This window comes from Lathyrus oleraceus, chromosome 4, assembly GCF_024323335.1.
Source record: "Lathyrus oleraceus cultivar Zhongwan6 chromosome 4, CAAS_Psat_ZW6_1.0, whole genome shotgun sequence".
NCBI lineage: Eukaryota > Viridiplantae > Streptophyta > Magnoliopsida > Fabales > Fabaceae > Lathyrus > Lathyrus oleraceus.
The window spans coordinates 88,518,447-88,662,625 of NC_066582.1; the positions used below are offsets into that span (position 1 = coordinate 88,518,447).

General features: G+C 39.6%; 1 protein-coding gene across 1 annotated transcript; it reads right to left on the minus strand.

Annotated features, from left to right (window-relative positions):
* Positions 1-22,371: 22,371 nt before the first annotated feature.
* Positions 22,372-24,134, minus strand: LOC127073599 (probable receptor-like protein kinase At5g20050). Its single transcript, XM_051014774.1, has one exon. It carries the CDS (start codon positions 23,973-23,975, stop codon positions 22,629-22,631), a length of 1,347 nt encoding a protein of 448 aa, XP_050870731.1. The 5' UTR covers positions 23,976-24,134; the 3' UTR covers positions 22,372-22,628.
* Positions 24,135-144,179: the final 120,045 nt, after the last annotated feature.

Below are 144,179 nucleotides of genomic sequence, written 5' to 3' on the forward strand. Positions count from 1 at the left end.
GAAAATCCAGCTATCCAAGTCATAATCGTTATTAGTATCTTCCACAGCATTGACAGTCTCGTCATGATTAGGCAGAGGGGCAGTGATGCCATTAGGAGTCTCCGGAGGATCAAAGATAGTCGCCTGTATCTTCCCACTTCGAATGCCACTTTCAACATGTTCACCTGTTAATATAAGTTCAGTGAAACCCAATGAGGAACTCCTCAATAGATGGCTGTAGAATGGGCCAGTCAGTGTGCTCATGAACATGTCCACTAATTCTCGATCAGTCATAGGGGGTTTGACTCTGCCAGCCAAATCTCTCCACTTTTGAGCATATTCTTTGAAACTTTCTTTAGATCCCATAGTCATATTCTACAACTGTAGCCGAGTAGGCGCTAGTTCAGAATTATACTGGTACTGTTTATAGAAAGCAGTTGCTAAATCAGTCCATGTGTGGATGTCAGAGCTCTCGAGCTGATAATACCACTCCAATTGTGTGCCAGACAGACTCTCTTGGAAGAAATGGATCCAGAGCTTCTTATTAGTGGTATACGGCTGAATCTTTCTCACGTAAGCTCTCAGATTCATCTGAGGACAAGATGCCCCATCATACTGAGTGAAAGCGGGGACCTTGAATTTGCGAGGAATGATCACATCGGAGACTAGACCCAAACTTTCAAAATCCAGACCGGGCGCCTTCTGACCTTCCATAGCTAGCATGCGTTCTTCCAGCAACTTGTACTTGCCATCTTTTGGAGAGTACTGTTCATTCTCGTAATCTTCATCGTCATCCCCAGGGTTGAAAGGATCAGCATTCTCATCTTCTGAATCTGTCTCTGTTTCCTCTTCTTGATCCTTCGGAATTCTGATTTTGATTCCCGCAGCCTGTCCTTTAAGCCTTCTTCCCGGGTTAATGTAACTCACAGCTTTCTTGTCTTTCTTTTTCTCGAGCAAGAGAGCTTTCAGTTCCTCCTGCCCCCTGGATAAGTTCAAGATCATCTCCTGGAGTTGAGCATTCTGAGCATGGAGATCCTTGACAGTTTGTTCGAGGTCCATTTTTCTGTGTGGAGGAAAACCGTGAGAACACTGATCCCTTTAGAGTACCTGTTATGCTATGTTATGCTATGCAATGCATGAAATGTTTTCAAGGCCTTTTGGAATTTAACTTTGCATAAACTACCGAAAAGGGAAACTTTTTTTTTTGTTTTTTTTTTTTTGTTTTTTTTTTGTTTTTTTTTTGTTTTTTTTTTGTTTTTTTTTTCAAAACAGAGCAAAGTTAAATCCCTAAGTCCTTGAAATGGTTAGTACAATGTTATGATGTCATGATGTTATGATGTTATGATGTTATGAGGTTAAATAAATAACAAGCACAAGCAAGTCACACAACCATCATTCCTAGGTTTTAAGGCTTGCATGAGTTCCATAGGTAAGTACCCTCCCCGCTGAAGTTTAGTTGGTTCAACCTGTCCTAGAATAGTAACCGGGTTCTAAAAGGATCTCCAATCATTGACTTTCCTTTAAGTCCACTTCAGTGCAACGCCAAGTGGTTGACCGAAGCTTCCCTAAAGTCCAATCTCAAGGAGTGTAGTATCGAGTCTCAACCAACCCCAGTCGGAACCGAAGTCAGTTATCTCACTACTTTCTAATGGCTAGGATGAGTCAATTAGGGTTCTAAAGGTCTGGTTAATGCTTTGATGACACCACGCAGATGCCAAATTTTTCCTCAAGTAAACATGAGGAACATCAGGACATCCAAAGTGTCACATTAACCGTAGCCATCATTTTAACCATTCCAGTATACACCGGATAGTCGCGATGATCTATTGCTACTTACCTAAGGTACACTAGATCCGGGTGTAGGATCTTTCACTCAAGAATACCCAAGCAATCCCTTAAAAGTAAATCAAACAATTTTAAATAAGTGATCTTGTTTTTAAGGTAACCTCTCTTTTTAAAGTAGTCCCCAGCAGAGTCGCCAGTTCTGTCATACGGTGAACTGACTTGGGGTGTTTTGCTTGTTATCGCAATGTCGCGGATAGCAAGAGTCGCCACCGACTTTTCTTTTATCCAATAAGGAAAGGTGGAAAAGAACAGGAAAGACCTCAATAGATTTTGGGTTCGGGAGGTACATTATACAAAGGGAAGGTGTTAGCACCCTTTGTATCCATGGTTATCCATGGGCTCTTAATTGCTGGATCACTTATATTTTTGTCTGAAAAAGTGTCGGTGAATTGCTTAAAAAATGTTTGAAAGAGAGTTTAACTTTGTAATGATTCTCGTATGAATGTATACAAAGTATTTATCTCATTTGATTTTGAAAATGGTTTAGAAAAATATAACTCGGTAATGATTCTAGTATGAATGTATACCAAGTGGTGATTTTCTAGGATTTGTAAAGCGTAAAGTGTGAGGGGTGGAAAATGTTTTAGGTTATGATCCAGTAATTGAGGGTTATACCTTCCTGAGGTCGTTATGGGCATTTCCTATCCTTATGAGGGTAAAACTGTCCTTACTATTGAGAAGTAAGTAGTTTTATCCTTTGGATGTTTAAGGGTCATCGCAGGGTCATCGATAGGTCATTGAAGGCAACAGTTGTAGGGATACCTTAGCATTCGAAGGGACTATCATCATTTAACCGTAGGCTACACCGAAGGGTCATCGAGGGACAAAATCGTATTTTCGAAGGCAACGTCCGAGGGACTATGATGATTTAACCGAAGGGTCTTTGCTAAGGATATCCCCATATTCGCAGGACATGACCGTATTACGTAATCGTGGGGTAATAAAGAGAGGTCCGATATTATTTATTTAAAGTCCGGATTTTAACAATTAATTAAATAGCCGTAATCAGTTAGGTAATTAGGTCCACAGGAAATCAATGAAATCAATACATTAAAAATCAAGCTTGGTGATTCAAGATGAATCTCCCTATTAAATTTAGGTCATCCAAAAGCCATCTCCTCAAGAATGTCCACACCTAAAGCGGCATGCCTAGCCGGTTATTTCTTTGGAAGTATGCTAGCCTTTACATCATGCAACACACGGATTAGAGCATTGAGGCAAAATACAATTGGAAATTGCCCCCTAAAATAAATATAACAGTCAGAAATTTAAGCCAAATAATGCAGAATCATGATTAGATGAACATAAAATGGACAACAAAGAGACAAAACAGCCACTGTCCCGTTCGCCTCTGCTTCGCCTAGCGAAGGCTCAGCGAAGGCTCGCTGCGGGCTCGCCTAGCGATGAGCTAGCGAGCGGCCACGGGTTTGAAATTTGAGAACAGTATGACCTCAACCTGCGGCATGGCTTATGGCATTCAATACATAATTATACGGTTCAGCATTCACAACATTCAGGCACACTTAAATTCACATGCAAAACTTCAAATATGTTTATGAATTCAATTATAATATCATCCACAAGTTAAGAACATGAAGCGGTACCACATGCCAAATGAGAACACAAGGCGATATCACATGCAGATTAAGAACCTAAAGCGGTACCACATGCAAAATAAGAAAATAAACCAATAATAGGGATGCAAACCTGTTTGCAATCGAATTGCAACCTTGAATTGGCGAGCCGGATTGAGTTGGGCGGCAGTAGCTTCGGAGCGGGTGAGCGGCCTTCAGGGTTTCCGTCTTCCGAATTCTCTGGATCAGCAGGGTTTCTGTGTTTCTCCCTCTGGGTCTGTGTGTCCGTCTTCGTCCGTCTGTGTGTGTCTTTTCGTGGCAGAGGAGCTGGTATTTATAGTAGTAGTGGTGGTGACCTAATGGGCTTAAAATGAGGTCCAGAACTTCAAATTTTCGCAAGCTTCGCTAGGCGAAGGAATTGCTCGCCTAGCGAGCAAGCTAGGTCTGGGCTTTTTCTGGACCTGATGCTTCGCTGGGCGAGTGGCATGCTGAGATATTCGCTAGGCGAAGGAATTGCTCGCCTAGCGAGCAAGCTATTTTGGGCCACTTTGGATTAGGCCTGTTGTGAGCTGGGCTTTTGTCCATTTGATATTAGTGCCTTGCAGATCAAGTCAGAGGGTCTTGGAAAATGCTTTGTAATACCAACGGGCAAATTTTGGGGTATGACAGCAAGGAAAGCGAAGAAAGCAAGACTAGAAGAATCCTCCGGATCAAGACCTCTAGCACCTCTGCATGAGCCTTCTGGTAAGTCTGTTTCTCTTGCTCCCTCTGCACAAACACAACCCATTGCTTCTTCTCTCCCTCAACCAACACCTATCTACACTCACTCAGACACCCCACCTTCAACCACCAAAACATATCAGAAATTTAATCTTGCCACCACCACCTTACCTCGTTCTGAAGCAGAAATGCTGAATGAAACCTCCTCACCATCTTCATCCTCTCCTCCAGAATCACCTCCCTATTTCAACATCTCATCAGATACAGAACACTCTGACCCCTCATCGCCCACTCTAGCCCAACTTCACGCTCAGACTCTGGCCTCACAACAGCCAACACAAACCCAACACCAACCTGACCATGAAGTCACTTCACCATCCACAGAACAACCAAACCCAACACCATCTGACCATCAACCCTCTGAACCAATTACCTCTGACTCACCCCCACCAAACACATCCGCTGAACCACAAACTCTCAACCTAAGACCTCCCACTTCTCCACCTCCACCCTCTGAACCACAAAACACCATGCCAACCCTAGAAGAAGCAATAATGTTGTTTGCAGGAGCCTCAGTTGACAAGGTCAAGTCTCTGACCATCAACTCTGGCATCAGTGATGATCCTTCAGCTGTTAGGACACATTGGAATAGAGTTATTGGCTGGATGACCTCTGAAGCCTTCAAACTGAAGAGCCTCTCTGAGCAAGTCAGAAACGACTTCATCAGAGATGCTGAAGTAAGACTACAAAAGCGCTTAGCCAGAGAAGCTGAGGAGCAAGCCAGAAAGGAAGCAGAAGAAAAAGCAAGGCAAGAGGAAATTCAAAGACTTAAGGAAGCTGAAGCCAAAGCTCTAGCTGACGCTGCTGAAGCTGAAGCAAAAGCTGCTGCTGAAGCTAAAGCTAAAGCCGCTGCTGAAGCTGAAACTCGTCGTTCTGAAGAATCTGCCAGCAGGGTAGAATCGGATGCTCTGACTCAGGGGGAGTCTTCCACCTTTGTCCCTCTGGTTCTCAAGACTCTTGAAGATCTTCAAAAGGAGCAGAAGTAAGTCCGAGCTAGGTTGGATCAACAAGATTCAGTCAACGTCAACATTCAGAATCTGCTGACCCAACTGCTTCAGAGGATGCCTCCACCTCCAAACCCTTAGGCACCTAGGATTTTCCTTTGCTGATTTGCTTGTTACTTTCTGATTATGTTGTTCTTGCTTTCTGCTGTTTGTGCTGTTTATCTGAATATATATATATATATATATATATATATATATATATATATATATATATATATATATATATATATATATATATATATATATATATATATATATATATATATATATATATATATATATATATATAATATATATATATATATATATATATATATATATATATATATATATATATATATATATATATATATATATATATATATATATATATATATATATATATATATTTCCGTTTGCTAAGTCTTTTTTATTCTGACAAAAAGGGGGAGAAATAAAAACAGCTATGATGAAAACATATCTAAATCCTTTAGTACTCTGCGAACACTTTATTCAATAAAATGGTTCTAATCCTTTTTGACTCAGATATTTGCAGAAGAGTATCTAGAAACATCATATCATGGAAGCTCCGGTAAGAACTTCTGAACTCCCAGGCTTATCTCAGGGGGAGCTCACTTCTATCTGATCTGATAAATTCTTATCTCTAAATGTTTAATCTATAAAAATTAAGATTGTTTTGTCATCATCAAAAAGGGGGAGATTGTAAGAACAAAATTAGTTCTACAATAGATTCCAGGATTTTGATGATAACAAAGGATGAAACCAAAAATGGCACCCTAACGAAATTTCTCTAAGTGTGTAGGACTCTGAACAAGAACAAAGGAATCTGATCTATTTATCAGATACAAACTCTAATCAGATGCAAAGGATCAGAAGCATCTGAAGAAGAAGTGCGCTCTAGAAGTTCTGACTCTGAGCAAAACAGGACAGCAAAATACCAGAAGCTCTAAACTTACACTGGACTCAGTTCTGATGATCTAAAAAGGCCAGTTCTCTTAGAAGCTCTGACGTAACCTCAACGCAATCTCCGGTTGACAAAGTAACTCCAAGATAACAAAGACTCTGATGAAGATTCTCCAAATCCAGAAAGAGTAACGGAAAGAACTTCTTCAAATGGAAAGAAAGTTTTTTTTGGAAAGAAGTTATTCAGGGAGACATTTTGGTTATGGCAAGAAACACAGAAGTAATGACATTGAATGCTCATCAAATGCCAATATTCTGTCATCACTCCAACGGTCCTTTCACCACTATATAAAGGACAGCATACTTCAGTGAGAGACACAACAACGCACAGAAAAATTCTTTACATTCTCTCTCAATCTTTCACGAGTTGTTGCTCATACGTGAAAACACTTGCTTGCTCTATTTGCTGTAATATTTGCTTACTCTTAGAAGCACTTTCGATTACAATTCTTTTTGATAAATTGCTTTTGTTCCTCAAGTGACTCTGCGTAGTCTGTATACTTGGGAGGACTAAGAGATCACTCTCTTAGACATTTGGTTGTATTAATCTTTCAAGATTAGTGGATTAAGTCCTTTTTGAAGGCGAAATCACCTTGGCCGGGTGGACTGAAGTAACTTTGTGTTATAAGCGAACCAGTATAAAATTTTGTGTGTTCTTCTTTTGAAAAAGCGTTTATTTTCCAAAACAATTCAAACCCCCTTTCTTGTTTTTCTCACCTTCATGTGTATCTTGCTTTACTATTCTCTGTCTTTATTCTATTTGCATTACTCAGATATTAGTGTCTTGACATTACCTTCAACATCTCATATCTGATACCAGAATTACAATTGGTATCAGAGCAGGCATCCTGCTCTGGTTCTGGGTGAGATCTAGGGACAATACTTTTTGGTACGATGGAGAGAGATGGAGGATCTGTTCATAGACCACCAATCTTGGATGGTCAAACTATGACTATTTGAAACCTCGAATGATAGCCTTTCTAAAATCTCTTGATAACAAGGCTTGGAAAGCTGTGTTAACAGGCTGGGTGCACCCTGTAGTTACTAAAGAAGGAGAAGCCACTGCTGAGAAAAAACCTGAAGAACAATGGTCCAAGGAGGAGGATGACCTAGCCCTTGGAAATTCTAAAGCATTGAATGCCATCTTCAATGGAGTGGACAAAAACATCTTCAGGTTAGTAAACAACTGTGAAGTAGCTAAAGATGCTTGGGACATTCTCAAAACCACTCATGAAGGCACCTTTAGAGTGGAAATGTCCAGACTACAACTGCTCACCACCAAGTTTGAAAATTTAAGGATGAAAGAAGATGAAAATATTCATGAATTTTACATGAGTATCCTTGAAATTGCCAATGCCTCTGGAGCTTTGGGAGAGAAGATGTCAGATGAAAAGTTAGTAAGAAAAATACTCAATCACTCCCCAAGAGATTTGCTATGAAAGTAACAGCCATAGAAGAATCTCAAGACATCTCAAATATGAGAGTTGATAAGCTAATTGGATCCCTCCAAACATTTGAGATGGGAATATGTGATGGAGCTGAAAAGAAAGCCAAGAGCATAGCATTCATGCCAAACACTGAAGAGGAAGATGAGGAAGGTGGTCAAGATATTGATGAAGATCTAGCAAATGAGATAGCAATGCTAGGAAGACAATTCAACAGACTGATGAAAAAGGTAGATGTGAGAGCAAAGGGCAATGTCAAGAACATCGCATCTGACATCAGTAAATCCAACATCTTTGGTAAGAAAACAAAGTCTGAAGAAAAGCCCAAAGAAGTTCAGTGCTATGAGTGTAATGGGTATGGTCATATTAAAACTGAATGTGGGACCTACCTCAAGAAACAAAAGAGGAGTCTTGTTGCTTCTTGGTCTGATGGAAGTGAAACAGAAGAAGCTACAAACCATGTGACTGCACTAACAGGAAGATGGGGGTCTGAGGAAGAGTCAATTGATGATGAAAGAACCTTTGAAGAGCTGGCCACTACCTACAAAGAGTTGTGCCACAGAAGTACATGAGTGTGTAGACAAGTTGAAAGCCAGAAGAAAGTGATAGCTCAGCTGGAAAATGAAAAGGAAGAGTATGTGGAAACCATCTCAAAATTAAAGACTGAAGCTGTATTCTTAAACTCCAAACTAGATGAGATGACCAAGTTTGTAAGAATGCTTAACAATGGATCTTCCATCTTAGACAAGATTCTCCAGACTGGCCAAATAACAGGAAACAAATCTGGCATTGGATTCAAGGCTGAGTGCAGTTACACTGGTTGCAAACCAAAATCCAAACCTAAGTGCAACCATGTTAAAAGCAGACCTGAGATGTCACAACAACAAAAAGGGAAACATCAAAGATGGAGATGCCAATACTGTGGAAAATTTGGCCACCTGAAGCCCTTCTGTTATAAGCTATATGGTTATCCTGGCCCTGTTCAGTCTCAATACCAATCGAGATCCGAGCATCACAGGACTGTCAACAAAAAGCAATGGGTTCCTAAGACAAAGGTTACAAGTCTAATAGCTCACACTTCCCTCAGAGTTTCAGCCAAAGAAGATTGGTACTTTGACAGTTGTTGCTCCAGACATATGACTGGGAACAAAAATCTGTTAACTGAACTTCACCCTCATGCCATGAGTTATGTTACCTTTGGTGATGGTGCAAAGGGTGAAATTAAGGGAATGGGTAGGCTGGATTGCCCTGGAGTTCCTGACCTTGATGATGTCCTACTTATTAAGGGATTAATTGCTAATCTTATAAGCATCAGCCAACTGTGTGATCAAGGTCTGAATGTAAACTTCACCAAAATTGAATGTCTGATTACTAACAAGGAAAATGAGGTAATCATGAAGGGAGTTAGGTCCAAAGACAACTGCTACATGTGGAGCTCTCAAGAAATTGGATACTCTTCAATGTGTACCTTAGCCAAAGAGGAAGAAGTGAAGATATGACATCAAAGATTGGGCCACCTGCACCTTAAAGGTATGAAGAGGATCATATCAGTTGAAGCTGTTAGAGGAATTCCCAACTTAAAGATTGATGAGGGAAAAATTTGTGGAGAATCTCAGATTGGAAAACAAACAAGGATGTCACACCAGAGGCTCAGACATGACACCACTACCAAAGTCTTGGAACTCCTTCATATGGACTTGATGGGACCCATGCAAGTAGAAAGTCTTGGTGGGAAGAAGTATGCATATGTGGTGGTGGATGATTTCTCCAGATACATCTGGATCAATTTTATAAGAGAAAAATCTGATGTATTTGAAGTCTTTAAAGAGCTTTGTCTGAAACTTCAAAGGGAAAAAGAAAGTCATGTTGTCAAAATTAGAAGTGATCATGGGAAGGAGTTTGAGAACAACAAATTTGCTGAATTATGCTCTTCAGAAGGAATTCATCATGAGTTCTCATCTCCCATCACTCCCCAGCAAAATGGTGTGGTGGAAAGAAAAAATAGAACTCTTCAAGAATCAGTCAGAGCTATGATTCATGCTAAGAAATTGCCCTACCATTTTTGGGCTGAAGCGATGAACACAGCCTGCTATGTTCACAACAAAGTGACATTAAAGAAAGGGAATCCCACAACCCTTTATGAAGTCTGGAAAGGAAGAAAACCTATAGTCAAATACTTCCATGTATTTGGTAGTAAATGCTATATCTTGGCTGATCGTGAGCAAAGAAGGAAGATGGATCCCAAAAGTGATGAAGGAATATTTCTGGGCTATTCAACAAACAGCAGAGCTTACAGGGTCTTTAATTCCAGAACTAATGTCTTGATGGAATCCATTAATGTTGTGGTTGATGACCAACAGACTGATGTCACAGACGATGTCGAGACATCTCTGAATGAGGCTCCAGCTGACCTCTCAGACAAAAATAAGAAAGAAGAACCTCCTCAAGCTGAACCTGAAGATGACAGAATCAACAAAGGTCCCTCTATCAGAATTCAGAAGGATCATCCCAAAGATCTTATCATAGGAGATCCAGATAAAGGAGTCACTACTAGATCAAGGGAAGTGATCTCACATGGCTGCTTTGTGTCTAATATTGAACCCAGAAATATCAAGGAAGCCTTGACTGATGAGTTCTGGATCAATGCCATGCAAGAGGAGTTAGGCCAATTCAAGAGGAATGATGTACGGGAATTGGTTCCTAGACCTGAAGGAGTAAATGTCATAGGTACAAAGTGGGTATATAAGAATAAATCTGATGAACAAGGGGTTGTTACTAAAAACAAAGCTAGATTAGTAGCTCAAGGATATACTCAAGTTGAAGGAGTAGACTTTGATGAAACATTTGCTCTTGTAGCTCGCCTTGAGTCAATTAGATTATTGCTTGGAGTGACATGTATTCTGAAATTCAAACTGTTTCAAATGGATGTGAAAAGTGCCTTCCTGAATGGCTACTTAAATGAAGAAGTATATGTTGAACAGCCTAAAGGATTCATAGATCCAAATCTTCCACAACATGTGTACAGATTGAAGAAAGCCCTTTATGGGTTGAAGCAAGCTCTCAGGGCTTGGTATGAGAGACTCACAGTGTTCCTTACTGACAATGGATACAGGAAATGAGGTATTGACAAAACTCTATTTGTGAAGAATGAAGGAGGAAAGCTCATGGTAGCACACATATATGTAGATGACATTGTATTTGGTGGGATGTCAGAACAGATGGTTGAACATTTTGTTAGACAAATGCAATCTGAGTTTGAGATGAGCCTTGTTGGAGAACTGACCTACTTTCTTGGGCTACAAGTCAAACAGATGGAAGACTCTATCTTTCTATCTCAAAGCAAGTATGCCAAGAACATTGTGAAGAAGTTTGGAACGGAAAATGCAAGCCATAAAAGGACACCTACTCCTACTCATGTGAAAATCTCCAAAGATGAGAATGGTGTCAGTGTAGATCATAGTTTATACAGAAGCATGATAGGTAGTCTGCTATATCTCACAGCAAGCAGACCTGACATTGCATTTGCTGTAGGTGTTTGTGCTAGGTATCAAGCTGAACTAAAAGTCAGTCACATAAACCAGGTGAAGAGAATACTGAAATATGTCAATGGCACCAGTGACTATGGGATGTTGTATACTCATGGATCTGGATCCATGCTGACTGGTTACTGTGATGCTGACTGGGCTGGAAGTGCTGATGATAAGAAAAGCACATCTGGAGGATGCTTCTTTTTGGGGAACAATCTGATTTCATGGTTCAGCAAGAAACAAAACTTTGTATCTCTATCCACTGCTGAAGCTGAATACATAGCGGCTGGGAGTAGCTGTTCTCAACTGGTCTGGATGAAGCAAATGTTGTCTGAATACAATGTCACACAAGAAGTTATGACATTATACTGTGATAACCTGAGTGCCATAAATATTTCCAAAAATCCTATTCAACATAGCAGGACAAAGCACATTGACATTCGCCATCACTTCATTAAAGAACTTGTAGAAGAAAAGATCATAACTCTGGAGCATGTCACTACTGAAAAGAAATTAGCAGACATCTTCACTAAAGCTTTGGATGCCAATCAATTTGAATGTTTAAGGGGGAAGTTGGGGATCTGTGTTCATGAGAACCTATAGCAAGCAAAGGAGTTTGGGTTTGTTCATCCCAGAGGATATTTCTGACTGGGTGAAGTGTGCTGTGGCGAAGACTGGTCTAGTGTGGCTGAAGATGTGTTGCTGATGGTTGGAGGCTGAAGTTTTATTGTTCACCTTTGGTCAATTTTGACTAAAAAGGGGGAGAAGGGTTAATGTGGAAGCAGTTGTGGAGCTGTAAGATGTATGTAGCTGAACTAAAGGACAACTATTATTGAAGGAAGGGCACAAGTGTTAAAACAAAATGTTGTTCTGTTTACAGATCTCAAAGAGGATGTTTGATATGGTGCACAAGTGTTGTTGTTGAAGCAGATGTCAGAATGACATTCTGGCTGGTACAGGTGCTGGAGTTACAATATCTGTTATGATGTTTGATGTATGCACAGATTTAGGGGGAGAAGGAGTACCCTTGTGCATTTGTGTGTCTTACTAGTTGCATCCACAACTAGTAATTCTGTTTTTGTTGCACGGATTTAGGGGGAAGAGAAGTACCCTTGTGCATGTGTGTATTACTAGTAGCTATATCTAGTAATTGTATTTGCTTATGCTGCTGTTTAAACAACTATTATGTTGTTTAACTGCTGATAGTTTACCTTGTGAACAAAAAGACAGATATATGTTTTAGCCAAAATTTGCCAAAGGGGGAGTTTGTTGATTCTAAGATTTTTGAAAGTCTTATCAATAATCTTAAAAGCCATGAGATGGAGGTCAATAGAGATGAACCTGTCAGAAATTTAAAGCTGTTGATTTTGAAATCTGTTGCCACACCCTACAGATCACCAGAAATAGACGATGGGCAAAAACAACACCTTATGTCATCCTCTGGTGCCGAGTAAGACACTTTCATTAAAGAGACCCATGTAAAGTGAATGTGATTGATGTGTTTAAGGTGAGAAAACCCTTGAAAAGTTGCAGGCTCTCTTTGATTGAATATTTGTCCATTTGATTTACAACGATTCTCTTTTAAAAAAAATTCAATTCTTTCACGACTTTCTGTCATGTATTTGTGTTGATTCTAAGTGTTGGCAGCAATTTTGGTAAAATAAAGAGTGTTCACAAGATGTTATGTGTGATGTATTAACATGAGATATCCTATGTACCTGCTGGAGTTCAAGAACATATTCAGGCAGGATTGTTTCAGAATGCCACATACAATGCCATGACTTCTGATATTGGATGTACCTGCTGGAGCTTAAATGAAAGACATGTTCATGCAGGATTGTTTCAGATGACATACACAAGGTCATGGCATCTGATATGGTTGTACCTGCTGGAAGTTATAAAAGGAATTATTGGATTATGCAGGATTTTTCCAGGATGTCAGACCCGATGTCATGACATCCTGTACACAGAACATTCAGTGTGAATGTCTGATGTTTTTGTGATTGCACAATTAATGGAAATCTTTGTATGATTGAAGATCTGATTAGCTAGCGCATTCAATCATGGATTACAACCTGATTTACTTATTTTCCAAGGAGATCTAACCAGCTGTTATAAAAAGGTTTGATTGGAAAATAGATTTAGGGTTTTCAAGATGTCCAAGCCCAGTTGAACGCTTCTATAAAAAGGGACTTAGAAAACCTGTTTTACAACACAACCAATACTGAGCGAAATACAGAGAGAGAGCTAGGGTTTATGTCTGTTTAGTCGTGAGACTTGTAGGTCATTCAAGTCATCTTTTGATGATTGAATTGGATTGATTCGTGGTTGTAATTTGTCACTCTAAAGCTGTTAAGCAAGAGTGTGTGTCTACTTGATCAAAGCTGTGAAGCAAGATCAAGTGTGTGTCTTCTTGATAAAAGTTGTGAAGCAAGATCAAGAGTGTGTCTTCTTGATTGAAACTGTGAAGTAAAATCAAGAGTGTGTTATTGAAAAGTGTTGTCTTTTCACAAGGGATTGTTGTTTAAAATCACTGGTGTGTGATTGTAAGGAAGTGAGTGGGTTCTCATATCTAAGAGTGCTTAGGTAGAAATTGCACGGGTAGAGATTAGGTGAGAAAGACTGTAACTTGTTTAAGTGTACGGAGAGTCTTTGAACTGATTCTATTTTAGTGAATTTCCTTCCTGGCTTGGTAGCCCCCAGATGTAGGTGAGTTGGACCGAACTGGGTTAACATTTGCTTGTGTATCTTGCTTTACTATTCTCTGTCTTTATTCTGTTTGCATTACTCAGATATTAGTGTCGTGACATTACCTTCGACATCTCATATCTGATACCAGAATTACAATTTGGTTCATTAATTGTATTTGTAACCGAAGAATCTAAATTATACTTAGTGTTGGCTTTTCAATATAAAATTGTAAATGACATCCTTGTAAGTTGTTGGTTAAATCTGTTTAGTTACAAGACATTCTTAGCGGATTATCGAGTTTGTTTGGGAGATTTATGTGAGAAAACGAAAGAAAATATTAAGTTCAAATATAAGTGTTTAAAATTTTTTGATGGTGATGCTTTATTGTGTACAATAGTAAAAAAAAGTCTTGACCTCAATAAGCACACGATAGAATTGAAAAATTTGTATTGTTTGTTGGAATTTATGTTCCAAGGATGGTGGCTAGAAGGTGTGTGCATGGTTAAATAACTATAGAAACCAAACCTTAATAACTTAAAACGATTTAAATGGTTTGGATTTATAATCATAATCACATTTCAATCAAAATCAGTTATAAATTTAATTATGGTTATATAACCGGTTTTTTTAAATCCGATTTTAAATTTTTTATAAAAAAGAATTTTTAAACCAAATCCATTACTTCTTTAAATTGTTTTTTTTTTCAAAATCTATATTTTAAGGTTAATTTTAAAAAACATATTTAAATGATTATTATTTAATGTTGGATTTAAATTTGATTTAAAAAATTACATTAATATATATATATATATATATATATATATATATATATATATATATATATATATATATATATATATATATATATATATATTAAAAAACCTGTGCGTACGCACGTGATTGGTTGTATGAGGGGATATGTTGATGCAATATGCATTTTTGTTTAGATTGAAATAAATAGAAATTATTGTCCCAACAATATATTCAATTTATCTCCATACATTAATATTTTTTGTATTCCATTATTTGTTAAATAGTAAAATTGAAATACCATAGAAAACAAAATATATAATACATAATTTACACATGACATTAATTTATATTAAATTACATAAACCATAACATCATTGATAAGTTGTCTAAGATTAACACAAAAAAACAAAATGAATAGTTCACTAATTAGTTAGAGAATGATAAACCGAATACCCAAGAAACATAGTAAAATATAAAACACCATCCATTATAGCAGCATCAGAAATCAACTTTCCAATAACATACATCATTTCCTCTTCAAATAAACAAACATGAATCTTGAGAACCAACGCATTCTGAAAGTCAACACATTCCCTTTTCGAAGCCTCTTATTTTTTGCAAATTCATACCAACCCCTTGCAATGTACTTTTCATTCCTATCCATTTTTGGATTGTTTGTTTTAGCTGTATAAATGTTGCAGTTGTAACATTCATCCTCGTCAACATCAACCAATTTAACCTCCTTCATCTTAAGCCTGATGCATCTTTTGGTTACACATCTTGGAAAATGCTACAAAACACAAATATTCACAATGTAGTCATCTTAAGTATGAACAAATAGAAAAAATATTCATAAAATTGAAGATACATTAAGGATGATAAAAAATCTACCATCACATTGGTTGTAGTTATTTTTGGGTTTGTAACTGTTGACTCCCAAAGGAAGTGGTTCTTTCCTGCAATTCCACTTTTGTGAATGTTGTTAACAATAGAACCAACTCCCCCAGTTTTCATCACATGATAACATATCCTTTTCTATTTCTTGCCTGATTTTGTAAACGTTGCTTCATTCCTCTGATAAATTTTTTCACTCCTTATGGCAAAGCTCTTCATCGTCTCCTTTGCAGCAACTACATCAACATCAGATAAAGTGTTCATCATCTCCTTTCCAGCTATAACATCAACATCAAATAAATTCTTCATCGTCTTCTTGCCAGCTACGATGGCAGTATCAGATGAAATCTTCATCGTATCCTTGCCAGCTACGACATTATCATCAGTTGAACTACAAAAAGATAAACCCTCTAAATCATTAACATTATAGTTACATTAATATGTTGGTAAGAGAAAATAAAACGTAAACACAATATTACGTCTACAACCACGCAGATCCAGAGATTGCATGAAATGTTTCCAAACACATTAAAATTTTAAAGAATGAAATTGGTAAAAAAAAATACAGATTCTCTAAGTGATCTTCATGGCCATAGCCTTTTCACCTCGGAGCAACCCTAAGTCTGACTCTTAAATCCTTCCTTTTGCCACTTTGAGGAGTTTACAAGAGAATTGAAGACCTGCATTTTGGATAATCGTGATTGAGAAGATGACTAATTGGATCAATTACGGTAGATATCTGGATTATGAGATTCTTGATTATGAGATCTGAGAAGGAAATGAACGTTGAAACTGAAAGATGAACGCGGATTTGTGGAAACCATTAGAATAGAAAGTTGATTGTGTTTCCAATTTGGTAACTGAAGAGGTTACAAATTGGTAAATCGAAGATATGGATCTGAAACTCCGAGGATTCAGACTTAGAGCTTTGATTTTCCTTGACGGTGTTACGAAGCAAACATGGTTTTTGTGGAAAACGTAGAAATAGAAAATTAATTCCCACAGAGGGGAACCAGAAATATACGCTCTAGCTCCAAGAAGGAACCAGAAATGTAGACAGTTGGATAAACGGTGACCCCAATCTCCTTTACGGTGGTGCATGATAGATCTGTATAGTTAACACTCTAACTCTTAAGTCAGTTCAAGATTTTAAATGGGTATATTGAAAGTGGAGATCAGAGATTGTACCTTGCTCGTCACCTATGAACTATTTTTATACTTTGGGTTGAGTATAATGCATTTGAGATGGACTGGGGCATTAGTCATTCAGGTTTTTGGACGGTCCAAAACAATTACCTACGTCAAAAAAGTGAGGAGTCTAGTATAGAGGAAGAAAGGAATCAAAATATTGAAATGGAGTTAGAAAATATTTTGAGTTAATTCTTGAATTCTACTCAAGTTTTCTTTGATAACCTTGAAGCTCATTGCGGGAACGTTATTGAAAAAACTGTTGAATTTGAGAAGAAGTCGGTTGAGATAGAGATGGAGTGTCATGTCACTATTGTAAAAGAAGAAAATTTGAAGAAAAAAATAATGACATGGAAAAACAGTCAAGAGTAAGAAAGAGAGGTCTCTATAAGCCATTGAGTCTTAACCAATTGAAATTAAAAAAAAACATTTGGAGTTCAATTCTTCTCGAATATTGATGCATAAAAAACCCCTAGGATCTTGTTGTTTGAGCATGAAAAATGTTTCTTCTTTATCTAAAATAAATGAGATTACTATCTAAAAGAAGGAGAGGATAAGATGCAATATATTTCATAACCTTTTATCCTCTTTAATATGAGATGAGGCGTCAAGTTCGTGATGTTAAACAAGCGTTTCTTGGAAGGTAACCCAAGAGTGGTAACAATTTTTTTACTTTACTTTATTTATTGAATTTTAGTTTTGAGATAATTTTTTTTCCTTATATTTTTATATGGATAATTGATTGAGTGGTCGTCCCAGCACCTTGTTCCAATACTTAGCTTAATATCACCACTAACTAACATAAGTTTGAGATCATCAATAATAAGAAGAGCACAGGCCAAACATTCAAAGAAGTTATCAGTCATCTAAAAAGTAGTCAAGTTGTAGACACACTCTTACATTCTTTAAATATCATTCATAGGTTTTTATCCTTCCACCAAACCTCAATACATGTCCCGTACATATGAAAATGTGTCATCATCTTTGACTCAATAGAATTTCACGACAATGATACAAGTTGACAATAAACTAACTCACACTCATCTTTCAACATTACATTAATATTTGAGTCTTCCTAGGAAGATGGTCTAAGAAACTATGCGAACCGACACACATGAGGCAAGGAAATAACTTAAACACCCTTAAATGCAAGACTCACAAATAAAAAAAGGTCTTAATAAAACTAGAAGATGATTATCAGCATATTGCAACAAACGATATAAAAAACGTACCTCTAGAGAGGACACATCGGTCATACGTGTCGGCGAACACACACGAGTGGATAGCGCATAAAGGCACTTTAGACAAAGAGATTGTTAAACAATTTTTTTTGAATAAAGTTGTCTCTCAAATGATAAAACAAGATTTTTAACCTTTCTCTAATACCATTTTAAAATTTATGTTATATTTAACTAAACCATACAAAATTGATATATATATATATATATATATATATATAATAAGCTCGTAAAATAAGATCGCTTAATCGCTTATAAACATTTTCTCGACCTGATTTATAGAACTTGAGTTAGTTTCATAATTGAGCTCTAAAATTTAAGGAGTCAACACCCGTCTCATTAAGGCATTGTATCGTTAGAAAATATTCCAAAATTAAACAATATCTTGCTATTTTCTTAAACAATTAAAATATGAGAATGCTAAAAAATCAATCAATTATAGTTGAATTAGACTTTTTCTTTGTCTACAATACATGTATGTTTTCCTTGTCTAGAGGAAAGTTCCTACATCCACAACTAAATTGTTAAATTGTTGTACTACATCCACAATTAAATTGTTAAATTGTTGGGCAAATATTTTCTATTTATATGTCTAATTTCAAAATCACAGTCAATTTCTTAACAAAATATTAAATTTGAACCACAGAACCAAAATGATATATATTTGATCTTTCAAAGGATGATACAAGAAATAACAATATCGGGATTATGACCAAAGAAAAAAAAAACAGCATCAACTAAGAAAACTATAAAAAACCACCGTAAGAAATAAAAACAAAAAGAGCATAGTCACAAAACACACAATAAATTAACATTAAACAAAGTTAGAACTCTCCAATCTGAAGATACCTAAAAAGAACACCATAATCACGAAAGACGAAACAACATCAAATAGAGGTCGAAGATGCTCACCTATCTATCGGTTAAGAAACAAGATAGGATTCTCACGCTAGTCCGAGAAACCACAAGAGTTATCAGCAGACCTACCAAGACACCATTTCCAAACCAAGAAGATGCTCATATCTCCCATGTCATTTGATGTCACCGAAGACGCACAAAAAACCATATCATTTCGAGTTTTTCAAATTGACCAAACAACGACATGGCAAATCATTTGCAACCCCATCTCGACCTAGCACCCCCCGATGAATGGATAAACATTTGAAAAAGGGTCAAATTATCTCTAGGAAAAACAACACACCACCCTACCCACCTGAAAATCCTATACCAAATAGAGGAAGCAACATTGCAAGTCACAAAGAGATGAGAGAGAGACTCAATATGCAGCGAGCAGAAGGGACATGAAAATGTGTCAGATGTAAAGGAGACTCCCCTCTTAAGTAAGTATTCTCTGGTAGGGATACGATCCTGAAGAATTTGCCAAGAGAAAATAATAACTATAGAGGGGACCTAACTATACTGAATATTTGGAAGAGCTAACTCAAAAGGGGTGACCGGATGCCTTGGGGAAAAAACACGGGCCAAAAGACAAGAGTAGGCGAAAGATACAAAATAAACCTTATCTCTCGAGTCATGCCACCACCACTCATCACTAACAATAAAGGGGGGGGGGGGGGGGGGGGAGGATGGAACCTCTAATCAAATACTGGAGCGCTCAAAAGAGTCAACTCATAGTCAAAAAAAAAAGGTCTCCTTCACCTGAGATCCCAAACCTAAATACCCTTGTCTCATCTACCAACTTTCCTAACAAATTTAAAGATCTGGTCCGAAATCAGAAAAATGAGAGGGAATCTATGACGCATGGTGGAGTCCCTAATCCATATATCATCCCAAAAGGAAGTAAAGAGACCAGAACCAACTGGGGGAGGGGGGGAGAGGATGGAACCTCTAATCAAATACTGGAGATCGCTAAAAAGAGTCAACTCATAGTCAAAAAGAAAATGTCTCCTTCACCTGAGATCCCAGACCTAAATACCCTCGTCTCATATACCAACTTTCCTAACAAATTTGGAGATCTGGTCCGAAATTAGAAAAAGGAGAGGGAATCTATGACACATGGTGGAGTCCCTAATCCATATATCCTCCCAAAAGGAAGTAAAGAGACCAGAACCAACTCTCAAGGAGAGACCATCTCGAAACCAATCAGTAGAATCAGTCACTCTAGAACTCATGAGGAAAACCCCTCTCGTTCAAGATGAAGCCAATCTAAGACAACCAACTCTCCCACCAAGAATAGAGGTCGTAGGGGCTATACTATATTTGGCCACAAGGATGTCACGCCAAATACTCAAACCCCCTGAAAGCAGGCGCCACATTCACTTGTCCAGAGGGCCAAATTGACTAACTGAAGGTCATGAACATCAAGGCCCCATAGCTTCTGAGGCTTGCACACATCAGCCCACTTGACTCAGACAATCTTAAACTGAACTTTCATTCCTCCCCAAAGAAATTTTCTCTGAATCTTCACTATCTTCTTCCAAACTTTGACTATGTTGCTTCCTTATATATATATATATATATATATATATATATATATATATATATATATATATATATATATATATATATATATATATATATATATATATATATATATATAAATGAATGAATTTTGTTTTCAACTTTTCTAAAGAAATAATGGCATTTCGTTTGCCAATGATAATTCAAGCTAAGCATATCCTCTTCCGCACACTCTCTAAAGGCAAAAAACGTGTTGTCAGCCAATAATATACCAAAACGATATTTAGCTGTATACGTTGCAGAAGAGAACAAGAAGAGATTTGTTGTTCCAATATTATATTTGCATCAACCTGCTTTTCAACAATTTCTTTGTAAAGCTGAAGAAGAATTTGGATTTAATCATCCAATGGACGGTCTCACCATTCCTGGCAGAGAAGACGTCTTTGTTAATGTCACTTCTCAATTGAAAAGTTAACCACAACAGCAATCTCAAATGTTTTCTCCAGTGATCTCCGAAGAGTATGCAAATGCCATATATGACTGCAATTTCCTACCAAGTCCAAGACATGGTCTTGCTGTCATTTCATCAAATGGACTATGCTGGCCAAAGATTACTAGAAGCCATTCTACTTTGTAGCATATAGAAATTAACATAGGCCATGCACTATTTGGTTAGAATTTCATGCTTGAATAGTTTTCATTTTGTTTAACAAAATGACATGATGTCTAGAATTAATTACTCAATAGAATTAAATCTAGAAGCATTTAGCTACTGGTGAGAGAGGCTGTTACCAGCTCTCACACGCTGATTTGGTTGCACACTGGTGTGTCGCAGTGTTTAAGGGGCCAAAGGTTATAGAACAATCGGAAGTGTATACAACATGGCTGGACAGAATGTTCGAGAAGAAAAATGTAGAGCAGCTTTAGAAACCACTATTGATACCGTGTAAATTTTATAAATTTTGTTACTATACTTAGATGACACTTCTATTACTTATTATTGTGTTACAATAAATACATTTTTAAATGTCTAATGAATAAAAACTAATGTAAAAAGTTGTATATTCTTAAAATAGTAAAGGAGTAAAAGTCGAAATAAATTTGTAATATCATTCATTAATGCAATATCATGATGACAATGACTCAAGACATATTCTTTGGATTCATCAAAGAGATACATTTTTGGAGTTCAATAACATTATTTTCCTTTTAAGATTCTATAAAATAAAATGCAATTGAATATTTTTTCTTTGTTGATGTGACATCAACAAATTCAAACAAATGTATTATGTATTGGTTGGTTTTGTAAGTGGAATTCGTAAGCAATAAAATAGGAAAAGTGTTAAGCAACATGATGGATTCTCTAAGATATGTACAATGCATGCTTGGAGATTATGATATTGGTGAATTTAAGCAGAAATGGGATAAAATGGTCTATGATTTTAGTTTGTGAGAGAATAATTGTGGTTTTTGTGGTGAAATCAGTCACAATAGAAATGGGATAACGACTTGTTATCTAATAGCCAGATTGTTTTAAGTCAGATATACGACGAGGTTGATGAAGGCAATAATGATCTTGGCGATGCAAATATTGATATGGTAAGAATTATCAATAATATATTTCTGTTTATAATATTATCTAAATTGGTATTTAGTACTAATTTTAATAATCAATTTGCAGGAAGTGTAATGATACTTTTTACAATGATCACCTATTGGACTGTGTTGCTTTGAAGATTTCAAACTTTAGTTGATTTGAAATCATCTATTTAATAAGGTTTTGAACATTGAAAAATAAACTTTTTTTTAGATTAGCTACATTGAAGACATTTCATATTTGACATCACTGTTATGGTGAGCTGAATGTTAGATACTACCTGTTTTGAAATAGTCTTGCAGCTTACTAAGATGCGTGAAAAATCTTATAAGTTCCATATCTTACATCTTCACAATCCAGATTTTTTTCTACTACTTCAATGACTTACAAGGTGGACAAATTTTCATCATGTCATGTTAAAAACTTACCCCAATTTATACTGTTAAGCTAAAGTAACTCAAACAGAAGAGTCTTGTGTTGGAATCAATTAGAAATAAATGACAATATAAATCAAAATTGTACATACATACATACAATGTAGTGTGTGTTTGGAAACTCGGTCAATTGCCGCTACCTCACTTTTAAGGTTATACGCACCGTGCTTTCCTGAAGCAACAAATGCAAGCTTCCGTCAAACGTGCCGTATGACTGTGTTTTTGGAGTAATATCAAACATAGGCCTAGTTGATGTCATTTTGCATCAATTACATTGTGACACAAAAATGTTATGTTATCTACCAGACAAAATAGTGGAACCTAAAGAGTAAGTAGATGTATTACAATCAACATGAGTAGACACAGATGTCAACAACCTCACTAGATTATTATTATCATCATCACCAGCATCTTCATCAACAGACAACAAATCAACAAGAATCATTCTAGTACCTGGTGGCTCCTCAACTCTCACACGTCCTTCAAGCATATCCACAACTTCAACCATACTAGGCCTCAATCTTGGTTTCTCTTGTATACACCACAAAGCAATAAACACCAACCTTTTCACCTCATTCTCATCTAAATTCTCACTTTCCAACAATCTTTGATCCACAATCTCCATCAATTTCCCTTCTCTCAGTTTCTCATTCACAATCTTAGGAAAAAATTGCCACTTTTTCTTACTCTTATCTCTTGGATCTTCCACCCTTGAAACATTCCTTCTCCCTCCAATTAACTCCAACAAAACCATTCCATAACTATAAATATCAGTTTTCTCAGAAATTCCACGTTCTAATAACCATTCAGGCGCTAAATAACCTCTAGTTCCTCTTATCGTTGTCATCACATTACTCTCGTCTTTTCCCACAAGCTTTGCAAGACCAAAATCAGCAACAAGTGCTTTATAATCTTCATCCAAAAGAATATTCTCTGGCTTCACATCAAGATGCAAAATCCTAGATCTACAATCATGATGAAGATAACTCAACGCTTTCGCAACATCAATAGCAACATTATACCTTAAATTCCAAGGCAAACAACCACATCTACGTCTCCTCGTTTCTTTCACCGGAAAAATCCAACAATCTAACGACCCGTTTGGTATAAACTCATAAACAAGATACCTAGGTGGTGTCGGAGAATTACAATAACCAAAAAGTCTCACAAGATTAACATGTTGAACACTAGCAATAGCTGAAACTTCTGATCTAAATTCTCTCTCACCTCTTTCTTCACCATGGATTCTTTTCACCGCAACTGAAGTTCCATCGTTTAGAATGCCTTTGAAAACTGAAGCGGATGAGCCTGTACCGATTATTGCTTGAAAATTATCAGTTGCTTCTTCAAGCTCTTTGTATCTATACTTTGTTGGAATCCCGGCAACTTTTCGCAAGAAACTGTACTCGATTCGAAGCTCTCTTCCTTCTGATTTCAACTGTAGTTCCAACACTTTTCTTCTTTTGTTGTAACGGTATCTTATCAGTATGCATGAAAAGACAGCGAGAATCACCGCGATTGAAGCGCCGCAAATTAGGAAGAAAGCTTTCGAGAGTTTTAAGGAAACACGACAAACGATGATAACAATTATTAAGGATATCACTGATAAAACAGCGATTGTATGAACTTTTCTGTCTTCCATCAAAACTTCATTACTTTTTGTTCTTCCAATTATTTTGTTTTGTTTTGTTGAAGGAGAAAGAATCTATTTGTTCTTACAGGTTTGCAATATGAGAGGAGAAGAGTAGGTGAGGTAATTATTCATTTTTTTTTTTAAAGATTGTAGAAAATAAAATAAAAAATCTAATGTGTAACTTGCTTTAAATATTCATTTATGTGGACCATTTTTTCAAAAAATTTATTATAGTGTGGTTGATTTGAAGCTGGGAAGAAAATTAAATTTAATGACGTAGTAAAATGGTTGATGAAGTGGGACAGGCTTGTACTTTTCAGAGCAAAGAATGAGTAGTTTTATGGGTTTTGATTTGGTCAACATTTGACGATTATATATTGTTGACTTTATTTTATTAGTCAAATAATGGAGATTGATGAAGGTGAAGGGAAGCTTTTATATATTGCACGTGAGATATGTGAGTTAATCTTGGTATATTCCATGATAGTAATGATAGTGTTCTTGTTGTATGACCAAGAGACTAGCTTCAAAAAATAAATAAATGTTTATATAAAGATAGAATTTAAATAAACGGTCCAAACGAATTTTATAAAATTAGAGTTAATACCTTCTTATCATGTTTTTGATGTACTCATGTAAAAAAATTGTGATTTTAATTTTGTCATATAAAAATATAAAAATTATGTTATTTTAAAATTTTAAGTGAAGGGACACATTCCATATGCTTATTTGTTATGTTCAATAATAATTTTATATTGTTTTTTATGATATTTTTACACTCCATATTTGTGGACACTGCTTTATTTTGATATTTCTATGACATTTCGTCAACTTTATTGTCCTAGATGAACAAATATCAAGTTATATTCCTATGCAATTATCAACAATTGAGACATCAATAAATTGTGGAAGAATGAGATTTACACTACATTGTTACAATTATTTTGAAGAATACGTATCTTTACAAAATTTCTGCATTTTCAGAACTTCCTCTGAGAGATTTCTTTGGTGTTTAAAACAAACATTTTCATCAATATGGATTGCAACCACATTTGGGTATTTTTGTTCCATTCGAATTGTCAATTGAAGAATTTCTACTACCGCCCATTTTGAAACCCTAACTTCACAATCCAAGAAGAAGATGATAGGAAAAACCGAGATTAGAAGAAAGCTAAACCTCAACTAGTAACTTACGTGCGATATAGGAAGAAGAAGAAGTTTCAAGTTTTTTTTGAATATTATTGATTTCATTCAAAAGACATGACGGAGAAGATGAAAAAATGGAGGTTGGAGGTTGAAGATAGAGGTTGAAGATGGAGGTTGAAGATGAAATAAATGGAGGTTAGAGGTTGGAGATGAAGAAAAAATGGAGGTTGAAAGTAAAAAAATAGAGGTTAGAGGTTGGTCATTTTATTAGCACATAAAGTGATCACTTCACATTGTCGTTACCGGATTTCACGATAACGAAACTAGGACTAAAGAGATGCCAATAGAGAGGCAAAATCAGAAGAGTCACCATCAAATTTTATTTATGTGCCTCTATCGGAGAGGCAAGAGAAAATAGTCGATAAAACCCTAAAAAAGTACGCACACGACAAGCACTAAAAGAGAATAAGGAATCAGTCTCGCGACCGAGATTTGGGTTCGGAAGTCGGTTACGCGAGGATAAGGTATTAACACCCCTCACGTCCATGGTACTCCCTGGGAACCATTTGGTTTGTTTTACATACATGAGGATTTATCTATCATTATTTTATTTTCAAAAGAAATGTGTGTGAAAGAGGGAGTATTTTATTATTATAATGCTCTCCAAGGATTGAGACCCTTGTGCCTACATATCACTTATTCAGGGATGAGGAATCAGAGCTCCGTAGTTCGGAGTAAAAAATATTTGTGTGTTGGTTGATTTTACCTTTGAGAAAAGGGTTTGGAATGATGCCCTAAGGCACAAAAAATGAGTTTGATGAGTTGTTTTGTTTTTACCTTGAATAAGGGTTTTATGAAAGAATGTTTGTGATTATATTGTACTAAAGTCTATGGACGGAGGTGATTATTCTAGACAACAAGTAAAGCGTCTTGCGTCCAAAATAATCAGAGTAAGAATATGAATGTTCCATTCTTACTCATTCTCCACCACTTAAGGCTCATGGCACATAATAATAATCGTAATTATTAAGTGTTTTGGATTTGATTATGAAAATGTCTCTTGACGTTGAATCAAAGGTTTGTTTATTTGATTATGAAATTTGACTTATGCAACATGAATGCAAAGTAACCAACAAGAAAATAAAGGGTCTCATTGTAAGATAGCCCAAGAGAAAGCCTTGTGTGTGCAAAAGTGACCTATGCTAAGTAAAGGATAATGGTCTTATAAACATGTCCCCCTAAGGTAGTGCGATGATGTCATTCTTACAACATGAATGTAAGTTACGAATGAAAATCCAAGTGTTTATAAAGTATCACAAATGAGTAATGAAAAGGCCTCCAAACAAAGGTCCTAAGATGAAATTCTCTAAGTCCAAGTTGATTAAGTGGAGTGAATATTTTTGGTCTTATCTTTTTATCATGTTTTTGTTGTTTTTAATGTATGATGACAATAAAATAAATAACAAGTAAATAAACATGCATGATGAGTTTGTACAATGATGATGGTAATGAGTACTTGAATGTAAATTATAAAGTAATGACATAAAATTAAATTACAAGATAAAATAACAATATCACAATAATAATGGTTAGTGGATATAAATGATATAAAACAAATAACAAGTTAATAGTACCAAAATCACAATAACAAAGGTTAATGATAAACAAAGTTAGTGAAGTATAAATAATAGTTAGTAATATGTGCAAAATAAATATTTTGAGGACTATTTTTTCATATGTCAAAAACTCAAAATATGACACATTAAGAGATAACTTATCATTGATGCAAAGTATATAAATTGATTAATAATCACCTTACAATATATTTGTAACAAAGAAAGTTATACAACTCTAAGTTCATCTATCAATATTTTAAACAATTATGATTTGTTCTCTTTCTTTTGTTTTTACTCCTTTTTATTTAGCAAGATAGTAAAAGAGTAAATAAATTAGCATAATGTAAATGATGTGGTTAGATAACAATGAACATATACATAAAGTACTTGAAATAAAGTGAACAATAAAATAAATTGCAAGGAAGTAAAGTGCAATAATGTAAATGTTAGGAGTTAGTAGTTAGTGGTTAGTAGAATAACAATAAGCAAATGGATTAGCAAGTTAAGATAAAGAACATGGTTTCATATATGCATCAAATGACTCAAATATGGTTGAAATAGAGGCAATCTATCAATGCCTCAAAGTATCATGAATGATTTATTGATCAATCATTAATAGGTTTGAAATATTGAACATTCAATCAACTCTAAACAACCATGATCATGATCTAATAAACCTCATTAACCAAACAAATGTAACAACAAGTCAACAATAAAAGCAAATGATAACAAACACAAAGTAAGACAAAAAAGGTGAACAAAAAGATAGTAAGAGCAAGAAATCTAAAAAAAAGTGTGTAAACCAAAGTTAATCATTTTTTTGCAAGCTTGAATCTAAACCCTCTCAAAAAACTAACCAAGAACAACCAACCATTTTTCACTACAAAACATAACAAAAAAGTTAAAAAGTTAAAGCTAAAATCATTACCAAAAATGTGAAAAAAAAGCTAGGTTGAAATGGAGTTGAGCTGGAATGTGAAGCAAGGAGTTTGGGATGAAAGTATTTATGGTGGAAGCCTAGTGAAGGGGCTGAGTGTTGAGTATTAGAGAGTGAGAAGTTTTGAGGGAAAAATGTGAAATGGAAAAAAGTTGGTGGGAGGTGACTTTTGGGAGAGAAAGATTTTTTGTTTTGACTTAGGTTTAGAGAGGAGAGTGAATGATGTTTGGACAAAACTTTTGGAGACTAGAAATCATGGAAAATGAAGGGAAATAGTGTCCTTATTTATAGGGAAAGTAAGTCGGTAAGTGGGTGAAACAAAAGTCATTCTGTGTAAAAAATAGAGTTACTACTGGTGTTTGCGCAGGTGTAATCGGTTACCATGATTTGGTTAATCGATTACACCAGCCAAAATGGCCTGGGAATCTGATTTCTGCCAGTGTAATCGATTACCATGATTATGGTAATCAATTACACAAACCAAAAATTGATTTTTTCTTATTTTGTTGGTTTTTCTCAGGTGTAAACACCATGCCTTGAGCCCGTGCAATATGCCTTTGGTTATGGATGTTAATGCAATTATGATGATGAAACAATGAATGTATGTATGTATAATAGGGCCATGGATAAGATGAAAGTTGTATGGGGGTAGGATGAATTTTGGGGTATGACAATTGCCCCTATTTAATTTTCTCAGACCTGAAGATATGGATAGCGACGACTTCTAATGTGTTCAAGGTAAGAGATGATTAAATACTAATAGGAGTAACCGAAAATTTGCCCTGTCGGGAGATGATAGTGTTAGGATTTGCTGGGGATTATGCATGATTATGATGATTATGCATGCAATACGATGTATGCAACATAAGTATCTTCTCAAGGAGGAAGGTTTGATGTCAGAATCTCGAGAAGATTGAGGGAAGAAAACTCCACTAGGGGATGAGAGAAAGGGTAACTGCCCCTAGCAACGGTTGGTGAAAAATAAAATGGAGATTCTTAGAAACGGCTGGGACATCTGACTCAGTTGGAGAGAAATGACAAGGTACAATGATGATTCTTAGTGACGACTAGAATACTCGATTTTATGGGGAAAAGAAGTCGTTCAGTGATGATTCTTAGCAACGACTGGAATATCTGACTTAATTGGAGATATAACTTTCCATGAAGGTATAATGACGATTCTTAGCGAAGGCTAGAATACCTGACTCAACTGGAGATACAACTTTCCAAGAAGGTACAATGATGATTCTTAGCGAAGGCTAGAATACTTGACTCGACTGGAGATACAACTTTCCATGAAGGTACAATGGCGATTCTTAGCGAAGGCTAGAATACCTGAAATCCTTCGGGAAGATCAAATAGTTCAGTGACGATTCTTAGCAACAACTAGAATACCTGACTCTGCTGAGGAGAATACAGAAGTCTAGCGACGATTCCTAGCAACGACTAGAATACTTGACATCTGTTGGGAAAAGGAGCATTTCAGTGACAATTCCTTGTACAAATTGGAATACCTGACTTATGCTGGGGAATAGATTCAAAGATGATTATCGACTATAAATGTATGACTTGGCTAGGGGAATGAGCCCAAAATGACTCTTGTCTGAAAAAAAGGAAAGTTCAGTGACGATTCTTAACAACAGTTAGAATACCTGGCTCTGCGGGGAAAAGAGAAAATATGGTGATGACTTTCTATGGATAAAAAAAGTACAGTGGCGATTCTTAGCAACATCTAGAATACATGACTCTTCTGAGGAAACTTGAAATGAAACGAAACCGTTTAGTGACGATTCCTAGCAACGGTTGGAATACACGGTTCTGCTCGGGAAATGTTTTGAGGATGAATGTTGGTTCTATTGGGGAAATTTTCTAACAACGGTTGGGAAATTCCGAACTTTGATGAGTTAATTTGAGTAAGTTAAGGAGATACTTATGATGCGATATTATGTATGCCGATGCGTGTTTGGGACTTCACAGGGGAATGTATGAAATGCAGAGTTTGTAAGTTAAGCCAAGTATGATTGGACTTTGCGGAGGAGTGTATCTGAGGAATGCCAATGGTTATTGGGCTTAAAAAGGTAATTGGGGAAAGTGTATTGACTTTCTGGTACTTGAGAAATTGGAGCTCAACGTACAAGCAAACACTGAATGTAATGGTTGAGAATTCCTACTGGAGGAGAAATCATTGGCCAAGTCTAAGGGACTGTGTGGCACCGTTTGGTTGGAAATTCCAAATGCGTTTGGTTACCTTTAGCAAATTTCTGAAAGAAGTGTAATTTGATTTTGTCTCCCTTATAGTTTTTTTTGAAAAAGGTTTTTTAACAGAAATTTCTAATGTAATAATATTTAGAAAAAGTCATATTTCTTAGACAAAGCAGGAAAAGTAAAAATATTGAGCACATATGAGGGAACAAATTTTATTGATAAGTGATCCCAAAATGGGTGATTTTGTACAAAGGAATAAATTTCTAAAAGAGGTGATTATAAAAGAAAATGATAAGTGTAATGGCAATGAAACATCTCATTCCACCAAATTTCAATTATGCTATAGCATCTACGTCTTTGGTCGTCCTTTGATCTTGCTTTCAGAAGGAGGGTGATGGGTGTATCGGTAAATTCATGACCATCAAGCTATGGATAAACTTGATGTCGGTAAAACCAAAGTCGCCACCGTGCTTTTATTGTTTCTAAAGGAAAAGGGAAAAGTATGAACAAAACCCAAAGATAAGAAGTTTTCAAATCAAAACAAATAAAATATCAGAGATTACAGGTAAAGGGGTTGGTTACACATAGGGAAGGTGTTAGCACCCAAAGTGTCCTAGGTACTCCCAGGGAGCCCTTTTTTTATGTATGTATGTGTTTTTGGTATAAAATGATGTTTGAGAAAAATAGAGTGTGGGGATATGAAAAGAATTCATTGATTATATTTTTGTGTTTGACAAGACCTTCGAAATTGTGCCTACGTACCAACATAACAATGAGGGATCAAAACCTCGTAGTTCGTGATAAAAATTTCAAAGTTGGTGAATTGCTTTTAACAAAAATTTAACTGAGAAGGGCACAAAGGGGTCAAACTGTTTGAATGGGATTGTTAGTTCTTTTTGTCTTTTGAAATTTTAAGTCAATATGATTATATTTATTTACAAGTTTGATTTAAGAAAAAGAAGTTCAAAAATTCAATGGCATAAGTGTTAGACGGTGTGGCTAGTGATCGAGAGGGGGGGTGAATAGATCACCTCTTTAAAATTAACGGATTTAACGTTTAATCAGAGTTTTCAAAAACAGCGGAAAAAGCAGTCCCGAATCGACTTCCGTCTATTCTGAACTGCTACTAGAAAGCCGGACACGCAAGTACAGTTGCTGGATTTTAATGAGAATGACAGAAATAATACACACAGAATTTTAACAGATTGAATGCGCTTATCCTCAAATACTATTTCCAATGAACACAATCAAGTTAACCGTTTTGTCAAACAGTTGGTGTGTGAGTGTTTGATGATAAACAGCAATGGTGTATGACTAAAGGTTTTATTATCACTGCTGTCCAGAAATATGATCAATCACCACACACTAACAGAAATTGCAAAACAGTTTTGAAACGTAAAGAAGATTAAGGGAAGAGTACGATACGCAGAGATTTGTTAAGGAAGTTCCCCACGTCGTCCTCGCGTGTGGGTACGTCTCCCTCTCAATTTCAAATGAAATTGAGAACTTTGATTATCAATTATTGCCGAATCTGTTGATACAAGGTTTTGATACAAAGACAGAATTTCTAAACTCCAAGAACCTCTTCTTGTATAAACCTTCACTTGATCTGAGCTCGATCAAGATTTTCCTGCACAAAGTTGCAAACAATTCACCGGTTCCACGACCTGCTTGTGAAATCCCCCGATCTCCAAACGCAACGCTGCGGCTGAATCTGTTCTGCAAATGTGACTCCCAAACCCTCAAGAACACACCAGTTCTTGAAGGACAAACCAGTAGGTTTTTCCTAGAAACCCCCTTCAATCTTCGACTCAGCTAGATCCTCGATCGTTCCACTGCAACCCACAGCTAGATCCTTGATCACACCACTGAACGTTATCTCGATACTTCTTTAATCCAAAGAACAAGAATTGTTATGTGTAATTGTTCTTGACGAGAAGTGATTGAGAAGATGAAGAAGATGAAGTCTCTTTCAGGTTTCTATGTGCTCACAAACAATTGCTCCAACACTGCTTTTGATCTGTGTTCAATTGTTTTCCCTCAATGAATTCGTCACCTTTCATCTGCTGTTGAGACCTGTTCTTATATGTGCTGCAAAAACAGTTGCTGTTATGACTTAAAACAACTTTGTGTATTGATGCATAGGAGTGTGTATCGATACATACTGTAAGTTGTGTGAATATTTGGTGAAATTAATTACTCATGTATCGATGCATAAATCGTGTGTATCGATGCATGTGATTTTTACACTGATATGTATCGATGCTTAATGCTTATGTATTGATGCACAGGTTGTCTCAGGTGGTCATGTATCGATGCATATTGCGCATGTATTGATGCACAGGCTGTCTCAAGTGGTCATGTATCAATGCAGAATTCGTGTGTATCGATGCATAGAGTTTTTGCCCTTCCATGTATTGATGCATGGCTCGCATGCATCGATGCATACTGAACAGAAATTGTTTTGTGATTAATCACATGCTACATGTATCGATGCAGAGGCTCATGTATTGATACATACTGATATAAAATGCATTTTAATAGTTATTTTAAGGGAATTTTCAATGTAGATTTATATGTATGTTTATGCAACAGTAAAGTGGGATGAAGGACAAAGTAAGAACACAAATGTATCATGTAATGCAATGCACAACTAATTTGGATGATGATCACACAATTTGCTATCATTAAAAGTTAATTCAAGTTAAAGAATTCTTTCACAATAAGGCCAAAGTTTCTATTTGAAATAAGGTCTAAGTTTGAAATCACAAGCAAAGAAAGTTTTTTTGAAAAGGGGGAGAAATTTTGAAATTTAAGAAGTGGGAGGAGATGAAGAGACTAGTCCTAAGCATAAAATTAAAAGTTAAGAGTTGAAAAGATCTGACCAATGGGATGCAATCCAACAGACAAGAATGTCATATAGAAACCCATTTTCCTTTGGACTTTGAATCAAGCAATAATCAATCAGGAAATTAGTAATATTAGACATCATAAAGATCAAGGCATCAAATAAAGACAGCCACATCCAAGCAAGCAAATCCCATAGCTAGCAGTCTTCTTTGTCTTCTCATGTATCAGATGAAATACTCCTTGATCAACTCAGAATAAGCATTAGACACAAGATCAAAATAATAGTTTGCATAAAGACAATGTAGAAGATGAACTCAAGCACATCCCAAGACTTGCATCAGATTAAGGCTCAATTCATAATAACTTGATTTCAGAATGTTGGCATTGACCAAGTCCTTTTTGTACAGGGAATGTTGCCTAGTTCTAAGTCCAGAAGTTCAGATCAAGATCAACAGTCCACCAAACATTTTTTAGGGTTTTTGTTGTTTATTAAGTGTCTTAAGGTCTTAAGACCAAAAACAAAATATAATCACAAGATATGGCTCAAATGAGCAAAGTGAAAATGACATAAACATAAACAAGTTAAATGAAATGTAAATGGCAATGAATGATAAATGACTAAAAATTAAATTGCATAAAGTAAATGACTTGAAAGTAAAGCAATATTAATAAGAGTTAGTCAAATGTTAGTCAAGATTAATTGGATGTTAGTAGTGTTTTGCTTTTTAATTGATTAAGTCATTCTTGGGAGAACACTCAACCATCTATTCACAAGCATGGATCCTTGAACCAAGACATCTTCCATAGGAAGGAAAAAAAGCCATGTTTCCACATAATACCATGAAAGATGGGAGACTTACAATCTCACTTACTAGAATGCTATGCCTTTAGGGTCAAATTTAGCTCTATGTTAAGCAATCATAATTGGACTTATGTAGAAGTTACAACTATTTGAGGTCGGACAATAAAAATTTAGGTGTTAATGCATGTTAGATATTTGATATAATGAACCAAACTCCTAAAACATACCACACACTAAAAGAAAATATCAAGAGGGATGAACCTAATGAATTAAAAATCAATTTAAAATGCATTAAATTACCAATTAGTTTGGTCAAAACCTAAAACCTCTTCAAAACACCAAATAAATGGCCAAGATATTTATCCTAGGTCAAACAAGGTCAAAGAACATTTGACAAAAAATTTCATCATTTTTGAAAAGTCAAAACTATTTTTAAACAATTAAAAATATGCACAAAAACATTTAATTCATAAAAAATATCAAAATTAATCCAAAAAATAATTTTAATTCAGAAAATGAAATAGAAAACTATTTAAAGATTTCTGGTGAAAGTCCCATATTTTTTGGATTAAAAATGAAATTATTATGAATAAAAAAAAATAAAGCAATTAAATAAAAAAATCAGAAAATATAAAAAAACAAGGGTCATCAGATCTCTCTCATTAATTGAGGTGGCAGATCTGATGGCCAAAACGCGCGCTCCATCATGTACCACAGTCAATGCGTGTACACGCATGGTAATCAGAAGCGAAGGCCAGAATTAAAAGATGGGGGAGAAGATCTGATGGATAGGAGCATGTCACCACACCACCGGAGTTAGGGCTCCGATTGTCTTCTCTGGTGGACCTCACCGGACTGGTCCACCACCAACCACCACCAAAATGAAAAACAAGGACATGAATTTAAAGAAAAAATGCTCATGAGCTCGAATCTGGCCTCAATTTGCTCCAATTCCAAGTATATAAAAAGATACAGGGATTTGAATTTTGAGGATCATGAACTGAGTTGCTTCGATTTGACCTCAAAGCAACTCAATCTTGTTGCCTACATTGGTAGGACTTCAACCAACCAAAAATCACAAAGAATAATGAAGAGTTGAGGGAGAATCGAAGAGATAAAAATTCTGAAAAATTACCTTCGAAGGAGGTTCAACCTTGCTTGATCTTGATCCCAATTGTGCTTGGCTTGGCTTCAGAAGCTTGTAGGAGGTGATTAAGATCAAAGAGAGGCTTGGACTCTTGGAGTTTCAATCTTAAAACAAAATTAGATTTGAAGCTCGATTTTCAAATGAAAACCTTCAAGATTATCCTTTAATGGTGAGGGTTTGGATTTCAGGTTCAAAGCTTGGGCATGAGGTCCTCAATTCTGAGCCATGAGGGTTGTATTTATAGCCAATGTGATTCATTTCCACACACTTCCAAATTTTGCCAAATTTAGAAATTTTCATTGCATGCTTGCATGGGCGTGTGATAGGCCCATCAAGTGATGTATTCAGGTCCAAAGTTTCTTATGCATCATGCTGAAATCATATCATGTGGCCATGCATTTGAATTTGAAATGTGAAGGTGAAATCCATCCAATTGGTCCTTTGAAAAGAAACCATGCGCAAGTCCTTCATTCTTTGGCCAAATAAGGTGATCTTGGACATTTTGGAAAGGTGAGATCAAGGGGAACAACTTTCATGTTGAACAATTTTCGATTTGAAGCTTGGATCATGATGAAATTTGAGGTAGAAGTTTGGAAAATCAAACATATTTGAAAATTTTCTAAGTAACAAGCCAAATGTTCACTTCTTCCACCTTGAATAACTTTTGCTATGGACTTCAAATGGAAAAAGGTACTTCATCAAAGTTGTATCTATTTCAAACTTATTCAATTTGGTAACAAATTTGGCCTCATTTGGATTTGGCATGAAGGAGTTATGCATTTTAGAAGTTGAGGAAAATCACTTGTTCAATGGTAATGGCTCAAAATGACCTATAATGTTTCCTCTTGGAACATGCATTTGCAAGTTTAATTTGAACTTGTTCAAAACATAAAATTTTAAAGGACATATTTAATTTGATCATGGAACTTGAATGGATTTCATCTCATAAAAATTGAGCAAGTTATGGTCCTTGGAAGTTGACCTCATAACTAGGGTTTAGACAAAATGACCTATAATCTTCCACCATAAATATTGACTTTCCAAGAAAAATTAGCTCTTGACTTCAATATGAAAGTTGTTTGTAATGTCATAAGGAGTAACTTTGATCTTGGAATAATTTTTATATGACAAAAATTGTAGGAGATAGGGTCTAGGGAACCCCAATTTTGACCAGTTGACTTTCTCTGGTCAACCACCATGAACCAACCTGCAAACTTGACATTCTCTTGATATTTGGGACTCATGAAGGATCATATATGTGTAAGATTATGTAATATGAATTATACCTTGATATATTTAATCAAATGAGGAAGAAACTTTCTGAGGAAGTCACACAAGATACACAGATGAATTAGGGCTTCCAAGGCAAGCAAGCTTCTAACTCTTGATGAATTATTGATCAAAATGATATGTGAAGACCACGGTGATCAGTCACCATTTTCACTATATTTTCGTTGCTTATCCGATAAGAAACCAAGGATTTTGAGACACTGTGTACGCATTATGGTACCTTTAAAGTTAATTTTTATTCTCGTAAGTTATTTAAGCAATTTTATTAATTGTCAGTTTTATTTTATGTTTTCGCGATTTTACGCTTCGATTGTCGTGTTTATGCCCTCCAGGCCCACGAAGAAGATCCAATGGACTCAATGCGAGAAAGTGGAAAGTTCCGACGTTCGAAAAAAGAAGATTTCCCAGTTCAGGAAGCCTAACACGGCCACCCGTGTCACCTGACACGGGCCGTGTCAAAAGGAAGCCCAAGAAAGTATAAGAAATGCCTAAAACAGTGGCCTGACATGGCCGCCTGTGTCATCCTGAAACGGCCGTGTCAGGTCACCTGGGGCGTGTCACGAAGGAAATAACAAGGCAAAGAGCTGACACGGCCGCCAGTGTCAGCCAAAAATACTGATTTTCCAGTTTTCGGGCTTTTTCATCAGGCTTGAGTTGTATGGAAGTTTTGGAGATTTCCACCTTCTGCCAAGGGATTTTCACTATATTAGGAGAGTTTATACAAGAGAAAAGAGCATCCTGGAACGAGGCAAACACCAGAATTGTCAAGTAATCAAGTATTACAGAGATCAAGGAATTCGAAGAGCGGAAGGTTTTCATGAGCGGAAGCGATTGAAGATCCAAGTCATCCAATTACTTGTAATGTGTCATTTTTATCTTGCATTCGTTTTGAACAGTATGAGTAGCTAAACCCCCCAATGCAAGGGGGTGTCCCTGATTTAGAATTGTAATAACTTTGAGTTTACATTTGCATTTATAATATTATTCTTACGGTAACCTTTTGATGTGTTTAATACTTTCTCTTTCGGACCAATCGAGATTGTTCTATGGTTATCAATTAGGCTGGACCGCCATTGGTAAGGTTTTTATAAGGTTACTCTGCAGTAGATATCACCTAGGACTAGGGATAGCCTGTATGAATCAGAGCATTCTTGATATAATAAATCTTAACCTCACCCTAATTGCCTATAGACATAGAAATTATGGTAGATTGATTAAAGGTTTTCTCACCAAGGACTCTGAAGAAAATGCCTTGAGAACTGATAGTAATTGATATTTGTTGATGTAGTAGTGACTCAGAGTTGTTATAGGGATAAATCATACACCTTCCCTGGTATTGTTCCTCATACCTTGCAAACCCTTATTTTTATTATTATTTTCCTTTGCCATTATTTTTATAATTTTGAATTTAAAAACCCCAGTTATAATTTTTGTTTAATTGAACGATGAGCTGAACTCAATATTAACTTGCAGTCCTTGAGATCGACATTCGAGGAGTTTTCCCTTTATTACTATAACAGGCAAAATAGTACACTTGTTATTTTTTCGATCAAGTTTTTGGCGCCGATGCCGGGGACTGCCAAAATATAGAGTTTAATTTTTAGTTCAATTAAAATTTGTTGCTCTGCAATAAAATTATTTTTCTGTCATTTATATAATTTAATTCACTAATCTATGTATACGAGGAAAGCCCTTAGCAAAATTTCTTTTTGATGCAGAAATCGAGAGAACCCTTCATCGGAGACGCATAAACGCTAGATTGGATTCCAAAGAAGAAGTTCCCTCTGATCACTCAGATTCAAAAAAAGAAACTATGGATGAAGTTCCTCCAGTTCCACCGCTTCCACCTCCGGAAAGACTCATAGGTGACTATGGAGATGCAAATGCGCCGGGTGGTAGATTGACCATTGTCAACCAACCGGTGAATGTGACGAACTTTCAACTGCATCCTAGCACAATCAATCAACTTGAGAGAAAATATTTCATCGGAAAGGTTAATGAAGATGCCAACTGTTAGATGCCCAAAAGTGCTTATTTGAGCTATCATATGTGGGCATCTTTCACTCTATTTCCTTGCTAAAATGTCGAAACCACCTTTGTTTCAGATGAAATGCAATTAAACGATAAACGATTGTAGCACCTCAAATTTGCACCTATCATTGTACATACATTTTCATATTAGGTCATAGCATATCATGGTCCATTGCATAGCATTGCATTGTCCCTTTGCCTCAAGTGCAAGCCATTCAGAAGAATTAGGTCAAACTGATCAGGAGATCAGTCAGTCAAGCAAGCAAGCACAATTCTCATTGAGCCAAGGCCCTAGGGTTTGTCCAACAAGTTCACATGACTAGAGGGTTCATTTTAAGTGTTGAAGTCAAGGGTTGAAGGCTCAGAGGTCATCAGTTCATGCACAGACAGTCAAGAACCCTAGACAGTCAACAGTCAGTCAAAGCAGTGGATGGTGGCCATTCTTGTGGAATTTGGGCACCATGATCAATAATCAAGAGTTCATACAACTTGGGACATCATTTGAAGCCAAGTTCTCAAGGAATTAGGGTTTGGAATTCACCAGAAGAGGTTCAGTCAGCCAGAAACCCTAAAAGTCAACTGTTGGTCAACTGTTCATTTAATCAGTAATTTGATGATGGAAATTGGTTTGAGAGGTCTCATTCATGTCCATATAGTCCTCATATATCATGTCAAACACCACCATGGAAGAATTGGAAGCCAGATCAAAAATTTCTAAAATGGAAACTGGACCTGTAACTGAAACTTACCAAAAATGGAAAGTCTTGATCCTCAAACTTACATCATGATACAAGCTTCAAATGAATTTTTGCCCAACATGAAAGTTGAAGATCTTGTTCTCCCATTTCCAAAAAGTCCAAGAACTCTCAATTCCCATGTGTGGTTGGCAAGTTATGATCGAATCGATTTCAGAAAATCTTGAACTTCAAAAGGCCATATCTCTCAAACCATTTGGCCAATTTTGGTGGGGTTTTTTCCTACAAGTCACATTTGATCCCCTCTTTCCAAAAATATAAATTTCATGAGCCAAAACCTTGCCAATCAAAATGGCATTTTTGAACCTAGCATATGTGAAATTCAAGTTTGACCAATGGTTGACTTTTTGAATTATGCATTTTTAACACTTGGGGCCAATTGAAACAGCTCAGAAATGTCATTTAAAGTATGTTTGCAAGCTCAAATTATGCAGTACTTGCACCCATCATGTATCCATGCTTAGTTGCTTGAATTGGAAGAAAAGTACAAATTCAACCATGCTACTCCATGCTTCCACCATACCATGCCTTGTACTCTTAAACAGATTTTTAGAAGGTCATTTGCTGTCATTAAAACCTCATTTGCAGCCTCAAAACAACAGAAAGAAGGCCATGCCCTAGCTGCTTGAAATGTGGAGAACAAGTACATGTTTCAATAGCCATATCCACATTTTCATGACTTTTGATGCAGGACCACAAGACAGCAGACTTTTGGTCATCATTTTCTGTCAAGGACAAAGGCTAGTGGCAGGCACACAAACCACATTTTTGACAGCAAGGAAATTGGGTTAACTCACTCATCCTAAAAACTGCATTCACTTTGCTTTTGCATTTTAGAATTTTCTGTCCAAAGCTTCCAAAAGGCACTGAGCCTGGCCCTTGCTATTGCACTATCCATTCATCGTTTGGATAACACTGCTAGCAGCCATCCAACAGCAGAAACATGGCTCTCTCATTTGCTCAAAATCACTTTTGGCCATTTTGCTAAAAGCTGTCAAACTACCAAAAAACCTAGCCTTGCACTGTATTTTTTCACCCTCCATTCATCACTTTGGAACCCTGCTAGCACCACCTAACACAGCCAAAAAGCCTTGGTGCTCTCTCTCTCAAAAGATCACATTTTGGCCAAGATCATTTTCTGTCCAAAAATCTCCAAAAGAACAAATGCCTGGCCCTGCTTGACACAATATCCAAACCTCATTTCCTGTCATAAAAAAAAACCAGTAGGAGCAGCCACACAAAGTCACTTGGCCTAAACAGAAAACTCACCTTGGCATTCTTGCAAAAGGCTGTCAAAAAAAAAACTTCAAAAAGAAAGAAAACCTTGCCATGTTTGTTGCTTCTAACAGCAGGTTTTATACACCATTTTTCTGTCAAGAAAACACTAATAGCAGCCTCACTTTGACAGCAAGAGGCATTGGTTCTCTCACTCTCTAAAAATCCCTCTCACTTGCATTTTCCCAAACAGTCAACAAAACACCAAAGAACAAAACCCTGGCATTGTTATTCTCACTATTCAAGCAGTATCTTAAATCAATAGCAGCCATCATCAAACCAACAGAACTTCATACTCCAAAAACCACACTTTGCATTTTTCCAAAACCCTGTCAAAAACTCTAAGGAGACTGAGCCTGGCCATGGTTATTTTCAACATCTATTCAACACTTTCTGTCATTTGAAACCACAAGAAGCAGTCAGCAAAACACATCAAACCAACAGAACCTTGCTCATTCAAAAAACACATCTTGGCCATTGTTCAAAATCTGTCCAAAACTTCCAAATAGCCTAACCTTGCCTTTGTTGTTTCATCATCAAAACAACACCTTGGGCTCATTCCAATCACTTCCCTCCATCTGTAAGCATCTTTTCTGCTGCTGTTTTCAAGAAAGCATAGCCATGGCAGAGTTTGTTTAAAGTCTTTCCAAGCTGTTGCAAGCCAAACCATCTTCACCAACCATCATTTGAAGGATAATAGTGCATCTGTTTCAGGCTAAGAGGACCAAAACCACACTGTTTCTCATTCTGCTTCAAAGATAGGTAAGATTTCGACCCTCTCTATTTCAAAAATCAAGAGATGTTTTTGGTAGGTCTCTCCATGCTGAGTCTCTTGGTATGTTTGTTTTTGAAAATGATTAACTATTGCTCGAGTTATGCTATGTTGAAGTTTGGTGATGAAACCTTCTTGTGTTCGATTCTTGAGCTGTGTGAAGTTTCAATGAAAACCAATGATAGATTCTTGTTTGCCTTGCCTTGATGGTCATTTGTGTATATTCAATTGAGATTTCTGTGCATTTTTTGAAAATCACGATTTGGGAGGGATGAAGATCATGAAACCCTGGTTTCCAATTGCATTTTCCAGATTTTCTTGTTGTTTCACGTGCGTGGCATGAGCTAATTTCAAGAGCCAATCAAAACATTTCCTTGCAATGGCCAAAACGGCATCGTTTAGATTAGTGGCGCAAATAATTACAACATTGCCATTCTCCTTTAATTAATCCATTTTATTCCATTTTAATTTCACATTTTATAACCAATCTTCCAAAAATCATTGTGCATCCATTTTTGATCCAAAAATCATGGGGTTTTTTGCATTGTCTTCATCATGACCTCTAGTATTTTATCATTATTTTTCCAGAATTTTTGGATGAGTGGTTTTTAAATGTTGCTAGGGTTTGTGACATGTGACCAAATTTTGTACACTTTGCCAAAACATTTGTGAAATGGTGATACTTTATCCAATGGCTCCCAAATGTTTTGTGCTTAAACTAGACACACTCATGGTGATTTTGGTGTAGAGTTTGTGAATTTATCATTGCTGGTTTGTGAGTTATGAATTTTTGAATTAGGGTGTGACAATTTGTGTCACACCATTGATGCCCAACTTCATGAATTTCATTACCATGCTTCTTGACCTCCAATTGATCTGATTTTTTGCATGAACCTACTCTTGTATGTCTAGTTTACATGTGATTTTTTGTGGATTTATTTGTGGCATTTCCTAATTGTTTGAGATTTTCTCCCCTGGTTAGTCATATGTTGACCTTGTGTGACACTTGTTCCCATTTCATTTGTGAAATTCTCATACTTTATTGGATGGACATGAAATTTTACATGAGATAACTAGACATCCTCATATTTGCCATGGTTTTGATCCCATTCATTTATCATATGCCATGTCTGATTTATGAATTTTCTAAGTTGATACATGTTTGGTTGACTTCTTTGAGCATGTTCAAAATTGCTTTGACTTTCTGATTTTCATTGACTGCCTTCCACCTGTCCAAATGAGATGAAATTTGACATGCTTACCATGCTATGGGTTGTGATTGATCATGATTTATTTGGTGATTTTTGGAAATGATTAAGATTGCTTTTGAGTTAAGTCTTGCTGTTGACTTCTATGAGCTTCTAAATGCCATGCTCTGACCTAATTTGTTCATGAAATGATGATGATGATTTATATGAACATGAACCCAATTGGTTTTGCTTCTTGAATGTTTGAACATGATTTTGGGTACTCATCCTTTGCTGTTTTGACTTTTTCATTCTCTTTTGACCCTAGGCTTGTCCTAGTGGTCCTGTTACTCACTTTTGAGCTCATGTTTTCAGGTTAACCAACAAATGACCAATGAGACCAATTCTTTTTGATTGAGCTCGCTCAAATATCATTGTCTAACTTGTTTGTTTTGTAGGTGGCTTGGCTCACATGCCTTAAGCTTTGTGCCTTGCACATCCATTTGCTCCTGATTAACTGTTGATCTCTGTTTCTGTTTGTTTTTGTTTGAAGTTGCATACTAACATCTGCTTGACTGTTTCAGGTGCTTTAGTTGCTTAGTTCCTTGTGAACTTTTTGCTTTGCTTTGCTTGTATAAGCAATTTGCATTGAGGTATGTCTCTTCTTCTTCATGTAGTCTGGAAGACCTGGCCTGTTACTTGGGCAGGCAACTGTCTGAAGTCCTCCTTAAGAGGCAATGTTTGTGACTGTTTACTTTTGTCCTTGCATAGAGTCAAAGTCCTCCTAAGTGAAGAGGCAATTGGTGGAAGGTAGGGATATGCAATCTATCCCCCACTATTCATGTTGTGTCATCTGCTTTGCTCACACCACTGTGTTGATGCATTGCAGATACATACCCAAGATCTTGTACAATTGTACAGTTGAGTCAGTTTTAAATTTGTAGAAGGGTTCCCACTTTCTGAACCCACGCATTCTTGTCTTGAGCTCTCCCAGGCCAGGGATAAGAGCTGCGAAGTCTCATCTTCACTCACCTTTCATCTGCTTCACCTTAGTCTCTCAATGGCAAGGTTAAGAGCAACATTTACCTAGTTCCAGAGGTTTGTTTGTTGAGGTTGATATGACCCCTCGACTAAAACCTAACCCTTGTTTGAGCCACTTGCTTGTGTATAGTGTGTGCTATCTGTGCTTGTAGGATTGTTTGACTTGCTTCCTGCGCAAGTTAGGATTGTTTGACTTGCTTCCTGTGCAAGTTAGGATTGTTTGACTTGCTTCCTGTGCAAGTTAGGATTGTTTGACTTGCTTCCTGTGCAAGTTAGGATTGTTTGACTTGCTTCCTGTACAAGTTAGGTGTGTGTGGCTTGCTCCCTGTGCAAGCCATGCTTAGGATAGGTTGGCCCTTGTGCCAATTAGCTAGAAACCTTAACTTAGGGATGATTTGCATGATAACATCTAGGCTCGAGTCGTAGTCTCCCTAGTGTTGTGTCTCCCTCTGTTATCTGGTTAGGCTAGTCCTTTATCCCTCTGTAGGGGAACTACATCGCCCTGATCTTCATACCAGATGAAGTATGTAGGCAGGAGATTGAGCTGATCTCTCCGGGCGCCCTTTTCTTTTTTGTGTGTGTTGTTTGACAGTTGCTAGGCTCGAGTGCCTGATTCCTTAGCAATTTGTTGTCTGTCTGTTTGAGTGTGTGCTTGACAGTTATAGGCTCGAGTCCCCGACTCCCTATTAACTTGTTGTGTTATTGTGTGCTTGGAAGCTGATGTAAGTCCATCGAGTGGCATTTGGGTTCCAGTGTGCGTGTGTTTGGTTCGGATGCTGATGTAAGTCCAGTGATTGGCATTCAGGCTCCACGTTTGCCTTTGCCTGTTCTTGTTTGTGTGTGTGTCAGCCGAGCTACGAATGCTCTGATTCTTCTCTCGTCCGAGAAGATACGTATGCATAGGATGCGATATCCTAGCGAGCATGTGTCGTTTCCCCAGTCCGAACTACTTCGACTCTGATGTCTATGCCTGATAGACTAAGTAGGCCCAGGATACGATGTCCTGCCGAGTCAGTTTCTTGTCTGTTTCTTGTGTCTCTTTCAGCCAGTGTGTGTGTGAGTGTGAGCAGTGTTATAGCAACCATTTTCCTTTCTATTGTGCGTGGATCCCGTAGAGTACTACGGATGCGCAGGGGTGCTAATACCTTCCCTTCGCATAACCGACTCCCGAACCCATTCTCTTTGGTCGCGAGACCATGTTCTTTCCAGGTTTACTCTGAGCGTTTCCTTTCCCTCTTTTGGGATAAATAACGCACGGTGGCGGCTCTGTTGTTCTTGTTTTCCCGCCGGTTTTTCGCGTGATGCGACAGCTGGCGACTCTGCTGGGGATCTAGAGAAGTTGACCTGTGCTGGTCCATCTTCCCTGAGCGAGTCTCTCCTAGCGCTCTCTAGGTTAGGGTTTTGGTTGCTTTGTGCTGTGTTTATTTATTGCATTCATTATTTGTTCATTTCATTTATTGTTTGCATTTATTGTGTGCATTAATGTTTGCATTCATATTCATTATTCATTCTTCCTGGCTGGTTGTCTGTTTTTCTTCGTGGGGTGGGAGTCAGTTGAGGTAAAAGGTCCAATACCCAGACCATGAGTGAAATCTAGGAAACCTAGGAATAGAGTGATTCATGGGAAGCGGGTGGTGTACGCCACTTAGCGGAACATTGATATCACGAGCAGTTCAGACTCTGATGGGGTATTATCGGTGCATACATCGGGTGTGCACAGGATGATATTCTTGAAAGGGTTGTTTATCCTGCGTTTCTCTTGACCTTACCCTGGCCTAGACTACACCCGTGAGTGGGGAAGGGTTCATTATTACAGGTACAGTTGGTGACTCCAGGTACAGATGGTGACTGTGAATTATGGATATTTATTTCTGGGACGCCGGAGTTCTGTCCGTGGTTTATCAGCGGGTTCCGTTTATTTCGGATCCCCGGGTTGAATTTGAGAGTACCTGTTCAGAGGAGCTGGCTGTCATCCGTTCAGTGGATGTTCCTGTGATGATAGTGATGTAATCTCCAGTTTCGTTTATTTCGGAGCTCCCCAAGTCGGATTTATGGTGACTTGGTTCCTCAGATTGGTTTCAGATGCCAGTTGATCAGATTGACTTTGGGTTTCAGATGAATTGTGACTCCGAGTTCAAGCCGAAGCTTTGACCCTGTGCCTTGAGACGCACAGCTTGACCAGTCATGTTGCATCATTTTCATCATAGCATGTTTATTTTCAAAAAAAAAATAATGCATAAAAAAAAGAAAAAAAGTTAACTCGCATACGCATATCCTTTATCAGGATCATTCATATTAAAATAGCATCCGCATCATGCATATCATGCACATACCATCCTTGCATTACAGACATGTTTGGAGTGACTTCCCACTTTGGGTTTTGACTGAGACAGGATTGTTGATCATCGTCCGCACCGCAACCAGACTAAATCAATAGAGGAGTATGGACCAGGTTCAAGCTGAGCTAGCTGAGATGAGGGCGAACATGGCCCAGTTCATGACAATGATGCAAGGAGTTGTTCAGGGGCAAGAGGAGCTGCGTGCCTTAGCCCAGAGACTGGAAGCCGTGATTCCACCAGTCCACCGTGCTTCACCAGTGAGTGTATCCGTTCATGAGAATGCTGCTGTCACTATTCTCGTCAATGATTATGCCGTGGGTGATGAATTGAGGGGGATCAGAATCAGTGAACGGCCTCTTGCCGCAGAGACTATTAGTGTTAGAGCAACCCGCGCTCCGGTTCGCCATCCTGGCTCTTCAAGTTCTTCCGGTTCTAAGAAGCCATCCTCTGGGGCACCCAAAAGGGGAGAAAGTGAAACAAATGCTGTGCACCGTCGGAGGAGTGCAAACAGAGGACAGTATCGTCAGGCTGCTACTGTAACTATTCCAGCGACTCAAACTCAACAGCAACAGAGAAGACCAGCTCAGCAGCATCAGCGTCAACAACGTCATCCTCAGCAGCAGGTTTACCAGCCCATTGATAATCAAGCTGGTACGAGTAATGAGAGGAAGAAGATCATTTTTGATCCAATCCCCATGTCCTACGCCGAATTGTATCCCTCTCTGTTAGAGCGGAACTTGATTACTCCCAGAGACCCGCCGGCTAAACCCGACAACCCTCGGTGGTGGTATAGGCCAGAACAGCATTGTGTGTATCATTCGGGTGCTCCTGGTCATGATGTGGATAGCTGCTTTCAGCTGAAGATGAAGGTTCAAGACCTTGTGAGGTCAGGTATTCTGATCTTGGAGGATTTAGGTCCCTGTGTTAATCAAGCTTGAAGATAACAAGTCCCGGGCTGGCGTCGACTTGTCTTCTGAGATCTTCAACAAAGAAGGTTGTTTGCTGCTGATGCAAAGGATACTGACAGTTGTCGTCCCCGGTGGGATCTATCACAATTGGGTCACTGTGAGCTTTCCTACAGTTGTTCATAAATCAGAGAGATAATCACTTTGTTTAAAAACCCTTCTCCCATGCCAAAAGGAGAAGTGATGACATTGTTGGCAACGTTTTGTGCAATGATATTTTCATTCAAATAATTCATGTTAAAACATTTGTTTTCCAATTGTTTTCCCTTTTCGCTTTTTGCATGAAATTGGTGATCACAAAAAACCCTAAAAAACAAGAATAAAAGCAATCTTCTCATCTGCATAACGATTGTCTTGTTTGATTTTCAAAGAGCTTTTCATCTCTAAATCATTATGCAGGTTGTTCCTCAAACCCATTGAACGTAATGATCAAACGTCATCTCCCAATTTTGAATTCCCTGTATTCGAAGCGGAAGAAGATGATGTTGAAGGGATTCCTGACGAGATTTCCCGACTTCTTGAGCAAGAAAAGAAGATCACTCAGCTGCATCCCGAGAATCAGCAGAACAGCCAACTGGGGCATCAAAAAAAGAGAAAAGAAAAAAGAAGAGAAAAAAGAAAGGGAGGGTGCAAAATCAAAAGAAATCCAAATCAAAGAAAGAAAAAGAAAGAAAGAAACAAAAAAAATAGCACCCTCAAAGTCCCAAGTTGGCTGATGCTGAATTCGATCGAAAAGAAGAGATCAACTGCCATGTGTCATGGTCAGTTATATCAGCAGAGAGTGATGAAAGCATTCGACAAGAAGGTCAAGGCTCGTGTGTTCCGAGGGACCTTGTGCTCAAGAAAGTCTTGTCTTTCGTGCCCGATTCCAGGGGCAAGTGGACTCCAAGCTAAGAACGTCCATACGTTTTCAAGAGAGCCTCTTCAGGCAATGTTCTGACACTTACTACAATGGATGAAGAAGTTCACTCGTCCTGTGAATCCTGGTGCAGTCAAGAAATACTTCGCCTAAAAACAAAGAAAAAAAGCGAAAGCTCGCTAAGTCGAACACCCCAAAGGGCGACTTAGGCAAAAAAGAGCGTCTCGGTGGATTGAAAACCCGAAAGGGCGATCCAGGCAAAAGTTAGAGACATTGAAAAAAAAGGAATTTGCATCCCGCTAGATTGAACACCTCACACTGGGGCAATCTAGGCAAAAATTAGGGATTTGGCAAGTAACTGCACCTTGACAAGACTGTGCTCTATATATGTCATCCGTCAGGAATTCTCGATTCGTCGTCGACTGAAGCTCTGAATACATCGAAAATTCAGAATGGTAGAGGAAAGGTCATTATGTTCAATGTATCCCTCTCCAATATACATCACCGATTTCAAACTTGCACAGATCTATGGAGTCTCGCCCTTTGCAGACTACCATTCCATCACATCAATTTGAGCTTTTATCCAATTATTTGCACTCTTATTTGTTTCAACTCAACAAACGTTTTGCATGTTTTAATTGATAAAGTATCATTGTTTTTCAAAATAAACAAATTTTTCAAAAAAAAAATTTTGTTCTTAAACAAAGTGAACATTCACAAAGATGGAAGAATACTTAGGAGACCCACAGTGCTCTCCCAAGGGTGGTATGATTACCAACAGGTAAGACAATTGTTCGTATCTCGAGCATGACTGTATCTTTGTCCTGCAGAACCTCGTATGGTCTCTCCTCAGTGAATTTGCACGACGCAGTGTTGTTTGAAGTTGTTCATCTTCATGTTCCCGGCAGTACAGATTCTTCCTCCAAATCCCCGTTAGCACTTATTGTGGGGCATCCCCAGTAGAGTGCTGTTTGAGCCCTATCGTGGGGCATCCCCAGCAAGTTTGCTGTTTCGGACATTATTGTGGGGCAGCTCCCCTAGCAGAGTGTTTATTGAAGACTGCAACTTTCGCCTCTCCAGCAGAGTAGTCTTCCTCTCTCCCCAACGTGGGTGTTTTTCTTTGAAGATTCAGTATTTGGTAGATCAACATCCCAGTACTCCATCATGTCCCTCAGATAGATTCCCCAACGGAGTTATTGGCATGAAAAGCTTTCTCAATGCCTATCTATCTTCATCAGAGATCTGATTGCTTTCTTGGTATCTCTAGCACAAGTTGTTGTGGCGCATCCGCTTGTATGTTGAACTCTTCTCTCCGGTTGTGACCGACGATCCCTCCGGAAGCCTCCGGTGGCCTTCCTCCCCTGCAGAATAAGTGTTCCCTGATATCCCAGTCCCCAGTGGATTTTCTTGGCTCTCTGTCGGCTTTGGTTTTCTCTCCAGACGTTTGATTCCCGGACCTGCGTGTTGAGCATGTCTGTTTGTCAGCATTCATCATACATTCGTCATGCATAATGCATACATGCATAATCATAGCATTCGGATACTCATGATGCAGCTGTTGCCGTGTATCTGTTGATGGTTGTCTCCTGCTATTTGGTAATACAAATCTCCCCAGTAGATTTTCCTAGCAGAGTCGGGTGTGTCTGATCTCTCCATGTAGAGCCAACCCCTTAAGCAGAAAGTGTCAATCTTTTCCTGCCATTTCCCCACTAAGATACATCCTCGTGGATGACGGTTGCTTCCGTTCCCTCCCTAATGGGATGGGTTTTCCCTATTGAGTTCTTTCCTCATTAGGATGAGTCTTGATTCAGTCTGCCTTTTTGGATCAATCCTAAATTGGCTTTCCGTTGTCTCCTGTGCTTCCCCGGGGCATAAATGAATGGTCGCTCACTAACCGGCACTCATTCATCTTATCCTCAGCGGAGTTTGATGGCCTCTACCTACGAACTGGTAGTTGTAAGTCCTATCTTTGTGGTTTTCTACCTACTAGTTGGTAGTTGTAAAATCCCACTTTCATCCCCTTGTTGGAGTTAACCCTTTGTGCTCATCCTATCGATGACTGGCTACTTTTCCGTGGTTTTCTGCCTACAAACCGGTAGATGTAATCCCCTCCTTGCAGTTATCAGTATCCGGTTTGCGGTGTTGATATTCTTTTCCCCTCTGGATACTTGTCTTGATCAAGCAGTATGGTCCCCATTGGGTCTTCCCCCTCTTTTTGGATACTTGCTCCGAGTAAGCAACTTTATCCTCTTTTGATTGGTCATCTTTGCATACCTAGTCCTGGTACCGATGCCTTTCTTTTCGGTCGATTTATCCATTTAACAACCTGCAACCCGGTTATGGATAATCTTCCATGCGAGTGTATTATCTACGTTTTGACAGCTATAGATAATATATCTCATGCACTCTTTGGTCAATCTTTCGATTGTTATCCCCGAGTGGAGCGGGTCTCATGAAATACATCTCCAGCAGTGATTCTCCTACATATGGTTTAGTTGGGTCGTCCCTAGTGGAGTAGCATTTATTTCTCCAGCAGAGTTCATCCTACCAGTGGATTGGACGGGTTTCTGTAGAAGACTGATATCGGCATCCCCAGCTGAGTTGATTCTACCTATGGATCGCATGGGTTATCCCTAGCGGAGTAACAAACATTCTCCGAAGCAGGGTTTATCCTATCTGAAGATTGGTTGAGTCTTCCTCCCAATGAAGTCGCTTTACCATTCCCCAAGCAGAGTTCCCCGCAGAATATTTCCCCAAGAGGAGTCTCCCCACAGAGTCAGAGTATCTGATCATTTCGGCTCCCTAGCCAGGGTTCATTTGTATTTTGCATGTAGTGATCATTGCATCTTCAAAAATCGCGTAGCATTTCCATTCCTAAATGGAGCATTACGCCATAGAAAAATTCAAACATATGCATTCATGTGTTCGAAACCCCATCAAACCGTATCCCCTGCAGAGACGGATTTTTGTTCAACCTGTACAACGCATTTGCTACAGTTGCTCCAGTCAACATTTGGTGTTTATAATCCCCACAGAGGTTTATTTCCTCACCTGTTGATGACAGAAAGTTTGTTTCTCCCCAGTGAGACCTCCTGCAAGTGTTCAGCCTAGCCTTGTCATCTTGAGAATGTCAGTATACCCTGTCAGCACCCGGGTGTGTTGTTTCTTTGGTGTCGGTAAACACCATCTTTCGGTGATTTCCAGTCATGCGTAAGTGTCTGGTCTTCTTTGGTGTCGGTAAACACCATCTTTCGGTGATTTCCAGTCATGCGTAAGTGTCTGGTCTTCTTTGGCGTCGGTAAACACCATCTTTCGGTGATTTCCAGTCATGCGTAAGTGTCTGGTCTTCTTTGGCGTCGGTAAACACCATCTTTCGGTGATTCCCAGTCATGCGTAAGTGTCTGGTCTTCTTTGATGTCTGTAAACATCATCTTTCGATGTTCGTAACGTCGTCCCTCCCCTAGTGAAAATTCCTCCTCTCCGTTGGTGTCGATAAACGTCGAGTTTTTCCTAGTCATCCGATGATGTCTAGTTGTGCCATTCCCCATGTGGACTTACCTCTCCGTTGGTTTCGATAAACGACGAGTTTTTCCCATTCGTCCGTTGACGTCTGGTTGCGTTTCTCTTATTCCCATTCATCTGTAAATGTCTGGTCAATATTTTTGGTGTCTGTAAACATCATCTTTCGATGTCTGTAAACGTCGAGTCCTCCCATTCATCAGTAAATGTCTGGTCGATCCTTTTGGTGTCTGTAAACATCATCTTTCGATGTCTGTAAACGTCGAGTTTTCCCATTCATCTGTAAATGTCTGGTCGATCTTTTTGGTGTCTGTAAACATCATCTTTCGATGTCTGTAAACGTCGAGTTTTCCCATTCATCAGTAAATGTCTGGTCGATATTTTTGGTGTCTGTAAACATCATCTTTCGATGTCTGTAAACGTCGAGTTTTCCCATTCATCAGTAAATGTCTGGTCGATATTTTTGGTGTCTGTAAACATCATCTTTCGATGTCTGTAAACGTCGAGTTTTCTCCCATTCATCCGTCGATGTCTGGTCGAGTTCTTCCAGTCATTCATTAATGTCTGGTTACCTCTCCGTTGGTTTCGATAAGCGTCGAGTTTTTTCTATTCGTCCTATGACGTCTAGTTGTACCTGTCCCCACGTGGATTTACCTCTCCGTTGGTCTTGGTAAACGTTGAGTTTTTCCCATTTCGTCCGTTGACGTATGGTTGTATATCTCTTTCCATTCATCCGATGATGATCGGTTACCTCTCCGTTGGTCTTGGTAAACGTCGAGTTTTTCCTACTTGTCCGTTGGCATCTAGTTGTGATTTCTATTCCCATTCGTCATCGTTGTGATGTCTGGATGTGGCCATACCCTTTGAAAACCAAAAAACAAAACAAAATACCCAGTAATAAATATCAAATCCCAGTGGACGTTTCCATTGGTGGATCCCTGAATTGTGCAAATTTCTACGGTTCTTGGTATTCAATCCCTGTTTACCCTGAAAGTCTGACAGCCGTTGCTATCATCCATTCGGGTTCCCAGCTGATTGAATAGGGGCAGCTGTAGCACCTCAAATTTGCACCTATCATTGTACATACATTTTCATATTAGGTCATAGCATATCATGGTCCATTGCATAGCATTGCATTGTCCCTTTGCCTCAAGTGCAAGCCATTCAGAAGAATTAGGTCAAACTGATCAGGAGATCAGTCAGTCAAGCAAGCAAGCACAATTCTCATTGAGCCAAGGCCCTAGGGTTTGTACAACAAGTTCACATGACTAGAGGGTTCATTTTAAGTGTTGAAGTCAAGGGTTGAAGGCTCAGAGGTCATCAGTTCATGCATAGACAGTCAAGAACCCTAGACAGTCAACAGTCAGTCAAAGCAGTGGATGGTGGCCATTCTTGTGGAATTTGGGCACCATGATCAATAATCAAGAGTTCATACAACTTGGGACATCATTTGAAGCCAAGTTCTCAAGGAATTAGGGTTTGGAATTCACCAGAAGAGGTTCAGTCAGCCAGAAACCCTAAAAGTCAACTATTGGTCAACTGTTCATTTAATCAGTAATTTGATGATGGAAATTGGTTTGAGAGGTCTCATTCATGTCCATATAGTCCTCATATATCATGTCAAACACCACCATGGAAGAATTGGAAGCCAGATCAAAAATTTCTAAAATGGAAACTGGACCTGTAACTGAAACTTACCAAAAATGGAAAGTCTTGATCCTCAAACTTACATCATGATACAAGCTTCAAATTAATTTTTGCCCAACATGAAAGTTGAAGATCTTGTTCTCCCATTTCCAAAAAGTCCAAGAACTCTCAATTCCCATGTGTGGTTGGCAAGTTATGATCGAATCGATTTCAGAAAATCTTGAACTTCAAAAGGCCATATCTCTCAAACCATTTGGCCAATTTTGGTGGGGTTTTTTCCTACAAGTCACATTTGATCCCCTCTTTCCAAAAATATAAATTTCATGAGCCAAAACCTTGCCAATCAAAATGGCATTTTTGAACCTAGCATATGTGAAATTCAAGTTTGACCAATGGTTGACTTTTTGAATTATGCATTTTTAACACTTGGGGCCAATTGAAACAGCTCAGAAATGTCATTTAAAGTATGTTTGCAAGCTCAAATTATGCAGTACTTGCACCCATCATGTATCCATGCTTAGTTGCTTGAATTGGAAGAAAAGTACAAATTCAACCATGCTACTCCATGCTTCCACCATACCATGCCTTGTACTCTTAAACAGATTTTTAGAAGGTCATTTGCTGTCATTAAAACCTCATTTGCAGCCTCAAAACAACAGAAAGAAGGCCATGCCCTAGCTGCTTGAAATGTGGAGAACAAGTACATGTTTCAATAGCCATATCCACATTTTCATGACTTTTGATGCAGGACCACAAGACAGCAGACTTTTGGTCATCATTTTCTGTCAAGGACAAAGGCTAGTGGCAGGCACACAAACCACATTTTTGACAGCAAGGAAATTGGGTTAACTCACTCATCCTAAAAACTGCATTCACTTTGCTTTTGCATTTTAGAATTTTCTGTCCAAAGCTTCCAAAAGGCACTGAGCCTGGCCCTTGCTATTGCACTATCCATTCATCGTTTGGATAACACTGCTAGCAGCCATCCAACAGCAAAAACATGGCTCTCTCATTTGCTCAAAATCACTTTTGGCCATTTTGCTAAAAGCTGTCAAACTACCAAAAAACCTAGCCTTGCACTGTATTTTTTCACCCTCCATTCATCACTTTGGAACCCTGCTAGCACCACCTAACACAGCCAAAAAGCCTTGGTGCTCTCTCTCTCAAAAGATCACATTTTGGCCAAGATCATTTTCTGTCCAAAAATCTCCAAAAGAACAAATGCCTGGCCCTGCTTGACACAATATCCAAACCTCATTTCCTGTCATAAAAAAAAACCAGTAGGAGCAGCCACACAAAGTCACTTGGCCTAAACAGAAAACTCACCTTGGCATTCTTGCAAAAGGCTGTCAAAAAAAAAACTTCAAAAAGAAAGAAAACCTTGCCATGTTTGTTGCTTCTAACAGCAGGTTTTATACACCATTTTTCTGTCAAGAAAACACTAATAGCAGCCTCACTTTGACAGCAAGAGGCATTGGTTCTCTCACTCTCTAAAAATCCCTCTCACTTGCATTTTCCCAAACAGTCAACAAAACACCAAAGAACAAAACCCTGGCATTGTTATTCTCACTATTCAAGCAGTATCTTAAATCAATAGCAGCCATCATCAAACCAACAGAACTTCATACTCCAAAAAACACACTTTGCATTTTTCCAAAACCCTGTCAAAAACTCTAAGGAGACTGAGCCTGGCCATGGTTATTTTCAACATCTATTCAACACTTTCTGTCATTTGAAACCACAAGAAGCAGTCAGCAAAACACATCAAACCAACAGAACCTTGCTCATTCAAAAAACACATCTTGGCCATTGTTCAAAATCTGTCCAAAACTTCCAAATAGCCTAACCTTGCCTTTGTTGTTTCATCATCAAAACAACACCTTGGGCTCATTCCAATCACTTCCCTCCATCTGTAAGCATCTTTTCTGCTGCTGTTTTCAAGAAAGCATAGCCATGGCAGAGTTTGTTTAAAGTCTTTCCAAGCTGTTGCAAGCCAAACCATCTTCACCAACCATCATTTGAAGGATAATAGTGCATCTGTTTCAGGCTAAGAGGACCAAAACCACACTGTTTCTCATTCTGCTTCAAAGATAGGTAAGATTTCGACCCTCTCTATTTCAAAAATCAAGAGATGTTTTTGGTAGGTCTCTCCATGCTGAGTCTCTTGGTATGTTTGTTTTTGAAAATGATTAACTATTGCTCGAGTTATGCTATGTTGAAGTTTGGTGATGAAACCTTCTTGTGTTCGATTCTTGAGCTGTGTGAAGTTTCAATGAAAACCAATGATAGATTCTTGTTTGCCTTGCCTTGATGGTCATTTGTGTATATTCAATTGAGATTTCTGTGCATTTTTTGAAAATCACGATTTGGGAGGGATGAAGATCATGAAACCCTGGTTTCCAATTGCATTTTCCAGATTTTCTTGTTGTTTCACGTGCGTGGCATGAGCTAATTTCAAGAGCCAATCAAAACATTTCCTTGCAATGGCCAAAACGGCATCGTTTAGATTAGTGGCGCAAATAATTACAACATTGCCATTCTCCTTTAATTAATCCATTTTATTCCATTTTAATTTCACATTTTATAACCAATCTTCCAAAAATCATTGTGCATCCATTTTTGATCCAAAAATCATGGGGTTTTTTGCATTGTCTTCATCATGACCTCTAGTATTTTATCATTATTTTTCCAGAATTTTTGGATGAGTGGTTTTTAAATGTTGCTAGGGTTTGTGACATGTGACCAAATTTTGTACACTTTGCCAAAACATTTGTGAAATGGTGATACTTTATCCAATGGCTCCCAAATTTTTTGTGCTTAAACTAGACACACTCATGGTGATTTTGGTGTAGAGTTTGTGAATTTATCATTGCTGGTTTGTGAGTTATGAATTTTTGAATTAGGGTGTGACAATTTGTGTCACACCATTGATGCCCAACTTCATGAATTTCATTACCATGCTTCTTGACCTCCAATTGATCTGATTTTTTGCATGAACCTACTCTTGTATGTCTAGTTTACATGTGATATTTTGTGGATTTATTTGTGGCATTTCCTAATTTTTTGAGATTTTCTCCCCTGGTTAGTCATATGTTGACCTTGTGTGACACTTGTTCCCATTTCATTTGTGAAATTCTCATACTTTATTGGATGGACATGAAATTTTACATGAGATAACTAGACATCCTCATCTTTGCCATGGTTTTGATCCCATTCATTTATCATATGCCATCTCTGATTTATGAATTTTCTAAGTTGATACATGTTTGGTTGACTTCTTTGAGCATGTTCAAAATTGCTTTGACTTTCTGATTTTCATTGACTGCCTTCCACCTGTCCAAATGAGATGAAATTTGACATGCTTACCATGCTATGGGTTGTGATTGATCATGATTTATTTGGTGATTTTTGGAAATGATTAAGATTGCTTTTGAGTTAAGTCTTTCTGTTGACTTCTATGAGCTTCTAAATGCCATGCTCTGACCTAATTTGTTCATGAAATGATGATGATGATTGATATGAACATGAACCCAATTGGTTTTGCTTATTGAATGTTTGAACATGATTTTGGGTACTCATCCTTTGCTGTTTTGACTTTTTCATTCTCTTTTGACCCTAGGCTTGTCCTAGTGGTCCTGTTACTCACTTTTGAGCTCATGTTTTCAGGTTAACCAACAAATGACCAATGAGACCAATTCTTTTTGATTGAGCTCGCTCAAATATCATTGTCTAACTTGTTTGTTTTGTAGGTGGATTGGCTCACATGCCTTAAGCTTTGTGCCTTGCACATCCATTTGCTCCTGATTAACTGTTGATCTCTGTTTCTGTTTGTTTTTGTTTGAAGTTGCATACTAACATCTGCTTGACTGTTTCAGGTGCTTTAGTTGCTTAGTTCCTTGTGAACTTTTTGCTTTGCTTTGCTTGTATAAGCAATTTGCATTGAGGTATGTCTCTTCTTCTTCATGTAGTCTGGAAGACCTGGCCTGTTACTTGGCCAGGCAACTGTCTGAAGTCCTCCTTAAGAGGCAATGTTTGTGACTGTTTACTTTTGTCCTTGCATAGAGTCCAAGTCCTCCTAAGTGAAGAGGCAATTGGTGGAAGGTAGGGATATGCAATCTATCCCCCACTATTCATGTTGTGTCATCTGCTTTGCTCACACCACTGTGTTGATGCATTGCAGATACAAACCCAAGATCTTGTACAATTGTACAGTTGAGTCAGTTTTAAATGTGTAGAAGGGTTCCCACTTTCTGAACCCACGCATTCTTGTCTTGAGCTCTCCCAGGCCAGGGATAAGAGCTGCGAAGTCTCATCTTCACTCACCTTTCATCTGCTTCACCTTAGTCTCTCAATGGCAAGGTTAAGAGCAACATTTACCCAGTTCCAGAGGTTTGTTTGTTGAGGTTGATATGACCCCTCGACTAAAACCTAACCCTTGTTTGAGCCACTTGCTTGTGTATAGTGTGTGCTATCTGTGCTTGTAGGATTGTTTGACTTGCTTCCTGCGCAAGTTAGGATTGTTTGACTTGCTTCCTGTGCAAGTTAGGATTGTTTGACTTGCTTCCTGTGCAAGTTAGGATTGTTTGACTTGCTTCCTGTGCAAGTTAGGATTGTTTGACTTGCTTCCTGTGCAAGTTAGGTGTGTGTGGCTTGCTCCCTGTGCAAGCCATGCTTAGGATAGGTTGGCCCTTGTGCCAATTAGCTAGAAACCTTAACTTAGGGATGATTTGCATGATAACATCTAGGCTCGAGTCGTAGTCTCCCTAGTGTTGTGTCTCCCTCTGTTATCTGGTTAGGCTAGTCCTTTATCCCTCTGTAGGGGAACTACATCGCCCTGATCTTCATACCAGATGAAGTATGTAGGCAGGAGATTGAGCTGATCTCTCCGGGCGCCCTTTTCTTTTTTGTGTGTGTTGTTTGACAGTTGCTAGGCTCGAGTGCCTGATTCCTTAGCAATTTGTTGTCTGTCTGTTTGAGTGTGTGCTTGACAGTTATAGGCTCGAGTCCCCGACTCCCTATTAACTTGTTGCGTTATTGTGTGCTTGGAAGCTGATGTAAGTCCATCGAGTGGCATTTGGGTTCTAGTGCGCGTGTGTTTGGTTCGGATGCTGATGTAAGTCCAGTGATTGGCATTCAGGCTCCACGTTTGCCTTTGCCTGTTCTTGTTTGTGTGTGTGACAGCCGAGCTACGAATGCTCTGATTCTTCTCTCGTCCGAGAAGATACGTATGCATAGGATGCGATATCCTAGCGAGCATGTGTCGTTTCCCCAGTCCGAACTACTTCGACTCTGATGTCTATGCCTGATAGACTAAGTAGGCCCAGGATACGATGTCCTGCCGAGTCAGTTTCTTGTCTGTTTCTTGTGTCTCTTTCAGCCAGTGTGTGTGTGAGTGTGAGCAGTGTTATAGCAACCATTTTCCTTTCTATTGTGCGTGGATCCCGTAGAGTACTACGGATGCGCAGGGGTGCTAATACCTTCCCTTCGCATAACCGACTCCCGAACCCATTCTCTTTGGTCGCGAGACCATGTTCTTTCCAGGTTTACTCTGAGCGTTTCCTTTCCCTCTTTTGGGATAAATAACGCACGGTGGCGGCTCTGTTGTTCTTGTTTTCCCGCCGGTTTTTCGCGTGATGCGACAACGATCTTGGTACCTTTGATTTGTGTGTTATTGTGCAGGAAGTAGGCATGAAATAATAGAAAGTGAAGACACAAGAAATTTGGCAAAGGGATCAAGTAAAACAAGCATTCATCAGCCTGCTCGCTAGGCGAGGGCTGTGGCGAAGCACTCGCTAGGCGAGCGCCCAGCGAAAAGCTCCAGTAAAATGTTAATAAATTCGCTAGGTGAGCTGCTAGCGAAGGTGGTAGCGAGTTCGTTCAGTTTTGGTGAAAAGCGCAGCCAACACTCACTCGCTAGGCGAGGCTCTAGCGAGTGCCCAGCGAGCATTCCAGTAGCAAAACCTTTCAACCTCGCTGGGGCGAAGGTTGAAGCGTGTCCTTCGCTAGGCGAAGGTTTTATTCGCTAGGCGAACATGACAGTCTGAGATAGGCTGTTTCTCTGGGCGCAGGTGCCTCAATTAGACCATCGCTAGGCGAGCCATTCTGCTCGCCTAGCGAGCATGACAGCCCAGTATAGCTCTATAAGTAGCAAGTGCCACTTTTGAGAGCCATACCTAGTTTTCCATACTTTTGCACTTTTTCTAGATATTTTTACAGCATTGTTCTTAGAAGCTTTTGTGCCCTAAATTTCATTTCTCTTCATCTCTTAACCATCTTTTACAAAAAGAAGGTGGATTCCCATCCAATCTTGATTATTCGACTTGGATGTTGATCAACCTTCTTCCGAAACTTGCCGACCAAGCTACCATGAAAATGAGTAGCTAAGTCCTCCATTTGTCAAGGTTAGATGTAGATGATCATTAGCTTTGTGTGTAAATGTAAGGATCTTCATGTGTAAACTCTTTAATGGTGAATATATGATGAAAACTTTGTTCTTATTCAAAACTCTTTGTGTTGGTTTATGATCGAGAGATGTTTACCAACTCTTAACCTAGGTTTTCATCCAATCTTGTTTGTTAGCTAGAGATAGTAATGAATGATTTTGTTCACCATAAGGTTGAACCAAAAAGTTGTCATTTTGATAGGTTGTGTTAGAGATAAACAATCGATCAAAATGGGAAAACTCACAATGTGTGTTCGAGAGAAACACATTGGGAGGACTTTGTGAAATAATTTATCATCTAAAGGAGTTTATAAGATTGTTGACCGAACAAATACATGCAAAGTGATCGTTGAACCCTAACTTTGGCAATATTTCTCAAATATTCAAATCAAACTTTTACCGCATTGTATTACTTTTTTATGCAAGATAACGTGATTAAAACCAAAACCCCCCGTGTTACTTAAGCTAAGATTAATACAACCATCGAACGGCGGTGATATCTTACAATCCCTGTGGATACGATAACAAAAACCCGATACTTAAAATTACAACTAACAAAATGGCGCCGTTTCCGGGGATTGTAAATTGATATTGCGAGCATCGCAATGGTTGCTTAAATTTTAGCTTTCGAATTTTTGACTTGTGCTTGTAATCTGTTTGGTTTAGTGTGCAGCTTACGTTTTATGCGAGGGCAAATCCCTGTGGACGAACTTCTTTTTGATCCCGAGATCGAAAGAACCGCAAGGAGGAACAATAGCAAAACGAGACGTAGGAGGCAACAGGCTAGACAACGTCAAGAGCAAGGAGAAAGTTCTTCTACCACAAATCCACCACCATTCATACCTAACATGGAGCCACCACCACCACCACCTATTTCTACTCCATGCATAAACAGTCCAAGAAACACCGCTCAGTTTGCCAACCACACGGGAAGGCAAGCTGAGATGAAAACGGGAACTCTCAATTTATTATATGGAAGTCCATTCACCGGAATGGACCATGAAGATCCCTTTGCTTTTCTCACAAAATTTTATGAGATAGCATTGGCGGCCGGAGTGGATCAGGCTCAGGAGCTCCCGTTGTTCCGAAGATTATTTCCCCACGCTTTGCTCGGCAAAGCAAAAGATTGGTACTTAGACCAAACACCTGCCGTAATGACCGACTGGAACGTGTTAGAAGAAAAGTTTATCGAAAGATTCTTCTCCCATAACTGGTTCATGGAATCAAAGACGGCCATCTCGGTGTTTGCACAAGGAATCAATGAATCCTTAAATGAAGCGTGGGAAAGATTCAAGTCCATGCTTAGGAAATGTAAAGGGCATGGATTTGATGAATTGACTCAAATCCATATCTTCAAAAATGGACTTCAACCAAATTGCAAGACGTTGTTGGATGCTACCTCGGGTGGCTCTTTATTGTCAAAAAGTGCCGAAGAAGCTACAAACATTATAAATCGAATGGCTCTAAATGATCTTCAGAGTCAAAGTCGAGGCAACTCTTTGAAGAAGCCGGGAGTGCTTGAGCTAGGGACGAACGATGCCATCCTTGCCCAAAACAAGCTCATCTCACAACAAGTGGAACTCTTAACGCAACAAATTAAAGAGTTGAGAGAACCGTCTAAAGCTAAACAAATAGCTTGTTGTGAGCTTTGTAAAGGTGAGCATGACACCGGATTCTGTCCACCTCCGGGATTCGAAGATGTAAACTACATGGCAAACCAAAGGGACTACCAACCGAGACAACAACAACAACAACAACCTTATCAACCGCACCCTCAAAATCAACAACAACATTACCAAGGGAACCAAGGGTTCCAACCTAGGAGTAACTATTACCATAACCAAGGTTATGGAGGTGGTTCTTCTAGCCGTCAAAACCCTCCCCAAAATCCTTATATACCTCAACAACCGCCGGTCGTAACTTCTAAGTTGGAAGACACATTGACGCAATTCATGCAAATGTCAATGGCAAATCAAAAAAGCAACGACGCGGCCATAAAAAATCTCGAGACTCAAGTTGGGCAACTTGCTAAGCAACTCGCGGAACAACAAACCGGTCCTTCCTTTTCGGCAAATACGCAAACAAATCCTAAGGAGCATTGTAAGGCGGTCACAACAAGAAGTGGGAAGGAGTTGATGAGTGAGAATAACAAAAGAGTTGAGAGTGAACAAAGAGAGAAAAAGAAAGAAAAGGCGGAGGAAATATTGGAGGAAAATGTTGATGGTGAAGTGGGGGAGTGGAGTAAGGAGGAAGAAGTTGAAAATAACGAAAAGAATGGTGAAGTTGAAAAGAAAAAAAGTGTGGAGATTGAGAAAAATACGATTGATGAAGTAAAGGGGGAGGAAGTGAAAAAGCCTAGATGGAGGAGTGCTAGAGTTGCAAAGGGAAAGGAGGTAGTGAGCACTACTCCAATCCAAAACCTACCTTATCCTCATGCCCCATCCAAAAGAGAGAATGAACGGCATTACGCCCGGTTCATGGATATTTTTAAACAATTACAAATAAACATTCCGTTTTCCGAAGCCTTGGAGCAAATGCCCAAGTATGCCAAGTTCATGAAGGACATACTTACAAAAAAGCGGAGGTATACGGAACCGGAGACCATCGTCCTTGATGCGAGCTGTAGTGCCATTATTCAAAGGACGCTTCCAAAAAAAGAGGTTGATCCGGGAAGAGTTACTTTGCCAGTTAAAATTGGAGATATCTATGTCGGGAAGGGACTAATTGACTTGGGGTCGAGCATTAATCTTATACCTTTGTCTATTATAAAGAGGCTTGGCAACATTGAAATTAAGTCCATCCGAATGACGTTGCAATTGGCGGATAAGTCGACAACCCATCCTCATGGGGTGGCCCAAGATGTTTTGGTTAAAGTCGACAAATTCTTTTTCCCGGTCGATTTTATTGTTATTGATATGGAGGAAGATGATGATGCTCCGCTCATCTTGGGCCGACCATTCATGAAGACCGCGCGAATGATGATAGATGTTGATGACGGTTTAATGAAGGTCAGAGTCCAAAATGAGGAAGTAACATTCGATCTATTCGAAGCAATGAAGCACTCAAAAGATAGAAATGATAGCTTTCGCATCGATGTGAGCGAAGACGCTATTTTGGAAGTTTCAAAGCATATTCATGAGATATCTCCTATGGAGTTAGCTCTTGACGACTCATTGGAGGTTTTCACCGTTGAAGAAGAGCTAGCTCTTGAGGAATGCTTAAAGAAACTTGATAGTTTAGACGACCTACAACCGTGGGAAGTAGAGGAAGAAGACTTGAAGAAGGAGGTTATTGACGAAAAAACGCCTATTGAATTGAAAACACTACCCTCTACTTTGAAATATGTATTCCTAGATGAGACCGAGGCAAAGCCGGTCATCATAAGCAACCTTTTGACAAATGAAGAAGAAGCCCGTCTGATCACCGTGCTAAAAACAAATCAAGAAGCCATGGGTTGGACTCTTTCTGATCTAAAAGGAATTAGTCCCTCTTATTGTATGCACAAGATTTTGATGGAAGAGGATTTCAAGCCGGTAGCTCAACGACAATGCCGCTTAAATCCTACCATGAAGGAGGTTGTTCGAAAGGAAGTTGTAAAGCTGTTGGATGCGGGGATGATTTACCCGATCTCGGATAGTCCGTGGGTTAGTCCTATGCACGTGGTTCCGAAGAAGGGTGGAATTACCGTAATCCGAAATGACAGGGATGAATTGATCCCTACTAAAGTTGCAACGGGGTGGAGAATGTGTATTGATTATAGGCGGTTGAATACCGCGACTCGAAAGGACCATTTTCCACTCCCATTCATGGATCAAATGCTCGAAAGACTCTCGGGCCAACAATACTATTGTTTTTTGGACGGCTACTCAGGGTACAACCAAATTGCGGTTGACCCGGCCGATCATGAGAAGACGGCTTTCACGTGTCCGTTTGGAGTGTTCGCATACCGAAAAATGCCCTTTGGGCTGTGCAATGCACCGACGACTTTCCAACGATGTGTGCAAGCCATTTTTGCCGATCTGCTAGAGAAAACAATGGAAGTCTTCATGGATGACTTCTCGGTATTTGGTGGGTCTTTTAGTCTATGCTTGGCAAACTTGAAAACGGTGTTGGAAATATGTGTGAAGACCAATTTGGTGCTTGATTGGGAGAAGTGTCACTTCATGGTGACCGAGGGGATCGTGCTAGGCCACAAAGTCTCTAGAAGGGGGCTTGAAGTGGATAGAGCTAAGGTTGAAGTGATAGAAAAATTACCTCCTCCGGTGAATGTGAAGGGCATCCGTAGCTTTTTGGGGCACGCCGGGTTCTATCGGCGCTTTATCAAGGATTTCTCAAAGGTGGCTAAGCCTTTGAGCAATTTGCTCGCTAAGGACCAGGTATTTCTCTTAACCGATGATTGTTTGCAAGCTTTCGAAACTTTAAAAGAAAAATTGGTTACCGCTCCAATAATAGTCGCTCCCAATTGGAATGAAAATTTTGAACTAATGTGTGATGCGAGCGACTACGCAGTTGGAGCGGTACTTGGCCAAAGAAAAGATAAAATTTTTCATGCGATACATTATGCAAGTAAGGTTCTTAACGAGGCTCAAATAAACTATGCCACCACGGAGAAAGAACTACTTGCAATAGTGTACGCGCTTGAAAAGTTTAGATCTTATCTTATAGGGTCTAAAGTCGTAGTGTATACCGACCACGCGGCGATTAAATATCTGCTCACCAAACCGGATTCGAAGCAAAGGCTCATCCGTTGGATCCTCTTGTTACAAGAATTTGATGTGGAAATTAAAGACAAGAAGGGATCGGAAAATTTGGTGGCGGATCATTTATCCCGCTTGGTGAATGTGGAGGTTACCGCGTCGGAGAAGGAAATCCGGGAAGAATTTCCTGATGAAAAACTGTTTAAAATTCAAGTTAGGCCGTGGTTTGCAGACTTTGCGAACCACAAGGCGAGTCGTTTTGTGCCTCCCGACCTAACTTCGAACCAAAAAAGGAAGTTTCTTTCGGATGCCAAGTATTATGTTTGAGATGACCCGTACTTGTTTAAGTTGGGTAGTGATAACCTATTAAGGAGATGCGTTACTGGCGATGAAGCGCAAAGCATCCTTTGGCATTGTCACAACTCGCCTTACGGCTGACATTATAATGGGGTGAGAACGGCCACTAAAATCCTCCAATCGGGATTTTATTGGCCGACTATTTTCAAAGACGCACACACCCATGCGCAAAGTTGTGATAGTTGCCAGAGAAGCGGTGGGATAGGTAAGAGAGATGAGATGCCTCTCCAAAATATACAAGAAGTCGAAGTATTTGATTGTTGGGGCATCGATTTTGTAGGACCATTCCCGCCCTCTTATGGGAACGAGTATATGCTTGTCGCTGTTGACTACGTTTCTAAGTGGGTTGAGGCGATTGCCTCACCTCGGGCGGACGCGAAAACGGTGATAAATTTTTTGAAGAAAAACATATTTTCCCGTTTCGGAACCCCCCGAGTGTTGATAAGTGACGGAGGGTCACACTTTTGTAATGCACCGTTGGAAAACATTTTAAAACATTACGGTGTATCACATAGGGTGACAACTCCGTATCACCCACAGGCGAATGGGCAAGCCGAGGTCTCTAATCGAGAGATTAAGAGAATTCTCGAAAAAACTGTGTCTAATTCAAAAAAGGAGTGGTCCCAAAAATTGGATGAGGCGTTATGGGCATACCGTACCGCCTTTAAAGCTCCAATTGGCCTAACTCCCTTTCAATTGGTATTTGGTAAAACTTGCCATTTGCCGGTTGAATTGGAGCACAAAGCCTTGTGGGCCCTGAAATATTTAAATTTTGAAAATGAGTTGGTCGGTGACAAAAGGAAGGTGCAACTACTTGAGTTGGAAGAGATGCGCAATGCCGCATACCACTCAAGTTGGTTGTACAAAGAAAAGGCAAAAAAGTACCACGACAAGAAGCTCCGAAGCAAAGAATTTGTGCTCGGACAGTTTGTCCTATTGTTCAACTCCAGGTTGAAATTATTTCCCGGGAAGTTGAAATCAAAATGGTCCGGGCCATTTCGGGTGAAAGAGGTGAAGGAGTACGGGGCTATTGTCATTGAAGACATGGACAAGAAAGATAGTTGGACCGTGAATGGCCAACGATTGAAAGTTTATCTCGGCGGTCATGTGGATCGCGAGAGCTGTGCAATTCCGTTGGATGCTTCTCTATGAGCATCACACCGTCGAGCTTAGCCGACGTTAAACAAGCGCTTGTTGGGAGGCACCCCAACATTGTAAGTATTTACTGCTTTTTCTGTGTGTTGTGATGGGATTCGAAGTGCTAGCACCTTGCTGAATGAACCTGAACTGCTGCCTTTGAAAAGGCAATTGCTGTCATGCTCGCTTGCTGCTCGCTAGGCGAGGCAGTAGCGAGCTGATTCGCTAGGCGAAGCAGCAGCGAGCGCTGCATGACAGCACTTATTAAAAACCTCAGCAGGGCACTCATTTTGGCCCAAACACAATTTTTCTGTTTTGCAACTCTGCTGAAGAAAATTCTAACCGAGCACTCTCCACACTCTCTCATTTTCATCTCTCTCACTAACACTCTATCCCTATTTGGAAGATTGCAAACCCTACTCCACTTCACATTTCAATCAATCCGTGTAACTAAGGTTTGCCCTACTACATTTTCTGTATGTTTGAACTCTGTTATTTCCGATTTGGATGTCAATTAGGATGAGTTGTGATATGGGAAACTTTAGGTTTGCATGTGGGATTTTAGGGTTTGCAATGGGGGATTTTAGGTTTTGCAATTGGGGATTTTAGGTTTTGCATGTAAATGTGTAATCCCCAATAGCATAGAACGTTCGTTTAATTGGTAAATCATTAGGTTCTGAAATTGAAACCATTTGAATGCGGGTTTTGGGAAGATTTCTCTGAAAATGCTGCAGAACCCCAAAACCCGTAAGGTTCGCTAGCACTCGCTAGGCGAACCAGGGGCGAGCGTTCGCTGCCACTTCGCTAGGCGAAGCAGCAGCGAGCATGACAGTTCTTTAAATTTTGGTTTTGCTGTCTAATCTGTTTGGTGTGTGTTGTTTCCTATTATATTTTGCAGATGGAATAATGGTCTGGAAATTCAAAGAAGAGGAAGGGGACGAGCACTTCCCGTCCAGTAACGATCCAATTTGATAACGATAAATTTGTCGGGGCGAAGCAGGCCGCCAGGTACGTTGCTCTGGAGAAACGGAAAATTCTTCCGGAGAAGCTTTTCCTCATCAACCCCCAAGGAACAAACATAGCATTTGCCGGGTTGATGGACACTATGAAGTGGGATCGGTTAATTTCCCCACTTGAGCATTATGACATAGCAACGGTGCGTGAGTTTTATGCAAACGCACTGCCTGATGACGACGAGCCCTTTACTTGGATATCTAGAGTGGCCGGCCGTCCAGTTGCATTTGATAGGGATGCCATTAACCGAGTCCTTGGTGAGCCGCTCCAGCTGGGAGCTGAGGAAAGAGACACATACCACACTGATTTACGGCTTCACCGAGATGTTGAAGCCATTTCTGCCGCCCTGCTATTAAGAGGGAAATCTGTTGAGCTGAACCCATCTGGGGTTCCAATGAGGTATCATAGGGAGGACATGACTCCCTTGGCTCAACTGATTCTGCTTTTGGTTCTGACAAACATCCAACCAAAGTCCCACACCTCTACAGTGCCGATCCCAGTGGCACATTTGGTTCACAGTATCCTCTCCAACGTCCAGATCGATGTGGCGAGGATCATCGCTAATGAGCTTAAGTCCGTGATTGAGAGCGGGCTAAAGTCGGGGGCTCGTGTGAATTGTCCCCTAGCTTTCCCGTGCTTGATCATGCGTTTGTGCATTCAGGCAAAGGTGAAACTACCGTCTCGGGGTCAGGTCAGGATCCCGCCACCTATCGATGACCGGTACGTAGCCAAATATTGTAGAGCGAAGAATGCCAGAGGCAGTGCAGCTGCAGAGAGTACCCGGGCTTCTGATGGTCCTGGTACTTCTACTCCTGGACCAGATCCTTACCTGCAGGCTGTGTGTGATTTCAGTTTTGAATGGATGGCGGCATCCCAGTGTGTCATGATAGATATGCACGATTCTATGCAGCGGTTACAGCCGCAGGGAAGTGGTGCTCATGCCTTGATGACGCGTGAGCAGTTTCTGCTTAACGCCAACTGGCCTGTGGTCAGGCCTGTGTATGGTGAGGGGGCGGGCGCTGGTGCGTCTTCGGGTGCTGCAGCTGATGATGATGATGCTGATGATGATGAGGCTACCGGTTCTGAAGCCGGTAGCGAGGAGGATTCTGAGCCCTTAGAGGGTTAAGTTTTTGTATTTTTCAGTTTTTATGTTTATTTCTATTGTATTTTCGGATTCTGTATTTTGACTTTGGTTTTGTACCTTTGGGGTGTTTTGTCCCCCATGAACAAATTTAATTTTTCAGTAATGTTATTTATTTATGTTTTTAATTTTGTTTGTTTAATAAATTTTTGGTTGATTGAGTGGCAAACCTTCTAGATTGGTTGCTCCTCAAAGAAGTACCCAATGAAGGTGCATCCGAGCTTGGATGGCAATGATAAGAATAAACAAGTGAATGTGGCTAAGGTACATGGTTATCTCCGGCTAGAATTTTAGAATGCATTAAGAACTTTACTCTTTTTGGTAAATTGAATATTGTCTTTTTGCAACATAATTGAATGAATGTTTCATCTAGGACTTAAAACCACAAATTGTGAGGAAACCTCCATTGTACACTTAAATGCTGGAGTCTAATAAGTTTTGTTGATTCATTTGATTCATCCTTTGTCTTTTATTATTGTGAATATGTGGAAGCAATTAGAAATGATCAAGGCACTTGTTTTCTATCGAGCACAACTACATCCAAAAACAACTTACCTGTGAGCAGAGAGAGTATTCGTTAACCCCTTTGAGCTTAAATAGTTGAATCTCGGCTTGAAATAAAGCGAGATTTCAAAAATCTTTTTTTTTACAATCCGGAAAATCTTGATTATTGTTCTTTTGCCGTAAAAAGTTAAGAGCATTCACTTAGGGTGAGTAAGAAATAAGTTGGGGAGAATCGGTAAGTACCACAACTCTTGAAAAAAAAAGAAGAAAAAACCGAGCAAGCATTGAAAATAAAAATATAGAAAAGAAACATCTGTTTTGTAAATATGATGTGAAAGAAAAGAACAAAAATAGAAAGAATGAAAATGAATGCTTGCTTGGAAGAAAAATAGTGAAAAATAAAAATTGAGTTGTGAAATAAGAGTTGTGAAGGTTTCAAATAAAGAACAAATGGAACGAAGTCGAGATGTGTGAATATGTGTACAGTGAATGTCTCTTTTGCATCGACAATTTCGTTTTCAATGGCCTTAGAAATGACCCTTGTTTGTTAACCTGACCAAGCTTCAACCGAAAAGCCCTTAGTGATCTTCGTGCTTCCACATTACCATTTATAATTGTTAGACATTGTATGAATCGAATTGATTTCTTCATTATTTGTTAGAGAGTGAGATTATTCCCGCGGTTGCAAACGCGTAAATTCTTCATTCCTTATTCGAAGAGGAGAGATAGGGTGATTCATTCAGAATAATATTGTTGTAGATAGATAAATATTTCGCATAGCTATTAAGTTTTAGTTCTTGTGTATTATTTTTTTTGAACCGTTGGAAACTTGTATATGCTGATTCGCTTGTGTTTGAGCCGTTTTATCCAACTTCGGAGAAACCTTTTTCTTAAAGAAAATCCTCTTGTCCTTCAAGGGCCATACTTTGCTTGAGGACAAGCAAGAATCTAGTTGGGGAGAGTTGTTAGATGCCCAAAAGTGCTTATTTGAGCTATCATATGTGGGCATCTTTCACTCTATTTCCTTGCTAAAATGTCGAAACCACCTTTGTTTCAGATGAAATGCAATTAAACGATAAACGATCTTGGTACCTTTGATTTGTGTGTTATTTGCAGGAAGTAGGCATGAAATAATAGAAAGTGAAGACACAAGAAATTTGGCAAAGGGATCAAGTAAAACAAGCATTCATCAGCCTGCTCGCTAGGCGAGGGCTGTGGCGAAGCACTCGCTAGGCGAGCGCCCAGCGAAAAGCTCCAGTAAAATGTCAATAAATTCGCTAGGCGAGCTGCTAGCGAAGGTGGTAGCGAGTTCGTTCAGTTTTGGTGAAAAGCGCAGCCAGCACTCACTCGCTAGGCGAGGCTCTAGCGAGTGCCCAGCGAGCATTCCAGTAGCAAAACCTTTCAACCTCGCTGGGGCGAAGGTTGAAGCGTGTCCTTCGCTAGGCAAACATGACAGTCTGAGATAGGCTGTTTCTCTGGGCGCAGGTGCCTCTGGTGCCTCAATTAGACCCTTGCTAGGCGAGCCATTCTGCTCGCCTAGCGAGCATGACAGCCCAGTACAGCTCTATAAGTAGCAAGTGCCACTTTTGAGAGCCATACCTAGTTTTCCATACTTTTGCACTTTTTCTAGATATTTTTACAGCATTGTTCTTAGAAGCTTTTGTGCCCTAAATTTCATTTCTCTTCATCTCTTAACCATCTTTTACAAAAAGAAGGTGGATTCCCATCCAATCTTGATTATTCGACTTGGATGTTGATCAACCTTCTTCCGAAACTTGCCGACCAAGCTACCATGAAAATGAGTAGCTAAGTCCTCCATTTGTCAAGGTTAGATGTAGATGATCATTAGCTTTGTGTGTAAATGTAAGGATCTTCATGTGTAAACTCTTTAATGGTGAATATATGATGAAAACTTTGTTCTTATTCAAAACTCTTTGTGTTGGTTTATGATCGAGAGATGTTTACCAACTCTTAACCTAGGTTTTCATCCAATCTTGTTTGTTAGCTAGAGATAGTAATGAATGATTTTGTTCACCATAAGGTTGAACCAAAAAGTTGTCATTTTGATAGGTTGTGTTAGAGATAAACAATCGATCAAAATGGGAAAACTCACAATGTGTGTTCGAGAGAAACACATTGGGAGGACTTTGTGAAATAATTTATCATCTAAAGGAGTTTATAAGATTGTTGACCGAACAAATACATGCAAAGTGATCGTTGAACCCTAACTTTGGCAATATTTCTCAAATATTCAAATCAAACTTTTACCGCATTGTATTACTTTTTTATGCAAGATAACGTGATTAAAACCAAAACCCCCTGTGTTACTCAAGCTAAGATTAATACAACCATCGAACGGCGGTGATATCTTACAATCCCTGTGGATACGATAACAAAAACCCGACACTTAAAATTACAACTAACACCAACAAGCACCTGCAGAGATTCCTAACCATGAGTACTACTTTGAAAATTGTTGGTCATACTGATGAAGCAAAGAAGTTAAGAATGTTTCCGTTCACTTTATCTGAAGAGACAGAAGAGTGGTTCTACTCTCTTCCAGCTGGCAGTATTACATCATGGGAAGAGATGGAAGCATCTTTCTTAAATGAGTATTTTCCCGCATCAGTATTTATGAGAAAAAGGTATGAAATCTTGAACATCAAATAGAAAGATGGCGAGTCTTTGGGAGATACCTACAAAAGATTCAAAAGGGTCCTAGTAGCGTGCCCAACTCATAATATGGATCAGACTAAACAAATGCAGATGTTTGTGAATGAGCTGAAAATAAAGACAAAATAGTTAATTGATATAGAAGCCGGTGACTCAACAAATTTCTCAACAGCCACGGGTATTAAAAGGATCATTGAAGCGATATCCGCAAATGAGCATCTGGAATTATATGATAGGTGTACAAGCAAACCTGAAGGATTCATTGACCTGAAAGTAGAAGCAAATAAAATCCATTTGGAAGATACAGTTGTTGCTGAAGTGGAGAAGAAATTGAAAGCGATGAATATAGGTACTCAACAGGTAGCTCAAATTAAACCTGCTCAGACCATCACTTGTGAAATCTATAATGGACCTCACCACACTGTGTATTACTTTGCAACTCCTCAACAAACTGAAGAGATAAAATTCTTAAAGCAGAATAACCCCTACTCTAACACTTACAATCCAGGTTGGAAGAATTATCCAAACTTCTTCTGGAAAGATCAGAAAGGGAATGTTCCACAACAGGGTCAAGGTCAATATCAGACTCAATATCAACAACAATAAGCTCCAAGTAAAGAAGACTGGGAGATTTCCATTGAAAACATGGAAACTCAAAATAGGCAATTTGAAGAAGAGACGAGAAACAATCAGAAAAACACCATCGACTCTCTAAAGAATCTTGAAGTTCAGCTGGGGCAGATAGCATAACAACTAGCAAGTTCTTGAACACCAGGTTCCTTACCAAGTGAAATAGTTCAAAATCCGAGGGGTCAAGAGAATATTAGTACTGTCACAATGAAAAAGAAAAAGGATGCTAAAAAGAAAAAAGTTATATCACCGGGCGAGCCGACTGAAGAGGAAATTACAAAGGAGACTAAACCGGTGATTAAGTTGCCCTACCCTCAGAGAGTGACAAAGAAGGAACCAAGCGAGTCAGACTTGGAGAAATTCATGACAATGTTTAAAAAGGTTAAGGGTCATACGTCTTTGTTTGAAGCACTCGAAAGAATGTCCATGTACAAGAAATTCATGGAAGAGGTAATGGCTGAAAAGAAACCAACAGCAGAAGAACCAGTAGCCTGGAAGGAAAAGTATAGTGCAAATTCATTGGGGCAGAAAATTCATAACAAACAAAAGGATATGGGAATGGTAATAGTACCATGCACAGTTAAATAAAGAACCTTAAAAAAGATACTAATAGATTCGGGAGCTAGTGTGAGTCTGATGCCATTATCAATTTATCACAGGTTGGGTATTAAAAATGTCAGTGATACAAAGACCAAACTAAAGTTTGCGAATCACTCAAGAAAGGATGCATATGGTATAGCAGAAGACGTACTGGTAACAATAGAGGACTTGATTTTTCCTATTGATTTTGTAATCCTAGACATACCTGAAGATGATGAGGCACCTATCATTTTGGGTCGACCTTTCATGCAGACAAGTCAATGCGATCTCGACATGGATCAGGGAACGTTAACCTTGAAAGTTCACGACAAGGAGATAACATTGAATGCTATTGAAGACCAGGAGCTAGAGGAAGATATAAAATCTCACTATCAAGTAGGCTTAATCAGGACAGAGGTGAGAAGGCAAAATAACATACCAACATCAGAGAAAGATACAAGAAGGCCCTCTCGACTTTCACCACTGCCATTAGCCACCCTAAATGGAAAGACTCCCATCTCTATTCCAAAAACCAAGAGAAAGAAAAGAAAACGAAAACAAGGTAAGGAGATGAAGGTTAAAAAGGACTTGTGGCACAAAGTAATCCATACTGATGAAAGAGACAACTTCCTAGTTTTGGACAAGAGGTGCAACAAGGTTTGGAGGCTGAAGTATCCCCCATAACAAGGGGAATGAACTGTCGAGCCACGTGACGTTAAACGAAGCGCTTCATGGGAGGCAACCCACACGTTACTAGTTCTAATTATTATTTGTGTTTGTTATTTTAGGTTTTCATAGTGCCTTGCATAAAAGGGAGAAGATACTCACATTGAAAAAGTTGAAAAATGAGCATAGCAACATCCTGACACAGCCGCCAGTGTTAGGCATGCAAATTTGAGATTTGTTTGAAAATTTTGAATTTTGTGTGGGCATGTTGCACTTTCCGTCCCATCCCCCTCAGTGGGGCACTGTGAGTCACCCTCCTTCTATCCTGTTCTTAAACATTGAGGTCAATGTTTAGTTTATGTGTGAGGGAGGTTTTCCTATGCTTTTTGTTTTGTTTTATGTTTTATTTGATTATTTTTACTATCGGGTCATGTGTTGCATACATTTCACGTTCTTGGTATTATTGTTGGAAGAGGTGATGATCAATAGTCGTAGTGGAGGAAATGATCACTCCACCTATGATTGCTTGTTGTGAAGGATCTTCCCAGAAAGTCGACACTGTTGAAGAAAAGATCGGATGCAACTTCTAAAGCTCAACTAACGTATGTTCCCTGTGCATTCCGAGTTGAGTAAGGAAGTCGCACCATACTCGAAGTACTATGGATACTGTCAAGCTTTACCTAACATGGTGAGTGCATAAAAAGCCAAACACATTTGTCATCATGAGCAACATTCAGGTATGTCTTTATCACTCTGACTTTGTGTAGGTTCTCTTGGAATTTCACTACATGTATACACACACTAAGGCACGTTATTTGATTATAGCCCTGAGCCTTTCTAACCATCCTGTTATTGTTATCCCTTGTTAACCCCATTTGAGCCTGTACCCTTTGTTTGTCTAACCACATGAATGTAACCCGCGGCCCAAAACACTTCCTTACCCTGTTCATAGTCAATGTGATGTCATTAAGCTGTGTTAAATTCTAAGTTTGGGATAAACCCCATAAGTATCAAAAACTAAGGTGAGTATGAAAAAAAAGGAAAAACGACAAATGTAGTCGATGGTTCGAAGGAAGCACTCACCGAAGGAAGATCACTCAATTGAAAAAAAAAAGAGAATATCAAAGAAAAACTGAGCAATTGAAAAAGAAAAGAATAAAACATAGTGAAAAGAATATTAACATTGGCTCTGAACCCAAAACCACTTGTTTTCCGTTTTGTTTGTATTTACCACACCATAACCCAAGCCCCGTTATAACCCGAAAGACCTCAAAAAGTGTGTGTTGTATGTAGTTGATATGAAAGGAGAAACTATTCAAACTTATGAGTTGATATTGCATATTCTGAATTGGGAGTGAAAACACTTTAACCCCGAGAGACTTGGTGAGAGTGTGATGTAAGCTGTCAGGTGAAGTGGTACCTCGATGAGGAAGTGCGGCATAAAACTAATTAGGAAAAGCAGGAATTATAAAAGGGAGAGTGAATGCGTTGGCGAAAGATCTCAGCAGTATCATGGTAAGAATACAAATTTTGGGAAGTGACACTTTGTCGTATAGGACATTACTTGAGGACAAGCAATGAGCTAATTTTAGGGTTGTGATCAGTCACCATTTTCACTATATTTTCGTTGCTTATCCGACAAGAAACCAAGGATTTTGAGACACTGTATACGCATTATGGTACCTTTAAAGTTAATTTTCATTCCCATAAGTTATTTAAGCAATTTTATTAATTGTCAGTTTTATTTTGTGTTTTCGTGATTTTACGCTTCGGTTGTCATGTTTATGCTCTCCAAGTCCATGGAGAAGATCCAATGGACTCAATGCGAGAAAGTGAAAAGTTCTGGCATTCGATAAAATAAGATTTCCCAGTTTAGGAAGCCTAACACGGCCACCCGTGTCACCTGACATGGGCCGTGTCAGGAGGAAGGCCAAGAAAGTACAAGAAATGCCCAAAACAATGTCCTGACACATCCGCCCGTGTCACGTCACCTGGGGCATGTCAGCAAGGAAATAACAAGGCAACCTGACATAGTCGTGTCAGCCCAAAACGCTAATTTTCTAGTTTTCGGGCTTTTTCATCGGGCTTGAGCTGCATGGACGTTTTGGAGATTTCCACCTTATGCCATGGGATTTTCACTATATCAGGAGAGTTTTTACAAGAGAAAAGAGCATCCTGGAACAAGGCAAACATCAGAATTATCAAGCAATCAAGTATTACAGAGATCAAGGAATTCGGAAAGCGGAAGGTTTTCATGAGCGGAAGCGATTGAAGATCCAAGTCATCCAATTACTTGTAATGTGTAATTTTTATCTTGCATTTGTTTTGAACAATATGAGTAGCTAAACCCCCCAATGCTAGGGGGTGTCCCTGATTTAGAATTGTAATAACTTTAAGTTTACATTTGCATTTATAATATTATTCTTACGGTAACCTTTTGATGTGTTTAATGCTTTCTCTTTCGGACCAATTGAGATTGTTCTATGGTTATCAATTAGGCTAGACCGCCATTGGTAAGGTTTTCATAAGGTTACTCTGCAGTAGATATCACCTAGGACTAGGGATACCCTATATGAATCAAATCATTCTTGATATAATAAAGCTTAACTTCACCCTAATTGCCTATGGACATAAAAATTAGGGTAGATTGATTAAAGGTTTTCTCACCAAGGACTTGGGAGAAAATTCCCTTGAGAACTAGTAGTAATTGATATTTGCTGATGTAGTAGTGACTCAGAGTTGTTACAGGGATAAATCATACATCTTCCCTGGCATTGCTCCTCATACCTTGAAACCCTTATTTTTATTATTATTTTCCTTTGCCTTTATTTTTATAATTTTGAATTAAAAAACCCCAACTATAATTTTTGTTTAATTGAATGATGAATTGAACTCAATATTAACTTCCAGTCCTTGAGATTGACATTCGGGTTCCCTTTTATTACTATAACATGCAAAATAGTACAGTTGCTATTTTTCCGATTACACGGGGATCCATATATGATGTCTAGAACCAATGTAAACCATCTCTTGATTAGTATCCTTGCACTGAGGGTCTTAAACCCTAGATATGAGCTTGATGGAGCATCGGTGAACACACACACTACCTACAAAAGTAACAAACTATACATAAACATATTTTTGGCATTTTGGTTAGTAAATAATGAAAAACAAAGTAAGATATAATTAAATGTGCTTGGTGACCTCTCACAATGCAAACCCAATGAATGAGGGGTAAGGAGGATGCCAAGGTGTGTTCCCAAATCCAATGCAAATGATGAGGGATCTTAGGGTCAAAATTGGGACCTTACAATAGGATTGACTCGCTAGGGGACCCATAAAATTGACTCGCTAGGGAATGAAGAAGGGTTCCTTGTGGGGTGCAACCTCTTTCTCTTTATTAAATCCCTAAATTTTGTCTAGACCGTCCTTTCAGGTTTTCAGTCTACCGGGATACCCATTTTTGCATAAGTCACCCTTTCGGGTGTTCAATTTATCGGGCCTTCTCTTTTCAAGCGTAATATTTTTTGACTGCATCCGCATTCACTGGGGATGGAAGATCTTCACCATCCATAGTTGTAAGGATTAAGGCTCCTCAGGAGAAGACCTTTCTTACAACATATGGGCCTTCATAGTTTGGCGTCCATTTGCCCCTTGGGTCAGTGTGGATTGGAAGAATCTTTTTCAATATGAGATCTCCGACCTTTAGGATGCAGGGGAAAACCTTCTTGTCATGTACCTTCTTGATGCATTTTTGATAAAGCTGGTTGTGGGAAATGGCTGCACAACACTTCTCATCATTTAGGTTTAGTTGGTCAAATCGGGTTTGTACCCATTTAGCCTCATCAAGCTTAACATCGGTCAAAGTCCTTAAGGAAGGAATCTCTACTTCGACCAGCAAGACTGCATTCATGCCATACCCAAGGGAGAAGGGATTTGCCCCCGTGGAAGTGCGTACGGAAGTACGATATCCGTGTAATGCAAACGGGAGCGTTTCATCCCAATCTTTGTAGGTTTCTACCATCTTTTGCATGATCTTCTTGATGTTTTTGTTAGTTGCCTCAACGACACCATTCACCTTAGGCCTATAAGGCGATGAGTTGTGGTGATCGATCTTGAAATTTTGGCATAGCTCTTTCATCATTTTGTTATTGAGGTTAGATCCATTATCGGTAATGACCTTGTTGGGGACCCTATAACGGCAAATGGTTTTTTTCCCTGAGGAATCGAGCCACCACTTGTATGGTAACATTGGCGTATGAGGTTGCTTAGTTAATGAATACAAGGATGAAGTAGTATCCATTTGAGGTAGTTGGCTCTTTGCGTCTGATCATGTTAATGCCCCCACATGGCAAAAGGCCAAGGTGATGTTAGGATATTGAGCGGTGTTGGTGACACATGGATGTTGTCGACGTAGATATGAAACTTGTGGCATGTTTGGACGTGGCGGTGACAGTCAACCTCCATGGTCATCCAATAGTAGCCGGCCCTTAAGATCATCTTTACCATAGTGTTCCCACTAGCGTGCGTCCCAAAGGATCCTTCATGAATTTCCATTATAGTCTTATTTGCTTCTTGCTTGTTCACACATCTAAGCAGAACTAAATCATAATTTCTCTTGTATAATACCCCTCAACTTAAGAAGAATTTGGATGATAGTTCCCGCAGATACTTCTTGTCGATGATAGATGCGTCCACATGGTACTCTTAGTTCTCTAAGAATTTGATGATGTCGTAGAACCAAGAATGACCGTCAGCTTCGTCTTCTGCTTCAAGACAGTAAGCAGACTTGTCCAAGTAGTTGAGGTGAAAGGATGGAGCTTCGTTCTTTCACTTAGCCTTAAACATGGATGCCAAGGTGTCAGCTAGCTGATTCTTTTTTTGAGGGATGTGGTTGAATGTAATCTCATCAAAGTAGGGGATTAGTTTCAAGACATTCTCTTTGTAAGGAATGAGCTTATGATCTCTAGTATCCTAATCTCCATTGACTTGGCTGATTACCAAGGCTGAATCTCCTTAGAATTCTAGGATTTTGATCCTCAAATCCATAGCAGCTTCAATACCAAAGATACAAGCCTCGTACTTGGCCATATTGTTTGTACATTCAAAATACAACCTTGAGGTGAAGGGGAGGTGGAAATTAGTTGGAGAAGTGATTATTTCCCTAATGCTATTGCCGTGAGCATTAGAAGCTCCATCAAAAACCAAGGTCCATCGGGATCCAAGCCTGGTCCTTCCTCGGGACCAGGGATGTTGCAATCCCTAATCAACATGATGTCTTCACCGAGGAATTCAAAGCGCATAGAATGAAAATCTTCCAAGGGTTGTTATGCAAGATAGTCAGACAATACACTCCCTTTGATGGCCTTTTGAGTGACATGTTGGATGTCGTACTCAGTTAAAGCCATTTTCCATTGGGTTACTCTACCGGTTAGAGCCGGCTTCTCAAAGATGTATTTGACAGGATCCATCTTAGAGATCAACATTGTCGTATGAGTGAGCATGTACTGTCTTTTTCAAGCATCGAATACCTACTCTCGCAATTGGTGAACTTCTTGCTCAAGTAGTATATTACGTGTTCTTTTCTACCAGTCTCGTCATGTTGACCGAGGACACACCGCATAGATCCTTCGAGGATGGTGAGGTACATGATTAATGGTCTACCAGGTATAAAAGGCATCAACACAAGGGGGTTCTTGCAAATACTCCTTTATTTTATCAAATGCGCCTTGGTAATCGTCGTTTCAAATGATAGTTTGATCCTTTTGAAGAAGTTTGAAGATTGGATCATAAGTAGCCGTGAGGTGAGATATGAAACTAGTAATGTAGTTCAATCTACCTAGGAATCCTCAGACTTCCTTCTCAGTTTTGGGTGCAGGCATAACTTGTATGGCCTTCACTTTCTCGGGATCTACCTCAATGCCACGTTGGCTAATGATAAAACTTAGCAATTTTTTGGATCTTACCCCAAACATACACTTGTTGGGATTAAGCCGAAATTTGAACTTCCTAAGCCTCTCAAATAGCTTTTCTAGATTAACAAGGTGTTCCTCTTCGGTTTGAGACTTAGCTATCATGTCGTCAACGTAGACCTCAATCTCTCTATGAATTATATCGTGAAAGAGAGTGACCATGGCTCATTGGTATGTGGCGCCGACATTCTTCAATGAAAAAGACATCATATTGTAGCAGAAGGTGCCCCATGGTGTTATGAAAATGGTTTTCTCCATATCTTCTAGAGCCATGCGGATCTGGTTATAACCGGAGAAACCATCCATAAAAGAGAAAATAGAGAACTGAGTTGTATTGTCCACTAGTACGTCAATGTATGGTAGAGGAAAGTCATCTTTGGGACTTGCTCTATTTAGATCTTTATAGTCTACGCACATTCTCACTTTACCATCCTTCTTAGGTACAAGCACAACGCTGGGAATCCATTGAGGATAATTGGAGACCGCTAGGAAACCGAGTTAAGCTGTTTTTGTACTTCCTCCTTGATCTTCATAGGCATATCGGGACGGGTCCTTCGTAGATTTTGCTTTACTGGAGAGAATTCTTCTTTAAGAGGCAGATGGTGAACCACAATGTCAGTATCGAGGCCAAACATGTCTTGGTATGACTATGCAAACACATCTTTGTACTCCTTCAAGAGCTTGATCAGTTTTGCCTTCACCTCATCTTTTAGAGCGAAGCCGATTCAAACTTCTTTTGTTTCCTCGTTTGTCCCAAGGTTAATCACTTCCACTGATTATTCGTGCGACTGGATGACCTTTTCCTCTTGCTTGATTAGTCTTGCCAGTTCTTCGGGGAGCTCAACCTCTTCCTCATAATCTTCATCGGCTTGATTAATTGGGTTGTCAAAGTCGTACGAGACTGTAGAAGAATTGTCATTGGTGGTTGTCGAGGGCGATCTGCACGATTTGAGGTTCATGTATTTATTGATATGAAAGAAAAGATGATTTGAAAGGAATTTTTTTATTAAGAAAAAATTTGAAAATAGCCATTTTGAAAAAAGAGTGAAATAAATAAATGAAAGACAAGAATCTCAAAATTGACTACGAACATGGATCTTTTCATTAATGATTAATAAGAAAATTCGATGAGGCCCTACAAATGATTCCCCCATGCCTTGGGATTGACATGGGTTCTTTTGATAAAAATAAAGGAAAACAACATTGGAAATTATATTTTAATTAGGGTCACTTTAGGTATTTCAATCTCGGTCCACTTGGTGGCACCCTTTCCATCGGTCTTTATGAAGATCAATCCAACATCTTCTTCTTCGTCTTCTTCCACGACAAATATACGATTATCATCAAGGTAACCAACACTTGAGAAGTTTTCGGATAGCGGGAGCACTGATCCCTTTGTAGCTATCGGCCCGGGCTTCTTCAAATTCTGGGAGTTGTATCCCAAACCAATACGGTCCTTGTTAGCAGGAAGTTCAAGCATTCTTCCCCAGTATTAGGGGTGTTGATCGCGACTTAGTAAGTCTATGGGAATCGTGACTGCAAGTGCACAGTCGTATCACGTAGTTTTAAAGATTATCAAACCCAAAGGACTAATAATCGAACGTACCGTTATCTAATGTTACTATGTAAATCTAAGGCTGGGGATCTTTCTAAGATTGGAGGGATGAAGAGAAATAACTATAACGTAAATAAGATATTAATAAAGATATTTAATAAAGGGATATCAGTATGTAACGCATCAAACTTCCGGGATTCGATAGATAGTTAGTGTAATCTTAAAGATCAAAATATTCTTCAGTAGAAATTATTTATAAAAAGGACTTTGTCTCACACTCTCGTTTTTATTGACTCTGACCATACTCTTAAACCAGAATGCTTGGCTCTCGCGGCCTCATTATGAATTTAAAAGTAATTTTTGAATATGAATAAAGTCTAATTAATCCTAAAGCACTCTCTCTGTGTTTAGGATTAATGCCTAGTTTCAGCTATCCGGTTAAAATCTCAAACTCTCGTTCTTATTAACTGTAACCTTTGTTTGCTTTGTACTCTCGTACGAAAAACAGTTTTGAATAAAACAAGAAACTAAAACCGAAAAATAATATTTTATAAAAGCCAACACCAATTATTTACGAATCCCGTCGTTTCGACAGTCTTTACATACCGATACCTATGGGCTTAGTCGGACATGGATCCGGTAACAGACATAATATTCAGATAATTAAGCATACAATAAGGCATAAGTAATTAAAATGGCAATTAAAATAAAACCTGGAATATAAATCGAGAACTTAGAATGAATATTGATTCTTCAAATTAAACAATGCCGGCAAGCTTTGGCAATCGAGTACACCATTACAATCAAATTCAGATGCTTAAACAATAATTGCAATAGTCCCTGATGTGGAGAATCTATTGCTTTTACAAAGTAGGAAACTGCCTAAGAAAATCTAACAACAAAATCTAACTGAAAAAAATGCACTGCCTTGTTCGTAAAAACCGACCTTTCCATATATACTCCCCACTCTCCTTAAATGTAGCATTGGTTGGTTGAGAAAGTAAGAGGAGGTCGTGGCGGAAAGTGTGGAGAGGAATAAGGAAGACCAGGTTGATGGCGGCTGCCACAACCCTAATGTGGTCTACGTGGATGACGCCACATTTTGTGAGATGGGCGCCACGCATCCAAGCTTTGTTGAGGGCGCCACATTGTGTGAGGTGGGAGAGACCACTTCCTAAGGCTATATGGCGAGCGCCACACATCCAAGTGGTGGGCACCACCATTCATTTGGTGTGGTGAGCGCCATGCTTCCTATTTTTCTCCATTTTCTTCTCTTTTCCTTTCCTTTTTGCTATTTTCCACTTTGCTTGCCTATACATCTCTTAGTCGATAAATACCTGAAATAAACATAAAATACTGCATAATAATAAGTGTAAATCAAGGAAAAAGCAATGCATATTAAGCCAAATATATGATACGTTTTCGCGTTATCAAACTCCCCCATACTTAAACCTTTGCTTGTCCTCAAGCATATTCCGCGTACATGAATAAATTAAAAAAAAGTTTTCTAAAATCTTTGCAGCATATAGTATCAAGACTCGTGAAAGACACAATTGCATTCGGGTACTCATTCTAGTTTATAAACTCTACTTTGGTCCGAAATTGCATCAACAGGTACTAACTTCCATACTAAGGGTATCGTTGGAACACTTAGTCACAATAGTGCAACCATAAGCCTCCCTCATACACAAACCAATCTGAATCATGTCATCATGCCTAAGCCAACCTTACTAATCCTTCTTTTTATCCTTTTTTATTCTGGTGCAATCACATTAAGCCCGTTATACTTTCACATTCATAGCAAGATAATCTGTTAGTGACTATGATCTCATCATTATTTATTTATTTCTTTTCTCACACTTTGGCTCAAATACAGCTAAAGATGGTTATACCGTTGGGTTAAATGACCGGGTGAGGGTCACGTAACTTAGAAGGAACAACATTTTTCATAAATTTTGTTAATCTTTTTCTCGTTTAAGCCTGAGATCATACACTTATTTGCATCAAATTCTTGCGTAGTGTGTGCTTAGGATGGTGTTGACTGCTAGATAAACTACTTAAGGAATATTAAAGGATAGAATTTAAGGCTATGGCATGACAAGTACTCAAATCGATCTTATACTTGGGAGATTTAAGGTGATAAAATGATACCGATCTTGTAAAGATTTTCCAAAACTCTAAAATTCAACCTCAGTTTTATTTATAGTTTAGGTTTTTCAAAATATGTAATGTATTTCTAAGTCTAGATTTTTGCAAAAAAAATTTAATGGCTTAAGCAAATGGGAGAATTAGTAAATAATGGAAACCATGCATAAAGACTCGACAACACATTGATATTTGACTCGACTAACACTTAACAAAAATAAAATAGCAAAAGGAAATAACAATAATTTAAATCTACCTAGAAAGTGATAAATAAAAGCAGTAAAGCTTCCTCCCCCATACTTAAACCGTGCATTGTCCCCAATGCAATGACATAAGATAGGAAAGAAAGGTAGAACTTGGGTAGCCTGCTACTGGCGCCTTCTGCCACGTGTTCGTGCATGTCCACCATTCCCAGGCTGGTGAGGTGTCGTACCCGCATAAGAGGCATATTCTTGTAGATCTTCCACACGCACTGCCAATGCTGCCATTTCATCGATCAAGCCAGACATGTTATGTTCGGTCCTGAAAGCGTAGTCATGCTGGTCATGCTGCATCTGGCGAAGTATTTGCATCATTTCTGTTTGCTGAGCTTCCATGTTTTGAAATTGTTGGTCGCGCTAAGCGTCTAATTCGCTATGCCGCAGCAGTTCAACATAGATCTCATCAAGAGTGGAAGGTGCCACATTTCTTTCTGGATCTTTGGCTGGATGATGTACCTGTAACATTTTCAGAAGACATATGTGTGGTGTGTGGGTGTGTGTCAGTAACGGGAGCAACTTTCTCCTAAATATAATCCTCATCGATGTCCCCACCAGCAGCTACATTCTCAAGAATGTGCGCGGGGACTTGGTTAGGCACTGGATCATGAATATAACAATAATTTTCCGGATTACACACATCAGTGCGAATTGGGTTTGGGAGGATGAAATCTTGAAAAACATTGTTTGCAACCATTAGGTGAAACTTACCGTCTCGCCTTCGTTTTACCAATTTCATGCTCCTCGTCATGTTAATGTCAATGGCACGAGGTGGGAGCGGAGTTAGCCGGGAGAATTTATCTTCGAGTCCTAGGACTCTGGCTATTGAGGTTATTAGACCTCCAAAAATAATTGGCCCTCTCCTCGCCTTGACAATGGCCTGCATGTGAGAGAACATAAAAGGGATGGTATTTACCTTTTATGGCATAAAAGTGACGAACAGATAAAAGAGTTCTTTTTCGTTCACCTTGTTAGAGTTGGCTCGGCCAAAAATGGTGCATGCCAATATTTGGAGGAAATAACGAATAGCCGGATTATGAATTAAAGTGGCTTTGTTTCCCTCAAAATTGTGGGTTACTGTACCTGTTATTGCCCTCCAAAATGGTTGAAAGGCGTGCTGCCAACCTCCAGTATCTGGGACCTCACTTACTACGCCATCCCCATGGGGGAATTGTAGCAGGTCCGCTAGTTGGGCAAAGGTAAAAGCATATTCTATGTTGATGAAGCAAAACAGGGCGGTCCCACTAGAATAGTTTGTGTTGGGTGTGGGACTAAAAATTAACGAACTAAGGAATTCTAGTGTTAATTAAGCATAGACTGAGTCTTTAAAAGATAGGAAATAATTTAAACTTAAAGTGTTTAGCATATGATTAACACTATCTAGAATTCCTAAGGCTATTAAGCAGGGTTCATCGGTGTACCTTGTTGATTCGATTTCTCTTGCGCTTAGAGCTGTGTAAATCTCTTCCTATAATTCACCTGATTCACCGTTTCTGAATAATATTTCGTATTCCCTCATTTGTTCCATGACTGAATTTCACACTACTCGTGTAATGTAGTAAGAATGTAGCAAGAAAGTGGAGAATTATGTTTATGAGAGGTGTGGTTTTGTGAGATTATGTTGGTGATTTATATAGAGATGATGGTGGTTGGAAATTGATGAATGAAATAAATTTTATTGAATGGTTTTCAATGCCTCGATCAAAGGATTTGAAAGTGGTTGAAGAAGCTTTATTACAATGTCTAGCATGCAATGGATAAGGCAATTAAAGGATTTATGTGACAATAATACAACAGCGTGTGCGTGGGGATTATTGAAGTGGCTGGCGCCACTAAGAGGTTATGGTGGGCGCCACAATGTTCACATGGGCGCCACAATTTGTGTGTGGCAGGCGCCACATGCAGTGTTGTGTGTTCCCATGTCTTATCATTTTGAAACTCTTAGCCTTTGCATACTATCTTTGACCACACCTTTTGCATGATAAATTAATTTGGCCGACATTTAATGTTAATTGTACAATTAGGTGAAATAAAACCAACATAATATATAGAAGTAATAATTAGAAATAAGATATGGTAAAATGAAATTAAAATACAAAATTGAAAAATAAAAGAATGAGGTAGATAGGAAAGGAAAATATAATTCGTCTACTGGAATAAAAAGAAATGAAATAAATAAAATTCCCAATGTGTAAAAACAACAATAAAATTCCAAACAAGAAAATGAAATTTAAAATCAATGTTAGTAAATCGGTAATATTCCTATAAATTAGCCATTACGGCGACTGCTGGCAGGAGGAGCAAACGAGTAGAAGTTCTGGAAAATGTGATCCAGGTTCTCTATCACTACATCCATAAAGTTGTGGAAGTCCACGCGCAAAGTGCTCAGCTCACCTCTCAGGTTGGCAATGTCTGTCTGGACAGCCTCGATGGCAGCAACATGATCGGTAGTAGGTGCATCAGGTATAACTGGGACGTGTGATTCAACGTTAGAGAGAAAGGTATCATAGTGGTCGTAGATTTGGGGTGTCTCTGGAGGAGAAGGTGGTGCATATGATGGTCCATCCAAATCATAGATCCAGTTGTTCCTATCATGTAGACTTGTCCTATGGCTTGGCAGGGTAAACAAGTGTACTACTTGGCAGTTAATTAGAAATTCAAACACATCCGAGCCTAGGTTCCTAATGATACTAGTGTTTGTAATACCCCAAAATTTACCCTTCATTTTTCCTAGAAGCATACGCTTTACACCTCATGCAAGCATTCATTTTTAGGCCATTTAGCATTTGCATTTCATCATGGCAATCGGTATATTTTTCAAAAAAAGAAAAAAAAATGAAAAAAAAAAAGAAAAAAAAAACGAAAAAAGAAATAAAGAAATAAATAAATAAATAAATAAATAAAAGAAAAAACTTGGACTTGGACCTCTCTCATTTGAGCCCACAGGTCCACAAAAATCAGGTTATAAATTCTGAGTTTCAGTGAAACAAAAGGCCATTCTATTCCTATTACCCTGTCTGGGAAAAAGATAGTGAGAGAAGAACCCTGTCTGGGAAAAAGATAGTGAGAGAAGAACCCTGGGGAAAAAGATAGTGAGAGAAGAGCTAACAGAGTTCAGAGCAACCTCCAGGCAACTCTGAAAGGTTCATTCTGACTCACACACTTTCAGCTCAAGCAAACCCTAACATTGGTTTGCAAATCCAGCCGTGCCATTTGATTTCAACCGATCTCTCCAATCAGGTTTGCCCTTATTCCCATTACCTTTGTGCTTTGAAGTTGAATACTCTGAATGTTTGAGGTATGATGGATGAATTTCATTAGGTTTTTGCCCACGGGTTCATAATTATGTATGAATGTATAAATAATGCCTTGAATGCTTAATCGTTTAATTTCTGAAGTGTATGCCACAGGGTTTGAGGTTTCTGAAACCATACTGTTATCCATGAAAAAAATGCTTATCGTGTTTCACTAACCCTTTCGTTGAGTTTTTGTGAAGGCTCACATGACTTTTGCAGGGATAGCTTGCCTGGTGTTCCACTTTATTTGTGGGATACCACCTGGAGGTTTATTCCGATTACCTGTACTGACTCACTTTCTTTGATGGTGTTTAGCTTGGAAGGATCCCTGAGTTTCCCATTCCTCTAATTGTTGTTACTTCGGATCTTTATCCGCGTGGTACTTTTACATTTTTCCCGCATTTTACTGCTTTCCTAGCTGGAAGACCTCGATAGGAGGCAATGTTTTTGTGTGTTTATTTTTTTTACAGGTTCCTTCGTCCAAGACTCCTTTTGCATGAGCATCCCTAACCCTTCATTGATTTTTCTTCTCCTAAACACACGTTTACTCCTTCTACTACAGGTGAGTAAGTCTCCAAAGGTCGAGCATCCGGTAGATTGCGTAGTAACGTCGTCCGCCCCCAAAACATAATCCTTAACCCCGTAATTAGCCAAACTACGGCTTGCTCTGATTCTCATTCCAGATGAGATACGTAGGCATAAGACGCGATGTCTTAGCGAGCACACATCCCCCAAACCCATAGGTCAGCCGAGCTACGAAGACTCTGATTCTCATATTCAGATGAGATACGTATGCAGTGGATGCGACATCCGCGCGAGTCATTTTCATTTAACCCCTTTTTTAGTAAACAGCACAAGATAAACTCACACCCTTTAGACAAGAACTACAAAAGTGGATCCCGTAGAGTACTACGAATGCGTAGGGGTGCTAATACCTTCCCTTCGCATAACCGACTCCCGAACCCAAGATTTGGTTGCGAGACCTTGCCTTTTCCTTTCCTCTTTTCAGGTTTACTTCGAGCGTTTCCTTTCCCTCCTTTGGGATAAATAATGCACGGTGCCGACTCTTCTGTCATTTTCTTTCGCCGATTTTTTTTTCACACACTGTATTTTTCAGGTTGCGATAGTGTTGAGACAAAAATAGATGTTCATTGGTCGTATCCCACCTAAAGGGTTAAGCCTGATAAGTGGCTGTCTCAATCCAATGGCATTTGCGATCATGGTCACTAAGCCCCCCACTAAGATTGGTCCATGGTTATCTTGCGCTATACGGTTCAAACTAGCTATCATAAATGTAGCGGCGTTAATAGGACGGGCCTGTGATGCACAATACATTATAAAAAGCTCGTCTTTGGACACAGAGGTTATGTTATGTTCCTTTACAAAAAGGGTGTGAGCTAGGATATTATGAAAGTAACGAATGACGGGGTTGTGGATGTTCTCGGAATGCATGAGATCCGTCTCGGGATGGTTGTTTCCTGTGATGCTACCCCAAAAGTAATCTAATTCAAGGTCTACAAGCCTATCTTCCTGGGTAATGGTAAATGTATCAGGACCATTAGGGCATCCTAGGAGTTCAGCTATTTCTCTATGAGTGTAATGATACTCAATATCGAACAAGCTAAAGGTGATGAGGCCTTTGTTAAATCCCATACCATGGTTTGGCAGGTAAACTAGGGAGCTTAGGAATTCTAAAGTTAACCTACAGTAGGAACTAAATTTTCTTTTGATAGCAAAGGTGTCCCAGCCTATTTGGTTAATTAGGAACATAACACTGTCTCTTATATCTAACTTGGTCATAGTACGTCCATCTGGGTATATGGTTAGCGTCATCTCTCTTTGAGCTAGAGCCTCAAAGCGTCTCCTTTGACCTCTGCCTCTGAAAACTATATCCATGTAGTCTACTTGTTGCATTGTGATGGTCAGTAGCTAGATAAATTTAAGTAGATAATGGCATTAAGTTAGTAATGGTTAATAATAAAGAAAAATACCGATTGACTTTATGAAAGAGAAGAAATAAAAAAATGGATAGATAAAAAAAAGACATTAATAAAATAGGAAATATTTGCTATGTTTTACGTCGATAGCGCGACAACTTAGGAGTGTAAGTACTCATGATGGTTCTTTAGAGGATGTATCCTCGGTCAAACTTTTAATTATCCTCGATTTCCATGGCCACTTATCAAGCCATCTCTTATATCAATCACCTTTTCTTCTTTTTCTTTTAAGAGGTAGTTTATCCTTCTGAACTAGTGGTGGTGGTTCTGGCTCTATCCTGAGAGCTAGCTTTTCAGGTTTGGGTTCAATTTTTTCATCCACCACCTCAAAGTCTAACTTTCCCCTTTTGATACTAATGAGTTCCCTAGTTTCACGATCTTCTACATTTCTCTTCTTATTCAGGATCTCAAATAAAGGTGCATCGGTGTGGATATTTTCCAATAGCTTCTCATACCTTTCAGATTTGGGGTCTATCTTAACTTCCACCGACCTTTGCGGGAAAGGAATTGGTGATTCATAGGGAGGAGGAACAACACACAGTGCTTCCTTCTCTACCTTGTTGAAGGTGAGAAAAACAAGAAAGGGGGGGTTTGAATTGTTTTGAAAATAAGCGCTTTTTCAAAATGAAAAACACACAAGGATTTTTATACTGGTTCGCTTATAACACAAAGCTACTCCAGTCCACCCGGCCAAGGTGATTTCGCCTTCAACAAGGACTTAATCCACTAATCTTGAAAGATTGATTACAAACAACGTCTAAGAGAAAGATCTCTTAGTCCTCTCAAGTATACAGACTACACAGAGTCACTTGAGGAAATACAACAAAGATAAAAGCTTATGTAATCTAGAGTGCTTCTAAGATAAGCAAATATTACAACAGTAAGAACAAGGTGTTTAACGTTTCAAGCAAAAGCTTGGTGAAATGTTGAGAGAGATGAAGATTGTTCTTGTATGCTTGCTTTCTCTAACCTCTCAAAAATTGATGTTTCAGTAAAATCTTGTGATGTTGTACTTGTACCTCTCAATGTTGATTTGCATGCCTTTATATAGAAGAGGAGGATCCGTTGAAAAATCATAGCTGGTAATGACTCTTGAATAATAATTAGTGCCATAACTTATGTTGCTTGTTGCAAAAGCAACTTTCTCTTCTTGAATGACTACTTTCCAAAAATAGTTCCTATTCATTTGAATTTGGAGTTAACGTCTCTTTCTGTATTAGGAAGTCCATTTCCATAACTTTATTTGAAGTTAACGTTACTCTTCCTTGTTTAGAAATTCCATAATCAGAGTCTTCGTGTTTCTGGAGATCTTGGAATCTTGCTATCTAACTTCTGATGTTGATCTCTTTTGAGTTCTGATGGTTACTTCAGATAGCGCTGAGAACTCTGGAGTTTGACATACGTTGTTCAGAGTCAGAACTTCTAGAGCGTACTTCTTGTTCAGATGCTTCTGATACTTTGCTGTTTTGCTCAGAGTTAGACTTTCTTGAACGTGTTTCTACTTCAGATGCTTCTGATACTTCTGATAATTTGTATCTGATATGATTCTGTATCTGATGATTTCTTCCTTCTTTCCTTAGAACCCTGCACACTTAGAAACTTTTCGTTAGGGTGCCATTTTTGGTTTCATCCTTTGTTATCATCAAAATCATGGAATCTGTTGTAGAACAATTTTTGTTCTTACACTTGTAAGACCCTAATTTTGACCCTAAGATCCCTCATGGCATCATATCATTGCTCATTGCATTTGCCTCAAGGATCATAACATCTTGGCTCCTTTACCCTAGGGGTAGGACTTGTGTGAGTTGATTTGAGACCACCAAGCATGCTTGAATTGTATATCATTGCTTTTCTTATTTTGTTTACTAACCAAAAGCACAAAAATATTTCACTAACCTCCTTTGTTTTGTAGCTCAAGCAGTCATGTGATCCAAGGCTCCTAGAAGGCCCCTATACTCAATCAAATGGCCAGATGAAAATGAAAGCAACCATGACAATGGTTCCCAAAGCTCTCAATCATCATATATGTCTCCCAAGTATCTCAATTTTTCAATTTGATCAAGATAAACCAAAGGGCTTGAGGATTGTTTCTCAAGGAAACCCTAATTCAACTGTGCATTGACTATGCCTTGCTCATGAAGCAACCTCAACCTATGATCAAATTCAATCAAGGGAAGTTCTTTCATTCATCATTTTATGCATATGTGATCCCATGTGAGTATCCTCAATCATTCATTTATCAAGTTTTGAAGTTTGGACTTGAGAAGTTGACCAGTCAAGTCATTTGACTAAATTGAAATCCACTGAGACCTAACTTTTGATGTGTTTGTCAAATGAAGATGACCCCAAGAGAAAAAATGTTCTTAAGAACCATATGAACAACTTTAATGTTCATCAAAAATCCATTTCAAACATGGAAGGTCGTCATTCATTTTAAAACATTATAGGTCATTTTGGCAAAAACCCTAATTTTAGGTCAACTTCCCAAGGACCTAACTCCTTCATTTTTAATGATTTTGAGATGAGACCAAGTGCAATGGAAGTTTGATATGTCTACTTTAAATGTTATGTTGGACAAAAGTTAATAATCCTAAAAGAAACACATGTGATAATACAAAACATTATAGGTCACTTTGGACCAAAGCCATTGAATCTTGAAAAAATACAACTTTAAGTGCCCATAACTTTCTCAGAAAAATCAAAATGATGCAAAATTTAATTCCAAATTGATTATCTTGAAAAGATCTACAACTTTTATGTTGGAGGTATTTCCATTTGAGGCTTGCATCTTGAAACAGAAGGGCTTGAAGTTGGCCACTTTTGGTAACTTTTTCAAAGGCATGTTTTGTACATCAAACTTCATGGCCAGTTTTCACAATTTTCCAAACTCCAAATGGATTTTTGTCCAACATAGATTTTGTTCCTTATGTCAATACCTTTCCAAACATTACTCACATGCCTATGTTTGGATTTTCCATATGGGACTTTCGAAGAGAGGAACATTTGTGACCATTTATGCATTTCACATGAAATCTTCTTACACAAGCAATTGCAATGCAAACCACACGTCCAAATCATTTTATTATGCTATCAGCTTGCAAAACCATTAGCTTTTGGGCCTCACATGCGTCTGTACAGGCCCATGCATGGAGGACCCAAAGCTTCATGCACACGAGCTTGTCACACTTCCCTTGCAGCTGCAGCTATAAATAAACACCTTGCTTCACTCATTTCTCAACCTGAAGGCGCCTAAACCTCTGCTGAAATCCATTCCCAACCTCACACCAATGGAATTTTGAATTTTCATTTCTCTTTTCAAGTTTGAATTTCAACAAAATCAGTTGATCTTCAATACTAATTCCTAAGCCTTGCATTCATACCATACCTCAAGATCAAGCTGCAAGCAAGAGTTTGGTGGGATCGTGCTCATCAAAGTTGCACTTCAAAGGTTTACATCTCAACTGTTTTGATTCAAATCTCATCATATATTGTGCTTTTCTTGTGTTTGTTTAGTTCTCTGAAGTCCTCGTGTGAGAGGCAAGCCAATGGTGGCTTTAATTTCATGAATTGATGCATTTCAGATTGAACACCTGGATTTTCCATCTCAGATTTCTCCTTCCATAGAGATCTTGAGAACAATCCAAGGTTACAGGGGTGATGTACATCACCCCAACTTTAATTTGGTATAAGGCACATTTAATTTGGTTGAGGTTGAAAAACTTGCAACTAGTGGCCGGTTTCTGTTTGCTCACCGGAGAAGACGGTGGTTTCCACCACCGTCCCCACGTGGATGAGTCCTGGCCTTTGGATCTCACTTCTCTGTTCTAATCGTGGCCATGCATTATGTTTACCTTTTTTAATCCAACGTGTGATGTTGTTGACTAATGATCATCATGCGCGCGCGCCTCATGTCCCTTGGATTGTACACGTCAATTAATGAATGTTGATCCAAGCGCTGTGGATTTTTCAGATTTTCTTAATTTCTGTTTTATTTTCTTTTATTCCATTTATTTTCAAAAATTCATAACTCTTTTTTTTTGGAATCACAAAAATATGAGACCAATTGCAAAAATTTTCTTTAAAAATCTAGTTTCATAATCTGATTTTTAATTATTTTTGTGATTCCATTTAATATTTTTTGTGAATTATTTTGTTTTTAATAGTTTTTAATTCATTTTAATTACTTTTTGATATTCAAAAATTCCAAAAATATTTTCTTAACACCTTTGGATCATGGTAAGTCTATGAAAATATTCTCATCAATTTCTAAATTGATTTGAGATTTATTTGAGATTTTAATTCATTTGTGTTATATTTTAATGCTTTTAATTGATTTTAAAATAGTTTCTGTTTTCAAAAAATGTTGAATTTTTTTGTCAAACCTTGTTTGACCATGTTAGACTTATGATGATTCAATTGGACTTATCCAAGTTGATTTGAATTGAATTTGAAGTTTGACCTTACTTTGTTCATTTTATTTTATGTATTATTTTAATTCCAAAAAATACCAAAAATATGTCTGACCTTTCTTGACTTCTAATCTTCATTTCACTTTTGTTTACCATTGATTGATGTTGATTCCATTCACATTTGATCATTGTGTTTTATGTCATTTGATTTCTCATTTTAGTCCATTTCATTTCCATCTTCATCTTCTTCTTTTTCTTTTGGCCAATGAGTTAATGATTTGTGGTTAGCCTTGACATATGAGAGGCTTAACCTTCTTTGATCCAAATCAAATTCAATTTGATCAAAGATCAAGTGAATTGCTTTGTGTCCAAGATAGGTTGCTTCTTGGTCAAGCAAAAAACCTAAAATCCATACAAGGTCTTTCTTCTTTTCTTTTGGCATGGCAAGTTGTAGGAGCTTGGCTTACTAGTCATGATCTCTAACTTGCGTTTATTTGTCTATAGTTTTATTGGCCGGCCTCAGATAGATGTGACTACTACATTAGTCCACTTACGATTGCTTAACATAGCGCTAAATTGCCTTATGGCACACTAACACTAACCACTAATTACTAACTTTTAATTCAAGCATTTAATTCTTGCAATTTACTTTAATGCAATTTAATTTCTTGCTCATTTATTCATATTTCCTTTTTCCTTTGCTCACTTGAGCTCATGTTTATGTTTATGTCATTTGCCTTTTGCTCACTTGAGCACATTATTGTGTAAATATATTGTTGCCTTGTGTTTGTTTTGTTTTTGTTTATGTGAACCCAATGCAAAAAGGAAAAAGGACTTAGAATTAGGACCTTACCTATGCTTAATGGAGTTCAAGAGCAACTAGGCCTCATGCCTTTAGAATGCTAATCTTGTTGAAGAGCAACTAGGCCTCATGCCTTTAGAATGCTAAATCTTGAAAGTTGACTTCAAAGGACCTCTAATCCAAAACTCTTTCTTGGTCCATTCCTCTTATTGCATTGTGAACTTTTTGACTGTTTGTTCTTGTGTGATAGGGATTCCAAATTTGAGATAGTAAGAAGGACCATTGTCATGAATAGCCAAGTTAAGAGAAAGACAAGCCAAATGGAGATCCTAGGAGCTTGATTGAATATTTACTTGATTGCTTGAGTTAATTGCTTGTTGCTTGCTAAGTCCAAAGGAAATGAGCATCTTGAATCATCTTTATGATCTCAAGGAAGGAACTCCAAGGGTTTTATCTCTTCTCTCATCTTTGCATGTTTAGGACTAGACCTTCTCTTCTTCTCCTCACTCTAACCCAAGCCAAACTCATTTTGTGCAAACATTGACATTATTTTCAAAACTAGAAACCTAGGCCATATGCCTTTGATTTTTTTTCAAACTCTTTTCATTAATACTTATTTTGAATTGAATCTTAAGTCAACTTTGACTTTATTTTGTGAATACTTCTAATTTGTAAATACAACTCACTCAAGTTTGTTTTTGTGGTTCCAATGACCACCTTTCTTAAAATCTTTTTCATAAACATTAGCCATAGGTTTGAGTTATCATAGTGGTTGATGTAAACCTCACCTTATCCTTAGTGATTGGACTATAAGTCTTCCATACTTATTATAGGGTGGATCCCTCACTAGTATGTTGAAGCTCTCCTCACATGGTGGATTGTTGGTTTAAGTTGAGTTTTCTCCCTTTGATAACAAAAGACCTTAAGGCTTTTGACAAACCAATTCACCAACCTTTTTGAGATTTTTACCCCGAACTACGAGGTTTTGATCCTACCTTTGTGATGGTACGTAGGCAATGGGTTTATCCATTCAAACAACAAAATTGTAAATAATATGCATATTCTTTTCTCATCTCCCCAATCATGTTTGCACAAATATTTTCACAAATACCAACCTACCATACAACATTTGCAAAAAGGGCTCCCCTAGAGTACTAAGGATGTTTTGGGTGCTTAAAACCTTCCCATTTCATAACCAACCCCCTTACCCAGATCTCTGACATTTTTATTAGTTTTTGATTTGATAAAACTTCTCGGTTTTTGTTCGCTTTCGAACCTTTCCTTTGGATAAATAGAAGTGCGGTGGCGACTCGAATTGTATGATTTACTTTTGATTTAGTAAATAAATCTAAAGGTAACGAATACCCCGCTACAGAAAAGTGGCGACTCTGCTGGGGATTCCATCTTCCTAGTGGGTTTAGCCTACTTTTTGCCTTTGTTGTATTGTATGTTTATATTTACTTGTGACATATTTTTTGTGCAAATTTGGGATGACTGTATTGTTTGTAATGTATGAATTGCCTGATATATATCAATTGCTTGTGTGCTTGGTGGTCTCTTGTGAGATGAGTTCTATACCCGAACTCGAGTGCACTTATGATAGGAGAATGGCATAGTCTTGTTGACTTGTGTGGAGTTATTCCTTAGCAAGTTGACTTGCGAGCCCATTCACTTGGTGGAGGTCTTATTGGGATCAATAATGTCACACGAGTAGTCGTGGTTAGGCATTTACTCTTTCCAATATAAACCTTAGAAGCCAAGGACCCTAGATTACCTAGCCCATCTTGGCCTATTTTAGGACGTAGTGCGAAGGTCGTTCAAGTGTAAGATTTGATACGATTGTTACGCAATACTACACTCATAAGAGTCTCTCTCGAGAATATTTTTAGAATACGAGTAGTCGTTTATCCGATAATATGCGAAAGATGGGATAATGACTATGGGGACCTCTTTTAGAACATGATTGTCAGGTTTAACCATAGTACACTCCCATTGGGTGGTTCTTAACCGAGACTCCATGCTCGTGACTTGCAACAAACCCTTGATTCGTGGTTGATCCATTCTCGTATATCCTCAATATCAATGGAACTTGGGTGTTGATAAGGTACAAACCATAATCCACCAAAATGGATGATTGATATTGAGGATGACTTGATCCATCATGTGACCTTTGTATGCCGTGACTTGCTTGATCCTTGAGTATGATTGTTGCATCCATGCATTCATGCATTCATTTGCATCCATATCATAAATGAGAAAATTTTCAAGGAACTTAAGAGGTATATTTGCAAATTTTCAGACATGGATTAGCAAAGAAGGAATACGAAGAAGTACAGTTTCAGACAACCTGACTTGAAAGAGTTAAGGAGTTTGACATCCTATATATTAGATCCCTTGGAGTTCAAAGCTCGCCATGGGAAGCTTCTTTCTATTCTTTCTACTCAAGTGGATGAAGGTCTGATGAGTGTGCTAGTGCAGTTCTACGATCCTCTATACCGTTGCTTCACTTTTCCGGATTTCCAGCTTTTGCCTACACTTGAGGAGTACGCCAATCTTGTGGGCATACCTATCCTGGATCAGTTGTCGTTCAGTGGCTTGGAGAGGGTTCCTTCTTCTCAAGAGATTGCTGATCTGTTGCACATAGATGTATCTGAGATTGGTGCTCATATGACTACCAAAGGTGGAATTCAAGGTCTCCCGTGTGATTTTCTCATTGCCCAAGGTACTTTGTTTGGGAAGGCCATGAGTGAGGGCGCCTTTGAGGCCATATTTGTACTTCTCATCTATGGGCTAGTGTTATTCCCCAACATCGACAATTTTGTAGATGTGAATGCCATTAGGATTTTCTCTACTCTTAATCCCGTTCCTACTCTGTTGGGTGACACTTATTTCTCTTTGCATATAAGGAATGCAAAGGGTGGTGGTACCATTGTGTGTTATTTGTCTCTGTTGCACAAGTGGTTTATTTCGCACTTGCCACAGACGCTCGCCTTCAAGGAGAACAAAGGATGTCTACGGTGGTCCACGAGACTTCTGTCTCTCACTAATGATGATATCTTTTGGTACAATCGTGTGTACGATGGTGTGCAAATTATTGACTCTTGTGGTGAATTCTCCAATGTACCTCTTCTTGGTACATGTGGTGGAATTAACTACAACCCTATATTGGCTCGCCATCAGCTTGGGTTCCCCTTAAAGGATAAACCTAATAAAATTTTGTTAGAAGGTGTGTTCTTTTAAGAGGGTAAAGATCCCCAGAACTTGAAGGGCATAATGGTCCGCGCTTGGCGCAAGATTCATGGGAAGGGAAGAAAAGAGCTTGGTCCGAAGAATTGTATTGCTTTGGAACCCTATACCTCTTGGGTAAAGAGGAGAGCTTCTGAGTACCGCATGCCCTACGACTATCAAAGACCTACACCTATGGTTATGGTTGGGCCTTCAACCCTCCCTAACCAAGGAGTAGAGGAGTTGAGAGATGAAGATCGTTCGCGTGCTTGGGTCCGTGAGCGAGAGGAACTACTTCAGCAACTCAGAGATAAGGATGCTGTGATAGAATTTCTAGAGCATCAGATTATTGATGAGCCAGATGATGTGGTTACTTCTCTTCTTCCTCAGTCTTCCAAGTTTTGGATGAGGAAGTATGATCGACTCGCCAAGGAGAATGCAAATATGGAGGCAGCTTATGAGAGAGAGGTGAAGAGGCTTCGTGCAACTTATCTTCCGATCTCGAGAGCTTTGGACGATTATTTCTAGGGTTCCATACGATGTTCATTTTCCTTCTCTCTTGTATTGTATTTGGTTACCAAGACTGTACTTTTTTGGTGTAAAACTTTTTCCAAATATTATTGATATGAGCATTTCCATGTATGTCTAAAAAGAGTAATATTTTCAAATATTTGCAAATAGATCTCTATAAAGTTCCTCGGATAAAAAACAAATCATATGCACAACATTACATGCATCATATGCATAAGCAGGTTTTGTTCAGAGCTTCTTGATCAGTGATCTAACTCTGTATTCTTCATATATTTTGAAAACAAGCTGACGCACCGGTATAACACCAGAGCGAATATACCAAAGCTGATGGATCATCTTGAACAAGAGAACCGTGAATTGAAGGAAGAAGTAGCAAGGCTGACTGCCATGATGGAGTCAGTGCTGGCTGCTCAGAGCCAGTCATCTCCAACTCCTGCAACTCCTCCCGCGAGGACAGTTATTTCTGAGGTAGCTTCCTCAACTGTGCCTGCCGCCACTGCTCACTTCGCGCCTGCTATGCCAGCCGGGTTTCCCTGGGGGATGCCCACAAACTTTGTGCCTGAAGGTCTCGCTCCAACCTTTGCTTTTTTGCCGGCATCTAGCCCGGTCCTTGCTATGCCACCTCCCGTTATGCACACGTTACCGAGAGTCAAAGACACCATTTATCACTCTGAGCCATCTGAGGGCCCAGATGTTTATGAGAAAATGGACGCTATGAATGACCAATTCCTTGAGCGACGCAAGGAACTGAAGACTCTCAGAGGGAAAGACCTCTTCGGTAAATCTGCTGCTGAGTTATGCCTTGTGCCCAACGTCAAGATCCCTATCAAGTTCAAAGTGCCTGACTTTGAAAAGTATAAGGGAAACACTTGCCCTCTCAGCCATCTTATGATGTACGCACGGAAGATGTCAACTCAGACCAAAAACGATCAACTCCTCATCCACTATTTCCAGGACAACCTGTCCGGTTCCGCACTCAGATGGTATATGGGTCTGGATAGTGCGAACATCCGCTCCTTCAACGACCTTGGCGAAGCCTTCGTCAAGTAGTACAAATATAATGTTGATATGGCTCCCGATAGGGACCAGCTGAGGGCTATGTCCCAGAAGGAGAAGGAGACATTTAAGGAGTACGCCCAGAGGTGGCGTGAATTGGCCGCACAGATTGTGCCCCCACTCGAAGAGAAGGAAATGACCAAGATCTTTCTGAAGACCTTGAGTTCATTTTATTACGAGAGGATGATTGCTAGTGCTCCCTCGGACTTCACCGAAATGGTGAACATGGGGATGAGGCTAGAGGAAGGAGTCAGTGAAGGACGTCTGACCAGGGATGAAGGCTCTTCTGCAAAGCGTTATGGGGGCTTTGCAAAGAAGAAAGAGGGAGAGGCACATGTTGTGTCTTCCCATATTAAACGAAGACCCTCTGTGAAGAGAAAGACTGTTCGCCCTACCAGTAACCAGCACCAGGTGGCTCATATAGCACCTGCCTTCAGGGAAGCTCAACATTATCAACATCAACAGCAATAACATCAACAATATCAACAACAACAACATCGTCCACAACAGCAGGCCTGCCAACCTCGAAACAACAACAATACCAGCACCATCTACGATAGGAAGAGGGTCACTTTTGATCCAATTCCAATGACCTATGCTGAACTCTATCCTTCATTGATAGATAGAAAGCTGATCACTCCACGTGATCCACCCGCTGTACCGACCAACCCTCAGTGGTGGTACAAGCCTGAGCTACACTGTGTTTATCATTCTGGTGCTCCCGGACATGACGTGGAGAACTGCTATCCCCTGAAGACCAAGGTGCAAGACCTTGTTAGAAGTGGGATCTTGTTTTTCGAGGACGTAGGTCCGAATGTAAAGAAGAACCCATTGCCCGAGCATGGGTTATCTGCTGTGAACATGGTTCAGGGTTGCCCTGGCAAATATAAAGTCCTGTATGTCAGTCATATCAGGCAATCTTTGGCCGAGATGCACAGACTGCTATACGGATACAGTCATTATGAGCATGACCATGACAAATGCCGAGTGTGCACTGTCAATGAGAGAGGATGCCGCCAAGTCAAGAAGGACATCCAAGAGATGCTGGATCAGGGTATGATCGAAATACTTCAGAATCAAAATGAGGATGAAGTGGATGTAATTTCCCCTGTATTCAGAATACCAGAGCCTGTTGTCGTCAAGTATGATTGCAGCAAGAAGAAGATTTCTCCATCTCTTATAATCAAGCCAGCGGGCCCTGTCCCGTACTCATCAGATAGAGTTGTTCCCTATAGATATAACACAGTTGCGCTAGAAGATGGGAAGGAGGTGTCGTTGCCCTCCACTTCTGTTGTGAGTATATCTGACGTTAGTGGTGTGACCCACAATGGTCGTGTTTTTTCGGCGCCGCCGAAACCCCAAGATGACATGAGAAGAGCTGTTGTTGATAATTCTTCCAGTCCTGTGGGGACTTCTTCTTCTCCGAATCCGGCACTTGTTGTTGATAAATCTACTAAAGCTCCTGTCCCTGTTGGCCAGAATGGCATTCTGAAAGAGGATTATGATGAGATGCTGAGGCTCATCAAGAGGAGCGAATATAATGTTGTTGATCCGCTGCTTCAAACTCCATCAAAGATATCTGTCTTATCTTTGCTGATGAATTCTGAGCCACACCGTGAAGCTTTGCAGAGGGTGTTAGACGTGGCATACGTGGATCACGATGTCACAATTGAACAGTTTGATAGCATTGTTACAAACATTACTGCTTGTAATAATCTGAGCTTTTGCGATGCTGATCTTCCCGAGGAGGGAAAAGATCACAACTTGGCTCTACACATTTCTATGAACTGCAAGGATGATGCCTTGTCTAATGTGCTGGTAGACACAGGATCATCGCTTAATGTGTTGCCAAAATCCACTCTGGCGAAACTTTCATACCAGGGGCCTCCCATGAGACAGAGTGGAGTGGTAGTCAAAGCTTTTGATGGATCGAGGAAAATTGTGATTGGCGAAGTTGAGCTCCCAATCAAGATAGGACTTAGTGATTTCCATATCACTTTCCAGGTCATGGATATCCACCCATCATATAGCTGTTTGCTTGGCAGACCATGGATTCACGAGGCAGGCGCCGTGACATCCACCCTACACCAGAAGTTGAAATTTGTTAAGAACAAAAAGTTGGTGGTGGTAGGGGGAGAGAAGGCTCTCTTGGTAAGCCATTTGTCTTCCTTTTCCTACATAGACGCTGAGGATGAGGTTGGGACTCCATTCTAAGCTTTATCTATTGCTGAGCCTTCAAGGAAAGGACCTTCTTCATTTGTTTCCTACAATGATGCGAAGTTGGCCATTGAGCATGGTGCAACTACTGGTTTAGGACAAATGATTAAGCTGGAAGACAATAAATCCCGGGCTGGCATAGGGTATTCTTCAGGCATTTTCAACGAGCATGGGCTGTTCCAGAGTGGTGGTTTCATCTACACTGTTGAAGACCATGCTGCCATAGTGGAAGATGATGCAGAGGAAGATTCTGGCAACTTTATCATCCCTGGAGGAGTCTGGAATAACTGGGTCGCTGTGTGCAGCACCTTAAATTTGCCCTCCTCATTCATGCATTCATTTTAGGTCATTTAACATTTCATATTGCATTTCATCATGTCAATCAGAATTAGCTCCAAGACTTTGTCTTCCAAGAAGCTTGGATATCATCCAAGTCACTTTGTGGGTTCTATCTGAATGATCAGTCAACACAAGGGAAATTATGCATCAACTAGGGTTTTTCTCAATACTCAAGGAAGTTGTATTCATCTGGGTATCAAGGGTGCATCACCATCCCCATGATCTTTCTTTCCTCAAATTTTCATTTCTTATCAGCAAAGTTCATCTGAATTAGGGTTTGACCTCTGGTCAACTTTGGTCTACTGAAGCAGTCAAAGTAGGGTTCCTCAAGGATTGAGATGCATTCTTGGTTTGAAGGTCTTATGGATGTTGTGTATAGCTCTTGGGAGCTAGGGTTTCATTTTCAGAGGTTTTCTTTAAAGGATCAAGCTTAATGGGCTCAGTACAGTTCAAAATTCAACTATGAAGTCAAAAGTCAACTGTTGGTCAACTGAGGGTCAAATGGCTAGGGAATGACTTGAGATACTTCCAACGTGTTCAAATGGGGTCTATTCATCATTCAAAATATTAATCTTGAAGGAACAAAGGTCCAATGCACAGGTTACCAAATTTGGAAAGATGACCTGTATTGTGATGTTTCCAAATTTGGAAGGATTTTGACCTAGCTTCAACTTGAGTTTTCATCACCAAGGAAGCTCCAAATGAATTTTTTCTCAGACATGAAAGTTGTAGATCTTTGTCTCCCCTTTCCAAAAAGTAGCCCCTGCTACTTATAGGACTGGTTCCTGAGCTGTCATGCTCACTAGGCGAGCAGAATGGTTCGCCTAGCGAGCCCCAAAATAAGCCACCAGAGGCACCTGCGCCCAGAAGAAACTTCCCAAAAAAGTTTCATATGTTCGCTAGGCGAACAATCCTTCGCTAGGCGAAGCCCGCGCTTCCTCCTTCGCTCCAGCGAGCCTTGATGATGTTGCTACTGGAATTGCTCGCTACCTGCTCGCTGGATGCTCGCCTAGCGAGTAATTGCTAGCTATGCTTTTATCCAAGTCTGGGAGTGTTCGCTGGAACCTCGCTGAGTGCTCGCCTAGCGAGCCCTTTGCTACCTCACTCGCCTAGCGAGCTTGCTGATGTACCAAGCAAATCATCAAAAGCAAGGGCGATTTTGAACTTTTTCTCAGACATGAAAGTTGTAGATATTTGTCTCCCCTTTCCAGAAAGTCCTATTTCAAGGCCGTATGATGAATGGTTGAAGAGTTATGGTTCTTGAATGATGAAGTGTGCATGAAGGCTTTAAAAAGGCATAACTTGAGGTTGACAAGTCCAATTGGTGTGGCTCTTTTTGCTATGGTTTTGTTTTGAGAAATACTTCAAAATAACATTCAAAATGACCTATAATTTTGCATGATTCATCAATGGTGCAAGTCATTTTTCAAGCTTTCTTTCATGAAAATTCAAAAGGACACAAGATGACATCATGGAATATTCTCACATGCCAATCGTTGGGAATTTATTCAGCATTATTTTTTGGGCCAAATCCACCTTGGAATTTGAGCCCATGCATTCCCACATGTGTGGAAAAGTCATACATGCACAAAAATTACACCTTTGCAAAATCGTCATTAAACATCATTTTGTGTTATTTCTTTCATATAATCATGATTAATCAAGTCTCAAGAGAGGATTAATGCATTAAACAAGGTTGTTCATGTGCAAATAAGAGGGGCATTTCCAAAAATAACCAAAATGATCATGGACTTGAGACTCCTTCATTTGAGCCCACCAAGCCACAAAAATCAGAGTATAAACTCTAAAAATATCATTGAGCAAATCCCTAATTCGTGCAACCTCCATACACACTGAAAATCTCACTTTCCAAAAATAATATCATACTTTATTCTCATCAAATCTCTCCATACATCCATGGAAAATGAAAACCAATAGCATATTCTTGATCTACACACTCTAAGGATCACAAACCACCCACGATTTGAGCCATTCCAAGCAGTTTCTAAATAGAGCTTTAATGGAGGTTGCTTCTTGAATCTCAAGATCTGGACCGTTTCAAGCACAACCAAAGGTAGCAAACATTCGTAGAAGTTCAAGGGAGGTATTCTGGAGCTTATCTCATCACCATACTGAAGTTTCAGAAGGTGCCATTTTTGGTAACTCAAATTTCGACTCTTTTATTTCGCTCATTTTTTATGCCTAAATGAAACTACATGTTATGGTGATGATGTAGATGTGTTTACTTTTTAAAGTGATGCAATATTGAGTGAGAAATCTTGATTTAAAGTTTTGATATTCAAACTTGTTGTTTGTGATTTGAGAGATTGGTAAAGATTCATGAAAAACTAATAGGATTTTTGAGTTCCTCGCATGTGGTTTAGGGGGGGTAGCCCCTTTTTCGTGGAGTTTTGGGCCGCGCATGGAGGAGGCCGCCGCCGTGGGTGGCCGGAATCCTACCGGCGTTACTGTTCATGGCCGGATTGTCTTGAGGAAGAAGACGATCCCATGGCCATTGGATCGCTTTGACTTTTCCTTTTGATCCAAAGGCCCACATATTTTCTGATTTTCGTTTTTATTTATTTTTATTAGTCACTTAAGTGACTTGTGTGACCAATTGATATTGTTACATATGTGTCACATGTCATGTACATATTTCACCCCGTTTTATTTTATTTTTTAAAAATAGCAAAAATACTTAAAAAAATCTGAAATTTTTTCTGAGTGATCCCTGATGAGTCCTTGATGTTATGGTACCATTGCCCAATTATTTCATGACACGTGGAATTTAATATGAATTTCTGATTCATTTATGTGCATTTTTGACCATTTGCATTCAAACCTTCATGAAATCCCATATTTTAATCATTCTGACCCAAGCCTTTGCACACACCATCCTCATACATGATACTAAGATGTGCTAACTGGTTTGGTTATTTTCTATGTCATTTTGCTAGGGTTTGACACATGAATTCAAATGTTGCATTTTAGGACATGTTTTTGCATTCTCAATTTCTCAATTTTTGTTTTCATATCAACTGAATCTGGATGCTCCTGATTTTGTGCATGATGTTTATATATGCTTAGTGGAACCTTGTGTTAAATTCCCATGAATTTAGGATGCATTTTAAATTTGATTTGGATATTTGAAGTTGATGTTTGCATTTTAGACCCTATTTTGATGCTTGCTTAGCATGAGGCACTTGTGCCACTTCCTTTGAATGTTGAAACCAATCCTTTTGCACATGTTTTAGTATGTATGTCATATCTTGATGTGTGGATCCTTGCCCCTTGACTTTGAGTTTTGGTACCCTTTTGATGCATTTGTTTGACAAGAGGTTTAGGTCTCCTATCCTTGGTTGTTTTTGTGAACTTTTGTGAACTTTAATAGCATGATTCATGTGGTTACACTTTGATTCTGGTTTGGTGCCTTTGCACATGTGTTCTCCCCTGTTCTATGATGCTTCTATAAAGTCTTTGTGCATTTATTCATAATGAGCTCCTTTTTTCATTCATTTGAGCATGAAAGACGCATTAGGGTTTCATGATACACTTTGTTTGATTTTGGTCCAAAAGTGATTCTATGCTTATGATATGAACTTGGAGGTTTGCATATTGATTACATAGCTAATTTGACATGCTTATGATGTGCATACCTTGCTGCCATGTTCATTTCATCTTGACACATAATTGCATGAACTTGTCTCTAATGCTTTTGTTGCATTTTGAGGTGCTTTGGACATGATTGACTTTCACTTTGCTAAGTTGGATTTAAATGACTTTTGATTGACATTTTAGGAGTCATTTGGTTCTGTTTGTATGCTTGATTATCTAATCCTTGACCCTTGCCTTATGCCTTTACCTTTTATGACTCATTGTTGAAGTTGAAGCACTTTGAACTTGTATGTTGACTTGCTTGACTTTGATGCATCTTTGGATGTTTAGTGCTTTTGCTTTGATCTTGTGGAGTTGAGTTCTTAAGACACTTATTGAATTGATGTCACTTCTGACTTGGTGCTATTATATCCTCCTTTCATCATTCATGCTTTGTTATGATATGCTTTCTATTGCATCCGAGCACTGTTTACCTGACACTGTTGTTGCTATGATTCTCTTGTTTGGTGCAACTCTTGATTGCACCCCATCTTGTTATTCTAACTTGTTTGTTGAGTTTTTTGTGAGGGCTCACATGACTCTTGAAGAGATAGCTTGCTTGGTATTCCACTTTATTTGTGGGATACCATTTGGAGATTTATTCTGATTACTTTGCTGACTTGCTTTCTTTGATGGTGCTAGCTTGAGAGATCTCTGGGTTTCTTGTTTCTGTAGTTGTTGTTACTTCGGATCTTTATCCGTGTGGTAGATCTCTTGATCCCTTTTACATCTTTCTAGCATTTTACCGCTTTCTTAGCTGGAAGACCTCGATAGGAGGCAATGTTTTTGTGTGTTTACTTTTGTGCCCAAAGACCTCCAAGAGGAGGCACCAGTGCTAAAGACCTCCATGAAGAGGCAATTGACGGATAAAAGGGATTAGTAGTCAATCCCCCATTATTCAGTGTGTCGTTCTTTATGCTCGCACTACGTGTCGATGCTGCAGAACAAAAGCCCAAGATCTTTTGTCTGGTCAGTCAGTGGAGAGGGTTCCATCTTTCTGAACCCCCTGTAAGACCCCAATTTTTTCCCTAAGATCCCTCATGGCATCATAAGCATTGCATTACATAGCCTCAAGGATCTTTGAGCATCTTGGCTTCCTTTCCCTTTGGGTTGAGATCTCTTGTGAGTCGCTTGAGATCACCAGGCTTGCTTGTATTATATATCATTGCTTTTCTTATTTTAATCACTAACCAAAAGCACAAAAATATGTCATCTAACATTTGGTTTTGCAGTCTAAGCAACCACAGGTCAAGCAATTCAAGGAATCCCTTTATGCATTGAGTTGATGGTATTTTCTTGAGATGAGGACCAAATGATATTATATGGAGCTTATATGAGCTATGGTTTCATTTTGAAGCAAGTTCCCCAAGTGGTAAAGGTTCAAATTCATCAGTCATGACAAGGTCATCTGAGGACCAATAAAATCAATTGTGCAGTCAACTGAGGGCTTTGAGGTGTGGGAATTGATTTGAGACATCCTATTCATGTTCAAACAAGGCCTATTCATCATATCAAACATCTATCTTGAAGATTTTGAAGTCATGGCAAAAGTTTCCCAAAATGGAAAGTGACCTGTAATTTCAAGTTTCCTAAAATGGCAAGTTTTTGGTTCACATTCAACTTGACTTTCCAACATCCAAGAAGCTTCAAATGAATTGTTGATGAACATGAAAGTTGAAGATCTTTCTCTCATCTTTTCAAAAAGTCCTATATCATGTCCATCTGATGATTGGTTGAGAAGTTATGGCCAAATGATCACAAAGTATGCATGGAACTTCAAAATGCCATAACTTTTGCTACAAAACTCCAAATTGGTCCACTCTTTTTGCAAAATGCTCCTTGTGACCAAGGATTTCCAAATCAACCATTGCCTTGCATGAAAGAGGATCACATGACCATTTGTTCATACATGTACATTTTGGAGGGAAAATTGGTAATTCAAAATTGGATGATCATACAAGCCATTTAACCATTCCATGATGTTTATTGGATGATTTGGAGTGAATTTGCACATTGCATGGCACTGTTCACGTACACATGATCACATGCTAAGCACACTTGTGTATTTTGCATTTTCACCTCATATCCCTCTAATCAAGATTAGCCATTGCTTAATTATAATTGCAGCATGATTAAGGGATCATATATAAGCCAAATCTTAATCACAATTGGGAGAATAACAGAATTTGGATAAAAATTTCATTTCCCTCTCAATTGTCTCTCTCTTCAATTTTCAAATTTCTTCATACAATTCCTCAAAATTATTGCATAATCATGTTTATCATGCATCATTGATGAAGAATCATCATCTGGTTTGAAGAATACAGTGCAAATTCGAGCTCCACAAGTGCAAACTCATATCCATGGTTTTCTGAAATTGAGCTAGATTCAAGGTGTTTCAAGTGCTAATTCTTGCATCAAGCTTCAAGTTGAGGTTAGAGGAGAAGATCTGGAACTGGAGGAAGCTTGAATACACGAATTCAACACATTGCATCTCAAGTAAGCCGAAATTCGATCTTCACCATTTGTTGTTTCATGTACATAAACGTGTAGATCGTGCTTTGCTGAGAATTCTGACAGCTTTAGATCTTGATTTGGCTGGATAATGAGATAGATATGTTGATTTAAAGTTTGGTTGTTCAAAATGTTTTCACTCGATCCGGTTGATTCATGAGGTTTTAGGTTAAATAAATGTGATATTCATGATCCTCATAGAAAGACCTTTCGAACCATGTGCAATTTGCAAGTTTCTGGAAATTTTTTTGATGAAGGTCACCGGAATTCAACCGGAGAAGACGACCGGAAACACTGTTCTGGCCGTCTGGTTCAATCCTTAGGGTTTGGCTTGAGCGCGCCTTGAATTGTCCATACCTGAGTTCGAACCTGGCGCATGCTGTTTCTGAATTTATTTTTTGATTTCTCACTTACCTGGCCTTGCGTGGGTTCGATCCCTCGCGTGTGTGTTTCTGAACTTAATTTTTGATAAGCGCTTGGTCCTTGGATGCGTAGGTTCGATACTGGCCTGGTGCATTATGCTGATATTATTTGAAACTTTGTTTTCCCTCCATTGCCATTTTATTTCATAATATTTCTTCAACTTAAAAAAAATCACAAAAAATAGTAGGATGCTTCAAATTGATCTTAATTTTTTTCCACATTCTTGTTTGGTTGTCTAGTTTTTTTAGCATTTATTTCATGATTTGTTTGTTGCTGGATTTTAAATTGTGAATTTGTGATTGAACATGATGCCAAATTGACATGTTGTGCTATATGCTTTGTGAAATGCTCATGGTTAATCCAATTGATCTTAAATTTGGCATGATTGATCCTCACACGTGATTTGATTTTTGAGCTTTGGTTTGGGATTTTTATCATATGCCATCACTGTTTTTGACACATGAACATGTAGTGTGACAATTTGTGTCACATTTTGGATGTTGCATTTGTGCATTTTCATTCACCTATCATTTGAGCTCTTCTGGACTTAATTTGTTTCATGATGTATGTTCATAACATGTTGAGTTCACATAAAAAATTTCATGATCATTGGATGTGTTTCTTTTTTGATTTGGATTTTCTAATTTGGATGTCCAACTTTGTGCATATTGTTTGCCTTTGCATAACATGATTTGTTTGATACCTTTGCCTTATGATTTGAACTTGGTCCTTTTGAGGACATGTTCTGGATTGTTTGAACTTGATTTGTGCAAAAGATTGACTTCTATTTTGGTCATTTGACTTGCTTTTGAACCTAGTCTTTGCACTAGTTTGTTTTGTACATACTAATTGTGCTTTGTGTTTCAGGTTTGAGCTTTTAGCTTTGATGGTTGGTGTGGCCTCATTATTTGAGACACAAGTTGCTTTGATTACTAACTATTGTTGTGTTGTAGGTCAATTGATGTGATGAACTCATTTGATTGCTTGCACTTGTGCCTTACATTGTGTATAACTGTTGAATGGTTCCACTGTTGTCTGTTGGTTTTCTGAATACAATATTAACTGTTTTAGCTTTTGTACAGGTACATTAGTTGCTAGCTTTGCTCTTGCTTGAGCCTTGATTTGTGGTTGATACACCACTGAGGTAGTTTAGCCTTCTTACTCCATGTAGTCTGGAAGTCTTGTCACCTTTTTGGCAGGCATTTGGCTGAAGTCCTCCTTATGAGGCCATGTTTATGATTGTTTAAATTTGTGCTAAAGACCTCTAAATGAGGCATGTTACTTGATAAGTCCTCCTAAGTGAAGAGGCAATTGACAGATATAAGGGATTAGAAATCAATCCCCTGTTATTCAGTGAGTCGTTCACTATGCTCGCACTACGTGCTGATGCTCTTGAACAAGTACCCAAGATCTTGTCTAGAGTCTGTCAAGTGGAATAGGATCCCACATTCTGGATCACCAAACTTTCTTTATCATAAGCTCACCCAGGCCAGGGTTAAGAGCATGAGGTCTCATCTTCATTTCTCCATTTGATCAGCTTCACCCTAACTCTCAATGTTAGTGGTTAAGAGCTCACAGATTACCTGATACACTTTGGCTTGTTTGTCGAGGTTGATATGACCCCTCTTGACTAAAGTCCACCTTTGATTGAGCCTCTTGTTTGTATATAAAGTGTGATGCATTGTTTGCTTGTTTGCTTTGCATGTGTTTGCTTTTTCCTCATCTGTTTGTTTTGAGGAGTTAGATGTAAGTCCATCTATTGGCATTCTGTTTCCTGTTTATTGTGAGGAGTTAGATATAAGTCCATCTATTGGCATTCTGTTTCCTGTTTGTTGTTTGGAGTTGGATGTAAGTCCATTGATTGGCATTCTGTTTCCTCTTTCTGTGGTTCTCCCATGAGACTTGCTTATTTATTTTACCTTGTGTTGCCTAATTCCAAAGGAACTTACTTGGATCATCTCTATGATCTTGAGGAAGGAACTCCTATTGTGGCTTTAGCCCTTTATCCCCCACCTCTTGCATGCTTAACCTTGATCCATATTTCACCCTTAACCCAAACTAAAAACTTTTGTGCAAACATTTGACTTGTTTTCAACATTAGAAACCTAGGCCTTATGCCTTTGATTTTCAAACTTTATTTCCATAATACTCATTTTGAATTGAACCTTTAAGTCAACTTTGACCATTTTGTACATACTTCTAATTGGTTAATCTAACTCACTCAAATGTGTTTCTTTGTGGTTCCAATGTCCACTTCCTAATCAAATTTTTCATAACCTTTAGCTATTAGGTTTGAGTTATCCTTGTGGTAGATATAATGCTCACCTTTGTCCTTAGTGATTGAATTGTAAGACTTCCATGCTTATTATAGGGTTAACCCCTCACTAGCATGTCGAAGCTATTCTCACATGGTGGACTTGTGGTTTTTCAGGTTGAGTTTTCTCCCTTTGATAACAAAAGACCTTAGGGCTTTTGGACCAATCAATCCACTCACTTATTTTAAAATCTTTTACCCGAACTACGGGGTTTTGATCCTTATCTTTCATGAGAGGGTACGTAGGCAATGGGTTCATCCATCCAAACACAAAATGTAAATAAACTTGTATATTCTTCTCTCATCTCTTCAATCATGTTTGCACAAAATAATTTCATAAACAATAACCTTTTGCAACAAGCGTGAAAAGGGCTCCCTAGGAGTACCTAGGATGTTGTGGGTGCCTAACAGCTTCCCATGACATAACCAACCCCCTTACCCAGATCTCTGACCCTCTTTTATTAGTTTTGTTTGTAAAACTTTATAGATTTTTGTTCGCTTTCTAACCATTCCTTTGGATAAATAGAAGTGCGGTGGCGACTCGACTTTGTATGATTTACCTTGGATTTAGTTAATATTTCCAATGGTAACGAATACACCGCTACAGAAAAGTGGCGACTCTGCTGGGGATACCAATCCTGGTGGGTTTTGCCAACTTTTCACACTTGTTGTGTTATACTTGTTTATGACATATTTTTGGTGCAATTTGGGATTACTTTATTGTTTGTAATGCTTGAATTGCTTGATATATCAATTGCTTGCATTGCTTGGTGATCTCTGTGAGATGAGTTCTATACCCGAACTCGAGTGCACCTTAGGATAGGAGAATGGCATAGTCTCGTCGACTTGTGTGGAGTTATTCCTTAGCAAGTTGACTTGTGAGTCCATTCACTTGGTGGAGGTCATGTTGGGATCAATAATGTCACACAAGTCATTTGTGGTTAGACATTACTCTTTCCAATATGTGCCTTAGAAGCCAAGGACCTTAGTTTACCAAGCCCATCTTGGCCTATTTTTAGGACGTAGTGCGGAGGTCGTTCAAATGTCAGATTTGATACGATTGTTACGCGATACTACACTCATAAGAGTCTCTCTTGAGGATATTTTTGGAATACGAGTATTCGTTCCTCCGATAATATCCGAAAGATGGGATGATGACTATGGGAACCTCTGGTAGAACATGCTCGGCAGGTTTAAACCCTAGTACACCCCCTTTGGGTGGTTCTTAACCGAGACTCCATGCTCGTGACTCACAACAAACCCATGATTCATGGTTAATCCGTTCATATATCGTTAATATCAATGGAACTTGGGTGTCGATACGATGTAAACCATAATCCACCAAAATGGATGATTGATATTAAGGATAATATGAGTCATCCCATGACCTTTGTCTGGTGTGCTTTGCTTGATCCTTGAGTGTGATTGTTGCATTCATGCATTCATGCATTCATCTGCATCCATATCATCAAATAAAAGAAAATTTTCAAGGAACTTAAGGGGGTTTATTTGCAAAATTTTCAGATATGGAAAGACAAGAAAGGCATAGAAAGAAGTACAGCTTCAGACAACCCGATCTGAAAGAGTTAAGGAATCTGACATCCTATGTACTAGATCCCTTGGGTTTCAAAGCTCGTTTTGGGAAGCTTCTTCCTCTTCTGACTACTCAACTTGATGAAGGGTTGATGAGTACGTTGGGGCAGTTTTATGATCCTCTGTACCATTGCTTCTCTTTTCCGGACTTTCAGCTGTTGCCTACCCTTGAGGAGTATGCTTATCTGGTGGGTATACCGATTCTGGATCAGGTACCGTTCAGTGGCTTGGAGAGTATTCCTACTTCTCAAGAGATAGCTGACCTGTTGCACATAGATGAATCTCTGATTCAGGCTCATATGACTACCAAAGGTGGAATTCAAGGTCTCCCTTCTGAGTTCCTCATCGCTCAAGCTACTGTTTATGGGAAGGCCATGAGTGAGGATGCCTTTGAAGCCATATTTGTACTTATCATCTATGGATTGGTATTGCTCCCCAACATCGACAAATTTGTGGATGTGAATGCTATTAGGATCTTCTCTGCTCTTAATCCCGTTCCGACTCTATTGGGTGATACCTATTTCTCTTTGCATCTGAGGAATGCAAAGGGTGGTGGCGCTATTGTGTGTTGTTTGCCTCTGTTGTATAAGTGGTTTATTTCTCACTTACCTCAGACGGTCGCTTTCAAGGAGAACAAGGGATGTCTACGGTGGTCTACGAGGCTCATGTCTCTCACTAATGACGACATCTCTTGGTATAACCGTGTATATGATGGTGTGCAAATTATCGACTCTTGTGGTGAATTCTCCAATGTACCTTTTCTTGGTACATGTGGTGGGATTAGCTACAACCCTGTGTTGGCACGTCGTCAGCTTGTGTTCCCCCTAAAGGATAAACCTAATAACATTCTGTTAGAAGGTGTGTTCTTTCAGGAGGGTAAAGATCCCCAAGGCTTGAAGAGCAGAATGGTTCGCGCTTGGCGCAAGATCTATAGGAAAGGCAGAAGCGAGTTGGGTCCTAAGAACTGCATTGCTTTGGAGCCGTACACTGCTTGGGTAAGGAAGAGAGCGTTTGAGTATCTCATGCCTTACGATTATCCGAGACCTACACCTTTGGTTGTGGCTGGGCCTTCAACCCTCCCTAACCAAGGAGTAGAGGAGTTGAGAGACGAAGACCTTTCACGTGCCTGGATCCGTGAAAGAGAAGAGTTGCTTCAACAGATTAAGGAGAAAGATGCTTTGATTGAGTTCCTCGAGCATCAGGTCATTGATGATCCTGATGATGCATGGAATTCTCTACTTCCTCAGTCTTCCATGTTTTGGAAAAGGAGGTATGATCGACTCGCCAAAGAGAAGGCGAATATGGAAGCAGCCTATGAGAGAGAGGTGAAGAAGCTTCGTGCAGCTTATCTTCCGGTGTCCTGAGCTTCTAGGGATCCATAGGATGTTTATTTTCCTTTTCTCTTGTAATAATTGACAATGCTGTACTTCTTTTCTCCGATATATTTGATGAGATATTTCCATATGCGATAAAATGCTTAATATTTTAAATTTTTTGCAAATAACACCCTAAAGTTCCTCTGAAATAAAAAGAAATCATGTGCACAAGCATTGCATGCATCATTTGCATAAGCAGGTGTTATTCTCAGCCTCTGGTCTTGTGGTCTAACTCTGTGCTCTTCATTTATTTTAAAGACAAGCTGACTCACCGGTACTACACCAGAGCCAACTCTTCCAGATTGATGGATCATCTAGAGAAAGAGAACCGTGAGCTCAAAGAGGAAGTCGCCAGACTGAGTGCTTTGATGGAGTCGTTCCTGGCTGCTCAGAATCAGTCGTCTCCAACACCTGCAACTCCTCCCCAGAGGACAGTCATCTCTGAGATTGTCTCCTCTGCTGTGCCTTCTACCAGTGCACATTTCGCAACAGCCATGCCGTCCGGGTTTCCGTGGGGGATTCCTCCCAGCTTTATGTCCGATATTCCTGCTCCGACCTTTGCTTCGATGCCGAATCTAGCCCGGTCCTTGTTGTTCCTCCTTCTGTCGTGCATACCGTTCCTAGGGTAGACGACACCATCTATCATTCTGAGCCGTCTGAGGGCCCAGACGTTCATGAGAAGATGGACGCTATGAATGACCAATTTCTTGAGCTACGCAAGAAATTGAAGAATCTTCGAGGAAAGGACCTCTTCGGCAAATCTGCTGCCGAGCTGTGTTTGGTTCCCAGTGTGAAAATTCCTGTGAAATTCAAAGTCCCTAACTTTGAGAAGTACAAAGGGAACACCTGCCCTCTCAGCCACCTGGTCATGTATGCAAGGAAAATGTCAACTTAAACAGATAATGATCAGTTGCTCATCCATTAATTTCAAGACAGTCTGTCCGGTGCCGCACTGCGTTGGTATATGAGTTTGGACGGTGCGAACATCCGTTCCTTCAATGATCTTGGCGAAGCTTTCGTCAAGCAGTACAAATATAACGTGGATATGGCTCCCGATCGTGATCAGCTCAGGGCCATGTCCCAGAAGGACAAGGAAACGTTCAAAGAGTACGCCCAGAGGTGGCGAGAGTTGGCAGCTCAGGTTGTGCCTCCGCTGGAAGAGAAAGAAATGACCAAGATCTTTCTGAAGACCTTGAGCTCATTCTATTACGAGCGGATGATTGTTAGCACTCCTTCGGACTTCACCGAAATGGTGAAAATGGGGATGAGACTAGAGGAAGGAGTCCGTGAAGGACGACTAACCAAAGATGAAGGCTCTTCTACCAAACGATATGGGGCGTTTGCGAAGAAGAAAGATGGAGAGGCACATGCTGTGCAATCCCATGTGAAATCCGGAAGACCCTCTGTGAAGAGGAAGCCTGTGCGTTCAGCCAGCAATCATCATCAGGTGGCTCATATAGCACCTGTTTTCAGAGATAATCAGCAATATCAGCACAACAATAATCAACAACCATCTCAACAATATCAGCAATAACATCGTCCTCAACAGCAGGCCTACCAGCCTCGCAATAGTAATCAAGCCAGCACGAGTTATGAGAGGAAGAAGATCACTTTCGATTCGATTCCGATGTCATACACAGAACTGTATCCCTCTTTGATAAAGAGAAAGTTGATTACTCCGAGAGACCCGCCAGCTATATCGGTTAACCCTCAGTGGTGGTATAAGCCTGATTTGCATTGTGTCTATCATTCAGGTGCTCCCGGTCATGATGTGGAAAATTTCTTTCCGTTGAAGACTAAGGTTTAGGACCTTATGAGGTGCGGCATTTTGAGCTTTGAAGACTCAAGTCCTAATGTTAAGAAGAACCCATTGCCCGAGCATGGGAAATCCGTTAACATGGTCCAGGGATGCCCTGGCAAGTATAAAGTCAAATATGTCAGCCATATTCGATAGTCGGTTGTTGAGTTGCACCGTCTGCTGTGTGATTACAGTCATTTGGAGCACCATCATGATAAATTCTGAATCTGCTCTGTTAACAGATTGGGTTGTCGCCAGGTGCGCAAAGATCTTCAGGAATTACTGGACGAAGGAGTCATTGAGATCCTTCAGAACAGGAATGTTGATGAAGATGAACCTGAGGTTAATGTGATTTCTCCGGTGTTTCGGATCCCTGAGCCTGTTGTCATTAAGTATGATGGTAGCAAGTAGAAGGTTTCTCCTTCCCTGATTATCAAACCTGCCGGTCTTGTGCCTTATTCTTCTGACAAGGCAATCCCATTCCGATACAATGCTGTTGCTGTGGAAAATGGGAAAGAAGTGTCGTTGCCTTCCTCCTCTGTTGTGAACATTGCTGATGTTAGTGGGTTGACCCGTATTGGTCGTGTGTTTTCTGCACCCCCGAAGCCTCAGGCTGTCGCTGATTCTGTTGAGCGTCCGGTTGGGAATGCGTTGAATTCTCTGAATCCGGCACCTGTTGTTAAACCCTCCTCTGTACAAAAGACTCCTGCTTCTGTTGGCCCTAGTGGCAATTTGAAATAAGACTGTGATGAGATGCTGAAGCTCATCAAGAAGAGTGAGTACAGTGTTGTAGATCAGCTTCTACAAACACCATCCAAGATCTTCGTGCTGTCATTACTTCTGAATTCAAAACCGCATAGAGAGGCTCTGCAGAAAGTCTTGGATGTGGCATATGTTGATCACGATGTCACAATAGAACAGTTTGATAGCATTGTTGCAAACATTACTGCTTGTAACACTTTGAGTTTCTGTGACTCTGATCTCCCTGAGGAGGGAAGAAACCACAACCTGGCATTACACATTTCTATGAATTGCAAAGACGACGCCATGTCCAACGTGCTAGTGGACACTGGGTCATCCCTGAATGTATTGTCGAAATCCACTCTCTCTAGACTTTCATTTCAAGGGCCTCCCATGAGGCAAAATGGAGTTGTTGTGAAAGCTTTTGATGGGTCGCGTAAGACCGTGATTGGGGAAGTTGATCTCCCAATCAAGATTGGACCAAGTGATTTCCAGGTTACCTTTCAAGCTATGGATATCCACCCATCTTATAGCTGTCTCTTAGGCAGACCATGGATTCACGAGGCTGGCGCCGTGACATCCACCCTACACCAGAAGCTGAAATTTGTTAAGAACAAGAAACTGGTTGTGGTAGGGGGAGAAAAGGCTCTCCTGGTTAGCCACTTGTCTTCCTTCTCATACATAGATGTTGAGGATGAAGTTGGAACTCCTTTCCAAGCTTTATCTATAGCCGAGCCTGTTGAGAAGAGAACTCCTTCATTTGCTTCCTATCGAGATGCGAAGCTGGCCATTGAATGTGGTGCAGTTGTTGGTCTAGGAAAAATGATCGAGCTTGAAGACAACAAGTCTCGGGCTGGCATTGGCTTTTCTTCTGGAGTCTTCAACGAGAAAGGGCTGTTCAAGAGTGGAGGTTTCATCCACACTGGTCAGAGTGAGGAAGCTGCTGCTATTCTGGAAAAGGATGCAGAGGATTCTGACAATTTTGTCATCCCTGGGGGGATCTGCAACAATTGGGTCGCTGTGGATGTTCCTACAGTTATCCATAAATCAAAGTAATAATCACTTTGTTTAAAAACCCTTCTCCCATGCCAAAAGGAGAAGTGATGACATTGTTGGCAACATTTATACAATGATATTTTTCATTCAATAAATTCATGTTAAATGTTTGTTTTTCCAATTGTTTTCCCTTTTCGCTTTTTTGCATGAAATTGGTGATCACAAAAAACCCTAAAAACAAAAATAAAAGCAATCTTTTCATCTGCATAATGATTGTCTTGTTTGATTTCTAAAAAGCTTTTCATATCCAAAATCATTATGCAGGTTGTTAATCAAACCCATTGAACATAATGATCCACCGCCATCTCCCAATTTTGAATTCCCTATATTCGAGGCAGAGGAAGATGATCTTGAAGAGATTCCTGATGAGATTACCCGTCTTCTTGAGCAGGAAGAGAAGATCATTCGGCTGCATCTTGAGTATCTGGAAACAGTCAACTTGGGATCTGAGGATTGTGTTCGAATAGTGAAGATTGGGGCACTCCTGGAAGGGTCTGTTAAGAAGGGGTTGATCGAATTGCTACGAGAATATTCCGATATCTTCGCTTGGTCGTATGAAGACATGCCAGGTCTCAATATAGATATTGTGCAACATTTCCTGCCTTTGAAGCCTGAGTGCGTGCCTGTGAAGCAGAAGCTCAGAAGAACTCATCCTGATATGGCAGTGAAGATCAAAGAGGAAGTTCATAAGCAAATTGATACGGGGTTTCTGGTGACTTCTACATATCCTCAATGGGTGGCCAATATTGTGCCCGTGCCTAAGAAAGACGGAAAAGTCCAGATGTGGGTGGATTACCGTGATTTGAATAAAGCTAGTCCGAAAGATGATTTCCCTCTACCACACATTGATATGTTGGTAGACAATACAGCTAAATTCAACATCTTCTCCTTTATGGACGGATTTTTCGGATATAATCAGATCAAGATGGCACCCGAGGATATGGAGAAGACAACATTCATCACACCTTGGGGAACATTCTGTTATCGAGTGATGCCTTTCGGTTTGAAGAACGCCGGAGCCACGTATCAACGAGCTATGACTACCTTGTTTCATGATATGATGCACAAGGAGATTGAGGTCTATGTTGATGATATGATTGCTAAGTCACGAACGGAAGTTGAACATGTAGAGCATTTGTTGAAGCTTTTTCAGTGTTTGAGGAAGTTCAAGCTTCGTCTGAATCCCAACAAATGTACATTTGGAGTCCGTTCTGGCAAGTTATTGGGCTTTGTTGTCAGCGAAAGAGGTATTGAGGTTGATCCTGCAAAGGTCAAAGCAATACAAGAGATGCCTGCGCCCAAAACTGAGAAGCAAGTTCGAGGTTTTCTTGGCCGCTTGAACAATATTTCCAGATTTATATCCCACATGACTGCCACATGTGCACCGATATTCAAGCTCCTCCGGAAAGATCAGTCTCATGATTGGACCGAGGATTGCCAGAAAGCTTTCGATAGTATCAAGGAGTATCTGTCTGAACCTCCGATCTTGTCTCCGCCTGTAGAAGGAAGACCTTTGATCATGTATCTGACAGTTCTTGAAGACTCCATGGGTTGTGTCCTTGGTCAGCAAGACGAATTCGGGAAGAAAGAATGTGCTATCTACTACCTAAGTAAGAAGTTCACTGATTGTGAGTCTCGATACTCAATGCTTGAGAAGACATGCTGTGCTTTGGCTTGGTCTGCTAAGCGTTTACGCCAGTACATGATAAATCATACAACTTGGTTAATATCCAGAATGGATCCAATCAAGTACATCTTCGAGAAGCCTGCTTTAACCGGGAGGATTGCCCGTTGGCAGATGTTGTTGTCTGAGTATGATATCGAGTATCGAGCTCAGAAGGCCATTAAAGGTAGTATTTTGGCTGACCACTTGGCACACCAGCCGATTGAAGATCATCAATCAGTTCAATACGACTTCCCAGATGAGGAGATTCTGTATTTGAAGATGAAAGATTATGATGAGCCTACACTCGATGAAGGGCCAGAGCCTGGTTCCAGATGGAGTATGGTATTTGATGGCGCTGTAAATCAGTACGGAAATGGTATTGGGGCAGTGATCATTACTCCTCAGGGCACACATATTCCGTTTACAACAAGGCTAACTTTCAAATGCACAAATAATATGGCTGAGTATGAGGCCTATATTATGGGATTGGAAGAATGCATTGATCTGAGGATCAAGCATCTCGATGTGTATGGTGATTCGGCCCTCGTTGTCAATCAGATTATGCGAGGAGAATTTCAACGTTCTTTACTGAGGTTGATTTTCATCATATTCCTCAAGAGGATAATCGGATGGCAGAAGTTCTTGCTACACTTGCTTAAATGATTATGGTCAAGTATTGGAATGAAGTTCCCAATATCACCGTGATGCGCCTGGATAGACCAGCTCACGTGTTTGCAGTTGAAGAAGTACAAGATGATAAGCCATGGTATCACGACATCAAGTGTTTCCTCCAGAACCAGGTTTACCCGCCTGGGGCATCTGTGAAAGATAGGAAAACTTTGAGAAGATTGTCAGGTAGTTTCTACCTCAATGGCGAAGTGTTGTATAAGAGAAATTTTGACATAGTTCTGCTCAGATGCGTGGATAGACACGAAGCAGACCTGTTGATGACTGAGGTCCATGAGGGTTCATTTGGTACTCATTCCAATGGACATGCCATGGCTAGAAAGATGTTGGGAGCAGGCTACTATTGGCTGACAATGGAGTCTGACTGCTGCAAATATGTGAAGAAATGCCACAAGTGTCAGATTTATGCGGACAAGATTCATATCCCTCCAACACTTCTGAATGTGATCTCATCACCATGGCCTTTCTCTATGTGGGGAATCGACATGATTGGCATGATTGAACCGAAAGCGTCCAACGGACACAGGTTTATTCTCGTAGCAATTGATTACTTCACCAAATGGGTTGAAGCCGCATCATATGCGAATGTGACCAGGCAGGTGGTCGTAAAGTTTATCAAGAATCAGCTCATATGCCGCTATGGTGTGCCTGATAAGATCATTATTGATAATGGATCTAACTTGAACAACAAGATGATGGACGTGTTGTGTAGCGAGTTCAAGATTGCACACCATAATTCTTCTCCTTACAGACCCAAGATGAATGGGGCTGTTGAAGCTGCTAACAAGAATATCAAGAAGATTATCCAGAAGATGGTTGTCACGTACAAAGATTGGCACGAGATTCTGCCATTTGCTTTGCATGGATATCGTACATCCGTCCGCACCTCAACAGGGGCAACCCCTTTCTCTCTTGTTTACGGCATGGAGGCTGTACTCCCAGTAGAGGTGGAAATCCCATCAATGAGAGTCTTGATGGAGGCCAAGTTGACTGATGCTGAATGGATTCAGAGTCGTTATGACCAGTTGAATTTGATAGAAGAGAAGAGATTGACTGCCATGTGTCATGGTCAGTTATATCAGCAGAGAATGAAGAAGGCATTCGATAAGAAGGTCAAGCCTCGTGTGTTCCGAGAAGGTGACCTTGTGCTCAAGAAAGTCTTGTCTTTCGCGCCCGATTCTAGGGGAAAGTGGACTCCAAATTACGAGGTCCATATGTTGTCAAGCGAGCCTTTTCAGGCGGTGCTTTGATGCTTACAACTATGGATGGGGAGGATTTCACTTGTCCTGTGAATTCAGATGCAGTCAAGAAATACTTTTCCTAAAAATAAAAACAGAATAGCTCACTAAGTTGAAAACCCGAAAGGGCGGCTTAGGCAAAAATGAGCGTCTCGGTGGTTTGAAAACCCGAAAGGGCGATCCAGGCAAAAATTAGAGACATGAAAAAAAACGAATATTTGTATCCCGCTAGATTGAGTACCTCACCCTGGGGCAATCTAGGCAAAAAATAGGGATTTGGCAAGTAACTGCATCTTGACAAGACTGTGTTCTACATCTGTCATCCGTAAAAAATTCTTGTTCATTCATCGTCAACTGAAGCTTCGAATACATCGAATCCGGAATTGGTGGAGAAATGGTGATTATGTTCAATGTAGCCCTTTCCAATATATATCACCAATTTCAAATTTGTAAAGATTTATGGAGTCTTGCCATTTGCAGGCTACCATTCCATCAAATAAAGTTGAGCCTTTATCCAATTATTTGCACTCTTATTTGTTTCTATTTAACAAATGTTTTTCATGTTTTAATTGATTAAATATCATTGTTTTCAAAATAAACAAATTTTTCACAAATTGTTTTTAAACAAAGTGAACATTCACAATGATCAAAAGATACTTAGGAGATCCTCAGTGCTCTCCCAAGGGTGGTATGATTCCCAACAGGGTAAGACATTTGTTCATATCCCTGGCATTTGATTGTATCCTTTTCCTCTGGAACCTTTTGTGGTTTTTCTCTCGAGCAGGTTGCCTTTCTTGGCTTTGTTCCCTCGCCAGAGTGTTGAGGCGGTTTATTTACACTCCAGATCTCCAACAGAGCAGTAATTTTCTCCCCTCGGGTGTGTTCTCTCTGGACGATTGGATTTGGTGATTTCTTCCTCAGCGAAGTCGTTGGAGCAGTAGTCTTCCCTTTATCCATCAGATATACTCTCCGGTAGAGCTGCTCATGTGGTAGAAGTGGTCTCGTATTAACTCATATCTTCGGTTGGAATGTTCATTGATTCCTCCCCTAGGAAGAGCAGTGGTGCTTCTCTCTTCAGCAGACATGTACCCTTTTTGAAGGTTCAGTATTTGGTGGTCGATCCCCAGATTTCCTTCATTTCCTCAGATAGATGCCCTGCCGAGATATTGCTGTTTCCTGGCATATCTAAATCCCCAACTAAGAGTGATTGGTCTGTTGGATCTTATCTGTGATGATGTTATCCCCTTCAGAGATATTGATGTTTCTCTGATCCGCAGCAGAGTTTTGGTGATGAATTTGATCAGTGATAGTTCATCCCCAAGAAGAGTTGTTGGTATGGTGGATCTTACCTGTGTTGACGGTTTCCCGAATCAGAGTGGCTTTTGTGGCAGATTCTACTTGCACAATTAAGCACTTCTCCCCAGCTGAGGGTGATGAGTCATCCCTGCGGAGATTTTTTGTGATTTCACTGCCTTTCCAACAGAGTTACAGTTGCGGTAGTTTATGCCTGTGCATTGATTCTTTTCTCTAGGAGAGATGGATGGTTCAGCCCAGAGTGGTATGCTTGTTGATGTATTCATCATTTATCCCTACAGCAGAGTGACGACCTTTTCTCCTCAGCAGAGCGTGATCTCCTTGGCGAGTTTGGTGCTTGGTGTTTATTTCACCAGTTTCCTCTTATATCTCAGTGGAATTCCCCAGTAGAGTTGCAGTTGGATTCCCCGGTAGAGTTGCTACAGTGTCCCCAGTAGAGTTGCTTGTGTGGCAAATTCTACTCGTGCATTATGTCCTCCTCATCAGTGTTTGCCTGTGCAGTGGACTCTTTTCTCTAGCCGGATTGATTGATGATCCATCACTCAGAGATTTTGTGATTTCCTGATATCTCTGTTTCTCCAGCAAGATCTTCGCTTCTTAGCATCTCGGATCTCCAGTAGATTAGATACTCTCCATTGGATTTCCTGGCTTTCTCTCTTGAGATGTAGTACCGGATGTTTGATTCCTGGACCTGTTTGTGTTAGATATGTCTGTTTGTCAGCATTCATCATACATAAACCACGCATATACATGCATACTTATAACATTTAGATATTCATGTTGCATCTTTTGCCATATACCTTTTGTTTGTTGTCTCCTGCTATCTGGTGGATATACATCTCCCCAAGCAGATGGGTGTGTCTGACCCTTCAATATAGAGTCATCCCCTTAAGCAGAGAGTGTCATCTTTCATGCCATTTCCCCACTGAGTTCTATCCTCGTGGATGACGGTTGCTTCCGTTTCCTCCCAATACACATATTGGGATGGGTCTCCCTATTGAGTTATATCCTCATTAGGATGAGTCTTGATTCAGTTCGCCTTTTTGGTTTGATCCTAAATTGGCCCTTCGAGACTGTTTTGGTGTTCCTCAGTAAGGTCGCCAATATTGTTCACCTTATCCTTAGTGGATCTTTATGGTTTTCTACCCAGTAACCGGTAGTTGTAAATCCTACTTTTCATCCCCTAGCAGAGGTAACCTTTGTGGTTCATTCTGGTTGATGGTGGATTTTGTGGTCTTCTACCCAGTATTCGGTAGTCGTAAATCCTATTGTTTCCCTCCCCATCGGAGTTTGTGCTTTCCCGTGGTATAAATGAATATTTGCTCAGTAAACAGCAATCCTTCATCTTATCCCCGATTGAGTTTGTGGTTTTCTACCCAGTATTCGGTAGATGTAATCTCCCTTCTTGATGGTTATCTTCATCCAGTATTCGATGTTGATGTTCCCTCTTTTACCTGGATAATTGCCGTATGCTTGCAATTTATCCCCAGCGAGTCATCTTTCGTCTACCTTGTTGTTGTTGGTAACGATTTGTTTCTCCGTTTCGGATGATTTATCCTTTATTAACCCAATAGTCGGTTGTGGATAATCTTCCATGCGAGTTTACTATCTATGTTGTGACGGCAATACATAGTATATCTCATGCACTCTCTGGTCGAGTCCTTTGGTTTTTCTCCAGTTGAGTATGTTTCTCCCCTTGCAGAGTTAACCCTTGTTGTTCATCCTAATCAATGACGGTTACTCTTCCGTGGTTTTCTACCCAGTATTCGGTAGATGTAATCCCTTATTTGTTGGTTGTCACTCCAGTATTCGGTATTGATATTCCTTCCTTCTTGTGGATATTTGGCCTGAGTAAGCAATTTTATCCTCAGCGGTGTCGCACCTCGAAAAATGATAATGAGATCCCTCGCGATGGAACACGGAAAAATGTTGTTCGAAACAGAGTCGCCACCGAACTTTATTCATTCCCTTGAAGGAATAGGAAAATATCGAGAAAACCTCTAAAAAAACAGAATAATGGTCGTCGCAACCATATTCTGGTTCGGGAGTCGATTACGCAAGGGGAAGGTATTAACACCCCTTACGTCCGTTGTACTCAACGGGAACCTTTTAGTCTGATTTTGCTATTTGACTGTTAGTTGACCGTTATTTGCTTGCTTCGAGTGATTAGAATTTATGATAGATATGGATGAAGACCTCAGGAGGAGAAAAGGGGAGATTTTTTATTAGTGTGCTCGCGAAGATACATCAATCTCCTGCCTACGTATCCTTATGGTGCAATAAGGAAATCAGAGCATTCGTAGTTCGGGCTACTACGAATATTTAGTGTGTTTTGTTTTGATGAACGACTGTGTAGGTCGGCGTTCTAACGGCTAAACGCTGGCTTGTCTACTCTCGGTGGAGGCTCTAGCACTGGTTTGTTGTGCGCATTAGAAAGGATTGACAGTGTTCTTTTGAAAAGGGTTTTGGTCACGCGGGGGCGACAAGTTGAATTGATGTGTTTGGGTGTTTTGGTTTGGTTTCGATCGCGCGGGGGAGAGAAGTTAGGTTTGATTTGTTTTGAGATGTCTTTTGAAGAACGACGAAAGATTGAGCAATGTGGTGTACACCAATCGTCCAATTCTTTCGAGGAATAATAAGGCGACCGCCTTCTACTCCCTTTTCGTTCGAATTATTTTGAAAGTTTATTTGCGGACGTTGAACGTGCACCGTAGTGAGGCGTACACCTCCTACTTGCTTATTCAAAGAATAATGAGGCGAGCGCCACTTATTACTTTATCCAAGTTTATTTAGCGTGTTTTAGTCGGAAGTCGATAATTTGTGCAATATGGCGTACGCCAATTATTCAAATAATCGAGAGATGGCGAGGCGAACGCCTCCCATCTTTTATCATCCGAGGTTTGAATTGTAAAAGATATGTCTTTAGATGTCGTATTTGATTTGCGAAAATAATTTGAATTTTGGATTTTGATTTGGTATCTTTGGAAAGTCGATGATTTGAGCAATGTGGCGTACGCCAATTATTCAAATAATCAAGGAATGGTGAGGCGTACGCCTCCCATTCTCTATTGAAGTTTAAGTTAAAGTTTATTTTGAAATTGGATTTGATTTAAGAGTTGATTTGATTGTGTTTTTAATTTGATGACGAGAATTCGAGCAATGTGGCGTACGCCAATTATTCGAATAATCGGAAGATAGCGAGGCGAACGCCTCATATACTTTTATTATCTGAAATTTAGAACTTAGGATTTAGGATTTGTAGTTGATTTAGAAGATGTGATTTGAATGTGTATAATCATGGTCTTAAAATAATTTTAATTTAGAACTTATATTTGATTTGAAAAAGTGATTTGAAATTGTATGATTATTAGGGTTTTAATTGAATGACGAAAATCCGAGCAATATGGCGTACGCCAATTATTCGAATAATCGAGAGATAATGAAGCGGATGCTCACTATTCTCCTTTTCATTCAAAGATTAATTATTAAAAATAAAGCTTTTAGAATTTATAATTAATCGGGGGAGTGATTTTAATTTTATGGAGTTTTAGGGTTTTAAATGAATGACGAAAATCCGAGCAATATGGCGTACGCCAATTGTTCGAATAGTCGAGAGATAGTGAAGCGGAGGCTTACTATTCTCTTTTTCGTTCAAAATTAATTTAGATAATGAAACTTTTAGGATTTATAATTAACTTGAGGGAGTGATTTTAATTTTATGGAGTTTTAGGGTTTAAATTGAATGACGAAAATCCGAGCAATATGGCGTACGCCAATTCTTCGAATAGTCGAGTGATAGTGAAGCGGAGGCTTACCATTCCCCTTTTCATCCAAAAATTAATTTAAAAAAAAAAGATTTGGATCCGATCTAAAACAGAGTTAGTCGGAAAAAGTAATTTGGTCAAGATTAAATGATTAATTAAAATAACTTTGATTAGCTAATATAGTAAAAAATTGATATAAATATGAGGCTTATTTAATATTGTTGGGAGCTGGGGGTGCATAGTTTAAGTAAGGTGTTAGGTTTAGGAAACATAGGGCCACAAGGGTATTCCCTTTCAATCAAGTTGGGCCAGAAGCCCATAATTGATCTAGCCAAGTGAAGAAACTAAATAAAACCCAAACTAGTAGAAAACAAAGGGGCGAGCGCAGCCACGTGGCCTTCAAACCAATTTGGCAGGCGAAAGAAAAAAAAAGTAATGGAAGGCACCTGGAAATTTGCTCAACCGAGACTTGGTCTTTAATGACTAATAATAGGAAACGATATAATTGGGAACAATAAATTAGCCTTTAAACGTTCCATCTCCAACAATTAATCTTACTTCCTATTTTCAAAAGCTAAATTAGTAAATAATCATCCAGCCCAATACAACAACCAATGCTTAGTCACAATCGAAACCTTGGGAAGACCAAATGAATGACAAAACATTAATGCTAATAATCTTGAACCGTCAAAATGCATAACAAACAACAACATAACACATCTGCAGAAAAAAGTCCAATGAATCATGCTTTCCCCTCTTCCTTCTCCGACTACCCTCTTCTATTGACCTTTATCGGAGAGGTGCGACGGCGCCGCCTTCAAACACGAATTTTTAAACACAAACCCAATCTTAAATTTTCTCCTAAAATCGAATCTACCCCCATTTTTGTTAAATATCTATCGATTATTCTGATTCAAGTGAAGGAACAAGCATAAACAAGCATGAACAAAATAAAAAAGGGTACTTCAATCAGATCTAGCTACGAGTTTCAGAAATAATGGTGTGCGACAGAGATCGTGTTAGGCGTAGTGAAGTTTTAAAGCAAGAGATATACTACCAAGACGTTCAGGTAAAATTTTGTTTCTTTGCTCTTCGTGTATCCCTTTTCGTATCCGGTCCGATTCTGATCTTCTTCTTTATTCTCTTGTCGTTGTTGTTTGTACGCGATTGAGGGGGGGGGGGGGGTCAAGCTCTTCAAACCCTGATTTTCAGTGTGAAAGTCAGAGTTGAAATACAAAGTTTTATTGAGCTTTTCAGTGTAAGGTTCATTTGGGATTTCAGCAGAGTGACGGTGTTTTTCTTCTCTTTTTCAATGATTTGAGACTCCTTATTTATAGAGGAGATATGAGGTTTTTTGCATTGTGTATGAAGTTCGTGAGCTGGCCAAATGCAATGGATCATTCTGTTAGAATAAAATCTTCTCCAGATTTTGGTGTGGTTCCCCCAAACGGAAGTGGTCCCAAAATGAAGATATTAAGCATTTGGTTTTGTCTGTAGCGAAAGCTTAAATAATGTGACCCATTCCGCTGACTCCTTCCTTAAACCTTCGATGCAGTAAAATGTATGCTTGTTGTGGTAAGAAAAATTGATTTTTTACTGTTATGTAACTTTTTACTTTTAGCCAATGTGATACTCTGAACTTTCCCTAATTCACAGGACTTCTCCAAGGCCATTCTGTCTTTTACTGTCATGAGGATTTAATACATTTAGGTTTGAATTTCTGCGTTGATTCTTGCTGCTTGGAGGTGTGAACACATGAAAACTTGATTAACATCCATTTTTCTCTGAATGTTAGTTGACTGTTTTTTTCATTGTCTGCTTGTCGATCTTATTGACGTGCTTTTGGTGTGTTGCAAGGTGTACCTGCTCAAGTTTCATCTTGAATAACAACAAGCATTGACTCCTGTCCTTTTTCTTTTGTTGTAAATATGCGTTTCATTCCATCTTTCATCGGTTGTCATTGTTTCGTGTTGCCGGTGTATGTTGGGGTACTGATGTTCTGAATTTCCTGCTCTGCTTGTTTTGCAGGTGCAGTTTTGGTTTGTTTTGGATGTTTCAAGTGAAAAATCACCTAACTGATGAAGAATGCGACAATGATTGCGGCTTGCTTGAATTCAGATCTAACCGTGAAAACTGGTATGCCTATTAGTGAGTTATGTTGTTGTGGCAACTGTTTCGCATGGGGATGTTGATCTTACTGTCAACTGTGTTTAGAATGATATGGTAATCTTGTCTTGAATGGTTTCCTTTTGTTTTTTCTTTTGATTGCTCGCAGGTCCCTGGAGTATCCGGAGAGAATGAATGAGAGAAGTAGTCTTGGAGGTTACCACGGTTAAGTAGAATGCATCTGCAAGCTCTGAAGCTTTTCCCCCTGTAATGGTATGGTCTTGTAATCATCCTTGCCTTGCGCCATTTCCATCGTGATGAACTGTATTGGTTGTTCATTGGCTTTGTTCACTTCGGTCATCGCTTTAATCATATTCTGAACCATGACTTGTGATTCCTTTCGGTGTGCTTGCGGTATACCGTACTTTGCCATGTGATTCTAAGCGAAATGGTTAAGTGGTGGCTATATTGTTTCGTTGACTGCTTTGGGTGCATTGCAGGTTTTGCGCTTGGAATTGCTGCGATGGTCTTGCCGTTTGTGGCAGTTTTGCAGGTTGCAATTTAGTCAAGATTCTTCTTGGATGGTTTGGACTTTTATTTCTTGGAATTTTGGACAGTTCACTCTGCATTTCATCCTTCTCTTAAAAGTTTTTTAACTGAAACTTCCTTGGGTTGCTTATGATGTTTGGCTTCCATTCTGCAGGTTACACACACTTTTGGGAACATGTCTTGCAGACTTACAAGAGGAGTGGAAATATTGTAAGTATTATAGCCTTAGTAATAACCTGTATATCTCATTGTGTTGTATGATAATGGTACCAGTGTATTTAATTCATGTTCGTGACTTGCAACGGGTCGTGGTCGTGTTCACCGTGAACCTGGTTTAGAACCTGCAACTGATTTTTTACCTGTACCTGGTTTTTATTCAGAGGAACTACACACCTTATTTGGGTTTGAGCTGCTTTATACAGTTGGATTTTATGAAAGAATCCTCCCTTGTCAGATCCATCGAGAGCCAATGCTCGTTTAGCCGCTGCTTCAGTCTCAAAACGATTCTTGCAAATTCCTCTGAACTGAAAAGTCATACAATCAATCTCAATGATGGTGCCACAACTTTCAAAGTACTATGAATGCCACCCTCACTTGAATAGTAGGGAATCCTTCCAACATGAACTTTTTGTAATGTCATCCAATCCACTATAACTATAAATTATGCTTTTAAGGATGGTATTTTCAGAAAGATCATGCCCCCGAATTCCACGAGTTTATCCGTTTTTTTGTCTTCCTGAAGTTGAAAAATGTTGCAGCACGGTCGAAGTTTGGATTTGAACGGCATGGACACTGTTGTACAAGCGTTCTGCTTGTAGAATTACCTTGTTGTAAATAAAATATTGATGTAATTTACTTGTCTTGCTTAAAGCCATTATTTTGGACTTTGGCCATGAAGTGTGGACTTGAAATATGCTGAAATGGAGTGATTTAAAAGTTATGGTTATTGTGGATATATAATGGATTTGCAAAAAAAGGATTTAAAAAATGGGAGCAAAAATAATTGGATTTGGATTTTGTTGGACCATGTCTTAAGTATAACTGTATGATTGAACATGACCTGACTGACCACATGATCATGGCTAATGAACCATGCCATAACTTTGAATGAATCACCAATCCTGAATCAAACAGGCACGATCAGCACTTGAATTTAATCACACTAGGTTTTAAAAACTTGTACGGCCGAACGATATGCATGTCATGCTGAACATACGATGCAAATCAAAATGAAATCAATTCTATGAAAATTTAAATATGCCCGGACAAAATTGGGGTATGACAGCTGCCCCTATTTAATTATCTTGGACCAAAAGGTATGAATGGTGACAGTCTTCATACATTCGTGGTGAAAGGTTATTAAATACGAAAAGACCCGAATTTTTTCCTTTGAAATGCAATGGAGAAATGCATAAAGAAAATGCAATAGATTCTAACAGCACCAAGGTGATAGGGGTAGAATGCCAAATCAATGCCAACCCTCGAGTCGACACTCAAATCTTGCACAGGTTGTTATTGTTGTAAAGACAAATGTGGGACTAAAACTGAACAGGCTTCCTGGTATAAAAAGGATGATAGTAGAGTTGATTGATATCACCAAAAGGATGGTAGTAATTCACCATGGTTTCTAGGGTCGTCGTCACCAAAAGGATGATGGATAAACCGAGCTTTAAAAGTACTCATCACCACCAAAAGGATAATGGTTACGGTGGATACAAAAAAGATCACTATCACCAAAAGGATGATGGTAAGATTAACAACAAATCTCGCTATCACCAAAAGGATGAAAGTTAGACACAATCCAAAGATCTCCATCACCAAAAGAATGATGTCCGTCACCAAAAGGATGATGGTTATTTTGATAAATTTTCCCATTACCGAGAGTATAATATCAAGGCTATCACCAAAAGGATGATAGTTGACTCATCAACTTCAAAGATCACCGTCACCAAAAGGATGAAGGTAAGATCCAACAACAAAACTTGTTATCACCAAAAGGATGATAATAAGTCAAATAACTTCAATGATCACCATCACCAAAAGGATGAAGGTATAGTCACACAACAAACTTGTTATCACCAAAAGAATGATAATAAGTCAAAACGATCACCATCACCAAAATGATGAAGGTACTATCTAAACAGAACTTGTTACCACCAAAAGGATGATAATAAGGACAAAACTCCAAAACTTGTTATCACCAAAAGGATGATAATAAGCTGAAACAAACTCAATGATCGCCATCACCAAAAGGATGAGGGCAAGATCAAAACAAAACTCGTTATCACCAAAAGGATGATAATGAGCCCATAACTCAAATGGTCATCGTCACCAAAAGGATGAAGGTAGGATTAAACAACAAAACTCGTTACCATCAATAGGATGATAATGAGTCGATAACTTTTACGGATCACCGTCACCAAAAGGATGAAGGTAGGATCAAACCACAAAACTAGTTATCACCAAAAGGATGATAATAAATCGACAGTCACCATCACCAAAAGGATGAAGGTACTACAAACAACAGGACTCGTTATCACCAAAAAGATGATAATGAATCAACAATCACCATCACCAAAAGGATGAAGGTGAGATCATAACTTTGAAACTTGTTACCACCAAAAGGATGATAATAAGTTGTAATAACTTTAAATATTGCTGACACGAAAAGGATGACAGTGGGGTTGGACTTTTCAAATGTCACCATCACCAAAAGGATGATAGCTTAAACCAAACTCCATAATCTCTATCACCAAAAGGATGATTTTAGATTGAACTGGACGTCATCACCAAAAGGATGATGATTGAACCAAAATGACAAAGATCCTTATCACCACAAGGATCGCCGACACCAAAAGGATGACGGTAGGCTGTAATAATTGCAGAGGTCGTCATTCACCAAAAGGATGAAGGTTGAACCAAAACTTCAAGGATCTTCGACACCAAAAGGATGACGGTAAGATCACAAATGTCAAGGATTTACCATTACCAAAAGGATAACGGTTACCGTAAACAGGACAATGATCAATATTATTCCTCAATGGACTTTCACCAAAAGGATGATAGTGAGAAAAATATTGGAAAAATAAGGCTACTGTCAAAGTTCAGTAAACCTGATTTGCTGGGTAGTGTTGGAACATTGCTGGGTAAGACTTTCTTGGGGTATCAACAACAAAAGGTTGCAGAACCAATATTCTCTAGAGAGATGTAATTTCCATCAACAAAAGGTTACAGGAAACGACTCATTGAGGGACGCTCAAGACGAACAAAGTAGGTGTTTAAAGAAACATTTCTTGACTTAGCTGAGGATAACATCTTATCAACAAAAGGCTGAAAGATGTAACTCAATGGGGAACGCCCAATAGTAGGGTAAGAACTCACTCAGAGAAAAACAATGACTCAACTGAGGGTTGGCCTGGATGCCTACGACTAAACCTTAGATTTTGATTTGTGCTATATGCATTAATGTCATGTATGCATTATGTACGAGGTGATGCATGTGATGTATATGATGCATGTTTGAATGCAAAGAATGATTGGTTTATTTGGGATTGGCCCCCCTTTCAAAGGCGATGTATTTTGGAAACCAATGTTGGTTGTATTTGTTTTTGGATGCCAACAGGGTGGGCTTTGGTTTTTCTGGTAATTATCAATGTAGATTGAGCTATTGATTGGTGGAAAGTATCTGACTTCCCGGCACTCGGTAGTTGATGATGTAATGAACACACAATAGGTGTGGATACTCTTGGTGCCCCAAGTCTGATCTCTTGCTGATATGTTGTATATTTGTCTTTGAGACGGTCTTGATTCTTCTTCTGAAGTGTTTGGCCAGCCTGTGACTGAGCATAGCGACATGATCAACGCATGACGATTGTGCTTTTGACGGGCCCTAAGGATTCTTGTCAAGGTATGATGTTGTACTAGTATGAACTTTCGACATTTTGGTTGTGAATTCAAGCAGTTACTAGTGTCTGACGCAATCTGCTTGATTGTCTTGAAGATATGAAGGGAATTTGCCCCCTACCACTTGTCTTGCCCCAGATTTATAGGGTGTTCAAAGGAATTCTCCTTGCAAGGAAAACTTAGGAATGACTCTCCCATGACGTGGTCTGAGTCTGTTTTTCCCAGCTCCTGAATCTTGCCATGGTCTACCCCTGATTAGCCTTTGGGGAACTTGCCTCAGACGGACTAAGTATTGAAGTACTTTTCCTCCATGATCGAACGATGCTTGGAGATTTTTCTTATACTGACTATTTCTTAAGTCAATCATGATCAAAATATGCCATGCCCCTGATTCATAGGATGGTCTTGATTCGTGTCAGCACCAACGATCAAGTGCCTCTCGAATTGCCCCTTGTTGGAATTTTCTTGATGTCAAGTACTGACTGACAATTAAGAATTGTTATCCAGGAAATGGTGATTTTAATGCAATAGTTATGCAAGTTTTGAAAAACAATCATTCATTTTGGAAGTGTCGTGGTAGTGTGTGGCGAGTGGACCATGTGTCCAAACGCATTGCTAATTTTAGCTAGTGTGTGAGTGATATAGAGAGAATAACATATTAGCAAATCTCTAGGAGTCAGCTTACTCAACCTTGCTATAGTATGCTTTCAGAACAAACCTTACTTCAATTAGGTCTTTTGAAGGTTGTAACGTGGCTTGGTTCATGGTTATTGAAACAAAAGGATATAAGGCTCAAAGTTTATTTTAACCCACCCCTTCTTCATGATGATCTCCAATCCTACGTTCAGTTAATTCGACACACATTCGTCTTTTGCAGGTGTAAGGATAAACATGGTGATTCAAGGTCTCTTGGAATGGCAGCCACCTTATTTTGTTTTTTGGATGTCGGTGACCCTTTGATTTTGGTATGGTGGTCACTGAATCTTGTTTTGTTTTATTGGAGACTTTCATTGTCTCTTTCTATTTTTGTTTTGATCCCTAACTTTTGCATGGACCGCTTTGTTTGAAGCTTTAATCCATCGGGATTGCCCTTGTTTTTGCCTAAGTCTCCTTTCAGGGTGTTGGACATAGCGGGCTTTTTTGATTATTTTTTTGTTGAAATGGTGACTGCCAAGTCATTTGTCATTGAAAGAACAACCGACATAAAATTTGGATTTGTATGGTTCCCTCAACACTTCAGGATGTGTGCGAAGAATGGTATGTAGTTGATCCACGTATGGGATATCTCATTTTGTAATTCGAATGTGTAGTCAGATTAACTAAACACTACCCTACCTCAGGTTAAGCGTAAGGGTTTTTTAGATCTGAAAGAAACTCCTACTTCTAGGCTCGAAGTGGTTGACTAGGGATTAACTCCTTATGTCTCCAGTGTTTGGGGATTTGAAACAATGCTTGTACATCATCAGCAGGGTTTTATCCGACAGCATACAATCAGCAACTATGAGTATTTCGTTTTCGTCATCCTCCTTCCAACATTTACTAACAATAGTGCGATAAAGGAGGTGAAGTGGAAGAGTATGTGTTTGTGATTTGTAAATGTGATAGATGAGTGAATATGAAAGATTGATTCAAAGCATGCATAATTATCCCATTAATAAGACCGAATACAAATAACAATGTTTAAAGCATACAGTACTTAAACAACAAGAATAAATTACAAGAGTGCGAAAAGGTAAAACTGGCATAATGATCGCCTTCATTCAAATGAATCGGCTTTCATCTTTTGATTCTTCGGCGGAATTTGTTTGCTTGTTCAGGCCGGTGGGAAGCTTTACCTTCGAGCTTCACTATGCTCTGCATGCGCCGGCATGGGGTTTGTTGCAACGTTTGGCTTCACTGGCGTGAATGTAACTGCCTTACTATCAATCAGGTCCTGGACCTTGTGCTTGAAAGCCTTACAGTTCTCTATCGTGTGCCCTGGAGCACCCATGTGATACTCACAGTGAGCATTGGCGTCGTAGCCTGGAGGATATGGTGGAGTTGCAGGCATTATCTCCTTCAGAACAACCGATCCATCCTTTAACCGGTAGGGGAGGATATTGCTATATGATACTGGCAAAGGATCAAAATGTCTTTCTGGCCTCCTTGCCCTCTGCTGGTTAGGCTGACGTTGTTGTGGAGCGTGTTGTTGTTGATTTTGATGCGGCTGCTGGTAAGCCGACTGTTGATATGGTTGCTGATATGGTGGCTGGTATGGCATTGGGATTATAGCAGCAACCTGACTATAAGGCATAGGAACATGTGGACGTGCCATATATCCTCCCCCTCCCATTATGGCATTGGTCTGCCCTTCTGGCTTCTTTGGGAGGTTGGGATAGGGTTTCTTCATCCCACTTGAAGCATTGGCAGCGCAGAGTAGCTTCCCCTTCTTGATCTGGCTTTCAATTCATTCTCCCACGGAGACAACCTCAGCAAAAGTAGGGAAACTGGATCCTACCATCTTCTCCATGTATTGGGTATGCAGAGTTCCCATAAACATATCCATCTGCTCTTTGTCGAGTAGAGGAGGTTGAACACGAGCTGCTAGCTGCGTGCGATTGGGTGCTAGATCAGTGTTGTACTGGTAATGCCTTAGGAATGCTTCAGCGAGATCTCTCCATGATTGGACCTGACCTCTCTCTAGTCGCATGTACCACTCCAGAGATGTCCCACTGAGGCTATCTTGAAAGTAATGAATTAAGAGTTGATCATTACTGATGTGGGCAGCCATTTTGCGACAGTAGGCTCTGAGGTGAGTTCTCGGGCAGCTGATCCCTTTGTATTTGTCAAAGTCTGGGACTTTGAATTTTTGTGGAATCACGAGTCCTGGCACCAGGCACATATCAACGGCGTCCAAACCGGGAGTAACGTGAACCTCTAAGGACTTGAATTTCTTTTCCAGAGCATGAAGTCTCTCAGCAGCTGGGTCTGGGATACCTCCAACAGCAAGTTTGGTGGGTTGTGGCATGAAGAAGGCGTCATATGGATCCTCATCACCCATCATGGATCCATGTCGAGCAGATGTAGCAGAATGCTCATGGGGATTCGTGTTGATCATGGGAACAGGAACAGAGATCGGTCCTCCTCTATGTTGGGCGTGGTTACCATCAAGTTCAGTTACTCCAGGAATGCTAAGTGATGGCGATCCAAAATGAGCAGCAACTCTTCTGGCTTCGGCGCTAGTCTCAGCATCCTTCTCCTTCTGGGCTAAGAGTAACATGGTCTCTAGCAGGCGATCCATATTTTCCTGCATGGAGTCAATGTCGGTTCTCATCGAAACCTGGTTTGCTTCCAACTATTCAAGTGTCATCCTGTAGTTATGGCGTGTCTCATACCGGTGTCGAGTAGTTAGCGTTACTGGACAAAGGTTAGAGTATGATGTAAGTTATTTTGTTTCTGGGAGATGATATGCAATGCATGTTTATGATATGCAAATGCATGAAGTTTTGCCATGATTTTCACAGAGGAATACAAACTCAAAATTATCCACATGTCGAGTACATTAGTATAACAGGAAGAAGTACGGTTTTCTCTGATTACTAGAAATTCCCAAAGGTAGGTTCTAAAGCTATGTTTTCAAGGAAAGAACTTAGACTCACGAATCAAGTTCAAAACTTCCTCGCAATGGTGGGCTAGCCACATCGTGATGGGAGTTCTGAATTAATCTAATCTAAGTGCGATTCTCGTATTGTTTGAACAGGGTGTAGACCCTTCGGTTCAATACTACATAATCACCGATAATGAAAACAAAACTTGGGTTTAAGGCGAGGTCCCTAGAGTCACGGATCGTGTTTAGAACCTCCCCCATAATGATGGGCTAGCCATATTATGATGGAAACTCCAACAGGTCTACTCCAGGTGGAGTCTTCGTATTGTCCCAATGAAGTGTACACCCCTCGGTTCAATACTACACAACTCCGGGTTCTAAATTTTTCTCAAAGCTCGGGTATGGAGCTTATCTCACAGCATACACCAAGTCCCATATCAAAGTATCAACACATTACATACAACATAAGTAATCAGAATAAAATACAGAGAGATAAACATGGGAAGAAAGAATATCTTCTAACAGTCATAGCAAAATCAGACTAAGTAAGGCTAGACTCTCTCTTGCTTGGAGCAGTCTCCCCAGCAGAGTCGCCAGTCTGTCGCACCTCGAAAAATGATAATGCGATCCCTCGCGAGCGAACGCGGAAAAATGTTGTTCGAAACAGATTCTCCATCGAACTTTATTCATTCCCATGAAGGAATAGGAAAAAATCGAGAAAACCTCTAAAAAAAGAATAATGGTCGTCGCAACCATATTCGGGTTCGGGAGTCGATTACGCAAGGGGAAGGTATTAGCACCCCTTACGTCCGTTGTACTTAACGGGAACCTTTTAGTCTGATTTTGATATTTGACTGTTAGTTGACCGTTATTTGCTTGCTTCGAGTGATTAGAATTGATGATAGGTATGGATGAAGACCTCAGGAGGAGAAAAGGGGAGGTTTTTTATTAGTGTGCTCGCGAAGATACATCAATCTCCTGCCTACGTATCCTTATGGTGCAATAAGGAAATCAGAGCATTCGTAGTTCGGGCTACTACGAATATTTGGTGTGTTTTGTTTTGATGAACGACTGTGTAGGTCGGCGTTCTAACGGCTAAACGTTGGCTTGTCTACTCTCGGTGGAGGCTCTAGCACTGGTTTGTTGTGCGCATTAGAAAGGATTGACAGTGTTCTTTTGAAAAGGGTTTTGGTCACGCGGGGGCGACAAGTTGAATTGATGTGTTTGGGTGTTTTGGTTTGGTTTCGATCGCGCGGGGGCGAGAAGTTAGGTTTGATTTGTTTTGAGATGTCTTTTGAAGAACGATGAAAGATTAAGCAATGTGGTGTACACCAATCGTCCAATTCTTTCGCGGAATAATAAGGTGACCGCCTTCTACTCCCTTTTCGTTCGAATTATTTTGAAAGTTTGTTTGCGGACGTTGAACGTGCACGGTAGTGTGGCGTACACCTCCTACTTGCTTATTCAAAGAATAATGAGGCGAGCGCCACTTATTTCTTTATCCAAGTTTATTTAGCGTGTTTTAGTCGGAAGTCGATAATTTGTGCAATATGGCGTACGCCAATTATTCAAATAATCGAGAGATGGCGAGGCGAACGCCTCCCATCTTTTATCATCCGAACATGAGAATCAGAGTTGTCGTAGTTCGGCTAAACTATTTCTATTTGTTTGGTGTTTTTTAGGTGAACAACGTTACTGCGCAATCTACCGGATGCTCGACCTTGGGAGACTTACTCACCTGTAGTAGAAGGAGTTAACGTGTCCTTAAGAGGGGATCAATATTGTTTGTGTTTTAGGAAAGCTCACACAAGAAAGGAAGTCCTAGACGAAGGAACCGTGCTACCTTAATTGACATGCAAACAAGGGACTACGCGGAGTCTAGCAAACCTATGGGAATACAACAAGCGAGTCTCAAGAGAGACCAAAAACGGGAAATGGAATGCCAATCACTGGGCTTACATCCAACTCCAAAAACAGACGGGAAATAGATAGCCAATCGCTGATCTTACATCTGACTCCACAAGCAAATAAACATGCTAAGTAAACAAGCAATCAAGCAACACACGCTATATGCAAACAAGCGGCTCATACAAGGTTGGGCTTTAGTCAAGGGGTCATATCAACCTCGACAAACAAGCCAACACTAGAAGGGGTGTCTGAGGCTCTTAACCACTGACATTGACTGTCAGGGTGAGCAGATGAAATGGGAAATGAGGATTAGACCTCGTAGCTCTTAACCCGGCCTGGGTGAGCTTTAATCAAAGAAGGTGTGGGAGTCCAGAATGAGGAACTCTATTCCATAATGACTGACTCTATATACAAGATTTTGGGTGTTTATTCAAAATGCATCAGCACGTAGTGCGAGCAAGATGAAAGACTCAACTGAATAGCAGGGGATGGATTGCACATCCCTTCTATCTGCCAATGCCTCTTCACTTAGGAGGTCTTTGAAGTACATGGCACAAATATAAACAATCACAAACATTGCCTCTTAAGGAGGGCTTCAGACAGGTGCCTGCCAAAGATAGCAGGTCTTCCAGACTACATGGAGTTAGAGAGATTACCTAAGTGGTATGCCAACCACAAGCAAAGCAAAGCAACTCAAGCAATGAGTTAAAGAGGCTAAAGTACCTGTCAGAAAAGCTAACCAATCAGTACTATGTTCAGACAAACAACCAACAGTCAACAGTGTTACAACTCAAATTGCACACAAGTCAAGCTTTATGACTCAATAATTCAAGTGACTCCCACCATCTCCAATGACCTACAAACAGCAAGGGCTAGTGGACAAAATAAATGCATCTCAAATCATGAGATCAACATCATCCCTTAGGGACTAGGAGCTTGAACCTGAAATGCAAAACTCAAAAGATGAGTACAAACCACTAGCACCAAGGCTAGGGTCAAAGGTAAGGTAAAAAGTCAAAACAGCAACCAATTCTCAACATGTAGCACATTTATTCTATCATGAACATGTCCTAAAAAGGACCAAACCAAAAGCATTAAGCAAAATCATTTTATGAGCAAGATATGGCAAGGCAAGCAAAAGGTGCATACAATTGGTCATCAAGAATCAAAATTCCATATCAAAACAGAAATGAATCAAACAATTCTGGAAATTTTTATAAGCATACAACATGTCCAACACAATCATCATGCCAAAAATTGTAAACAGAGAAGCTCAATTGATATGGATATGAAAATGAATAAGATCAGCATCAAATTGTGTGACACACATTGTCACACCAAGCATTCATGTGTCCCAAACAGAGAAGAAAAATGCTAAAAATGCCAAATAAAATCTCAAGCATCCTAAAACATGTTAGGAATCAACATATAAAATTTCATGGTAATTGGATCATTATTGAGCATTTCACACCAATTTGAATGAGGCATGGCATAATTGTGTACACGTTCAAGTAATTCCACACAATCAAAAATCCAGAAGAGATAAAATCATGAAACCACAACCAAAAAATAGTAGACATCACAAGGATCATGTAGCAAAAAATTGCACTCAATTTGGAACCATTTTCAATTAGTTATGATTTTTTGAATTTGAAGAACAAAAATGAAATAATATTGAAGATTATATGGAAATGATATTGAAAACAAAAGAAATCCAAAATGCCAATTCCAGGAATCGAAGGGAGTAGCAAGGCGCGTCCAAAATGTAGTCTTTTTGGCTATTTCGATTAAATGGAAATCTGAAGCGCTCTCGCCTGGAATCGAACCAGGTGCGTTCCAAAACGCGGCGTTTAACTAATTGACGTGGCGCGCCAACTCAGACAAGTCAGCATGCGTGGAAAGGTCCAAAGAACCATAACCAATCAACTTGCCACTGGAACGCAAGCGTGGCGATGACGAGGCAAAAGCCCTAACGCCTGAACTAGAGGTCCTAATACTATTCACGCGTGGCGGTCAAGGGCGGAAACCACCGTCTCCTACCTTGAGACGGTGGTGAACAGTAACATGCAACAAATTTTTTTGCAGAATTTACGAACCAATACACCATTCAAAAGCTCTCAACATGAGGATCCAACAATGGCAGCAGTGGATTCAGGTGCCTAGCAAGGTCCAAATCTCTTCTATCACCCTTGTTATGACTTCTGAAGCACAAATCAACTCTTGGAAAGGCTTGGATCTAGCTCAAAGTTCAATCTCCATTGCCATGTTCTTGAGCTTCATATGCTTAATTCTTCACCAAATTCTGCAAATCAAAGCTTGATCTATACTGAATAATGATCAAAGAACACAAATATGCAAGAAAATCCAAGTGTTATGTGGAAATTTTTTGAATTATGGTGGAGAGAAATTTTGGAGGGAAAGTTTGAATCTAGATCTAGAATGATGAATTCTGAAAATTCTGTTAGGATTATCCTTTTATATGTTGTGTTAATCCATTTGCTAATTAGAATTAAGCATGGTTAATGAAATTTTAGTGAGAAATAAGGTGTAGTGCAAAAATTGATTTTTCACCCCATACATGCAACATGCACGTGAACAGTACCACATGGCCATGCAATTTCACTTAAAATCATCTTATGAACATGTTGGAATGGTTAAAAAGCTCATATGATGCACCAAATTCAAATTCATGATTTTCCCTCCAAAATGAGCATGAATGAGCAAATTGTCATGTGATGAAATTTCATGCAATGCCTTGATGGATTTGGAAAATATGAGTCATGACAAGCATTATGCAAAAAGAGGCACTCAATTTCGAGTTCTAGATCAAAAGTTATGGCTTGTTGAAGTTCCATGCACACTTGGCAATGATTTGCTCATATCTCCTCAACCATTCATCAGATGCTCATGATCTTGGACTTTTTGGAAATGGGAGAGAAAGATATTCAACTTTCATGTTGGGAAAAGTTTCATTTGAAGCTTCTTTGTTGTTGGAAAGTCAAGTTGAAAGTGGTCCAAAAACTTGCCATTTTTGGAAACTTGAAATTACAGGTCACTTTCCATTTTGGGAAACTTTTGATCTGGCTTCGAAATCTTTAATGTAGATGTTTGACATGATGAATAAACTTCTTTGGGACATGAATGAAGTGTCTCAAGCCATTTCTCCACCTCCTAGCCCTCAGTTGACTTGCAGTTGACTTATATGGGCCCCAGATGACCTGAAACTGCACTGATGACTTTTGAGCCTCTAGCACTTGGTACAATAGCTTCAAAATGAACCCTTGGATCATATAAGCTTTTGTGAATAATCACGTGGATTTCATCTCAAGGAAAACCTTGCTCTTTTGCATTGAGGAATTCTCCTGATGCCAGTCTTGACTGATAAGATGCAATACACTATGCAATGTTAATGTAATGTTAGTGCAATGTCAATGACCTAAAAAATGAAATGAATGCATGAATGGGGGGTGAAAATTTGAGGTGCTACATCTGCCCCTATTCAATCAACTGGGAACCTGAACGGGTGAGAGCAACGGCTGTCAGACCTTCCAGGTAAACAGGGATTGAATACCAACAGAACCGTAGAAATTTGCACTCTGCGGGAGGTGATCAAAGAAAAGAATGTTCACCAATGGCAGCTTCCAATGGGGATTTGATATTCATCACTGGACCAGACAAGACGTTTTACCGCCGACTCTACTGGGGATTTTTATTTTTACCGAAAAAAGGAACCACGACCAAACGCCAACGGACGAATGGGAAGAGCTCGACCAGACATCAACGGATGAAAGGGAGAAAGAAGCCACGACCAGACGCCAACGGACGAATGGGAAGAGCTCGACCATACATCAACGGATGAAAGGGAGAAAGAAGCTACGACCAGACGCCAACGAACGAATGGGAAGAGCTCGACCAGACATCAACGGATGAAAGGGAGAAAGAAGCCACGACCAGACGCCAACGGACGAATGGGAAGAACTCGACCAGACATCAACGGATGAAAGGGAGAAAGAAGCCACGACCAGACGCCAACGGACGAATGGGAAGAACTCGACCAGACATCAACAGACGAATGGGAAAGAGAAACCACGATCAGACATCGAAAAATGATGAATGGGAAGAGAAACCACGACCAGACGCCAACAGACGAATGGGGAAGAGAAACCACGACCAGACGCCAACAGACGAATGGGAAAGAGAAACCACGACCAGACATTGAAAAATGATGAGTGGGAAGAGAAACCACGACCAGACGCCAACGGACGAATGGGAAGGACTCAACCAGACATCAACGGATGAATGGGAGAAAGAAACCACGACCAGACATCGAAAAATGATGAATGGGAAGAGAAACCACGACCAGACGCCAACGGACGATTGGGAAGGACTCGATGTTGACGGACATCGAAAGATGATGTCTACAGGCACCAAAAGGGAGGACCCACACGGGGATCAAGATGACACCTACTGGTATCACAGGGATGACATCTACATATGTCAAGACAAGGCCAGACACTTGTCGGGGATTACTCTGGGGGAGTCAAGCTTTCCTTTCACTGACAGGTGAGGAAATAAACCTCTCTGGGGAGTACCAATCCTGAATACTGTCAAGAGCAACTGCAGCAAACGTGTCATACAGATGTTGAACAACGATTCACCTCTGCTGGGGGTATGATCCAATCAGGTTTAACACATGTATGCATATGTTCGAGTTTTCTTTGGCGTAATGCTCCATACTGAATGGAAATGCTACGCGATCTGAGGATGCAAATGCAAATGATGATTACTATATGTAAGATGCAAATGAAGGAAAACTCCTGCCGGGAGAGCAAGTGATCACTCTGCTAAGCACACGATTCTGATTCGGTCTTCCAACTTTGTGGGGAGACACAACAATCCTGCTACGGATACTTCTCTGATCTGATACTCTGGGGACGGCAGAGAAACCAACTCAACTGGGAAGTCACCTGTTGGGGAACACACCAACCTCTCAAACGTGCTGGGGAATAACACTGCTGCTGGGGGAAGGGATAACCCTCACTGGAGATGACCTCCACTGAACCCAATCCGCTTGGGGACTCCGCTGGGAGAAACAACCAATGAAAACCTCCGCTGGGGAAACTGCCAACTTCATACTTGCTGGGGAACCAACATTCTCAACCCTGCTGGGGATTACAGCACTTCAAACCTGGCTGCCGAGGAACAAACTACCCACAGACACCTCCGCTGGGGAAATAGCAATCTTCCGGCTTGCTGGGGAACTAACAGTCCTCAGACTTGCTGGGGAAAAGGCCACCTGCAGACCTGGTTGGAAAAAACATCCTTGACCCTGCTGGGGATTGCAATCACCTTCAGGCCTGGCTGCCGAGGAAACACTGGCCTCAGACTCGCTGGGGAGACAGGCTCTGAACTTGCTTTGGACAACCCAACTTCTCACACTACTGGACAGTGTTGAAACACCTTTGAACAAACTATGGCTCATCTGCTTTAGCCAGTAATCAAAGATGGTAACCTGCAAAACAGCAAGACATACATGTCCCCGGAGATTGTATGGACAAAATACACCCAAGTGTACTCGACATTCAAAATGATTTTCAAATGTTTTATCTTTCTGCACATTATTGTCAAGCCTTCATGTTTTTTATATGCAATGTTTATCAAAAATTCGGACGTTTTTGCAAACAAAACAGTAAAAATAAAAAACAAGAGAGTAATTTAACTGAATAACGACTTTTATTGATTGAAAATGGCCTATAAAGGCGAATACATCAGGAAGCAATCCCTAGGAAGAGGTAATTGCGCCAAACAAGGAAATAAACTATCCTATTGGCAATGTGAACACGGCATCCACTATTTTCCAATTCTGTTATAACTCGTATATCCTCAATTCCCCCGAATTCCTTGCTTTCTGAGAAGAATGATTGGACCGGTCATGCCCCTCGAGATGGTAGACACTGAAGCGTGATGAAGTACAGATAACTCAGACTGTAGTCTTCGCTTTAATCCCTCTTTTGCCTGGATCGCCTTTTCAGGTTTTCAATCCACCGGGATACCCATTTTTGCCTAAGCCGCCTTTTCGGGTTTTCGACTTACCGGGTGTACATATTATTTTTTATTCTTTCCCTAACTTTTGCCCGAACCTTTTTTCCTTTTTCCTTGGTTCGCCGGGATGCCCTTTTTTGCCTGGACTCTTTTATTCTTTTCATCCAGCGGGTCAATTCATGGGAAGTATTTTTTGACTACATCTGAGTTTACAGGGGACGGAAAATCTTCACCATCCATAGTTGTTAGCATCAAGGCTCCACCAGAGAAAACCTTTTTAACAACATATGGACCTTCGTAATTCGGAGTCCACTTGCCCCTGTTATCTGTACCGGGAGGAAGGATCCTCTTCAAAACTAAATCACCTATCTGATAGCTTCGAGGACGCACTTTCTGATCAAAGGCCTTCTTCATCCTTCTCTGATATAGTTGCTCGTGGCACACAGCTGCTAACCGCTTCTCTTCGATAAGGCTCAACTCATTAAACCTTGTTCGAATCCATTCAGCTTCATCTAGCTTGACATCCAACAGGACTCTCAGAGAAGGAATCTCCATTTCAACAAGTAGGACTGCCTCCATACCATACACAAGGGAGTAAGGGGTTGCCCCGGTCGACGTACGTACTGAGGTACGGTACCCATGCAAAGCCAAAGGCAACATCTCATGCCAATCCTTGTACGTCACGACCATCTTTTGCACAATCTTCTTGATGTTCTTGTTCGCCGCCTCTACAACACCATTCATCTTCGTTCTGTAAGGAGAAGAATTGTGGTGTTCGATCTTAAAATCTTTGTAGAGCTCTTTCATCATCTTGTTATTGAGATTCGAACCATTATCAGTAATGATTCTCTCGGGAACCCCATAACGACAGATAATCTCCTTCTTTATGAATCGGGCAACCACTTGCTTGGTAACATTGGCATAGGAAGCTGCTTCCACCCACTTGGTGAAGTAATCAATCGCAACCAGGATGAAGTGATGTCCATTAGAAGCAGTAGGTTCAATATTTCCAATCATATCGATGCCCCACATCACGAATGGCCAAGGCGAATTCATGACATTCAGAGGGCTTGGTGGTACATGCACCTTATCTGCATAGATCTGGCATTTATGGCACTTCCGAGCGTATTTGAAACAATCGGATTCCATAGTCATCCAGTAATACCCGGCTCTCAACAATTTCTTGGCCATTGCATGACCACCAGCATGGGTACCGAAAGATCCCTCGTGTACTTCCTGCATCAACATGTCTGCTTCATGTCTATCTACACATCTGAGCAGAACCATGTCAAAATTCCTTTTGTACAACACATCATCCTGATTCAAATAAGAGCTTCCAACTAGCCTTCTCAGGGTTTTCTTGTCATTCTTTGAAGCTCCTTCAGGATACTTCTGGCTTTTGAGGAAATTCTTAATATCATAGTACCACGGCTTCTCATCAACAACAGACTCGGCTGCAAACACATACGCAGGCCTCTCGAGTCGATTCACAGCAACGTGTGGCCCATGATTATGCCAATGGACTTTGATCATAGAAGACAAAGTAGCCAAGGCATCAGCCATCTGATTTTCATCTCGGGGGACGTGATACAACTTCACTGTCTTGAAGAAAGTCAGGATCCTTCTGGTGTAATCTCGATAAGGAATCAAATGCGGCTGATGAGTATTCCAGTCTCCATTGACTTGGTTAATCACTAGAGCGGAATCTCCATAGATGTCCAGAGTTTTGATCCTTAGATCGATGGCTTCTTCAATCCCCGTGATACAAGCCTCATACTCAGCCTCGTTGTTGGTTACCTCAAAAGTCAACCTGGCAGAAAAAGGTAAGTGTGCACCTTTAGGATTGATGAGTACTTCCTTAACACCGTTTCCATTTACATTAACCGCCCCATCAAACACCAGTGTCCACTTGTCATCAGGATCCGGTCCTTCCTCGACAAGAGGCTCTTCACAATCT

What these genes read in the sequence shown, in the direction of transcription:
- LOC127073599 (XM_051014774.1), bottom strand. Translation starts at nt 23,975, where the DNA reads ATGGAAGACAGAAAAGTTCATACAATCGCTGTTTTATCAGTGATATCC.